Source organism: Eleutherodactylus coqui, chromosome 2, assembly GCF_035609145.1.
Source record: "Eleutherodactylus coqui strain aEleCoq1 chromosome 2, aEleCoq1.hap1, whole genome shotgun sequence".
NCBI classification, from domain to species: domain Eukaryota; kingdom Metazoa; phylum Chordata; class Amphibia; order Anura; family Eleutherodactylidae; genus Eleutherodactylus; species Eleutherodactylus coqui.
This window is the reverse complement of record NC_089838.1, coordinates 223,555,261-223,699,439: the sequence shown is the minus strand read 5'-3', so window position 1 is coordinate 223,699,439 and position 144,179 is coordinate 223,555,261. Positions and strand designations below refer to the sequence as shown.

The 144,179-nt window shown below is 43.6% G+C and overlaps 2 protein-coding genes across 4 annotated transcripts in view; one reads left to right on the top strand and one right to left on the bottom strand.

Annotated features, from left to right (window-relative positions):
- MINDY2 (MINDY lysine 48 deubiquitinase 2) overlaps nt 1–60,216 on the top strand; it is a 79,664-nt gene extending 19,448 nt beyond the window's left edge. The window contains exons 3-9 of the mRNA XM_066592535.1: nt 18,273–18,337; nt 29,403–29,561; nt 32,771–32,873; nt 40,529–40,671; nt 46,543–46,716; nt 56,265–56,444; nt 57,324–60,216. Coding sequence (XP_066448632.1) covers nt 18,273–18,337; nt 29,403–29,561; nt 32,771–32,873; nt 40,529–40,671; nt 46,543–46,716; nt 56,265–56,444; nt 57,324–57,440 — 941 coding nt within the window. The 3' untranslated portion in view covers nt 57,441–60,216. The remainder of the gene's footprint in view (nt 1–18,272; nt 18,338–29,402; nt 29,562–32,770; nt 32,874–40,528; nt 40,672–46,542; nt 46,717–56,264; nt 56,445–57,323) is intronic.
- Nucleotides 60,217–85,764: 25,548 nt separating this feature from the next.
- SLTM (SAFB like transcription modulator) lies at nt 85,765–142,120 on the bottom strand. 3 transcript variants are annotated; one of them, XM_066592532.1, is made up of 21 exons: nt 141,893–142,120; nt 128,923–129,010; nt 127,470–127,531; nt 123,795–123,989; nt 120,896–120,949; nt 115,979–116,009; nt 114,570–115,026; nt 113,986–114,035; nt 111,367–111,476; nt 105,108–105,257; nt 104,915–105,024; nt 102,994–103,151; nt 101,360–101,451; nt 97,463–97,626; nt 96,054–96,234; nt 94,343–94,467; nt 93,434–93,598; nt 93,032–93,343; nt 91,550–91,685; nt 87,101–87,249; nt 85,765–86,738 (listed from the first exon to the last, which is right to left on the bottom strand). In XM_066592532.1, the coding sequence occupies exons 1-21, from the start codon at nt 142,025–142,027 to the stop codon at nt 86,636–86,638; spliced, it is 3,027 nt and encodes a 1,008-aa protein (XP_066448629.1). In that variant the 5' UTR covers nt 142,028–142,120; the 3' UTR covers nt 85,765–86,635. The 3 variants fall into 3 exon arrangements, with proteins under 3 accessions (XP_066448629.1, XP_066448630.1, XP_066448631.1); XM_066592533.1 differs by lacking the exon at nt 141,893–142,120 and adding an exon at nt 133,143–133,303; XM_066592534.1 differs by lacking the exon at nt 123,795–123,989.
- Nucleotides 142,121–144,179: the final 2,059 nt, after the last annotated feature.

Genomic DNA, 144,179 nt, shown 5'->3' with positions numbered 1-144,179 from the left:
ATATACTAGGTTTAAAAAAAACAAAAAAAAACGCAATACTCACCTCCCAGCCGACATCGGAGTCCCCGACGCGATGCTCTTCCCGGTGGTGCGGCAAGCTGCTTCAGACTTCTCAGACTTCCAGACTTGGTTTTGAATTCCCCCGCCATCAGGGCTGTGTGAGGAAGCTCTATGATTGGATCGAGCGCCAGCCAATCGCAGCCAGCGCTGGATAAACCAATCACAGCCATTCAGTGATGTCATTCACTGGGTGTGATTGGCTGGCGCTCTATCCAATCATAGCGGGGATAAGTCTGAAGCTGCTTGCCGCATTGTGCCAGGGACACAGATGCCAGCTGGGAGGTGAGTATTGCTTTTTTTGTTTTGATTTTTTTACCTCGCTCGAGTATAAGCCAAGGGGCGGGGTGGAGGGGGGGTTTCAGCACAAAAAAATGTGCTGAAACACTCGTCTTTTACTCGAGTGTATATGGTACCTTTTTATTATTGATGTTAACAAATATGCTCATGTGAAGCTGGCCTTAAAGTGACCCTTCGAGCCTGGAGAAACCAAGGTGCCGTACGCTTCTGTGACTATCTTATGCACACTGTATATTAGTATGCATTGTTAGTCTAAGGCTGTAGTTACATGGGTGATGCGAGTTGCACTTGAGATTCCTGGGCACGACTCGTATCGCACAGCACACAGAAACTGTGTTGCCCGATATATGGGACACTGCATACTACATGTCCTGTTAATGTGCCAGGCTGGAACAAAAATAGGACATGCAGTGTGTTTTCAAACTCCGAACATAGGTCTAAGTGAAAAGTCACCTGTGTACATCAACCATTTCAAATGAATATGGCTACATTTCCTGTTGCTCTTTTTTTCAAAAATATCTGTCTCAACAAGGCGGAAAAATGCATATCTCTGGCTTCCTGATATGGTCAACTAGCTGATATAACTGGCTTCACCCACGTTAAGTTGATTCAGGTATTTACATGTTGTCGCACGGAAAATTTAATGAAGTTGTGGTTACTTTAGAGCAGTGTTCCCCAACTCCAGTCCTCAGGAACCGCCAACAGGTCATGTTTTCCTTAGTGTTGCACAGGTGATGTAATTATTGTAGATGCCTCACACATTGCCACAGGTGTTCTTACCATAGGATATCCTGAAAACATGACCTGTTGGTGGTCCCTGAGGACTGGAGTTGGGGACCCCTGTTTTAGAGGAACCGAGGAATAAAATAAGCATACACATAGAGAGGAGTGTTAGATTCTTATCAGGCTGCATGTACGGATGTCCCTCTGCAGAATGTGTCACCCCTCCCACTCTCCTCACTTAAGACCTAAAGAATGCTCGCGCCCAATTTAACGCTTCTACGACACCGGGAAGTTACATTACATAGGGGTGCACTTATTTTTGCAATTAGCATTGAATAATCGAGTTGCAACTCCTTTACTTTTTCCTATTTAGGATCTAAAGAATGGTTGTGTCAAATTTCATGTTTGTACAACCCCGGGAAGTTAGATAAGTCAGTCAGTCCTTGCACCTTGATGGATAGAGATAGATATATCTTGAGAGATCATTTTCTGTAAATCTGACTATAGCCTGATTTAGACACAACAATTATCGCTCAAAAGATGTATTTTGAGCGATAATCTTTGTGTGCCTTTTAGCACAATGTGATCGCTCAAACGTTGAGCGATCATTTTGTGCTCCGAGCGGGGGATGCAGAAGACAAGGGGGGCTGCTTGTCTTCTGTATCCAGCTGTTCTGTGTTTGGAGCGCCCGGCTGTTATACAGCTGAGAGCTCCGAGCGAGGATGCAGAAGACTAGCTGCCTATGAAACGCTGTCAATAATCAATACATTGTTTTAGCGCTGGGAGTTAAAACAAGAGTCAAACCATGCGCGTATGTGTGATACGCGGGCATGCGCAGTGCACAGCTAGTCATAGACAGTTTCTGACAGCAGAGCCGTTGTTTACAAATATCAGTAAAATGCTTCGGGGAGACCCACAGCTTGTTACCAATACGTTCATGGGCACGAGCCCTTATAATTATTCAGTATAACTTTTTTTTTTTTTTTTAGTGCTTTTGAAGAGATGTCTGTTTGCTTTGTACAGCTCCTTTACTTGACAATGTGGTTGTGAGTTTGCAGTGGGTAATAATTTAGTTGCTGCTTTTAGGTTCCTGATTACAGATGTGAACAAAGTACTCTTATTTGGTGTTGTGGCATTATAAGCTACTTTGGATGTGGCAGCTCCAGAACACCACAAAGCACTCTGACTGTTCTCGGTGACCTTCAACTTATTTCTGACAGACTGAAAGTAGAAAAATTACATAATGATTAAATTGCAAGAAATGTCTGCTTTATTTCAGGTATAAAAAACCCCACAAAAGCTATTTTTAATAAATGACCCTTTAGTACCCTAAACTTTTTTTTTATATATATATATATATATATTGCGTGCAAGAAAATAGAAATATTATGGCAAAACCTACAAAACGCTAACTGAGAAATCCACCGATAGATAAATATGTAAGAGAATATCCTCTTTAATAATCGACCAAAAGATTAATGGAAAAGCAATACAAAAGGACAAAAGTGCAGCCATGAAAAAACAACCAAAGCAAAAAGGGGAAAAAAACTAATAGCATGGCTAATATATAGATTCTGAGCCAAAAACATCAGTCATGCCCAAAGGTATAAATGAGGTACAATGATACACAATATCATATTTGAATTTTGTGCAAATGTGAACAATTGTAACACCTCTAAATAGGGAATTATTACAGTTCGGAAATCACATGTGCAGACGACCGGTTTCAAAGCTGCAATTTGCAGGATCCTATTTTCCAAACTAACCTAAAATGGCAAGTCCCAGGCATCACATCAGCACTATTGGTACAGCCATAACGAATCATGTGACCAATAGTTCAGGGGTTCTTGGGAAATCACAAAGCAGACAACTATGTGGAGTCGGTGGAAACGATGGTGAAGAAATACCAGAATATGGGCTGCAGGATGTCACTCAAGGTTCATATCCTGGATTCTCATCTACGTACATTCAGAACATGCAGAACATGGGAGCATACTCCGAGGAACAAGGAAAAAGGTTCCACCAAGATATGCAGCAGTTGAGCGACGCTATCAAGAACAATACAGCCAGAATATAATGGGCGACTACATCTGGGGGCTGGTACGGGAAAGTGACCAAGTACACAGTCATCAATTGAAAAGAACCAGACATTTTCATTAATTTTGAACTGTATGGACATGCTCTGCCTTGTATAATGACTTTGGCTTGTAATTGTAAGCAATTTCTTTCCTTATTGTATATGTTCTTGAAACATTTGAAATTCAAAATCATATATTAATTATCGATGTCCTGACTACAAAAGCAAACTTTTTTTCAAAATGAAAGTTATTTTCCATTATATTTTACAATAAGATAATACGAACAAATAAACTTAATCACAAATATCGCGTTGCCTAGTGTAGTCATGTGATTCCATGGGCAAAGGAAATCCAATGAAACCATAGTGAACCAACAGGTGCCATCTTTTAAAATGGATAAACTGGGAAAAGTGTACAGTGAATGGAACAAGAAAGATGGTGTCCGAGGCCTCTGAAATAGAATAACTAGTATCAAAATACACTGATCTGCGGGAATAATAAGTATTTAAATACTTACCTGATTCAAAGTACAAGAACCTCCTAAATTTTGATTAATGTGAGACGCAATGTCACATAAGAATTTAGTGCAAATATGAAGAATTAAATCACTTTAAGCCAACGCTAAAAAAAATTATCCCAGTGCTGAGAACAGTCTTCCAGATGACTATATCCAAAGAAACAACTTGCAAGACCATCTTTTCCAAACAGACCTAGGGCTCACAAAAAACACAAAATTCGTCAACTCAAACTATGCAAAAAGAAAACACAACCTCACACTAATTAATGCAAAGTGTGGTCCCAATTCTAGCATGGGTTATATGCACAATAGACAACAAAATACAACTTATAAAAACATCTAAAATATATAAAGGGCCAGGCCATGGTGGGGGGGGGGGGAGGGGGGGAAATCACAAGATGCAGAATTTAATATTTTCATTAAAGGAGATGTCCCGCGCCGAAACGGGTTTTTTTTTTTTTAACCCCCCCCCCCCCCCCCGTTCGGCGCGAGACAACCCCAATGCAGGGGTTAAAAAAACCACCCGCACAGCGCTTACCTGAATCCCGGCGGTCCGGTGACTTCAATACTTACCGCTGAAGATGGCCGCCGGGATCTTCTACCTTCGTGGACCGCAGCTCTTCTGTGCGGTCCACTGCCGATTCCAGCCTCCTGATTGGCTGGAATCGGCACGTGACGGGGCGGAGCTACACGGAGCCCCTCTCTGGCACGAGCGGCTCCATAGAAGAAAGCTGAAGACCCGGACTGCGCAAGCGCGGCTAATTTGGCCATCGGAGGCCAAAAATTAGTCGGCTCCATGGAGACGAGGACGCCAGCAACGGAGCAGGTAAGTAAAAAACTTTTTATAACTTCTGTATGGCTCATAATTAATGCACAATGTACATTACAAAGTGCATTATTATGGCCATACAGAAGTGTATAGACCCACTTGCTGCCTCGGGACATCTCCTTTAAGTCCTTGAGGGCTAATGGTGTTGAGAGTGAAAATCCACTTAGTTTCTTTCTGCACTAAAAGACTCTTTCAGCCGCTTCCTTTTAGAATTGATAAGAACTCTTTCAATGCCTCTTCTTGTCAAACATCTACTGTTACAGGCGTGATGTCGTTTAATGTGGCGAGATAAGAGATCTTCATCTGCTGTTGCTTCAATGTGTAAAGGGATTATACTAGAATTCCAAGTTATCACCTATCCACAGGATCTCTGTAGTGACAACAGAGTGGGACACAGGAGTCCCATTCTTGAGATTGGTGAGGGTCTCAGCAGTGAGACGCCCACTGATCAGCAAGTTTTAGTACAACCCATTTAAAACCTGTTCAATTTTATGTCTTTGTTAGAGATGAGCTTGATACTCGTTCGCGTATTAGGCTACTCGAGATGCTCGGTACTTGAGTCGAGCAACACGCGTTACTCGAGAAAATTTCATTTCCCCTTCCTCACATTTTTAGTGCCATTTTTTTTTTTTTTTAAGCCAACAAACATGCGGGGAAGGCATTACCACTTCCTGCTGTGACATGCCAGCCCTCTGCCCGCCAACAGCAGTAAGTGGCTGGCGGGATCAGGTGACCGCCGAGTACTTAAACTGGTCCCACCTGCGGCTTGCCTCAGACGCATGCTGGCAGAGTTTAGGGAAAGTGCTGCTGCTGCTATAGGGAAAGTGTTAGAGTAGAATCCTCTCTTCAAGAACCCCAATGGTCCTTCTTAGGGTGGCTACTCATTGTGTGCATACTGGTGTGGCTGGCTGGGAGCAGTAGTGCACCATTTTTATTTTTTTTTTTAACGCATCTAGGCCTGTACAGAGCATTTCAGCTATACTGTTCTGTGTGTGCAGTGCATTAGACAGATTTCTCACCGCTAAGCAGTACTCTAATTTTTCCTGGGACACTGCAGGCCATTTCAGCTATACTGTTGTGTGTGCAGTGCATTAGGCAGAGGTCTCATCACTAAACAGTACGCTAATATTCCCTGGGCCCCTGCAGAGCATTTCAGATACCATTCTCTGTGTTGGGTGAAGTAGCTGCAGTTATCAGCACTATCCACTGGCTTTATAGCTTTCTGCCACTCCATACAGCCTCTCATCTACAAGTCTCTGTGAGCGGTAAATGACCCCAAGGTATCAGCTCAAGACAGCGGGTTAATTTTTTCCGGTCACAGCATAGAGCCTCTGGTATCTACAAGTCTCTGTGTGTGGTGAATTAGCCCCAGTTCTCAGCGCTGTACAGTGGGGTAATTTATTTGGGCTCTGCTCTATTTTTAATCCGCCATGATGAGGAGCAGGGGTAAGGGTTGAGGATGCGGACGTGGGCGTCCAATTGAGGGTGTGGGCACAGGCCGAGGTCCTGGGTGGGGTGAATCGCAGCCGGCTGCTGAGGGATTAGGAGAGAGCCAAGTTTCTAGGCTCCCCAGCTTCATATCACAATTTGCGGGTCCGCGTGGTAGACCTTTATTACAAGCAGAGCAGTGCGAGCAGGGCCCTGGTTGAAAAAGCGAAGCTAAAGTTCCCATATGACAGCGCTAGCGGCAGAAGACGCAATTCAGAGGGCCAACTAGCAGGGGAGGTGCGGGGATCAGGCAGCATATCCAGCGCAGGCAGGGGAACACTGTCCAAGGCCTTTGCCAGTTTTATGCCCCCCCCCCCCCCCCCAGCAAGACTGTGTCACCACTCCCCAGTCATGAGTCGGAGGGAGCACTGTAAAAATATGGTGAGGGAGTACATAGCCGATAGTACCTCCATGATGCCTTTGCTCCATACAACTATTTGGTGTCAAAGCTGGACACGTGGCACGAACTTGCGCTGTACGCCCTGGAGGTGCTGGCCTGCCCTGCCGCTAGCGTCTTGACAGAGAGGGTGTTTAGAGCAGCTGTGGGGATCATCTCGGATAAGTGGACCCGCCTGTCAACTGCCAGCGCTGACATGCTTACACTCATAAAGATGAACAAAGGCTGGATTTTCCCCAGACTTTTCTTCTCCACCGGTGGAAAGCAGCGGATCCTAAAGATTCTTTTAGCTGCAACAGGAGAAATATGCATCCTTTATCACCCCAAAAAGGGGAGAAATAGCTTGGTCTATCCCTCTCAGATATGACTCCTCCTCTTCAAACAGCAGGTCATCGCACTGAACCGCCAATTTTTCTGCGGGTCAGAAGGCTCTGTTAAAACCAATGTTTTCGGAGCGCTGCCTTCAGCCTCTGTTAGAAATCCAGCAACAACGAGCTGTATCTTTAAAAAATATTTATGGGTTTCACCTGCCCTCAGGGTTAAGCCATTTTTCAGGGGTACACTTGTACTCTTGGTACACCAATTTTTCAGGCCCTCTCCTATACTTTTAGGCAACTAATTTTTCCGGCCTTCCCCCATACTCTTGGCAAAGAAATTTTTTCAGGTGTTCGCCTATATTCTTGGTACACCAATGTTTGAGGGAGTTCGCCTATACTCTTGCTACAGAAAAGTTTCAGGGGGTTCACCTATACTGTGGGTGCACAAAGATTTCCCATTGCGGTGTTTTAGCTATCTGGCACAAATACACTGAATGACTTGTGTAGGCCGCAGAAGGCTTTCCCATTGCGATGTTCAGCTATCTGACACATACACAGAATGAATTGTGTGGGGACACATGGATTTCCCATAGCTATGAAACTCACAGCACATTGGGTCAACCGGGTGGAGGCTGGGACAGAGCCTGCCCCTGGGCCCGCTCATGTGCTTCCCACACAGAGCATTGCGGGTCCTACCTCAGTCACTGTTTCTCAGGCTTATTATGCCGCCTACTCCTCCTGCTTGGGGTCTGGGGATCTGCGTTGGTCGGCATGTATTATCTCTCGTGCTACAAATTGCCACAGTTATCCGAGATACTGGATTGGAGCGTTCACAGAAAGCGAAACGGATCTCATGAGACTTTCACGGTGTCACTGTATACCTGTGGTGGCTTCTTTTGCGACACCTCCTGCTTCAAACCAATCTTTGGTGTTAGTATGCGCTGCTGCATTGTGGAGATGTGTAGAAAGTGCTGGCACCTGAGTCACTTTTATGCCCATGTTTGCGGTCTTCTGACAATTTTGTGACGTAGGTGGCACCGGATTGGAATGATGATCAGATGACAATTTATCAATTCTCACCCACACTTTCAAAGAGGGTCGTTGCCTGGCCCTGCAAACCCTCTGCAGTGTGTATCTCCGGTTCCTCCTCATCCAGTACGCGCTTATAAATAGACATGAGGGTGGTGTGGCTGTGAAGCGAGCGTGTGGCATGAGGGCAGCTGAACGCTGCGCAGGGAAAACTTTGTGCGCGCTGTGGACACAGGGTCGTGCGGGGGGGTGGGGGTGGGGGGTTGGACAGCAATGCCAGCATGTAATGCAGGAGAAGAGGTAGCGGTGTCACCCGCAGGCGGTGATTGTCTTTGGTTGCAGCTAGTGTGGTGCATAGCTAAGGTGTGCCAGCGCGTCTTCCTTGCTAATGGTCTGTCCTAACTAAATTGTTAGGGGGGTGACCGCCAGGCTTAATAGTGGGTCACACAAGGTTTGAGATGGCAAGCATGCTTTGAGGCAAGAATCTGTCAAACTATCCCAATGTCTCTAAAGACCTGATGCATTTCTTTGCTCCTTGAATTAAGTTGTAATATATCTTGCCTGTTATACGGTCAATTAAGAAATGAGGAGGAGAGGACCATGTGTGAAAAGGAGTGAACTACAGTTTTTTACATCTGATTGTATTGCCCCAGATAAGTTGATCTAAAATAAAACACCTAAAAATTCTACCTGTGTGCGACTACTTGTATGTGAGCCTGATATTGAGATCATTATTATTCAAAGACCCCATGAATTGGTCAAGTTCAGAAGGGGAGCCCTGCCAGATTAAAGTAATACAGTCAATAAAACTGTCAGAGGTTAAAAGGGTTGTCTCGCGGCAGCAAGTGGGGTTATACACTTCTGTATGGCCATATTAATGCACTTTGTAATGTACATCGTGCATTAAATATGAGCCATACAGAAGTTATACACTTACCTGCTCCGTTGCTAGCGTCCCCGTCGCCATGGATCCCTCTAATTCTGATGTCTTCTTGCTTTTTTAGACGCGCTTGCGCTGTGCGGTCGTCTTCCTGGTGAATGGGGCCGCTCGTGCCGGAGAGCTGGTCCTCGTAGCTCCGCCCCGTCACGTGTGCCGATTCCAGCCAATCAGGAGGCTGGAATCGGCAATAGACCGCACAGAGCCCACGGTGCACCATGGGGGAAGACCCGCGGTGCATCGTGGGTGAAGATCCCGGCGGCCATCTTGGTGAAGGAAGAAGAAGGAAGAAGGAAGACGTCGCAGAGCGGGGATTCGAGTAAGTAATACATTTTTTATTTTTTTTAACACATCCTTTGGGGTTGTCCTGCGGCGAACGGGGGGCCTATGGAAAAAAAAAAACAACGTTTCGGCGCGAGACAACCCCTTTAACTTTATGACTAAGTAGGAAATTAATTTTTATGGAGTTTAGTGGAAGAGCTATTTCCCTATCCTATAGAGTATGAACGCGCACAAGCAGCATCCATCATAGTCCCTTGCTGCCATACATAAAGTCTCCCTAGAAATAAAAAAAAATGCAGGTAAAAACAAAGTTTTAGAATCAAACTATAAAATTCTGAATCTGACATGGATAGAAAATATTGCATCATCTGAAGACCATCAACGTGATGCAGGGATTGTATGTCACGGGTAACTTATGACTTTCCAGTTGAATGCCATCTAACTTGCATAAGTTGGTGTCTGTAATATAAATGTACCTAAAACAACAACTAACGTGGCCGCCATGAAATCTATGACAAGCTTACATAGGTGACATGGCAGAGATTGAGTACAACTGATGACCTGATTCCCCTTACGAGAATCTTGCCTATCCATTTTCAGCCTTCTAGACCTCTTTGTATGACGGAGGTAAAATCGTAAATTGGGATTAAATGCACATACTTTTGGATTTTTAATGTTTTTTGAGTTTAAATGAAAGCGTACCTTTTCAGTTGACTCTTCATAATACACTTTTATGTATCTAGCCTAATTTCTGTCCATTATATCATTTTGTTAGAATTTTATTTCTTAGCAATTTTTTTCTGCATGCTCCTTCTCCAAATGTACATTTTCCAAGGCTTAGTTGATGGAGACTAGCTGCCATGTCTCCTATGACCTGCACCCTCACAGGTGCAGGATCTGCTCTACTTTCTATTTGTCATATTCAGAGGAACAGCATCATGGAAGCTATATAGAGGAGTACTTCATAATGTAGCTGTGAGACAGTAAGGCCTCATGTCCACGGCTAAAATACATTTAAAATCTACAGCATTTCACCCTCACACGTGATCCGCGCCCCATAGGGATGCATTAGACACCCGCAGGTGTCTAGTGCTCCATTTTAGTGCGGGTCTCCCGCAGGCTTCTATTGAAGCCTATGGAAGTCGTCCGGATCCGCGGCACACCCGCAGCTGAATTTCTGCTCTCTGGCGCGGGAGAGCAGGAGTTAAAAAAAAAATTTGAGTGCGCGGCACGCTGCTGGCGTGCCGAGCACATCCGCTGGACCGAAGAAAGAAGATCTGGCCGCGACGGAGGGCAGATCCGCAGCGTCCGGAGCAGGTGAGTACTTCTTTTTAGGCCTCATGTCCGCGGGAAAGGAGGGACCCACTGCGGGATTCTGCATGGAGAATCCGCGGCGGGCCTGATTTTCCCCGTGGACATGAGGCCTAATACTTTTAGTTGCAGAAAGTCCCATTGACAATTGCGTGAAAAAAAACGCGCAAGAGAAACGCAAGTGTGCAGGAGCCCTAAGCATAAATGTGGTGTTTTTGTTTTTTTCCCTTCTACATTTTAGAGTAAATGTTATGATGAATGATAATTCAGCTGATGTGGCAACTCTTCCCGGAGAGCCCTTTTGGCCAGTCACTCAGCTTTTACTATTTATGTGCGCTATGTGATATTTGATAACATTAAACTTTTAGTTTAATGGCAGTGTAGCATTTTATTAGATTAAATATTTCAGAAGTATTGATTCCAGGTTCTTATAAAACCATTTAGCTTTCAGACATTAGTGGGGGGTTTTCTTCTTCTTTCAGGTCTGTTTGGAGTATACATCTTTTATGCCAGTGAATAGTGGAATATCATGTCAGTGTCAGTCCATAACTCCCTTTAAATAGGCATTCTGCATTGTTATATGCCTGATTTTTATTACATGTGTGGAGGGCTACACCTCCATTTAACCAAGTCAATCTGAATGATGACAAATATTTAAGTCTAACTTAAACTCCCATTCTGGTCAAGTCGAGGCAGTCTGAGGATTGGTATCTATAGGTTTCTTCCACCTGCCTCGCCTTTAAACTTGCCTATAAGCCCACTGCAGCAAAACAGATTGGTTAGCACTAGGGTTATTTATTGGTATTTGAGGACTAGATCTGAAGCACTTGGCACTTTTTGCATGTGCTAATTAGTGAACATTTAGCACTTTTATTTTGGCTGTGTTTTGAACATATAGCGCTTATTTCCCACTGATTTGGTGGTCATTGCCATTATCCTAGTAATAACACCGCTTAGATACATTTTGGAGCTATTTTTTTGAAGCGTAAATTAGGCCGCATGCCCACGGCCGTGTCGGTCTCTGCCATTGGAATATCGCAGCGGAGTCCAGCAAAGCTTATACAATTTCGCTTACATTAGCAAGTCAAAATTACGCAATCCACTCGCAGAAAGCAACGGAGCATGTTATATTTTACCGTAGATATCCGCAACATAGAGCCCATTGTGCTCTACGGTCACCGATATACCCGCAGCCCATACGCAACTACATCGCGTACGGGTTGCGGGTACCCGTGTCATTGCTAAGCGACACTGTGGGAAATACAAACAAAGATGTACTGCATGTATGTAGGGTCACGACCGGGCTCGCAGCTGGGATCCGCTGCGGCCCTCCGCAAGCAGATTCCACATACGGCCGTGTGAGCCCGGCGTTATTCAGACCGCTCCCTGAAATACGTAATTTACAAGAAGCCCCGGGAACGCTCGCCTTCCTGCAGTTTCAGGAGCAGCTTGTTGAGCGCCTTCTGTGTGAGACCGCTACACCTCAGCAAGATTAAGCCTCACAGAGCGCCACTTTTTACACCCCATCCCGGCCGCTGAAGTCAAGAAATACCCCCCCCCAAAAAGCATGAGAGGGGGAGGGATACCCCATTTTATTGTCCCATGTGCCCATCCCAACCAGGCCTCCGTAATTACCCGTCTTCAAAAATACCACACAGTTTACGCTATTTGTTTTATCTAAGATTTTGAAAATGCCAAATGGGGGGGAGGGGGGGGGGGGTTATTTTTAGGGAGTCAATTTTTTTTATTTTTTATTTTTGCACAAGTCAGCATTGGGGCCTGGAACTTAATTGAATTGTGCCTTGAAATCCAATGGGTGTTCCCTCCATTATAGGTTTAGCCATGTGCCCTGTAAATAGATTAGGGCCACAATGGTTATGTTTCGTTAAGGGGTCTAGTTTTGAAAATTGAGTCATTTGTGGGGGTTCTCTATCGGTTAGGCCACTCTTTTTTTTTTTTTTTTTTATTTCTTTTTTTTATTTTTTATTTTGGGCCATGTTGTGCATACAGACATAAGATTAGGGCCACAATGCATATGTTTTTGAATACAATACAAACGGGTTTCCATTTTGGGGTGTAAATCCTCATTTTTCATGTGCACTATAGGAAAAAAACCTGCCTTTAAAATGGCATATTTGCAAAAATATGAAATTTTATTTTTTTCCTCTAAATTGCATGAACTTCTGAAAAAACTGTGGGGTCAAAATACTCATGACCCCCCTCAGTGAATACATAAAGGGGTGTACTTTTTAAAATGGGGCCATTTGTGGAGGTATCTATTCTGACACCTGTGAGCCTTTGTAATCTTGGCTTGGTGTAGGAAAACAAAGTGTTCCTCAAAATGTTAAGTAATGTCACATTTGTACGTCTCCTAAAGGGTTAAAAAAAAACACGAAAGGTTTTCAAGTGTGCGTCCAGAATAAAGTAAACAGATGGAAATATATATCTTATCGAAAATCTGTACAGCTTGTTGCACATATTTGAGATCTTGCAAATGTGAAAAAAAAAGCCCCAATTTTGGCGCTTTTATTAAATGCACATAAATTCTATCTGTCTATTTTTACCACCTAAATGAAGTACAACATGTGCCGAAAAAAACATGTGCCGAAAAAAACAATGTCAGAATCGCTTGGCTATGCAAAACCTTTACAGAGTTATTCTATGTTAAAGTGACACATGTCAGATTTCCAAAATTTGGCTTGTTCATTACAGCGCAAACAGGCTTGGTCACTAAGGGGTTAAAGTGAGCCTGTCATGTTGGCCAGCATGTTATAGAGCAGGCGTAGATGACATGATATATAGTCTGTGGGACCGTATGATCTGTAATGGATTCCCTTTCATTCCTGGATGCTACAAATAGATAGTGTTAGAACAGGATGCAGCTGGATGTATATACAGTAGAGCCGTGCTGCCATGCACTTCCATCTAACAGAGAAGCGCAGCGGGCTGCAGTTTTCTATACTGCAAAAAAAAACGTATCCAGATTTATACAGTTTATTTTACTCTGTATATATTTTAATACCCTATTTTCATAAAGTGAAACAAAATAATCCTGCAGATGATACATTTTAATGGCTTAGAAAAATACAAGTAATGTTGGAGGATCTTCCATGTCCTTGGTCAGCAGGCTTGGCTGCATAGCTATGGAGCCACAATGACTCTCTCAGCTTCACATGAGCACATGCTTATTTGCACACGCATGAACGCTATGTTTCTTGTGGAATGAACATTGCTTTTTTGTGTGCACATCCGAATATTTTACTGTAGTTTTCGCATGCCTATGTTGTGCGCAGTTGGGTGTGCAAAAAAAGATATACATCAGTGCTCCCAGCCATTGAAATAGCTAATTATGCATCACCATTGACTTCTTTGGGGATTTTTAGTACGCTAATTCACAGGAATTTTTTTGTGTGTGTGAAATGCGTAGGGCTATTGCATTCTTGTTAACTAACCCATTGAAATCACTGCATATTGAAGCTGGCCTAAGGGTGCCTTTACACTTGCATGAAAATGGCACGATTTTTGAGCGATGCGAGACTGAGTGAAAACACAGAATTATGAACCAATGGTTTTCAATAATTTCATTCCCATTTCTGATGTTTTTCACAAAAAAAATGTTTTTTGTTTCGATTTTTGTTTTTCAGCTGGCCAACATGGTAGTAAACTTTATTTTTTTTTTTCCTTTTTGAAGGAACAGAAAACTTCTGTGGCGTTTTTTAACCCATTAAGGACCAAGAATTGTAAATTTGTGCTGCTTGGTCCTGAACTTTAATCCCAGCCCACTGTAAAAATACAGCGTGTGATTAAAACTCAACGAGCGCTATGTACTAAGAAGTGAAAGTGGAAGTATACCTTCCACTACACGAGCCAGCAGTCATGTGACCGCCGGGATCCATTACCACTGCAGGGTCCTAGCAGACCCAAATCAGCTCTGCCTGTGATTTACAGGAGAGGTTTTTCTCCAGTAATTGAGGCTCCTATGGATGCCCCAGCTATAGTGGGAAAGTGTCAAATTTAAAAACAAACATGTGAATGTTCCCCAGAGGTTTTATATAATGTCATGGGGGACATAGATGGTTAAAAAAATAATAAAATAAACATGTATACGTAAAAAAAAGAAATAACCCAAAGCCATTGCCAACAAAAACCGTTGCCGTATGCGCCCTGTAATCCTGAAATAAATTGAGGAACCTATTCCCATACTATATTTTAGCGTAAATATACAAATTTAAAAAAAAACAAAAAAAACAATAAAATGAAAAAAAGGCAGTGAAAAAGATATTAAAAAAATAGCCCTATAGGTTATCGAAAAGAAATGCATCAAAAATTATTTTGGTAGCTAAAAGAAAAAAAAATAGGGCAGTAAAACCACCACATGGGTAAAATCCCTAAAAAGTGTCTGGTCCTTAAGGTACAAAACAGCTGGGTCCTTAAGGGGTTAAAGGGAACTTTCCACCTCAGAACAGCATCGTGAACTAAGTTATGGTGGTGATCTGGGATGTGACTGGGAGCCAGGGGTGTATTACTTTTGTACTTGCCCACTTCTTCATTCTCACACTTTTCCCGAGTGAAGTCCGCGTGGCCTGAAAATCTGACTCTTTTAGACTGTTGTGTGCATGCACTCCCATAGAAGTCTATTAAAGAGAGCCTGTACACAGCAGTCTGAAAGAGTCCGATTTTTTTAATTTATGCTCTGAGATGACTGGTTCCCTTTTAATGATTAAAACAAAAGTGGAAGTGCATGGCAACAGGGTCACCTTGCATAGTTATGTTCCAGGATTATACCACTTTTTTGCAGTATGTAGTTTAAAAAAACAAACGAAAAAAACTTGTGTTTCAGAAGTGGCAGAAACTAAAATCTAGCCTAATCCAAAGGATCTTACAGAAATTGCTTCCTTCAGAGTGACCATTTATCTAAGCCTCTGTTTACATCTTTGTGACTTACACTAAGGGCTAGTTCACACGAGCAACATTTTGACGCTCCGATAGCCCTGCTAAAAAATTGCGGCTATTGGAGCTGTAAATCAGATGAACAAAGAATAGGTGCGACCAAGTCGTGGCTATTCTTTGCGGGTTTTTTTTGTTTTTTTTTTTCCCCACGGCGTATAGTGAACTGAGGCCACAGCCCCGAAATCCCTCTGCCGACAGAACAACTTTTAAATGCCTCCAACTGGAGGCACCTGTCATTGTTTAGCAGCGCCAGCTGCTGCTAAAATCCTTTACCACACTGCCCCCCCCCCCCCCCCATCCAGCTCCCTTTGCTGGCCGGCTCCCATAGACTCCCATAGGAGTCTACGGAGTTTCCTGCATTGTTCCATCAAAAGATAGGACATGTCCTATCTTAGTTTACCAAGAAAGTTCAGTTTTGAAATAACGCGCCTATGTTTTTTCAGGTGCGTCAAAAAATCGTTCGTCTGAAGGAACCCATCGGAAACCATTGGTACTTTTAAATAGGATTGTTTGCCTCGTCTACATCACGTCAAAATGATACCCATGTGAACGAGGCCTAATGGTAGCTACAACACTGTCCAACAACGGTCACTGGCAGCACACAATGGACCCAGTTCACTGTTATTGGGGTACATTGGGCTCCGCTGAAAGGTTAGTCATTTTAAAGAAGACAGTGCAGTGCTATTTCACCGGTCAGATGACTCCTAACTGAGCCTGGACAGAGATGTGAACAGGGCCTAATGTGTATGGCCAGGTTGGAGAACGCTCACATGTGACAGTTATTGCAGTAGTATCTGTGACCAGAATGAATCTTGTAAGATCCTTGTGTCTCCGGACCAGTCTTTAGGAGAAGGTCTGTCCGCTGTCACACGTATTACATGAAGTCCGCAGGACTAGCTGACAAAAACCCCTCTGACCAGCTTAGTGAGGCTGGCAGACTGCTTCCCTCCAGCATCTATGCCCCACATGTACGTACCGCTGACCAGCCACTTCTGTGTGGTTGAGGATCCCATGCGCACCAAGTGTTTAACGTCATCAAGTTTTTGTTTTTCAAGTTGCTGCCTGCTCCAAATGAGCGGTTACATACACTGTTATTTACAGTCTGATCGTAAGCCATGGTTTGGATAATTGACAGCTTTTGGGCATCGTACCACCATAACATTTGGTCGGCTGCCTGTAAAGCATGCAGCAGAGCGTTAGATGGCTTGCCATATGCTGGAGGTACTCTAATGACGTAGTGTGGGGCAAAAACAGAATGAAGTATATAGTCATACCAAATGTCTTGAACGGATAGTGTTACCCTTTTTGACATGAAGTTTTTTCAACCATGTCCACCTTTTAAGATTGCAGAGATTTATGATTTACTGTTAGAGGTGAGCGAACGTACTCGGTAAGGGCGATTTCACAATCGAGCACCGCGATTTTCGAGTACTTCACTACTTGGGTGAAAAGATTCCGGGGTCGCCGGGGGGCGGAGCGGGGGGTAGCAGCGGGAAACAGTGGGGAGCGCTCTCTCTCCCTCTCCCCCCACTCCCCTCTGCAACCCCCCCCCCCCCCCCCGCTCACCCACGGCGCCCCCGAATCTTTTCACCCGAGTAGTGAAGTACTCGAAAATCGCGGTGCTCGATTGCGAAATCGGCCTTACCGAGTACGTTCGCTCATCTCTATTTACTGTACATCATTGAGCTTCTTTCATATTTGTATTTATCAATATAAAATGACCGCAAGTAAAGTGGGAAGAAAGTGTCTTGTGTGGAAAACCATTTAAGGCTGTGTTCACACTACACTGGGTGGGTACTTGTATTGTATCTGCTGGGAGTACCCCTTATCTGGCATTCATCCAGCCAGCATATATTAGTATATGGATTTCCTTTTCATAGGAAATAACAGTGAGCAACCACTTTATATAAAGTATACTTCTGATAGGAGTGGTGTAAATACCTTTTTATGGTATTATGTGAAGCTGGTTTATTGCATGAATCATTTTTGTGTTATGTTAGTAATGGCCCTTTTACAGAAACGCTTATCGTTCAGTTAATTGTTGGTTCATGTGAAACTGATGATTTTTTAGTGTAAGCAACAATTGGCCAATTAGACAATAATTCACTTAGTTGTCGTTCGCTTATGCAGACATACAAATCTGACAAAAATCAGCCGTGTCAATCGGTAGTCCTTGTCTGCTTGATATGAATGGAGGCAGGCGGCCAGAAGAGATCTCCGACGCACTCCGTCTCCGTTCCTGGGACATCCTGCAACTTCTTTTGATTTCCCAGTGATGCAGGAAAAAAATCGCTTATGTATATGATGGATGGGGTTCATAATCGTGTGAGATTTGTGAGTCTTGCAACGCACCAATCTCGCGGCGATTTTCATGGCTATGTGAAAGTGGCCTAAATAGATGATTCGTAAGTGAGGCTGGGCCTGATGACTTGGCTTTCAGTCCTTCTCTTCTCTCCTGTACTAAACATCAATGCTCCAGATTCATCATCCAGCAGAGTTGCTGTAATAAATCTGGCACTTTTTAATACTGTCCTGTGGAAGCTTAAACTGACTATCAATTTTAATCTGCCCAAAGTGTTGAATAAACTGTGTGGACTGACTTACCCCAGGTGGATCTGGTATAGTTTTATTGCCACTTTTCTGCCCGAGAAAAGGGAGCATTTGAAAGCTCTGCCCCTGATACGATGTCATTGCTAAATCTGCCCCATTAGCTTCCTGCTCACATGAATTATCCAGCGTCACCAGTGTTCATTGTGCCTTCAATATTTAGAATATATCATTTTTTCATTTTTAGTTCAGATTAGCCTTTTTTCGAGCTGTGGATTTTGTATTCAGCAAGCGGTAAAATATGAGCTTGTTAAGTGAACGCCCAGATTTCAATGAAGACTTGATAAAAGAAATGTCAAGCGGGTTTTTTCCTTGTCTTTGATGCAAAATTCATTATCGCTTATATTGGCTTATTTTTTCATGTTTTTTATTTTTGCTGTCTTTCCAAAATGGAAGTGAAACTTTTGTGTACTTAATAACTTTTTTTTTCCTGTTTTCATCTTTTTCCAGGAGACTACATTTTAGAAGCTAAACCAAAAGAGATTTCTGAGGCTCAGCGACTAAATTACGAGCAGGTAATAGCTTCCATTTTAACTCTCTTCTTGTGGAATGATCTGCTTTCTCTCAACCTGGTCAATAATCATTAGCCAGAATTGTTATTTATAATGGTTATTTCAAGCAGCTTGTCTCTCCTTCAGTTCTCTGCTGGCTTCTGGCTCATAGACGAGGCCACACCATTTCCCCCCCCCCCCCCCCCCCCAAAGGTCTTCTGACCAGTTTGCAATATTCTTGAATTTCTAATAATGTACGCCATTTACGCACAGGCACATTTTTACGTGCAGGCACATAATGTAAGCACTTGCCTCCTCTTTGCTGTAGAGACAAGTTTCTTGCAGGGCGGGCTGTGGCCAAGCTTCCGTCTCTTTGGCTTCCTCTGTTCCTGTCTCCTCTGCATGGCAAAGAGTAGATTAGATTCTCTCAAACTTTTAATAATAGTTCCTAGACAACTTGCAGAGAACGAAGGGGGGACTAGTTCAAGTAAGAGTTAAAGAAATGGGTTTGGCCAAGTGACGCCTCCTTACTATTGGGGTGCACACCCCAAAGCCCTGCCTTGGCTGTAGGCAAAAGGCACTACTTTGCATGTCCCATGTATTCTTAGCAGTTTTTGCTTTCTTTAATGGAGCAGGGAGAAGCTTATTAACGTGATATTTTAGTGGAGGTACTTTTTCTGTACTATGCTGAAAAGATTGACAACTGCCACCTGGTTGGCATGGCTGCCTTGTGGCACTGAAGCTTTTTGTTTTTTATGCCAACACACACCAGTTGTTTGCCATTTAGGACTCATAGGTACAGGTTAAATACTATTTTTTTTAATTTTTTTTTTTTTTTTTTAATAGACCCAAATCCAAAATTTGGAACTAATTTAGCACTTGAAACTATTTGTTTGCGTCATTAACATTTTTTTCAAGGAGTTTATCCAGGGGCAGCTTTTTTTTTTTTTCTAAAGGGCCCAGAGTGGAGAAATAACATAGTAGAAAAAAAAACTATACTTACCCGCCCTGCTCCCCTGTTGCTCCTGTTTCACTGGTGCCCGGACTCCGCCGATCTTCTCTTTCAGCTGCAGAGCAATGCATCCTGACAACTGGACATGTGACTACTGTAGCTAATCATGAGCTGAAGCAAGCCATGATTAGCTGCTGGTGGCCATATGTCCCTGTAGTCAGTAAGATGATCACTAGCTCGCTGAATCGGGAGCATGACCAGCTGGATGTGAACAGTGGCAGAACCAGAGCAGTTGGGGGCAGGGGAGGTAAGTTTTGTCTGCTTTCTTGTTCTACCACTCAAAGCCCATTTGAAGAAAACTTCCTGCATGAATAAATCCCTCTTAAAGGGGTTGACCATGTTATCTGTTCTCAATATTAAATCTATCATAATATGTGACAGGAAAGAAAAGAAAACCATTACTAATGTATCTTAATTTTTTTTTTTGTGCTCCCTGAGTCAGAAAATCTTTAAGACCGCTGCCATGCCGCTCTCATCCAGTGCGGTTCGTGACATGAAGCGGATGCAGACCCGAACTTCTGGTTACCCATGTGCTCATTTGCTGCTTTCCAGAGCAGCAAAAGCACAATGTGCATAGTATGTCTATGTATAGAGCCGGTGTTATAAGCAGCCGCTCACATCCAATCCCGGACCAGGGCATGAACAATAGCTTAAAGCCTAACCTCTGGGCTGAGTGCTGCTCGTTCAGTAATGTCTTGGATCACACATGTCCAGCAGCTTACAACACGGGGCTCATGCATAGGCCTACTAATCCTACTGCACTTTTCTGGAGAGCAGAGCATGTGCAGATGGGTAACTGCAGCCCCTCCATGTCGCGCGGTGCAGTGTACAAAAGCAGCGTGGCAGACGTTTGAAAGAGTCAGGGAGTGTGACTTGAAGCAGAAGATGCCACACATTATGATATATTTAATATTGAGGACATATAAAGCGGCCAAACGCCTTTTCCTGCTTTATGGTAATTGTAGTTTTTTTTTCTACATTTTGCCATGTACCTAACTAGGAGCGGGTTATGATCGCTACTCCTCTAAGGGATTGAACGCTCAATTGGTATTTCTTCACCTTTTGGGGAAAAAAAGTAAATTTAATAGCCAAGATGTTCTGACAGCTTGAAACTGTCGGGGTAGGACAGGAATTGTAGTTGTGCCACAGCCGGAGAGCCGTAGATTGGGGAACATTGCTTTGATGAAGTTGTACAGGCATGTTCTCCTACCCAATCATGAAGAGACCGCCACATGCTGGACAGTACAGTTGCCAAGGCTATAGTCTGATGCTTGGTAAGGATCAATAGTGGGTTCTGTTAGTTAGAACAGACTCTCACTATAGTTGATGGATGCCTTAGCAATAATACTGCTGAATGTGCATCTGAATGCTCCATGTCGGATGGCTTTGGAGAGGATGCCTTCGTAACCCGTTTAAGGGGTTATTCTAATGGCCTAGAAAAAATACGGCATTGAGCGTAAACGTAACCATGTAATTGGTCCCTAAGCTTGCAATTAAAATGTCTGTGGTCTGGGCTGACTGAAATAATCCCATGTTAGCGTTTAGGGCGAGCATTGATGTCTGTGTTGTATATATTGCTTGTAAATGATCTAGTGGTGGCTGATACGAATATCTTGTCCTCCCCCTCCTTATAGTGTATTCACAGCTGATTTATAAAAAGGTTGGCGAGGGTGCAGTATTACTTCCATCAGAGCCACTTTCTGCATAAAGGGGGTAATTTGTGAGGCTTCTACATAAAGGGGCATTTATCACCGCCGCAGATCTGCTTTATCGTAGGCCATAACCGAGCTGTAATTTTTATCAGGTGCTTTGTGCTGTCAAGCCCTGTGAAGGATGTTACTGTGACTGCACATTAGTGGGGACGTTCTGCTTTTTACTTACCGCATTCATAAAAGTTCTTGAAGGCAGCAAGAGACGGTAATGTATACCTATATAGGATGAAATAAGAACTTGTCTCATCAGTACTGGCTCGCTTCCCAACAAAGTCAATTGTGTTGATGTAAAGAGAATGCAATAGATGGTAACACATAGTATACCTATTCACTAGATCTCCCATCGCCAGTGTTCTTGGAATACAGTCATACCTCTACTTTTGCCGGCTGCTTCTAGTTTCACTGGCAGCTGCCGGCCCACGTGACCTCACTGTCCAATCGCAGCCATTCAAGCATCCAGCATGTGCTGTGATTGGCTGAGCGGGCTGTCACTCAGCCAATCAGAGCAATCTGTTGCTGGAGGTAGGGGATTTCAATCCCCGTCACTAGCAAGATGCTCTGCCGGCTTGACAGGTGCCCAGCAGCCTGCACTGAGGTCCGGAGAGCGGCCCCCGGAACACCGACGGCGCCTGCAAGGGGAGTATTTATTTATTTTTTTTCTCTCAGGTAGTGTAGCTAGGGCATTTAGCGCTGCCCAAAACACGGTACCAAGTTGTGCCACGTTTTCGGGAGCACTGAAACCGCTGCCCATTCATTTCAATTGGCGACGCAGGGCCGAAACCGCTTGTGTGAACAGCCCCATTGAAATGAATGGGAGCGTTTTACAGCGTTTAGCGCTGCTCTGAAAAAGCAGCACTAAACGCTGTACAAAATAGTGGTTTGGTGTGTTTTTTGGAATGTCTTGAACAGATTAATTGGATTTACATTGATTCCTATGGAAATTATTACCTCGAGTTTCATTGGCTTCAAGTTTAGTCAATTGCTTTTGGGCAGATTACCAACGAACCTAGAGGTTTGACAGTATATATTAATCTTCAGCCCTGTACCCCACACCGCTGACAACCTGCTCATTCAGATTCCACTTTCATCCTGTAAGCATTCTGATATTAGCCATCAAAATGTTCTTTGAGAAACTTGAATTCAAGAATAAGTATACTTTACAAGTTTCATAAATTCTAAGGAATTCCCAATTATCTGGCAACCAAGTTATCATTCATACATTCATGCATGCATGGAAATTATATTTCTAATCTATTTTATATATAATTTTCATGCTTTTGTGGATCCGTATAAGGCCCCCTGTCCAAGGCCGAGGCGGAATATTGCTAGCAAGGGAGGAGGGGGGAGCACTGACAGGTCTCCCAGATGAGCCTATCTAATAGATATGCTCACCATGGAGAATCGCGGCAATCGCAGCATGCCACAATTTAAATGTAATCGCTATGATTCTCTTCTCGTGGACGCCACCCCCCTTACCCTCCAACAGTAATTCGGTATTAATGTACGTTGCCGCCACCAGAAGCTAGGGGTTTGACAGGGCTTCCATGGAGGAACGCCCCTGGCACACCCCTACCTCCTGATTTGGCGGAAGATCCCTAGGTCCTGGAAGGTGCAGAGGTCTGTGATGCGCGCTCCCTGCTGTTCCCCGGCGCAGTGCTGCCCGCTGTAACCCGCCTGTCTGCAACATGAAGTCGGCGCTGTATCCTAACCCAACATGGTGCGGTGCTGTGTGATCCCCTGTGCTGCAGTACTGTGCTCCCTGCTGTCTGCGCTATAAAGGGGGGTTGTGGGTATGGCGCGACGTGGGATTCCCTGTTCTGCAGTACTCAGCGCCGCTGCGAGTGCTTCTTCCACCACAGCTGTCTGCTCCCTGCTCCCAGGCCGGGGTGTGAATGGGGGATATGGAAACGCCGCTTGGCGATTTGTAAATTACATCCTGCCACCAGGGGTGGGGGCCAGCGATCTTGGGCCACGACGATAAAGCTTATTGATGCCGCTGCCAGCTCCCTGCTTCCCAGAATACTGTGGCCTTTTACACCGAGGAGTGTGCCGCTAGCGGCAACCAACACACTTTCCGCTGCTCTCCTGCCACCTCGGCAGCCAATCACGCACAGGGAGAGTGACACCACCCCCCCTGTCAGTCTTGATTCCACCAGCACTTGCTGGTGGCGTCAAGATACACTAATACCCAGTAATTCAGGGACTATAAGACTTTCACTCCCATATCAGGGTCTAGTTAAAGATGTTTTGTGTTTCTGTTTCAGTACTCCTGGCCTGGTGACACCCCCCCTCCCCCTTCCCTATCAGTGTTTAGTTAAAAATGTTTCTTTCTATTACAGTATTCCTTTCAATGCAAACCAATCACACCCATGTCTGTGCCTTGTCATAAGTGTGTATAAATATTCGTGCCTCTTCAGATCTATTTAATTTTAGCCTGAAGAAGAACCCTGAGAGGTTCGCAAGCTCGCTACTACATCATGTATTTTTGTTAGCCATTAAAAGGTATCCTATCTACAAGATTACTTGGTTTCTCTTGCTGGGAACAATCACATTGGAGAGAAAGTATAATGGAAGGATTTGCACGTCTTCCGTATTTTGGACCCACTCCTGGTTTTGGCTCACAAAAAGCTGAACATAAAAACTGCTGTGTGAAACCGCCCTAATCCTGCCTTTAACCCTTTTCAATCCTGTCTGACATCTAAAGACATTCTGATTGAAGGCTGTACAGCTCCGATGTTGGAAGACATCCGGCAGGGTATTCTTACTGTAGATTACTGGCTGCTCTGTTGCTGGGGGCCTCTCCAGCATGTCCTATACCGCAGTACTGGCTCTAACCAGCAGATGGCACCATTGTATAATTGCAGAAATAGAAAACCCGCTAGGAAACCCCGAATCCAAAATTGGATTGCAAAGGGTTAATGAGTACTGTTGAGAAGTGATCTCTGCTAGGAGAAGGTAGCAGCGTATCAGGAGGCTCCGGGGTTCCTGTGAAAACTGCAAGAGTTATCTATCTTTTAATAGGAAAAACAATCGGTAGTTGCATGGAAAATGTAATAATAATGTGGAAAACATCAGCAGAATTAGAAGAAGAAAGCGTTTAACATAACCTGGTTTAGACAATACATGAATTTCTGCTAAGTTCCCTGGGATGCATTGTAATGGCTACTCCAGACTGTAGTAAAGTGCTGCACGTGTTCCTGGAAGAGGAAATAAGGCTTTAAAAATGTCTATGTAAATGATTCATTTAACATGCGTCCTCACCATTTGCATCTTCCCGTCAAAGCGTTCTGCACCTCGGGTCGGTCTCACCTGACCGTATGGTAATACGCTGCAAAGAAACCGTAGCATATAACCAGCATATGGAACTGCATATTGTCATGTTTTTCCTTGCGTATGCCTGCGCATGTCCTGCGTATTTTATGCACGCAGTCCTGCACTGGTTCCTTTTTTTTTTTTTTTTCAATTTCCTTCTCATGCCTCCTAGCAACATGGTGAAAAAACACGCAGTACATACGTAATGTAATTGCATATGCACTGCGTTTCAAGCGCACCCATAGAGAACAACAGGGCTCTTATGCGTGTAATATGCGGTAAAATAGAGCATGCTGCATTGTTTTTTACATATGGAATAAATATGCGCAAATGTCAGTGGAACAATGAAATTCAATGTACTTTCATTGACTCCATTTAGCGCATATTATGCGCACATAATAATGCAAATGCGTTTGTTTGAGCCCGGCCTTAGGGATGCCTGTAAGTAACCAGATTCCCCATAATCTCCTCTTCTGGGTTCCAAGGAGATAAGATTTATTAGATCACCTTTTCCCCCAAATATTTTGGCCTTGGGGCACCCTGGAAAAAAAATTTTTCGCACCTTGGGGCACCACTACCAAATAAGTTTTTCAAAAAACTGCTAAAAACATCTCAATCACAGTATAATCACATCCAGAGCTTCACAATCCCTTCACATGTGCTGAAATCTTTTTCCCGCCTGCAGGCAAGCTCCAGCTTTGTGTCTCTCCACATCCCATGAGACCACTGCTATGACTGAAGTAAGGAAAGCGTACTCCAAGTGGCCTCCTGCTACAATACATGCATGGAGCCATTCGGCAGTGCAGTCCAGGACTGGCGCTATAACTGCAGGACCGTGTTAGTGAATGCCGAAGCGCCGATTCAGTGGATGCAATGCAAATTACTAGTAAGAGTAAGACAAAATAAGAAGACAATGTAAATTCCAGCGTGAACGTGTAGGTTGGAATTTGGCGCGATTGACTCGTTGGACCTGTGTTCATTCCAGGGATACTCAACGCAGTACCTGAATCTCCTGCACACAATAGTGGAGGACTTCCTGGATGATCTGCGCCTATTGTAGCAGGAGGCCACTGTGAGTACGCTTTCCTTACTTCAGTCATAGCAGTGGTCCTACGGGACTCAGAAATGTGGAAAGTGGATTTCTGCTTCTTACATGCTACACTTGAACTTTGCAATTTGCTTTTACACTCTATCTCTTATAGGGTCCACAACTCCATGCTCCAGGGTCCCCAGGGGCCCTTGCACCATGCAATCATGTAGCACATCCATACCATCTTATTCAAATACACCATTATTTCTATATCGGATAACCGTATTGAGATATAGTGCTGGATAGTTTTGTGGGTTTTTTTTTTGTTTTTTGTTTTTTTTTAAACTACACCCTGTATAATGAATGGTTACCATTAGATCAGTGTTGGCAATTATCCTTTGTATAGTGTTTCCCCCAAAATAAGACCCTGTCTTAAATACATTTTTGCCCCAAAAGAGGCACTGGGTCTTATTTTGGGGGATATCTTACTATACTTGCCTATCAGACTTGGGCCAGGTCCCTCTTGCTGCTCTTCCTAGCTCCAACGTGCTGAGCTGCGGCATTGATTGGCCAATTCATAAATCCTGCCTCCACAACACGATGGCTGTGATTGGCTGAGCAAGAACCAATCAAAAGCCATCACATTGGTTCTTGAGCACTGCTCAGCCAATCAATGCAATGCTCTATGAACCGATCAGAGACATTGCTTCCTGCAGGTGGGATTTATAAATCTCGTAACCAGGAAGTGATCTTCTGTGGGCGTACGAGGACTGCAAGAAGCACGTCGGGCTCTGCACTGCAGCAGCATGAGGACTGGGACTGAGCTGGCTTATTTTCAGGGTAGGGCTTATATTTCAAGCTTGCACGATAATCCAGACAAATCGGGGTAGGACTTATTTTCAGGGTAAGTCTTACTTTTAGGGAAACTGGGTAGAAAATTTTAGTAAATGCTTGCATGTTCCTTGCTAACACAAGCAACAGTAATAGTACAGGTAGTATGAAAAAAAAAACTTAGAATAAAAAAAGCAAAAATTAATGAAATATTCACAGCAATCCCTGCTTAATTAACCCATTCAAGACCAGAGATTTTTAATTTTTCCCTCTTCATTTCTTGTACTCGCCTTCCAGGAGCAATAACATTTTTTTGTTTGTTTTTTAATTGGCTGCATGAAGGCTTTTTTCCCCCATGGGACAATTTGTATTTAAAAATTAAGTTGGGTGAAATGGAAAAATAAATTGCTCCATTTTTCGGGCCGGTTTAGTTTTTAGTGTTCATGATGTAGTAAAAATCATGTGAAATTTTATTCTGTGGATCAGTATAATTACGGTGATGCCAGAGTTGTAGATTTTTTGGTGTTCTTGTAAAAACTTTTCTTAAAGCCCAAATTGCTTTCCACCACCACATTCTGATATCCATAACTTTTAGTATTTGGTGTATTTGGCGGTAATAGAGTTTGTTGTTTTGTGGGACATGCTGTAGGTTTTCTTAGTACATTTTTGGGATACATACATCTCTTTTTTGCTACTTTTTTATTCAGTTTCTTGCGTGAATGGGTAACCAAAAAAAAGTAATTCTTTCATTCTGTGCTGCTCATGTGAGATGTAATATTTTAGTAGTTCAGACTTTTATGAACATGGCGATCCCAAATATCATGATTTCGTTTTAGTGTTTATTTTTTTAAAGGGAAAAGAGGTTTTTGTTTTTTTTTAAACTTTTTTTTTTAATTTTAAAAAAATGCTATGATTAATTTCCTTTAAAATACATTTTACCTTAGTCTCATTAGGGGACTTGAACTTGCAATCACTTGATCCCTGCACTATATACTGCATTGTTTTTCAGTATTGCATTATATAGTACTTATAAATGTTGCCTATTAAGCTCTGCCAGTTGCAGAGCATATAGGCATCCATGCATGGCAGTCCTGGGAGCTTCGACTAGGCCCCAGGATGCCATGCCAACCCATTGACACCCCGCAATTGCGTCACAGATGGGTCAGTGGGATGCAGAGTGGGGCTCGCCTTCAGCTTTTGCTGCTTGGAAGCGCAGTCAGCTTTGATCACAGCTGTAACTCTGACCATGGCATCTAAATAGTTATCTGATTGTGGCCATTGACTGACACCTCCCGAGCCTGCTCCATACACCCTTAGCAAAGGCATGATGTATATTCACGTTATGTAGCCAGAAAGAGGTCGAGGGGGGGGGGGGGGGGGGGGGGGGGGGGAAATATATGTACCCTATGCCCATGCATCTTGTTGTCTTTTTTGGATCTGCTGCCCAAGACTCAAAGCCCACCAGTCAAGAAAGGGTTAAAGCGTTGAGCCCAAATGGGACATTGTATAAATCCCTGAGTAGTTTCAGCTACTATGTCATCCATTGATGCGTGCCTTGTTCTGTGCTCTTCTGGCTGTTACTTGTATTACACCCACTGAGGAGGAGCACCTATAAAGGAGCACGTTAACCTCATTTTTCCACATGACTAGGTTATAACACTGGTGTACTGCTGAACCAAATAGAGCAGCCGGAACAAAGCTTCTATTTTTAACTACGAGGCCCGGGACAAATTTACATTAAACTGTTCATTCTGATCCTTTTTGTTAAACTTTTATTTATTTTCTCTTAAAAAAAAAATAAAAAAAATTGATTCACAAACAAAAAAAGAAAAGCATAAACCGAGTTCCTGGACAGGAATGGTGAATATATTGCTGTTTTTCAGGCAGGCAGTTTCTTCTACTTTAGAAAGCTGGTTGCCAGGGAATGTGTGTGATTTGTAATACAAGCTTAATAGATGGCGCTTACCCCAAAGAAGACTTCTTATCCCTGTCTAAGGGGTTGGACAGTTGTAAACTATTGATGGCCTAACTGCACGATAGGCTATCGATAGTAGATCAGCCGGGGTATGCTGTTTGGGACTCCTGGCGTTGGGTTGTTCGCAGGGCCTTTGTACTTTTGGACTGAGCTGATTTCTGTGGGAACTAGACAGCTCCATTGATACAGCAGTGGGCAGCCTTGGTATTACAGGCAAATTTCCTAGCCAAGTGAATGGGAATGTTAGCTGTAATACTCAGGCCCAATGTCCATGGACGGGTCGGATTCTGCCTGCGGTGGCCCGTAGCTGAATGCCACCCTGTCCGTGGACAATTATTTACCTGTCCGGGTGTTCTCCGTCCTTGTCCGGATCTTCTTTCTTCTGCACTGTGGATGCGTGTGGGTGCCGGCTGTTGCAGTACTTTTTTTTTTTTTTTCAACTCGTGATTTCCCACGGATCCGCAGTGTCAGCTGCAATTGTGCCGCGAATCGGACAGCAAAATGGAGCACAAGGTCAGCAAAACAAATCCGCATGCTTTAATGCATTTGTGAACCCCTTGCATCCCTATGGGCGGCTTGATTTGTGGATCGCCCGCACGGATTCCTCAAATCAAACACACCCATGGGCATTGGGCCTAAATCAGGCCACTGCAGTAAGAACAGGGCTGTATGCTTCTTGCAGAAACCAACTTGGCACACTGGTCTAGTGAAGAGCGGATCAGTGGCGTCCTGAGCAGCCCAACTCCACCAATCTATTATTCTTATCAATGGTTTACGAGTGGACAACCCCTTTAAGCTCCAGTTATGGTATGCTTCATTCCAAGCAGCTGCTTGACTGAAAGGGGTAAATGGGAATAACACCTATTGATCTCTTTGGGAAAATTGGGCTCCATGGGGGCCCCAAATAGAATTGTAGATTTTACATGCAACATCCCAATGACCGTTTTCTTAGAAGCTGTTCTAGAAACATCTTAAGCCTCACTATAAATGCATTATCTTTTATTATCCTGCTATGTTGTGTTTGTGTAAATAGTCAGTGTGACTGCTAAATACAATTTTTTTTTTTATCACTTAAGAGCTTTTATAGTGTAGTTTCTGTTGGAAAACGTAAAAATTGCCCATATCAACTATAACAGGAAATGCAATCAAAATCTAAAGGTAAAAATATTAATACACTTTCTAAGTTAAACACACCAACTTTTGTCACTGTGTTACAGAATATGAGCGATGCCATGGCAATCCTACACAAGTTACAGACCGGCTTAGATGTCAATGTGAAGTTCACGGGAGTGCGAGTCTTCGAGTACACACCTGAGTGCATTGTGTTTGACCTTCTCGATATACCCCTATACCATGGCTGGTTGGTGGATCCAGAGGTACGGACCTTTTAGCAAAGTTTTACCTTTTTTATGCATTAACCCCTTGAGTGGCGGGTTTCCTACCACCCTGTCGTGCCCACCAGGGCAGGTTTTTTAAAATGGTCTAATCATTGAATTTCAACTAATTTTGCAGTTGCGTCTCAAGAGCCATAACTTTTTCATTTTTCCATTGACATGGCCATATAAGGGCTTGTTTTTTGCGGGACAAGTTGTGATTTTTTTAAACAGGGGGGAGGAAAAAAAGAAATGGGGAAAAAAGAAAAAAAGGGGCCATGTCATTAAGGGGTTAAATAATGTATTAACTTCCTTCTCTGGGTCATTACGACGCATGGATACCACATGTGTGATTGTATTTTTGATTTTTTACAAAGTAAAGGGAGACAAGTGTTTTTATAATTTTTTTAAATTTTTAACCTTTTTTTTTTTTAAATTTTTTTTTTTTTTTTTTTTTGTCCCTTTAGGGGACTTCCACAGGGACCCATCAGGACCCCTGATCACATTCCAGGGGTCCGATGGTGACAGCCTTTTACATGCTGCAGTGACAGCCCTTTACATGCTGCAGTGACAGCCCTTTACATGCTGCAGTCACATAGACTGCAGCATGTAAAGGGTTAACACAGCAGAGATCGGAGGTTTTCTCTGATCTCTGCTGTAAGAGCTAGTACCTAGCTGTCCTCTCACAGCCAAGCACCAAGCTCTCCCTGCCACAGAGACCATCAGCTTGCTTCTGACAAGCCGATGGTCTCTATGGCAACCTGTAAACAAAGCAGGAGGTTGCCGACATATCGGCAATATCTTCTGCTGGTTTTTCAAAGCCCTTGCACTGCTCTGTGTGGGTCTGTGCAGGCAGAGCACACTGTCACAGCTTGTGGCATTGTGCTCTGCAGCTCCCATAGTGATACATAGCCCGGAGATCTTCCGGGCTATGTCACTATGAGCAGTGGAGCTCGTCCCGGAAAATTTCCGGGCGTGCCACTCAAGGGGTTAAAGGGGTTGTCCCGCGCCGAAACGGGTTTTTTTTTTTTTCAACCCCCCCCCCCCCCCCCCCCCCGGTCGGCGCGAGACAACCCCGATGCAGGGAGGTAAAGGAAGTTTACCGGAGCGCTTACCTTAATCCCCGCGCTCCGGTGACTTCAATACTTACCGCTGAAGATGGCCGCCGGGATCCTCTGTCTTCGTGGACCGCAGCTCTTCTGTGCGGTCCATTGCCGATTCCAGCCTCCTGATTGGCTGGAATCGGCACGTGACGGGGCGGAGCTACACGGAGCCTGCATTCTGCACGAGCGGCTCCATAGAAGATTGCAGAAGACCCGGACTGCGCAAGCGCGGCTAATTTGGCCATCGGAGGGCGAAAATTAGTCGGCACCATGGAGACGAGGACGCCAGCAACGGAGCAGGTAAGTATAAAACTTTTTATAACTTCTGTATGGCTCATAATTAATGCACAATGTATATTACAAAGTGCATTATTATGGCCATACAGAAGTGTATAGACCCACTTGCTGCCGCGGGACAACCCCTTTAATGGATTCTAATGCTTGCTTGAAGTCTGTCTTTATCTTCTTTTATGTTTTTCCCATAGTGATTGTCTGCCTTTGGTAAATGTACAAGTCCCTGTTGGCCGGGTGACCAGTTACCAATTTAAGGGGAAATAACATTCTTTCCCTACTAAACTACTCCCTCCATACTTGTTTTTTCATAAAAGGGATTAAACTAATGGCTCCTATGGCCAACGACTATTGGTGGATTAGGTGCCTTTAGAGCTTGGCACACAAGCAGTTTGTATTGGCACCATGAAGTAAGGTTCTGTATAAAGGGGGGCAATGCACTCCCAGTGAATTAGGTGTTATAGGACAGGAGACCTACACCTTGTGCATTACCCTTAGCACTCTGTTGTCTCCATCTAGCCTTAGTATTCTGTTGGGCTACATTTTAAATGTTAAATGAAAAGCATATTTTTAAATTAAGGGTCAATGCATGTTTCTTTTTGTAAGCATAATGTCTGTTTTTATGACTTTTGATCCGGTTTTGTCCCATATAAAAACATTTTAGAAATAAAAACAAGTCTTAAAAGCAAATTGGTTATGCCGCCTTCTATCTAGTGCATGTGAAACACCAAGAATGGGGGGGGAAAGGGGGAGGGGGAGCCTGATATAGTGTGTTGTGCTTTTTTCGATAAAAGGAGATCTACTCAACTGTCTTCAATAATCTTGTAAACTAATGGAGCATGTGCTGCATTCGTGCAATGGTGGAGCTTGGAAACACTGTTCTTGCTCCTCGCATTCCAATAAAGCGCCCCCTCTTAAACTCTGTTAACTGGGCGAAATCTCTGCTCTGCGTTGTAGAGGCGTCTAGTGGTCAACAAGCTGTACACAAGCGAAATAAGAGGTCACTACACACAAGTAACCTCTGAGAGCCTTTTTATAGGCCAAGGGTGGGAACCACTTTTAGGGCTTCAGATGGCAAGACCGTTCATCTAATCACACCACAACTCTAATCATTTGCATATCTGCCTGAGATGTAACTGCATGTTTTGCGGCAAAACAAAAACTCCTTCTAGGTGCTGGATCTATTTGTCCTTTGACAAAGAGTATATGGAAGTCCAAAAAATGCAGGAGTTGAACTGGACTTGGGCCTCATGTCCACGGGAAGGTCTGATTCGGTGCGGAAATTCAGCACTGCCCGCGGCCAGTGAGCCCTGCTTACCTGTATTTCTCCGGCAGGGATTCATTTGGCCAAGGGTCAAGATTTTCCCGCATAAGGAAAAATGTGTGCTGATCTTTTGATCATCATAAGCGTGTGATTTCCCACTGCACAATGTATACGTTCTTTCACATTTAATCTTGCATTTATCAAAGTAATCACGAGTGGGCTGATGGCTCCCAGCACTTCTTGCTGGCTCCTTCATGTCTGATTTTACGGTATATTGAGAGTAGAAAGGGGACTTGCCCAAACCCCTGTTGTCAGTGCTCATTCACATGGTGTCTTCCATTCCCCAGCATTCTGCATTCAGAAGATAAGTCTCTTTTTTGCACATTGAGGCTTTAGAATGCAGCATATTTTTTTCCTGTTTTCTTTGCAGCCTTTAAGTTATTTGTTTAATGTCACTTCAAAGTTTATCTGTGAACATAAATCACATCGCTGCTCTTTTCATGCAGCTTCAGCAATTTTCTCATTAGGATTTCTTGTTGTATTTCATCTTTTAGATTGCCGAGGTTGCGACGGCCGTGGGTAACTGCAGCTACAACCAGCTGGTGGAGAAGATTATTTCATGCAAGCAATCAGAGAACAGTGAGCTAGTTAGTCAAGGTGGGTGAGTGATTTTGGCTTATTATTGCTAGATTGTAGGTGGGAACTTGACTTTCGTTTGTCCTCTAAATCTGTGCTGAGTGAAAAAGCATCCAGATATAACAACGCTACGGCACATAAGAAAACATGGAGTGCTGCACACAGTCCGTATGGAGCTCTGTGTACAATAGTGTAAACGCTTCGGTCAGCCAATCACTTCCCCGACTAGTATACACATCACAATCGCTCCATAGGCTAGTGTAAGGCTGGGTTCACATAGGACGGATTTGCTGCGGAAATTCCATCCGGAATTTCGCAGTTGCAAATCCGCCTGCAGCCGCTAATCCTGTAGTTAGCCAGACATGTGGACGAGATTTCTGAGAAATCTCGTCCACACGGGACGGCAAAGCCGACATTGCGTCGCGGATTCGCTGGCCGCAGCATGTCCATTCTTTTTTTTTTTTTTCTTTTCCCCCGCTGCGGCCATGCTCTCCTCCTATAGGAGCGCCATATGCAACGGAAAAGTGTATGGCCAAGCTGCGGGTTTTGAAGCAGCACTTTCGCGGTGGAAATCTTGCGGTTTTTCGCTGCGGCCAAACCGCATGATTTCCACCGGGAATACGCCGTGTGGGAACCCAGCCTAAATATACTAGTACTTGAGCCTAAGTTATGGCCCTTTTACACACAAGAAGTATGAAACTTCTCATTTGCCCGAGCAAATGACGTCATCACCAGCTCACAGTAGACCTTTGAAGTGAATGGGCAGGCACAAAAATGCATATTCATTGCGTGTTTGCGCACTATTGTAATGAGCCTGTCTGTGTTCTTTTTTGCGTGCACAAGTAGGCAGTCTATTTACGCACATAAAAATGTGCCAGAGTGGATAAAAAACACGGGTGCCGCTGGAATACGGAGCGTATTTTTATGACCGAAATATGTTTACGCCCATGTGAATAAATCCTGATTGTGACCCCATAGTGGCCCCAGTAGTAATAGTGACTGCCATAGTGGCCTCAGTAGTGGTAGTAATGATAGAGACGTAGATGAAACTACTGAATTGTGGCGAAAACCTCCAAAAAGACTTATTGAAAAAACAGTTGGGCAGTACATTTTTTTTTTTTTTTATTGTAAGAAATTAAAAGCCAGCAAAAAATGCCTTTTGAGGACGAAACCTCTTCCTCACTTTGGTTGAGTTAAAGCACTGCAATAGGGGACAACGATAAGTATATAGAATATCTAAAATAATTAAACAAAACTGTTTATAAATAGTCATAATAAAATATGGATGCATACAAAATGAGTCACACAATGGGTACAAAATGTATCAAAATATATGGGGAGAGTTCGCCAAACTCCTTGCCCACAGGCTGAGCCGGCACATCCTGGGTCTGATTCACAGAGAGCAGGTGGGGTTTCTACCTGGGAGGGAGGCCAGGGATAACACCATTAGGTCCATCTCCCCAATTTCTTGGGCCAGAGAGAGAGATATCTCTCTATGCTCTCTTGCAGTCTATGCCAAAAAGGCATTTGATAGGGTCAAGTGGAGTTTTCTGGAAGAGACCCTACAGAAAATAGGGCTGGGACAGAAGATGAGAGAGAGGATTATGGCCCTATATAACAGCCCCACAGCTGGGATCAGGGTCAATGGGTCCTTGTCGGATCCCATACGAATCTGCAACGGTACCCAGCAGGGATGTTCCCTCTCACCTATGTTATATGCCTTGTCAATGAAGTCCCTGGCCAATGCCATAAGAAAGAACGAGTTTGTGAGGGGGGTGGTGGAGGGCCCCTCAGAACATAAGATGGCCCTCTTCGCTGAGGATCTCCTCCTGTTCCTGTCGAGTCCCTGGGTGGGGTTGCTGGTTCTGATGAGGGAATTTGAGCGCTATGGGCGGGTGAGCAATTTTAAAATCAACCTACAAAAATCTGAAATACTGAAGGTAACACTCTCTCAAAAAGAAGTAACAGATACCGTATATACCGGCGTATAAGACGACTTTTGAACCCCGAAAAATCTGCTCTGCAGTCGGGGGTCGTCTTATGCGCCGGTAATACAAAAAAAAAAAAAGTGTAAAAAAAAATAATTTATTACTCACCTCCCCCGGCGTTCTGTCGCGCTCCGGCAGGATGTCGCTCGCTCCGGCAGGCTGTCGCTCGCTCCTCGTCCCCGCCGCAGCATAGCTTTCTGAATGCGGGGCTTGAAATCCCCGCTTTCAGAAAGCTAGTACACACGCCGGTAGCCATGACAGCATTGAATGGCTGTGATTGGCTGAAGGCGCACGTGTTAGCAATCACACCCATTCAATGATGTCATTGAATAGTGTGATTGGCTGAAGCCACGTGTGTTTTAGCCAATCACAGCCATTCAATGATGTCATGGCTGCCGGCGTGTGTATTAGCTTTCTGGAAGCGGGGATTTCAAGCCCCGCATTCAGAAAGCTATGCTGCGGCGGGGACGAGGAGCGAGCGACAGCCTGCCGGAGCGAGCGACATCCTGCCGGAGCGCGACAGAACGCCGGGGGAGGTGAGTAATAAATTTTTTTTTTTTTCTCCACTGTATACCGGCGTATAAGGTGACAGTTGGGGGGTCGTCTTATACGCCCCGTCGCCTTATACGCCGGTATATACGGTATGTCAGAAGTATTTCCTTTTAAGTAGAGATCTACCTCCATCAGATACTTGGGAGTGCAGCTCCCTGCGGATCCTGCCCAGATATTCAAGCTAAACTTCCAGCCCTTTTTGGCCAATCTCAGGGAGGATTTGGGCAGATGGAGCCCGCTTTGTGTCATGGACCGGCAGAGTCAATGCAGTCAAAATGGACTCCCTACTAGAGATGAGCGAACGTACTCGGTAAGGCCGATTTTGCAATCGAGCACCGCGATTTTCTAGTACTTCACTACACGGGTGAAAAGTACTTGGGGGCGCTGCGTGGTGTGGTGTGGTGGAGCAGGGGGGAGCTCTCTCTCTCTCCCTCTCCCCCCCCCCCCCCCCACTCCCCTCTGCAACCCCCGTTCACCCACAGCGCCCCCGAGTACTTTTCACCCGAGTAGTGAAGTACTCAAATCGCGGTGCTCGATTGCGAAATTGGCCTTACCGAGTACGTTCGCTCATCTCTACTCCCTACCAAAGTTTCTATACCTGTGTCAGACTCTCCCGGTGCACCTGGGCTGGCAAAATCTGCTCAGTATTCGAACCCTGATTAGTAATTTTGTGTGGAGGGGACGGAGTCCCCATCTCAAATACAGCCTTCTCACGCGTACCAAAAATGAAGGTGGCCTGGGGCTCCCGGACTTCTCTCTCTACTAGAAAGCTTGTCATGCAAACTTCATGCTCACCCTGTTAAAAGACAGAACTTATAAGCTATGGCTGGAATTGTGTCCGTTTCATGCTCCAACAGTAGCTCGGGCGCTCCTTGGATCCCAAGACGGATCTTGAGAGCGTGTTCATCCCTCTCGCCTTTGATGCTGTGTGCGTTGCGGGCGCTCCTGGCCAACCCCCAGTTTCAGGCTGCGATGCACAGCAGTATGGTCTTGTCCCTCCCTAATTCCCCAATCCCTAGACTTAGAGATGTTGCGACCCACTCAGGAGTAAAACCCCCTGGGAGACCTTTGTGGGGGTCTACGGTACACCCGGGGACTTGGTTAAGGTATTTTCAGGTAAGGGGGTTTGCAGAGTCCCAGGCACCTGGGGGATGCGCGGGCCTCCCACTCACGCCATTTGAGGCTATGGGCATATCATCGTCCTCAGTCGAGCATGGGATCTCAGTGATATATAAAATGCTGCTAGCCGGTGCGGCGGTGCACCGCCTCCTGGTTATACAGAGGACTGGGAGAAGGAGATGGGAAGAAGTTTCCCTGGAGCAGAGTGGCGAAAAGCCTTCCTCCTGTTCCACAAGAGTGCTACGTTTGGTAGACTTCAGGAGCAGAATTTCAAGGTCCTTTCCTGTTGGTACAGGACACCATCGAGGCTGTACCAAATGGATGCTCGAGTCTCCCCCTTGTGCTGGAGATGCCAGAGTGGTCCAGGAACAATGCTACATATATGGTGGGAGTGCCCCAGAGTTAGAGATTTATGGCACAATGTGGAACAATTATATAACATTATGACCACCTAAGCGGTGTCCATAACAGCTGAGATGGCCCTTCTCCTGATGCTTTCCCAATCAATTGCCAGAATCATGTCAGAGCTATTGCGACTATGCATTTTAGCGGCAAGGATGTAGGTCCCTGGCCTGTGGCGCTCCACCTCATCTCCTAGGGGGATCACTTGGACAGAAAAATTTAACATGCTAATGAGGTATGAGGAGGAGGGAGTGGTAGATGAAAGGGAGTGAGACGGGATTTACAATATTTGAATACCATGGATCTCCATGAGCGCATCGGATCCTTTGTAGAGATGGTTAGAGACAGGCCTGATAGGCTCCTAGGCTGGAATCGGGGTGGCCTGGGGGTCATGGGGGCCACAGATCCTGGACAAAATGGGGCAGATATGAAGAAGGGAGTAGTCTCCTTACTGAGCGGGATCGTAGAAAAGAGTCGGGTCCTTCAAACCCCTCCCCCCCCCCCCCTTTTTTTTTTTTCTTTCCCTTTCCCCAACCCCTCCAATCCCCTATTTTTGGGATGCCTCAGTGGTAGGCTCCCTGAAGTTTGTTTGTTTTAATTTTGTTAATTATTATCCGGAACACCAAGCTACAGAGTTTTGCTCTTGAATTTGTGGTGTCTTAAGGTCTCAGCTGGGACTCAAGCATTTTTATTATTTGTTTGGAAGATATAAAAGTTTAATAAAAACTGATTGAACTTAAAAATATATGGGGAGAAAAAAGACTGGGGAAAGCCTAAATAAAAAAAATTTAAAAAGTAAGAAATATAATGTACACATAAGTAAACTTGTATGGGGGAGGAGGAGGGAACAGAAAGGGAAATAAGGACATGTAATAAAAACAAAATAAATGAATTGGGGTAGGATAAAAAAGACATGTCAAATGCTCCATACAGAGAGTGGAGGTGCCAATTATAAATAAAATGGGTACATTACTCATTAAAAAAAATATACATATATTAGTCCTCCATGGAACGATATGCGTGGTGGCAGAACTGGAAACAGGACAATGGAAGGGAATAATGGTCTGAGCTAATATGGCAAGGGTCAAGCATGAAAGATGGAGGCATGAATGGGAAAAGGACCTGAAAGGGAAAGACAGGGAGAGGATATAGAAATGACTAGGAAGAGATGTGTGTGAATGTTCCAATTAGCATGTCTGGTTTAGCTAATATTGGTGTAATACCTTTACCTACAAGAGCAGTGGCCAAAGGTGACAAACTTAAGGCCCTTTTATATGCAATGATTATCCTTTGGACAGACAAACATCTGAACGAATTAACAATTTTTTGGGCATAAAATGCTGTTCATTTACATGTACAGATAATCTTCTAAAAACAGCTCCATTTCCCTCATTAGCTAAAATAAGCGCTGCATATGTTTGCTCAGGTGGGCATGTGTTTATGCGAGGAATCTCTAGCTAGCAGGGTTTTAATTAGTGTGAAGAAAAACCATTGTATTCTCATGGCATGAGTAAACAGTACTCCTTGTGTTTGGAAAAGGTAAAGGATCACCCCTCCCCTCAAGTCCTTCAGCCTCTGAAAAGACTGAACTGCCATTTAAATTAAATGAATAATGAACTACCAAACGACTATTTTTATGCAAGCTGAAACTCAGCAATAAACGACAAGTGAACAAATGGTGCACTTTCACTTGTTAGAACGAATTTGGGGCGATAATCTTTGCATATAAATGAGCCTTAAGGCTTTAGTCACGCTGCTTCTACAGTGCATTGTTGGCATTTGCATTGAAAAAGCTCCTAGCACATATGTCAAGGGTATCTGTAGGCCCCTCTTTACCTGTTGGAGACAAAAAGGGTGTCCTTTTTATCTTTCATTGGGCTAATATATTCATCTGTTGGAAGGCTCGATTGTAATGTGAACAAATCTTTATCTATCTGCATGTAGTTAATCAGTAACCAAAACACTGGTTTTGAAGACAAAACAGCAATATTTTCTCAGCTGTGACAATGAAGAAAAGAGGGCCGCAGTACCACACTACTGCAACTAATGATCACAAGTGCTAGAAAATAACCCAGAAATGACCAGACCCTTCCTTCGGTTTTTTTTTTTTGTGAAAAGAGGAAATATCAAACCTGCATGTCTGAGGGCAAGAAATGTCTCAGTTAGGCCGGTCTCACACGAACCGATTTGAATTGCAGATTCCATGATCGCCGTCCGAGAGCAATATATGCGGAAATATGCGGGTATTAAAATGCATTGATTTTTGCCGGTTCGCTTACACTTGCGGGTAGGAATTGCGGATTCCGCGAGCGGAAGAAAAATCACAGCATGCTCTGACTCCACGCGTATGAGCTCCATTTAGATCTATGGATGCAGTCGATCAGCAGTGCATATGCTACATTGTGTATGGACTGCGAAGCGAACACAAGTTTCTATTAGACCAGATAACAAATGGTATAAAGACAGCAGAAATTTGTGGGCTGACGATGCAGGATAGAGTCTGGGGAGCTACACACCATCCAGCCTGCTGTCTGCAATTTCCGCTTATTCTTCTGGGCTCTTCCTCCACAAGAATAAGTGTTGTGGTTTTTGTTTTGTTTTTTTTAACTGGTTTATAGTACTTTCAAAATAATTAGTATAAGGGCTCCTTCCCACGGACTGATTTCCACCGTATAATTTGCGGCGGAAATCCACTGCGTTGCCCGCAGCTATTAGGTTCTAAGGAACCTATAGCTCAGGGCTCACGGTGCGGAATTCCACCGCGGAATTCCGCACCGTGAAATCACCCGTCCTCACCCGCGGCATGCTCTATTTGCCGCGGGTGTACACGCAGGCGGCTTCCATTGCAGTCAATGGAAGCTATCCGTCACGCTATCTTCCGCTGTAGCACAGCCGAAGATAGCGTGATACTGCTTCCCCGCCAGCCGCGTGATATGACGCGGCCGTCGCGGCGCATGCGCGCCGAAGCGTCATGCGGGTCGGAAGACTCCGGATCCGGAAATATTGGGGGTCTCTGGGGGGCGCCGTCACGGCCGTAGAGGAATAGGCTTCCCCGCCTACCGCCGCCGTGTCATGTGACGCGGTGGGCGTGTCATGTGACGTGGCCGGCGTGTCACATAACGCTGCGGCGCATCACGCCGAAGCGTCATGCGGGAGCGAGGACGCTGGATCTGCAGGTAAGTTTGGGGTCTCTGGGGGCCACCGTGATGACCTCCGCCGTGGAATTGCGCGGCGGAGCCCGTCACGGCCGTGTGCAGCCGGCCTTAACCAGCCAAGCCTAGAAAGCAGTATCCATTTCTGAAGGCTCTCAGAACAGCTCTCACCACGACAACACAAGGGAATGTCACCTGAGTGATAGAAGGGGGTTTGGGCAATTTCTGATGTCATTCCCTGCTTGCGTTCGTTGTTCCGTGCAGAAGACAGACCGTCCTTAAATGTGCATTTTCGCAGAAAACTCCCCTCTATATGTAATTTAGTTTCCGCAATCATTCACAGGTCTTCCGCTGTGGACATCCGCACGTGGAATCCGACCCGTTTGTGTGAGTCCGGCCTTAGTGACACGTTGCAAGGTGTACGGCCATGAACTGACTTCTACATTGTTGTGCTCTCTTGTAGGCTTGGTAGCAGAACAGTTTTTAAATGGCACAGCCACGCAGCTGACCTACCATGGGCTTAGTGAGCTGACCTCAACCCTACAGGAAGGAGAGCTATGTGTATTCTTCAGGAACAATCATTTTAGCACCATGACCAAATATAAGGTGGGTTTCTTTGCACGTAAAATGATCTCTTCAATAAGGATTCTTTTTTTTTTCAGTTTTTTTTTTTTAATTTTATTCTTGTATAAGAAGCACTTCAGCTTTGTGTCTAATAAGAAATCTGGGCATTTCTGAAATCCTGAAGCAAGCAGATAATTGATGTTGGCAATGTACTTGTTACCAAGGTTGTGAGTGGAAGACCAACATCTGCTGCAAAATTCATGGCAGTAAATCCAAAATAAGGCTGGATTCACTCGGACGTATTTGCAAACTAAAAATTTGCGTGCGCAGTATGCAGAAAATAGAACTTATTTACTCAATGGGTTCATTCACATTCGCGTATTTGGCATGCGCAGTTCCATCATCCACAAATATACACAGCATGCTCTATTTTCCTGTGTGTTTGCGCAGTGAGGGAACACCTCTTGTACTTCTAAAATGAATTGTCCATCTCAAATACGCAACACGACACAATTGTGCGCACAATTACTCATGTGAATCTGGCCTTACAGGAGTGACAGTCGTTAAAGGGGAATTCATTGTAATATTCAGTTAGTTCAGCTCTTGTTACATCAATGATAGATTTGAATAACCTCCACTATGGATTGCTCAATAAATATACCAATGATGAGTTCTCTCCTAATCTTGTTATTGGATGTGTAGTGGTTTTCCTACAAGCATTACACTCGTCAACAGTGAAAATCTTTTGACTTGAAAATGGGTATTTCTTAATCATTTCATCATGGAAGAAACAAAATGACATTGAAAACTCTGAGTTAGCTCTTGGCTCTGAGATGTAGCCTATTTAAGCAGGACTCATGAAGAGCTCTATCTTCAGGCTTCTCCACCCTGGTTTATTCCCTTTACCATTTCCTCAGCTCAGTGATGCTAAAGTTAAAGAAAGCATCTTCATTGGCCCACAGATTCGTCATCTTAAAGATAAAAACTTTGAGCAAGTTCTTCAAGGTCATTAGAAAGCGGCATGGGAGGAATTTAAAAATGTGCATGGCTTCCTGGGAAATCGAAGAGTTGACAAGTACGTTAAGATTGTGAATAAACTTCTAGAAAAGTATCATTGATTAGGTTGAAACATATCACACAACATCCATTTCCTACATTCTCACCTGGACTTCTTTCCTGACAACTGCGGGGCTGTGAGTGACGAACATGGAGAGCGATTCCATCAGGATATATATCAAAAATGGAACAAAGGTATCGGGGAAAATGGAAGCTTCTCTGCTTGTGGACTACTGTTGGACAGTGACGAGATGCCCCAGAAAAGGAGTGCAAGCGACTGGCAAAGAGAATCCGTTCACGTGACTTAAGCCCTTTTATTTGAAGTTCGTGTATCTATAAAACCAGCGTTAGGCCTACTAAACAAAATATAATGTCACATTCATTTTCCGTGACCCATAATTAGCGTAGTTTTAGTTATTTTGAAAAATGAAAGAACTTCAAAGCGTATCTTAATTTGAGATTTAATGTATCTTAAAAACCAGAGCTAATAAACAAAATCTAGTGCCATATTTGTGTTTCTCGACCCAAAATTAAGGTAGTTTTACTATTTTGAAAAAGGAAAACCTTTCAAAGTGCATTTTTGTTGTCCAGTGTTATCAAACCCTAAGTAATGCACCGAGTATTGGTAAGACATTTCCGAATTGCATGACCCGCTGGTGCTTCCTCAGTCACATGGGTTTGGACCCCCTTGGTTTATGTGTTGCCTAAATGACAAGCAGTCTGCATTGCATATCCATGCCCAATAAACTCAATCTACGCTGTGGTAATACACACGCTATACATGATGGCAAACTGATCTGGCTACATAAAGTGGTTGTCTACACCGTAGCTCCAACTACTAAAATGGGCAACCATTCAGGATAGCAGATTCTATGTGGAATCCCAGAAGTGATCCCAAAAAAATAATTTTATGATGTTACACTACAAATATGAAACTTTTTGGAATCCACCTAAACCCCGAATCTGATAGGTCTGGCGTGTCTGTTATCTTTCTTGGACTATTAAAGCTCACTTTTTCCTTATTTGCACTCTCTCTCTCTTCCTTGGTGAGAAATGAATAGCTCTATAATTAGCCGATCTCCTAAAAAGCCTGAGCTGAGAGAATTTTAGGATTCCTGTTGATTGTCATTAAAATAATATTAATTTTTCATTGGATAAAGAGGTGAAATTTTCACGGCTTCTGAGCCAGAATTAATTGGAAAGCGAAGTTGCCTAATTTAATCTAGATGTTGTAGTGTGTTATTATAGCAGTGCGCTCGTTGTCACGGGCAGAGAATTGCCGGCGTTCATGGACTGTGAACTTCCACCGTTTTGTTTTAATACTGCAAAGATACATTTCGTGCTGCAAACGACCTACTTAAATGAACATATTTCTGCTGAGTAGACCCTGCAAATAGTGAATTATATGCTATTTTTCGAAGCTATAATTGAGCCTCTGAATTATTGCTGTAGAGCGAAATGCTGAAAAGGCTCTGCCAAAATACCTCCTAGGATGTTTCTATCAAATTATCACACAAACAGCAAAACGCTCAGCATGGAAGATAAATGTTCACAAAGGCAACAAAGATAGAAGTGCAGTTATTAGTGGCCCGTTTTAATGGCTCTGCATCTCTATTGCATTATATGTAGTATAACCCCTAGTTTTCTTCTAGCATTACTCCCATTTCTTATTTCCTTTCTGCGCAGAGAATTCTTGCTACATAACGTACAAATATGTATTTTTATCCCTTTTACAAACAATTTCAAGTTTTAAAGGAGATGTCCTGCGCCGAAACGGGTTTTTTTTTTTTTTAAACCCCCCCCCCCCCCCCCCCCCCCCGTTCGGCGCGAGACAACCCCGATGCAGGGGTTAAAAAAACCACCCGCACAGCGCTTACCTGAATCCCGGCGGTCCGGCGTCTTCATACTCACCTGCTGAAGATGGCCCCCGGGATCCTCTGTCTTCATGGACCGCAGGGCTTCTGTGCGGTCCATTGCCGATTCCAGCCTCCTGATTGGCTGGAATCGGCACGTGACGGGGCGGAGCTACACGGAGCTACACGGAGCCCCATTCAGAAAAGAAGAAGACCCGGACTGCGCAAGCGCGGCTAATTTGGCCATCGGAGGGCGAAAATTAGTCGGCACCATGGAGACGAGGACGCTAGCAACGGAGCAGGTAAGTATAAAACTTTTTATAACTTCTGTATGGCTCATAATTAATGCACAATGTACATTACAAAGTGCATTATTATGGCCATGCAGAAGTGTATAGACCCACTTGCTGCCTCGGGACAACCCCTTTAACCTCTTTTGAAGAGTCTGTCTAATTTAATCATGACTCTGTTCTCTCTAGATGGCACATCACTGCGAGAAATTCAAAGCGCAGAAGAGAAATGCAGAGAAAAAATGACTCAACAACAAAAATGCACTTTGAAATTTTTTCCTGTCTCAAAATAGTTAAACTACCCTAATTTTGGGTCGAGCAACACGAATGACATTACTAGAGTTGAGCAAACATGCTCGTCCGAGCTTGATGCTCATTCGAGTATTAGCATACTCGATGGTGCTCGTTACTCGAGTGAGTACCACGCTGTGTTCGACCCCCTCCCCGCATTACCACTTCCTGCTGTGACGTGGCAGTGTTCGCATGTCCACAGCAGTATGTGGCTGGCTGGCTAGAGAGAGCAACTCGGCACCCGGCAGGTGAATTTCAAAAATGCTCGGGTCTCCCATAGACTTCAATGGGGTTCGTTACTCAAATAGAGCGCTCGAATATTACGAAAAGCTCGACTCGAATAACGAGGACCTGAGCGTTTTGGTGCTCGCTCATCTCTAGACATTACATTTCGTTTATTAGCTATGGGTTTAGGATATACTTATCTCACATCAAAATACTAAAAATACGGTTTTAAGTTCTTTCTTTTCTCAAAATAACTCAACTACCCTAATTTTGGGTCGAGGAAAATTAATGTGACATCTTTTGTTTAGTGGGCCTAACACTGGTTTTATAGATACACTAACTTCAAATAAAGTGCTTGTCCTGATCTCCTAACTGGATACAGAATTATTGGTGATATGCAGTTTTTGATTGGAGTAATTCGACGTTTCTGGACAGAAAATGTCGCCTCGCCACACGTAACAAAAATTTTAAGAGGAGTTTTTACAGTTATGGGGCATTCTGGATTCTAACTTGAAATTACAAAAAAAAAACATGTTGTTGAACACCTAACTGCATTTTTTATTGTAATATATACATATCAATTCAAAAACTTATGCATTACGGTTTCTAATTTACATTTTAGTTATTCAACTATTTTACTAATATAATTAGAATACATGTTCTATTTTGCCACATATTATGTGTGAGAGCGCACTGTTCTCTGAGCGCTTAATCAACATCACCCATATGCAATTACATTTAAACAAAAAAAAACCCAGACGACCGCGCATGAAAGCGTGCGTGAGATAAGCTGTTATGTGCAGTACAATATCTGTCATACGCAGCGATAGGTTGGCTCACCGCCACCTCCACAGCGGTAAAACCATTAATCATAGAATGGTAGAGACGGAAGGGACCAACCCCCTGCTCAGTGCAGGATCACTAAATCATCCCAGACAGATGTCTGTTCAGCCTCTGTGTGAAGACTTCCATTCTAGGAGATCTCGCCACCTCCCGTGGCAACCATGCAGGGTTTTTCGCCTACGATTCCGTGAGTCTGGCCTTACAGTTTTGCATGTTGCAGGGAAACGGAATCATCATGAAACAAGGTTGAATGCTTTGTGGTTGATTTTTATGAATTAATAAAGCTCATGAAGAACATGGGTGATGCCAGACACTGATCTGCAGTACAAAACCATGTTTTAGTTACCCTAGATTTGTCTTATATATTATTCTGTCTATATACTTTCATAGAGACCCTGAATGTATACAAATATATCACTATATGTATCTTCATCGGGGACTAAATTGGTGCAGAGATCATTGTAGCAGATAACCATTGTTAGGCCGCGCTCACATCTGCGTGTTCTCATCCGTTAACGGAGCGCTAGTTTTTTCGAAACTTTTTTTTATTAATTGTTAAACATACAGAAGGTAAAAAAAAAGCATGATGTAGTACATGCAAAAGTATCAAGGGGGTAAAGCCGTCTTAATATTAAAGATCAAAGACATAGTAGTTGTACTTCACACAGTTTCAGTAATCCACGGGTCACATCCTGAGAATATACCCATCAGTGGGGGCTTCTCTGGAGTACTGATATAAAGGAGAGCAAGTGTGGTGGATAGAACATAAGGGGAAAACTACACCACAGGCCCCACAACCTATTCAACTTATCCGGACATTTATGTCCCTTTTATAAACTATGTAGTTGAATGGCACAACTGAATGAACCAATTTCCACCGTGTAGCTAGTGACAGGTTTTTATGGTCCATCGCAACACTGTCACTTTTCTAGCAAAAAATAGAATAGATAGATATAAAAATATATACTATTTTTTTTGCTTGATTTAAAATGTAGCTGTGTTTTACAACTACACATGCGGTTGGATTAAACAAATCCATTAAACGTAATGCAAACTAAATACCCTCCATTCATGTCCATACCCCACAGAAAAAAAAAGTTCCTCTTCATCCAGTTTCATTTTTTTGGATGGCAAAAAGTTCTACAGGTCATCAAAAAATGGAAACCAGACAGAACTGAAGCAAACTGAAATGAAAGAAGTCCCACTGAAATCAATGGGGATTTTAAGGGATTCTGGTTTTGTTTTTTACAGTTTTTCTGCTCTTAAAATGGAACAGGAGAATAAACTACTGTTATTTTTTTACATCTCCTCCCTCCAATTTTCGTGTATTCCTAAAGCTTAATGTTGTCATTTAGGGACTGCTATACTTGCTTGTTACGGACCAGGGATTTCTTACGGAAGAAAACATTGTTTGGGAAAGTTTACATAATGTAGATGGAGATGGAAACTTCTGTGACTCTGAGTTCCACCTAAGACCACCGTCTGACCCAGAAACTGTGTACCAAGGACAACAAGACCAGATCGATCAGGTATGTTTGTCACTAGACGTGCAGACAATACATTCTCCTTATTGTCATTGGACATGTTTTGATCTTTCCTTTTTAGAAGGAATGATTAGTATTCCCTAAACTAGTGTGACGTGTGGTAGTCATGGTGGATTTCCTGTATGTGCACATTACGAAAATGTGTCCCCACTCCTGACTCTCTTCTGGTTTTTCCTAATACTTATTCTTATTTTGTGGAACGTCTCTCTTCTCGGAGCCCTACGTTGTGCTGTTCATCTGTTATTCCTCCTGCATATTTATGAATAAATTGACAGCTGGGTGTTGCCATTTCTCCTGTGTTTTGACACCGTGTAATACTGTCAGCACTGATTGGATAATGTCAGACAAACTCCAAACTGCTAATATCTAGATGCCAATTATTCATAGCGTTCTAGGAGGAATAACCGAGGAACAGCACACTTTACAGTTCTAAAAAAAAGACGCTCCGGAATGACTTCGTGGGGGGTAAGTTTTTACTTAAACCAACATGTCAAGAAAGTTGACAGGTCCTCTTTTTAAATCGAAGCTCCACTGGTAAATAATTGTAGTGAAAGAGTTAATATGATGAAGCGCAGCTATGAAGCCCTCTGTGGGAGTCAAATCTCTGGCAAGGCCTCCTGTTTAATCAAAACGCTTAAACAGATTCACAACAGGGCTCTTTATTATCTTTTTATTCCACGAATCATGTCGAAAATTCTATTTGATTTTTGCCATTAGCACGGGAATCCTACTGATGTGAGCGGTGATTGAGTACTGTTGTCATATCGCTGCCTTGTGTTACAGCACCGCTCATGAGACTTCAATACATTATTTATCAGCTGTGCGACAACTGCTGATGACTTTGGCACACTATAATTATTTGTTGTTTTTCATCTGTGCAGCCTGGCACTGAAACTCCAAAGTTTAGTAAAGTATAGCAGTTAGCATATCTAATGCGCTGAACTGATGACGGCCTCAATGAGTATTTCCATTCAGCGGAAGCATTGGTGTTTTTAGTTGTTTTTTTCTCACTTCTGTGAAATGGCCAATAATGACCATTAGCGCATTCTGCTGGGCAAACTGAAAAAAATCATATTCGTTTTTATTTTAAAAAATGCATTTCCTACCCCATACAATCAATACATACATTATCCTCCGTGTATATCTTTCTACTACACATGAGATGGAGATGCTAATTTGTAGTTCATCAGAGCTTGTCATCTTTTTTTCAATTGACATTAAAGAGACCCTCCAGTTTCAGGGCAAAATTCTATTTTGGGTTCAGACGTGGAGGGGTAAATTATCTGCAGCTGTTCTCTGCCAACCTTCTGATCTTACGGTTCTGGGTCCTGTTTTCAGCTGTCCAGGATGGCCGACAAGATCTTCAGACTACCTAATCCCCTCAGTGATAGTGTTGGACTACCAATGTACTATACCTGCTCTCTGATTGGCCAGCACTGATCACATGAGCAACCATGGCCAATTAGACGAGTGTGCATCAGGTAGTTAAAAAATTGCAGAATTGGCAGATCAGAGGGAAAAGAGAACTACAGGTAATATACCCCCTTCCCATCCAGGCCCAGGACAGAACTTTGTCCTGAAACCCGAAGGGCTGCTTTCATAATCTTCCATAGTTGGCAACAAAATTGAAGGACCAAACAAAATTACTTTTCCAAAATAGTGTCTACTCTGCGACTAATTTGATGTTCTATAAGTTAGGCAGCTTTCACACGGCTGAGAGAATTGCGTGAGATTTGTGTTGCGAGACACACTTTTATGAACCCCATTAATATACATCGCGGCATGTCCTATCTTTGGGTGTTCTCTTGCAACGCCTCAGCCATTGTCTTAAATGGGGCTGGGAAAACCATCGCAGGACGTACGAGGTGCACACAATGCCATGTTTCCTATTGATATTAATAGTTAATGCTTGCCAATCCTGTCAGCTGTTCCAAAGGATCACTACTTCCCTGAAGAGATGCATACATTTCTGGGATAATTTATATCAGTTTGTGGTTTAAATTAGACATAAGTGTGTTAGCCTGGGGGCTGGCTATGCCCTCTCCTGACAAGCCACACCCCCTTTTTGGGACTGTTATCTATACTGGTGTAGAAGACAAAAGGTTGCACAATTTTTATGTGAGCAGAGTTGTGCAACTTTTTTATTTATTTTTTTTTTTTTTTAATGCTAGCATCAATTTGCGTTTTAAACTGGATTAATTAGGATTAAAGAAATTAATGAAGAGTGGGCTTTGTATGGCTAATTGATTATTTTCCTTTAGTGGATATGTGAAACCATGTCCACAGGCATGATCTAGCTGAATTCTACACAAAATATTCATCTTTGAACTACACAGGTGCTTCATCACAAAATGGCAAATCTCTGTATCCAAAATCATATCTAGTTTATCAGAAAAGGGGTTCAACAGTTGTTTAAAATGACTAAAAAGTGTACTTTTTAGTGTCCACACCATACCAATCCTGAGGGCCTCTGAAGCAGTTTATTATATTGTGGCATATTCAGGTCAGTAAGTGCAATAAAACATTATGGGTCCCAAAGACGGGAAGGCAGGTATTTAGAAAAAGTGGCAGCTTGTACGTAGTGGATCATCACTTTTTACAGAATCAATGGGGGATAGGAGTTTATTGCAGATTCAACCCCATGGGTAACTTTTATTCGATATCAGAATTTTGCTGAACCAGGAGATACCGTATATAGCGGCGTATAAGACGACTTTTGAACCCCCAAAAATCTGCTCTGAAGTCGGGGGTCGTCTTATACGCCGGTAATACAAAAAAAAGAAAGTGTCAAGAAAAAAAAAAATCATTACTCGCCTCCCCCGGCGTTCTGCAGCGCTGCTGCAGGCTGTCGCTCCCTCCTGGTCCCCGGAAGAGCATTGCTTTCTAAATGCGGGGCTTGAAATCCCCGCCTCCAGAAAGCTAATACTGTGATTGACTAACACACGCCGTCAGCCAATCATTGAATGGCTGTGATTGGCTGAAGGCGCACGAGTGTTAGTCAATCACAGCCATTCAATGATGTCATTGAATGGCTGTGATTGGCTGATGGCGTGTGTTAGCTAATCACAGTATTAGCTTTCTGGAGCCGGGGATTTCAAGCCCCGCATCCAGAAAGCCATGCTCTGCCGGGGACCAGGAGGGAGCGACATCCTGCAGCAGCGCCGCAGAACGCCGGGGGAGGTGAGTAATGATTTTTTTTTTTGCTCCGCTGTATTCCCAGCGTATAAGGTGACAGTTGGGGGGTCGTCTTATACGCCCCGTCGCCTTATACGCCGGAATATACGGTATATGCATATTGTGTCTGGGAGAAGGGGGAAAAGATAAGAGTGGTTATTTCCCTGCATTACATGATTTTTTTTTTTTTTTTTTATGACTACTGAGAGACTTATCTCCAAAAGAAAAATGGTTTTTGTTGCCAATAGCAACCAACAAGTTTTCTTTTACGCCATTTACATACATTTTCCCTATTTTTCTGCATAGTTTTGATTGGTAGCTAGAGATGAGCGAGCACCAAAATGCTCGGGTGCTCGTTACTCGGGACGAAAATTTCGCGATGCTCGAGGGTTCGTTTCAAATAACGAACCCCATTGAAGTCAATGGGCGGCCCGAGCATTTTTGTATATCGCCGATGCACGCTAAGATTTCCATTTGTGAAAATCTGGGCAATTCAAGAAAGTGATGGGAACGACACAGCAACGGATAGGGCAGGCGAGGGGCTACATGTTGGGCTGCATCTCAAGTTCCCAGGTCCCACTATTAAGCCACAATAGCGGCAAGAGTGGGCCCCCCCCCTCCCAACAATTTTTACTTCTGAAAAGCCCTCATTAGCAATGGATACCTTAGCTAAGCACCACACTACCTCCAACAAAGCACAATCACTGCCTGCATGACACTCCGCTGCCACTTCTCCTGGGTTACATGCTGCCCAACCCCCCAACCCCCGCACAACCCAGTGTCCACAGCACACACCAAAGTGTCCCTGCGCAGCCTTCAGCTGCCCTCATGCCACGCCACACTCATGTCTATTTATAAGTGCGTCTGCCATGAGGAGGAACCGCAGGCACACACTGCAGAGGGTTGGCATGGCTAGGCAGCGACCCTCTTTAAAAGGGGCAGGACGATAGCCCACAATGCTGTACAGAAGCAATGAGAAATATAATCCTGTGCCACCGCCATCAGGAACTGCACACGTGGGCATAGCAATGGGAAACCTATGTGCCACACACTATTCATTCTGTCAAGGTGTCTGCATGCCCCACTCAGACTGCGGTTTTTTATAAATAGTCACAGGCAGGTACAACTCCGCAATGGGAATTCCGTGTGCACCCACAGCATGGGTGGCTCCCTGGAACCCACCCGCTGTCCATAAATGTATCCCATTGCAGTACCCTGGACAGCAGAGCTAACGTCAGATTAAATGCAGGTGGGCTTCGGCCCAAACTGCATGCCCTAGTCAGGCTCGAGTTTTTTATAAGTATACACAGGCACGTACATCTCCCTAATGGGAAGTCCATGTGGACTGACAGCATGGGTGGGTCCCAGGAAGCCACTGGCGGTACATAAATATATCCCATTGCAGTGCCCAGCACAGCTGATGTAACGTCAGCTTTAATGCAGGTGGGCAAAAAATTAATTGGATTACACTGTAGGCGAGGGCCCCCAAAAATTGGTGTACCAACAGTACTAATGTACCTCAGAAAAATTGCCCATGCCCAACCAAGAGGGCAGGTGAAACCCATTAATCGCTTTGGTTAATGTGGCTTAATTGGTAACTAGGCCTGGAGGCAGCCCAGTTAAAATAAAAATTGGTTCAGGTGCAAGTTTCAATGCTTTAATGAGCATTGAAACGTATAAAAATTGTTTACAAAAATTATATGACTGAGCCTTGTGGGCCTAAGAAAAATTGCCCGTTCGGCGTGATTACGTCAGGTTGCAGGAGGAGGAGGATGAATAGAATACACAGATTGATGAAGCAAAAAGGTCCCCGTTTTTGATGGTGATAGAGAACGATGCTTCCATCCACGGGTGCAGCCTACGTATTGCTTAGGTATCGCTGCTGTCCGCTGGTGGAGAAGAGAAGTCTGGGGAAATCCAGGCTTTGTTCATCTTGATGAGTGTAAGCCTGTCGGCACTGTCAACAGGGTACGCTTATCCGTGATGATTCCCCCAGCCGCACTAAACACCCTCTCTGACAAGACGCTAGCCGCAGGACAAGCAAGCACCTCCAGGGCATACAGCGCGAGTTCAGGCCACGTGTCCAGCTTCGACACCCAGTAGTTGTAGGGGGCAGAGGCTGCACCGAGGACGGTCGTGCGATCGGCTACGTACTCCCTCACCATCCTTTTACAGTGCTCCCGCCAACTCAGCCTTGACTGGGGAGCGGTGACACAGTCTTGCTGGGGAACCATAAAGCTGGCAAAGGCCTTGGAGAATGTTCCCCTGCCTGCGCTGTACATGCTGCCTGATCTCTGCGCCTCCCCTGCTACCTGGCCCTCGGAACTGCACCTTCTGCCACTAGCGCTGTTGGATGGGAATTTTACCATCAGTTTGTCCGCCAGGGTCCTGTGGTATAGCATCACTCTCGAACCCCTTTCCTCTTTGGGTATGAGAGTGGAAATGTTCTCCTTATACCGTGGGTCGAGCAGTGTGTACACCCAGTAATCCATAGTGGCCAGAATGCGTGTAACACGAGGGTCTCGAGAAAGGCATCCTAACATGAAGTCAGCCATGTGTGCCAGGGTACCTGTACGCAACACATGGCTGTCCTCACTAGGAAGATCACTTTCAGGATCCTCCTCCTCCTCCTCCTCCTCCTCCTCAGGCCATACACGCTGAAAGGATGACAGGCAAGCAGCATGGGTACCCTCAGCAGTGGGCCAAGCTGTCTCTTCCCCCTCCTCCTCATGCTCCTCCCCCTCCTCCTCAACGCGCTGAGATATAGACATGAGGGTGCTCTGACTATCCAGCGACATACTGTCTTCCCCCGCCTCCATTTCCGAGTGCAAAGCATCTGCCTTTATGCTTTGCAGGGAACTTCTCAAGAGGCATAGCAGAGGAATGGTGACGCTAATGATTGCAGCATCCCCGCTCACCATCTGGGTAGACTCTTCAACGTTTCCAAGGACCTGGCAGATGGCTGCCAACCAGGCCCACTCTTCTGTAAAGAATTGAGGAGGCTGACTCCCACTATGCCGCCCATGTTGGAGTTGGTATTCCACTATAGCTCTACGCTGCTCATAGAGTCTGGCCAACATGTGGAGCGTAGAGTTCCACCGTGTGGGCACGTCGCACAGCAGTCAGTGCACTGGCAGATTAAACCGATGTTGCAGGGTCCGCAGGGTGGCAGCGTCCGTCTTGGACTTGCGGAAATGTGCGCTGACCCGGCGCACCTTTCCGAGCAGGTATGACAAGTGTGGGTAGCTTTTCAGAAAGCGCTGAGCCACCAAATTAAAGACATGGGCCAGGCATGGCACATGCGTGAGGCTGCCGAGCTGCAGAGCCGCCACCAGGTTACGGCCATTGTCACACACGACCATGCCCGGTTGGAGGCTCAGCGGCGCAAGCCAGCGGTCGGTCTGCTCTGTCAGACCCTGCAGCAGTTCGTGGGCCGTGGGCCTCTTCTCTCCTAAGCTGAGTAGTTTCAGCACGGCCTGCTGACGCTTGCCCACCGCTGTGCTGCCGTGCCGCGCGACACCGACTGCTGGCGACGGGCTGCTGCTGACACATCTTGATTGCGAGACAGAGGTTGCGTTGGAGGAGGAGGAGGGTGGTTTAGTGGAGGAAGCATACACCGCCGCAGATACCACCACCGAGCTGGGGCCTGCAATTCTAGGGGTGGGTAGGACGTGAGCGGTCCCAGGCTCTGACTCTGTCCCAGCCTCCACTAAATTCACCCAATGTGCCGTCAGGGAGATATAGTGGCCCTGCCCGCCTGTGCTTGTCCACGTGTCCGTTGTTAAGTGGACCTTGGCAGTAACCGCGTTGGTGAGGGCGCGTACAATGTTGCGGGAGACGTGGTCGTGCAGGGCTGGGACGGCACATCGGGAAAAGTAGTGGCGACTGGGAACCGAGTAGCGCGGGGCCGCCGCCGCCATCATGCTTTTGAAAGCCTCCGTTTCCACAAGCCTATACGGCAGCATCTCCAGGCTGATCAATTTGGCTATGTGCACGTTTAACGCTTGAGCGTGCAGGTGTGTGGCGGCGTACTTGCGCTCAAACAGTTGCGCTAGCGTTGTCTGGACGCTGCGCTGAGAGACATTGCTGGATGGGGCCGAGGACAGCGGAGGTGAGGGTGTGGGTGCAGGCCGGTAGGCACTCGTGCCTGTGTCCTCAGAGGGGGTTGGATCTCAGTGGCAAGTTGGGGCACAGGGGGAGAGGCAGTGGTGCAAACCGGAGGCGGTGAACGGCCTTCGTCCCACCTTGTGGGGTGCTTGGCCATCATATGCCTGCGCATGCTGGTGGTGGTGGCTCCCCAGCTCATCTTGGCGTGACAAAGGTTGCACACCACTGTTCGTCGGTCGTCAGGCGTCGCTGTGAAAAACTGCCACACCTTAGAGCACCTTGGCCTCTGCAGGGTGGCATGGCGCGAGGGGGCGCTTTGGGAAACAGTTGGTGGATTATTCGGTCTGGCCCTGCCTCTACCCCTGGCCACCGCACTGGCTCGGCCTGTGCCCACACCCTGACTTGGGCCTCCACGTCCTCGCCCGCGTCCACGTCCTCTAGGCCTACCCCTACCCCTCAGCATGCTGTATTACCAGTAGTGCAGAAACAGAACACTGTAATTAAATGTGCCACTTATTGGTCTGTGGTTGGAGGCTGACTTCGCTTATGGAACGCACAGCAGAGTCAGGAAAGAATTTTGCGCAAGCCTGCTGTAACACTTAGCTGGCTGCGTATGAATTAGGACAACTACCCCCAGCAGAGACCCAGTACACTGAGGACGGTCACAGGCAGCCCAAATAGATTTTTTTTCCCAAATGTTTTTGGAAAGGCCCACTGCCTATATACACTAAATATGTCTTCTGTCCCTGCCTCACCACTACTGGCCCTGGACTATGTAAAATTACTGCAGGACGCAATGCTCTGCACGGCCGATATACAAAAAAAAAAAAAAAAAAAAGTGCAACACTGCAAAAAGCAGCCTCCACACTACTGCACACGGTTAGATGTGGCCCTAAGAAGGACCGTTGGTGTTCTTGAAGCCTAAAATAACGCCTAACACTCTCCCTATAGCAACTCCAGCAAGACAGCACTTTCCCTGAACTATGTCAGAATGCATCTGTGGCGAGCCGCGGGAGGGGCCGATTTTTATACTCGGGTGACACCTGATCTCCCCAGCCACTCACAGCAGGGGGGTGGTATAGGGCTTGAACGTCGCAGGGGGAAGTTGTAATGCCTTCCCTGTCTTTCTATTGGCCAGAAAAGCGCGCTAACGTCTCAGAGATGAAAGTGAAAGTAACTCGAACATCGCGTGGTGCTCGTTTCGAATAACGAGCATCTCGAACACGCTAATACTCGAGCGAATGTACTCGTCCGAGCTTGATGCTCGTTCATCTCTATTGGTAGCAGATATGATGGTAAAAAGATGTGTAGAACGATAGTAATTGATCACTGTGGTAAATGACATATATTCAAGCAGGTTAAGGCTCCCATACACATCAGTAAACCTGCACTATTTCATGCGGCTTTTGACGTGTATTTTTGTGCAGAATTCAAATTAAATTCTGCACCTCATGTCAATTACTGCACGGGTTTTATTCATATTTTTTATGCAGCTGTGGACAAGATTTTCTAAATCTCATCCACGTTACTGCTACTGTAAATACTGTAGAATTTTTGTGAAAAGGGTCCAAATGGAAATTCCGCACCAAATTCGCCCTTGGGCTATACCTACATTGTACGGATTCTGTGTGGAATGCCTGCAGCAGATCTATAGCGGACATGCTGCATCAAAAACAGCTACAACATGGTGTTATAATTGATATGCTGTGGATTTAAAGTCGGCACCACATGTCAAGGTTGCACGGGTTTTGTGCTTACTTTTTCTGCAACGTGAATTTTGAAAATCTCATCCACTTTGCTGCTACTGTAAGTTCCGTGGATTTTCCACACAGAGGGTCCAAACGGCAAATCAGCGGCAAATTCGCCCAGTTGTGAGCATGTCGTAGAGGGGATATATGGTAAGACCTGCAATTCAGACACGCATCACTGCTCCTCCATGCACCTGCATAGAAATGTTCATCAGGTCCACTGTTGCATACATTTCTGGAATAATTTATGCCAGTTTTTGGTCTAAATCATACATAAATGTGTTACCCCGAGGTGACTATGGCTCCCCTTGACAAGCCATACCCCCTTTTTGGGAAAATGATATATCCTGGTGTAGAGGACAAAAAGTTGCACAATTTTTATGCGAGCAGACTTTCATTACATTTTGTAACTTTTTACAACAGATGCTGGCATGAAAAAAAAGCTTTATGACGTCACCTTTTCCCCCTGCTTTTATAAATGTTGATAAGCTGTATCTTTCCTAGGACTATCTGATGGCTTTATCACTACAGCAAGAGCAGCAGAACCAAGATATTGACTGGGAACAGATACCAGAAGGCATCAGTGATCTCGAATTGGCTAAAAAACTTCAGGAAGAAGAGGACAGGAGAGCCTCGCAGTATTACCAGGAACAAGAGCAGGCAGCAGTTTCTGCCCCTCCGCCGGTAATTAAACCTAGCGTATCAGTCCTGTATGCACATACTCCAAAAATCAGAGAATGCTACATTAATAAGCGTTAACAGCCAACAGTGAGTCATGGTGGAGATCACCTGCAAGTTTATGGCTGCCTGTCCATGGGCATTGCGGTATACCACGGTGGATCTCTGCCGCCCAGGGGCAGGAGCCGGCAGACGGATCTCCGCTGTCAGCCCATCAAGAGATTGGCTTGACTTCTGAGCTGCCATAGGCGGCTTCGGCCTGAAATGTCACAAAGGAGACCAGTAGTGGCGGTGCTGGACACAGCCGACAGCTGGGAGAGGTGAGTAGTGGCTTGTTTGTTATTTTTACACATGGGGACCTTGTTTATTTGAAACTTGAAAACACTTGATGTGACATACTACTTTATTTTATACTTCAACAGCACCAAATATTTGTCTGGTGGCAAAATTTGGTATTTATTTTTATGACTTCGAGGAATTCTAAACCTCATACCCCACTGAATATACATGGCACCTTTTATTGGTTTGTGCCCACTTATATGTAATGTAGAAAAAGAGGTCCACTACACAAAAGTAGCCTCTGGGTCTTTTTATAGGCTGAGAGTAGAGCCATTTTTAGGGCCTTGGGTGGCAAGACTGTCCATCCAATGACGCCACAACTCTAATCAGTTGCTTATCCGCCTGAGATGTAACTGCATGCCGAATTTTCCAGCAAAACGACGCCTTCTAGATGCTTCATTTTTGCATATATAAAAAAAAAAGTAAATAAAAGTGCGTATATTACACAAATACACTTATCTACTCCTTCATATATTTATACTTCTGTTAAATGTATCTAATAATCTGAATATTTCCTATCTAATTACATTTTATGTTTAATTTCAGCCAGGACAGCCCCCTCAGGCAGTTGCCAGTCCTTCCACTGGACGACCACCGGGAAGCAGTGAGAAAAAGAGGAAAGAGCCCAAAGAGAAGGACAAGAATTCTTGCATACTTTTATAACAAATGTCCTTTTCTGAAGCCACAAAGAAGCGTGTTCGTGTCCAGAGAAAAGGTGACACCGGTTATAAGCCATCTGTGCCTGAAAACCCCCCAGCCGTGTTTCAGTTTGGAAAGGGGGAATTTGTTACAGACCTGTTTAGACTCTTGTCATTTGGAGTTGTGTGATATTATCCTGTATCATTATCCAACATTTTGGAACAAGAAGCGCATCACTACGTCTTTTTAAATACTCATAGCTTCTTTCATGATTTTTAGCCATAACATTTTGTAGACTCTTGTGACTACAGGAAGCAAAGTGGTGTTTACCTTTTGTCAGGTAAGTCTTAGACCTGGGGAATTATAATATGTTACAAAAAGGGCACAGGAGTAAGCGAAAGCTAGAGGTAGTAGAATGTCCCAGCATGCTTTGCTCCTTTGAGTCCAGCTTTCCCACCACTTGTCTGGTTGACTCAAGTCATCGTCCTCCTCCGTACTCCATAACTACACGGACTTTATTCAGTGTAAGTAAAGGAATGTTCTACTCCTTCACTGTGTCATAACCTGGGCTATATGCCTAAAAATATCAGGTTTGAAGATTTTGTGACAAAATACTTTTTTAATATTTAGGACCAGTGTGACTTTTTTTCCCATGTATATAATGTGGTGACATGGTTATACAAGTGGATTGCTTTGTCTAAGAACTTAAGGTAAAGACCTTTCAAACCAATAAGTGAGACTGTTACATACTGCAGTAACCACACATTGTCTGTGGGCAGGCTGACTTACCTTCTTGGCTATCCTTAAACAAAAAAAAAGGTAGGTAGATTAATGTGGGGTCTTAGTCTTGTCTAATCCCGTCCGTACTGGCTGTGTGTACGGGTGACTGGAGAGCGATACGTGGTGGTCACTATGTAATGATTTTTGGCTATTCTCAGTAGTGTTATCATTTTCATACGGCCCTCTGACAATCAGTCTGTGATTCATTCATGTTCATTTGTATCTTTTTATAATAACCTATGAACTACATTTTTTGCTACGATTGCTAGTTGCAGGATTTTCATATAAAGCTGACGCTTCCGTCTTGATGTAAATATAACTGGACAATCTCGGTTCCCATTGCCTATGTTATAACATAAGGTGTTCTTTTCCCCCAAAGAAACGCCACAAGTTTTGCAGTTTGGTATTGGAGTCTTCTAATTAACTTTTTTTTCCTGGAAAAAACAAAAACACTCCAGCACCACCAACCTCCATTGTAGACTGTATTCTGTCCACCCAGTACTGCATTCTCCCGCTTTTATCTACTTTTGACAGCCAGTTTTTGGAGTCCTGCAGCTCTTTAGGGTTTTTGTATGTTTGGTATGCGTTCACTTATATACAAATTCTTCCCAAAGTGGTCTTCTACCTGAGTAAACTTTTTTTTATTTTATTTTTTTATTAAAATCTGATTAATATGGCAGTAAGAGATATAGAAAAGCCTGATTGTATACAACCAAGCCTTCCCCCTTCATTAGTAATTCTCAAGCTGTTTCCTTACACCTTTAACACGCCTCGAATGTTAGGCAGTATTTTTCAATATGATCACCTGCATTAAATCAGATTTTACTAAAAAAAAATAAGTTGAGGTGAAGAAGCACTTTACTTGGGTGCCAGTTTTTGTTCTTTTTGTTTTTGTAATAACCTATATGCTCTGACAAGATACATTTTACATGTATTGCATTTTCTTTGTACATGGGCAACTTACTTGAAGTATTATAGTACAAATAAGCCTTTTAATAAGTATGAGACATGTCAATGAGGCAATCTTCTTATACATGTCCTACTTCAACTAACGAACATCTTCGATCCATATCAGATGCCTGGTGTAATCTATTGTATACCTTTTACTGACCTGTACAGTTCAAAAAAGGTAGGGGTTGTATACTATTATGTTGTAAAGGTTTTGTGCACCTCTGCAATTGTTTTCTTTCAATGCATCCAAAATTTATATATAAAAAAATTCAGTCTTGATTTAAGGGAAATTCTACCACTTTTTGCATATAGAAACCTATGGTCAACAGGTTGATGCAGCTGCTAATTCACGTTTACCAGTCTTCAAACAAACCCTGTTTGTAGGTTGATCTTAAAGTCATGTATTATTCCTTTTCAATGTGTCCTAATTATTTCTAATGTAATTTAAAGAGCAAGTTAGTGTTGGGGTCCAATCACAGGACCATATCTTCTGGCCATGTGATGTCTGTGTATTACACGGGCAGCGCATGACACCGTAATAGCCTATGAGGTTATTCAGGTGGCTGATTTTTCACACAAGCTAATGGTCTGTATGGGGAAAAAATTGCTACATGTCATTCTCCTCTATTTTCACAGTCAAGAATAGGATACGCAATGCGCAGGATCCGTGGAGATCTGACAACATGCGGATGGGTGTCTGTGTTCTGTCCAATAGGAGTTGCACCAGAGTTTCTCAGATGCAACACATATATGAAGCCTTAGGCTTTATACGTCTAATATGAGCCTCCAATACAAAATCCCAAGGAAAATAGTGCAGCATGCTACAATGTTTTGTTCAGGCTGGGTTGCAGGACAGCAACCTAGCGGATCTCATTGTAGTCAGTGGGATCTGTCGGGCACAGTTTGTGTCGGATATGATCTCCAAACAATGGAGTGTGTGCAGGTATGAAAGAGGTCTTACTGATGATGCTGTATGAAAGGGTGGAGTGGAACTGTAAACAGGCACATAGACTAGAGCAGTTAGAGAAGGGAGCAGAATAGAGAGTGGGGTCAACAGGAAACACCCACTGCGCTCAGAGCCTGCAGCTTCACAAGCGGGCATGCCAGAGAAAACAAGTCTAGAAAATAAAAGCAATACAGGAATGAGCTTACTGCATAGTGCAATGTCAATTTACCCAGGTACATAGATTTAATTTGCTTTCAGTTGTAACGGTGCGCATGCCCTTTTTAAATCCCTAAGGACCATTATGGTCTGTACTGATAAGGTGATGTCTTATTGGTGACTGGACTTGTTGAAGAATTAATAGTCCAAATTTGATTAGCATCGTTTTCATGACCTCCTATACAACAGGTCCCACTGAGCAGAAACTCTCACTTTAGTTAATAAAGTTTGGAAGCAGAAAATGCTACAATTTGACAATTGCATTGAATGGTTACTAGAGATGAGCGAGCGTATTCGCTAAGGCAAACTACTCGAGTGAGTAGTGCCTTATGCGAGTACCTGCCCGCTCGTCTCAAAAGATTTGGGTGCCGGTGGGGGAAGAGCTGTGAGTTGCGGGAGTGAGTAGGGTGGAGGAGGGGGAGAGTGAGAGAGAGATCCCCCCCCCCCCCCCCTCCCCGACCCCCACCGGCACCCGAATCTTTTGAGACGAGCGGGCAGGTACTCGAATAAGGCACTACTCACTCGAGTAGTTTGCCTTAGCGAGTATGCTCGCTCATCTCTAGTCGTTACTAACCATTTCTAGTTCTGAATTATGTAAACAAATAACTTTTTATACAACGATCTGATGAGTCTCCTTCATACTTGATTCTGCATTCTAAAATTTCTGATTTCTGATTAGAGCTACATCTCCAGAACACAGCTAGTGGTCTTGTGAATAACTTGGGACTTAAACTGGCTTCAAAACTGTAGAACTAAGCATTTTCTCAACCATCTGATGTTCCAATGACAGTTGAAAATGCAGTAGAACATGACTGACAAGGTCACAATATTTTGATAAAAGGACAAGTTTTTTCAAGTTAACGTTTACACCAAGGTTATATTATCTTCTGGCTGTTTTGATTTAAGTATTATCACTAAGGTTCCATAAATATTATTTTGCCTCTTTCTCCTGCATCCTCTTCCTATTACTGGACCTCTGATGCTTGGATTTACATTTTTCTTTCTGCAGCATTACACCCAGGTCTGAATGTGTTATACGTTAGTGTTTTTTTTATGGCGTGTGTATACATGTTTGTATTTGTGATCAGTTAATTGTATATGTTTGTTGATGGAACCAGTTATTACAGCTTTGAAGACAAATAGGAGATAATAGTGCAAAACACACAAAGCTGAGTAACAATGTCAACTCTAAACACTTAAGAATTGTTATATCCTAAATTATTTAAAATAAAGCACTATAAAACCAATAATTGTGCTGTTGTACACTAAATTCTTTCATGTATAAAGAAACCCAAAATTGTATTTTAACATACCATAGTTAACCCGTTGGTGACCGCCAATATGCCTTTTTATGGCAGACTGCATTGGGCTTTAAACCTACAAATAAGACTTCACAGCATAGCAGGTTTAACTTGGTATGGGTGTCCTACACCAGGAAGAGCCGGAACTCTGCTTCTCGCATCAACTGAAATGGTCAGTAAGCCCATCTAAAGGAACCGCAAGCTCCAAACAAAAGTGAAAATAAACAGATCCTCCACTTTATACTACCAAAAACAGGACTAAGCAGATGTATCCATCTCACTGGATCTTGGGAAGACACTAAACTAGGAGCCTCAAGCTATCAAGAACTAGAGGAAACTAAAGGGGAAGGGCCAAAAGTTAGCTGTACTGAGACTAGAAAAGCATAAAATTAGAGACATTGGAAAGTTAAAGAATAGACGGAAGGGAAACTGGAGGGAAAAGGAGAAGACATGACTGAGGAAGGAAGGATGGAAAGGGGGAAAACACTGAAAACTATATCATTCAACAGTTCCATACCTCTGACATAATTCACACCTGTGAAGAAGCACTACCGAAAGTCAAGCAAAAAGCTTCCCAAACTAAGCGCTTTGAAATTAAATCTCTAGTGGTAGAATGCCACTGACAGGATCACTGACCTGGCGGCTGTCAGACAATGCCTAAGCAACTGCTTTTTAGTTTGTACTAATGCAGCCTAGCAGAATGGATAGAAGGGCAACCATGGGGAGGGCGAGAGATGTTTTTTTTTTTTTTTTAAGTCACTGACCATTCTGTCAACAGAGAAAACAGAATTCCCAAAAGGTTCCTATTCTCTACAGCTCCACCACTTAGGTGCTGGAAGAAGAAAATTATGCTATATATCTGATATTGAAGGATCTGTGGAGTGAAGTAATACTAGAGCTCTATACTATTAAGTAAATTATACTTCTTTGACTGCACATGCTAGGGAAGGCTTGAGCAAATGCAAAGCCTTTTTTCCAATTCTTTTCGGAAATGGGTTTACCCAGCTCCCTCTCCTAAGCCCCTGTATATCTCAGTCCACTGCTGCCACTGACCCTTCAAGAAAGTGGTATGTAAGGGAGACAGTATATGCTGGAGGCTAGCCAAATAGAAATAGGGCCTCAAAAGGTGTAGGAAGGAAGAGATAAAAGTGGCTGTCCACTAGAGCAGAGAACAAAGGATCACAACTGTATATGTTCAAACAGAGCATGGGATTGGAGCTCATAGAGAAAGACAACAGTGGTAGGGAGGAGCCTGCCAAGATATAATGAAACCGCAGGTAGCCTGAGTAACTCTTAACGGGAAACTATCCCTATACATGCTTGGAAGAAATGCTAAATTAGAGAACAGTGGAGTTAATGGTCCACACTGTCATGAGACAGAGCCCCATCACATTTTTTCACCCCAATACTGCCCTCAAAAGAAAATTCTCAGGTCCAAATCTGGGTCTATAATGTAGTTGTCCATGGGAGATGATTCAAGACTTGGAACATGAATGCCCATTCTAATTCAAAGCACTTCTTGGTCTTCTTGTAGAAATGGCAATCTGTGAGCTGGGTAAGTAAAGAGTCAGTATGGTATTTCTTAAAATCTGAAAGCCCTGCAACCCCCACCCCCAACATCTTGGGGGCTAGAAAGGGTCCTAGTACCAACACCTTTCCCAGACAAATTTCAAAATGACTGACTTAATGCAACTGAACAATTGTGCTGAAACAATAATGTGGATTATGGAAAAAAGACAGAAAATGGAATGGGAAATCCATTTTTAAAGCATTTATCTGTTGAAACCATGAAAACTATGCCCGATTGTATGAGGCTAAGTCTCATAAAGTACTCTCCAAAAGAGGAAGGTAGTTCAAAGATTAAAGGCTGGCATGGTCAGAGGGAACAAGCACTGCCCAGATATTCTAAGCTAGGATACTTAAAGGGGAAACTATCCTTGATAATGCTTCAGATTTACCATAATTTACCTTTTAAAATTGCTCACAGTGAAGGAAATGCGAGGCTATCCGCATAAAGTGCAGTGTTGCTCTTCCAAACTATGGTAAAGGTAAAGTCCCACTGACTGACTCCTAGGGTGGTTTGCCTTCCCCAGTCATCTTTTACCCCCTAGACCTCTGAAGGATGGAATGCTGAGTCAACCTTGAGCTGCTACCTGACCCATGTGGGGATTGAACCCGCAACCTTCAGGTCATATATCTGATGCCTTAACACTGTGCGCCACAAGCATAATCCCCTGTATATTGGGTTAATCTGGATAGCCTGAGCCAAATGCTCTAACATAAGATATAGAAGGGGAGATAACAAGCAGCCCTGATATGTACCATTGCAGATTGCGATCGAAAGGGGAAAGAAGACCATTTACCCTAACTTTTGTTTAATTGTAATATATTGCCAAAACTTGGCTTGGGGCTGAACTTTAAGTTGCTGAAGAGAGGGAGACAGAAACCCCCAGTGGTCACGGTCGAAAGCCTTCTCGGCACCGACCAAAAGAAGACCGTTATAGAGACTTGGTCCATGTCTGTGCGATGAGTATGAAGTTCCTGTTTGTGTTATTTCCAGCTTCGTGACCCTGTATCAATCTAACCTGGTTATCAACTAAGGGCAGAGTAGAGACCAGTCTATTGGCTAATATTTTAGAGAAAAACTTCATGATGACGTTCATTAGGGATATGGGCCAATAGTTGGTACATTCAGAAAAATCCTTTCCAGACTTTCAAAAAACACTAATGTAGGCTTCCAAAGATTGAGTAACAAAAGGGGAATCCTTAGTAACTGAGCTAGATACCCTTTTAGTAAAAAGGGAATGAGTTATCCTGAAATTCTGTAAGATATTTAAAGACTAACACCATCTGGCTCTGGACTTTTAATAGCTGGTGTGGATATAATTGCTATGCTAGTCTCCTCCGTTGTCCTCAAGTGTCTCTCTAGATGCTTTCTCTATGGAAGGAAGAGCTGTTCCCTCAACATATTCCAAAATTCCAGCCATCTGTGTTTCCAGGGCCATATTGAAGAATTGCCTTCTCAAGTTATATATGCCCATATAGTAAGAGTGAAAGACTTCTTGGAGGAACAGAATATGAACATGCTGCTTATGAATATCCTAACCAATCTGAGTTTCTGTGGGATATTCGTTCCCTGAGCATTAAGGGGAACGGAATGTTAAGTCATTTCCGTTGCAACCAAAACAGACCTGGAAAGACTTGCAACAAAGGAGGAAGGAGGAAAAAAATGGGGAGAGGGGAGGAAGAACAGGAAGGAAAGAGAGGGAAAAGGGAGCTAATCGTGTATTTACACAGGCGATGCAAGTCCTACTCTCATGTGAGACTTGCATAAAAATAAGACCTGCAGCAATTTTTTTAAAAACTCTCACCAGCTGTCTGTGTGCATGAACCCATTCAAATGGGCTCTTTTCCTGTGTGAGTTCCATCCAAATCGCAATCGGACAGAACGGAAGTGGGAATATCGCCTGTGTAAATGCATCCTAAAAAAATGGGAAGAAAACGAACAAAATTGAACGAATTGAACAAAAAACAGAAAAGAGTGGTAGCTCAATGAAAGGGTCAAGCTAAACCTCAAGAGGGGTATGGAGGTCTACGTTATGAACCAACTAAGCGTATAATCCTGGGTGGATAGCAGGCATGCCATGAAGGACCTCCTGCCAGCCCAGAACTTAATGCACCATAAAACTACTAACGGGAAATTCCAGAAGTCTATCATGAAATATTAATAAAGACATGCAACTGCAGGCCCAAATATTCAATGGACCTAAAGAATGAGAAGAAATCTCCCCAGACCACAACACCCTGGGAAAGAAGCCAAAGTGACTGCTACAAAGAAGTCTATACCCCTAGGCACCAAGTCCTCTAACCCCTTGACCTAATCTAAAAGGGTTAATAATGCTTGGTAGGGATATTAGAACTGTTTATCAGGTAGAACAGAGTTCTGAAATTTATTAAAACTTAGACACTTGTACTTTCAACAGAACTTTGCAAAAATTAAGCAAATCCAGACTTTGTAATTTTTATTTGAGAAAAATTCCTCCTCCTCCACTTATCCTACCTCTGCACCGATTGATCATTCTGAAATACTGCTAAAATCTGTTTTAGAGATTAATTATCCTGCAAACGATAAGCAAGCAACACAAACATATGCACAAACCCAAAAATATGAGGATATATGGATTTATTTACTGGCACAAAAGGGAACAAGAGACTAATTTTAAAAACTATTAAAAACACAGATATAAAAGCTCAAATGTCCAAATGATAAAGGACAATTCAAACTATTGCACAAAATGTTGAAAAGCTATAATCTATAGAATCACAGGCAGGCTCCATGGTAATGAATAAGTAAAGTAAATTTGAGCCCCCAGAGGATGCTACCTAATGTAGCAACACATGGGGAGCTTCTGTTCTAAAGCCTTATTTTCTATGTCTAGGTTCTCTGTAGAGTTGAGCGAACATACTCTGCCGACCTTGATGCTCGTTCGAGTATTAGCGTACTCGATGGTGCTCGTTACTCGAACGAGCATCAAGACGTGCTCGACCCCGCCGCAGTTTTTGGATCCTCCCGCTGTGAAGTGCCTGTTTTGGCCCCTCCCCATTGCGCGTCATTGGCAAATGTTTTGTCGGGAGGTGGAGAGGGGTAGGAGAGAGAGAGAGGGGAAGAGGGGGGGGGGTGTCATTATTGCTATAAAGTTTGTTTTTTGGGGTTTACCTGTGAACTTTCAGGAAAATAGGACTATTTATTTTTCTTACATTAAAAGCCTGGCAGAGAAAAATGTGCAATTCTCCTCAATTGAATTGTGAGACTTCATGAAGTTCCTGTTCATGCACACTAAAACACCAAAGGAAATGCATAAGTAGCTGATGGAAACATTGGGTGACAAATGCCCATCATACTCCACTATGAATAAATGGTGTGCACACTTTCAGTGAGTTGAGTATTCCACCCAAAATCCCGAAAGATCTAGGAAACCTGAAATGGTTGAATGTGTTCATGATCTGGTCGCCAGATCTCGCTCCATCAAACGATTACTCATTTCCAAACCTAAAAAAAAAAACGAAGGGACGCAACTTTTTGTATAATTCATAGGTGATAGCGGCACAATGCAGTTTTTCAGTGACTAAACATCAAAGTTGTGGGGTTTTTTTGTTTTTTTTTAAGGATTTAAAAAAACTTCAGAAAATCTGTAACAAATGTGTTGAACTTCAGGGGAATTTATGGAATAGCATTAAGGTTTCATGTCCCTTGCTCATTCCCTTCTTGGACGAGCTGAAAACATTTCAGTCTCCCCATCGTACTACTATTTATATATTTATATGCCTGGACAGTTATTTGATTTTTATATATTCTCTATTACTTATCTGTTACCATGGAGTCTGCTTGTGATTGCATAGATTTATATCCTTTGAACATTTTGAGTTGTAGTTTGAATTACCCTTTATCACTTGGACATTTCATGAACTTGTATATCTGTGTTTGTCAGTTCTTTCTGTCAATAAATCCTCTTATCTTTAGTAAGTTCACTCTCACTCTGGTGCTGGATTTGCAGTTACAATATTAAGTACTGCTTTGTAATGTCCACCCATATTGCTGATTTTGAGGATCTAGGAAAAAAATTATAGCAGCTAGTTTCTATGCACTACTTTGGAAAATATCTTCCTAGCTGTCCTAGGCAGTACCTAAGGGGTTGTCTTCTAACCCGAATCCCTGGGATAGAACGTGAACAGCATAGGTAGACCTTTACTTATTAAACAATGGCAGAAGACCCCATTTAATACACTCGAACCCTAACTGATACTAAGAATCATACGAAAGAGGTCTATATGTTTTGAACATATGCCGTGTTCTTATTACGTATAGAGTACCATCTGTCTGACACCCTCACCAAATTGTAACTCTCAACCAATGAACATATCCTTAAGAACACAAGTCATAACATGTTTGACAACCTGAATTGCAACATAACGCATGATTTGAGAAATCCATAGTAAATATGCTGGATAAGGTATGGACTTGCCACAGCAACATCCCATGATACCACTTTGCTAACCCATGAACGTTACTGGCTTCATTCACCGATGAAAACAACTGTCATCCGATATAGGTCGGACAATCGTGATACATTAGAATTTGACAGATACATTAGAAACAAAATGAAACTAATTGTATGAAAACTAGGTTAAAAAATGACCGGAAATACTTTAAACCCTTAGTGACCAAGTCTGTTTGCGCCTTAATGACGGAACCAAATTTTGGTAATCTTACATGTCACTCTAACATAGAATAACTCCGTGAAGGTTTTGCATATTCAAGTGATTCTGACATTGTTTTTTCGCCACATGATGTACTTCATTTTTAGGTGGTAAAAATAGACCGATGGAATTTGTGGATATTTATTAGAAGCGTAAAAAATTGGGAACATTTTGAAAAAATGGTCTTTTTTTTCACATTTTCAATTGCAATATCTCAAATATGTGCAAACCTATTGTACAAATTTTTGATAAGATATATATTTCCATCTGTTTTATTCTGAACGCACATTTGAAAAACTTCAGTTTTTTTTTTTTGTTTTTTTTTAACTATTTAGGAGACGTACAAACTTTAACATTGATTATCAACAGTTTGAGGAACATTTTGTTTTCCTACACCAAGCCAAGATTGCAAAGACTCATAGGTGTCAGAATGATAGATGACCCCATTTTAAAAACTACACCCCTTAATGTATTCACTGAGGGGGGTCATGAGTATTTGACTCCACAATTTCTTTGCAGGACCTAATGCAATTTAGAGGAGAAAAAATAAAATTTCATATTTTTGCAAATGTCATTTTAAAGACAGTGTTTGTTTTTTTTTCTTCTATTGTGCAAATGTAAATGAGAATTTGCACCCCAAAATGGATACCCCTGTTTGTTCCGTTGTGGCCCTATTTTAAAAACTAGACCCCTTAACAAATAAATCTAGGGGTGTACTGTGTATTTTGAATGAATCTAAGCAAAGCCGAAGGTAAAAATTACGACTTTCATGGCAATTGTGTCATTTTAAAACCTTTTTTTTTGTACAGCACACATATGAATGAAGACTTTCACCCCAAAATGGATAGCCCGGTTTGTCCTGTGTTTTAAAAACATACCCATTGTGGCCCTATTCTTATGTCTGCATCAAACTTAAAGTTTTTTACTTTTACGTGATCGCTGTTATCCATTGGATAGCGGCGATCACGTGATAAGGGACTGCGTACTGCGGTCGCCCACGAAATCTCCAGGCTCTTGGCTATGTTTGGCAGCCTGGAGCAGGGAGATTTTAAATTACCCTGGCAATCAGCGGCTTTTGCGCATGCGTCTGTCATCTTATCGACTGGTGCTTGTGCAGAAACCGATTAAGGTCTGCGGATAAATCTGAGGGCCTTAGGTATGTAATTTCATCTCCCCTTACAGTTCATACCTGCAAGGGGAAATGAAACTTAAACTTTTTTTTTTTTCTCTACACTTTTTAAATGATCGCCATTATCCATTGGATAACAGCGGTCCCAGATGATATCTCTGCTCATGGCTACCCATGGTAGCCGGAAGTCAGAGATATTTTAAATTTCCCAGGCCGTGAGGCCTTTTGGGCATGCACCCGATGTTCACAACTAACACGCATGCGCAGAATGTGACGTAGGGTCCAGGAAGTACCAGAATGTTGTGGGACCTCATGGAGGACAGGGGTGAGTACTTTCAGCTGCCCTCATGGATCCGATCCATGAAGGAAGCTGAATCTTTAACTTTATTTACATTTTTTAACAATTTTATTCGATCGCTGTTATTCAGGGGATAGCACCCGTGGCCCCCCACGACGGCTCCAGGTTGTCGGCTACCTCCGGCAGCCAACTGCATGGAGCTGTCACGTCCACAGCGCATGGGGTTATAATCCTCAGGGCCAGCGTGTTATTAAGGATTAAAGCCCACTTGGCTTGGTCATAAAAAGGCAATGGGGCCATCAATAAGGGGTTGAATTCTACCTTAAAAAGAAATGGACAAGCATTTAATAATGAAACATCAGTTCACATCTTACATTCAATTCCCCAAGATGTATTGATTTTAAGTTTTTCACATCCAAAATGCTTTGTGATCTAATAGGTAACTATGTATGTAATTTCCCCTATCCTGCTTAGTGATTTTTTTTCCCCTATGGCAAATGTTTAAAAGGAGTTCACTATTCCATTGTACTAGCTAATGAAAGGCTTTGCTGCATTTGACACCTGCAAGTTTGTATACTGTTTTGAGATGCCGTTAAGGCCCATTTAAATGGGATGATTATTTTTCAGAGTTGTTCAAATCCCTACGCTCCGTCAATTGAATGACTAGCCGTTCAGTGTAAACAGCAGTCGTTCAGTACTGTACGACTGTCTGCTTACAGTGAATGCAGGAGAAGGGGGGGGAGGGGGGAAGGGAGGAAAATGCTTTCCCAGCTGCTCTGCCTCCCTGCTGGCTGCACTATGAGGGATGCCAATGATACTCGCTCCCGTCTAATAGCACATGAGCAAGCTTCCGTGGGATGTGTCGCTGGGAATTGTTTGCCCGACAGTTCGTCACGTGTAAATGGAGCTTAACAGACATCCTTTTAATCTCGTGACAATGCTACCTACACACTGCTTGCCATATAGCATGAATTAAATAATCTAAATCATATAATTATAATCAGAGTTTCAATTAATAAAAGTATTTTATGTGTTGCTATGAATTCAAAGGTGTTTTATTCTACCAAGCATATAAACATATTTTACATGGCAACAGACCACACTTAAAGGGGCACTAAGACAACTTATGCCCATGTAATAGCATGTATCTTATTGATCTTGCAAGATACTTTCATTTATTTATTTTTACCACTGTAAATTGTTTGACGTGGCCGTGACTAGGGTCTCCCTTCAAGCCCCTCCCCAACGCACTGCCTGTTGTTAGGTATTGAGCTTCTGTAGTCATTGAAACTTTTTCTTAGCTGGGGAGGGGGCACATCTTTACAGGTTGCTCCCTGCAGTCACAGGCTTGCAGATCTTTACACTGTCTGCAATCTCCACAATCTCTCTCCTCTGCTTATTCTGCTTTTAGCACTTGTATGTGCACATTATACAATCATCCTGGGAAAACAGGATCCGGACATTGAGATACTGATTTCCTGTTGACTGGACCAGAGCCAATGCAATGCAGCATTGGAAGTGAGGGAAAGGAAGTACAGGACAGTGAACTACTTACAGAATTGTAGGCTTGCAAACATGCACCCTGCCTGAAAGTGGATTGCAAACAGCAGGACAGCAAAAAAAATGCAGAACACCCCCTGAAAATCAGAATTTTAAAAACATGAAACCAGGTGCAAACGGCAGCAAATGAGTGGGTAAGAACCAGTGATGATATCGCATCAGTGGCATGAAAGGACCCCAGTCAGGCTATTAAATATACCCTTTTTTTTTCTTGCAACACCACATGAACAACCAACAGGGAGAGAATAAAAAGGGGTTCTGGAAAATCAAATAAGCGTTGAGTGTAATTATCATTTTTCCTGCAACCATAATGACATCAAGGAGAGAGAGTAAAATATTAACATTATGGTGGAATTACAGCTTGGAGAAATTTTCAAACACAGGACAGATGAGATACAAAATTCAGACAATAATGGTGGAAGAAAGTACATGAAAACAATGTAACAGCCTTGAAACTTTGCTCAATAGAAGCTCCTGCTCGTTCAGCCCAGGATGTAGCCAATGACCTAGTAGAATGAGCTCACAACTCTGAAGGAGGAGTCTGGCCTGACCAGTAATGTTCAAGAGCAATAGCTAGTCTGATCTACAAAGCCAATGAGCTTCTTGTTGCTGCTTTTTCATTATTAGAACCTTGAAACACTACAAAAAGAGCACCTGACCTCCTCCACTGTGTAGCTTTCACTACTTTTCATTTTTTGGATAACTGCAAAATGAATGTAATAAAATATCCTGAGATCTATGGAAGGTAGAAGACACCTTAGGCAAAAAAGCTGTGTCAGATCTAATGACTATCTTCTAGAATAGTGGTAAAAGGAGAATCAACTGCTATGACCTGTAATTCACAGATTCCTCTGTTTGATGACAGTGCTGTTAGAAGAATGATTTTAAGGGTAATTCTGAACAGATTTTGATTCAGTTGGTTCTAACTGAGCTTTTGTTATACTATTTAACACTAGGTTAAGGTCCCAATGAGGGACTCTACAAAATAATTGGCCTGGATTTTGAAGATGCCCTAATGAATCTAACAATCCATGGATGATCCCCTAGTTTGAAATTAAATAGTATCCCCCAATGCAGAAGAGACCTGTACTTTAAGAGTACTCAGAGCCAGACCTTTTTCTAAGTCTTTTTTGTAAAAATTCTAGGATGTCCTTTAATTGGTATGGATTCAAATTTCTCATTTGTCTTTCTTTTTGTAAAACTGAAGATTTTCTTCCAGAATTTTGAATAGATTCTTGTAAATAAATAATTTACAACTTTTCAGTAGTGTGGATACCAGAGGCTAAGAAAACTCTTTTCTAGCTACTATGTTTCACAAAAATAAGACCAACCCTGAAAATAAGCCCTACCCTAATTTTTCAGGATTTGTGGGGAGGCTTGAAATATAAGCCCCATGTGGAAAATAAGCCCTAGCTGCATTACATTTAAAAAAAATTTGCAATACTAACCTAGCAGGCTCTGTCTGGTTTCTCCTGCTGCTGTCTGGAGCTCCACCGTGCGTCCTGCAGTCCTCGTTCACCCACTGAAAATCACTTCCTGGTTATGGTTTAAGCACTGCTAAGCCAATCAATGCAGCGCTCGATGACCCAATACGATAGCTGTGATTCGTTCATCAAGCACTGCATTGATTGGCTGAACATCAGTCGTGGAACCAATCACAGCCATCGCATTGTGGAGGTGGAATTTATGAATTAGCTAATCAATGCTGCGGCTCAGCACGTCGGAGCTCCAGATCAGCAGGAGGGACCTGGACCAAGCCTGCTAGGTAAGTATAATAAGACATCCCCCGAAAAGAAGCTTGTGCCTATTTAAGGTCAAAAATTAATATGACAGTGTCTTATTTTAGGGCAAACACTGTAAATACTCCATGTTTTGAATGATTGAGTGTAAAGCTCATTTCACATGGAAAGATATAATTCAAAAAATTGTTTAAATGAGCGAAATTGAATGTAGACACAGCTAATGATCGAACAATATTTCTTTCACTTATCGTTTAATTTCATGGAAGTATGAAAATCATCTTTGACTCATTAGCTAATCGGTTTAAATGACGATCGTTCACTTCTTCTCATTCATTAGTCCAGTGAATGCGAACAACTAAAATATTTAAAGTGAACACAAACAATTTTTAATCTGCGTGCCTGCGTGCATTAACAGGCTGCACTCGCTCGACCAATAAATCATTAGGGGTAGAAGCACCTCAAGCTCCTCTCTTGTGAATGCCGGATTGGGTCCCTGAACTAATAGGTCTGGTATCTAATAAGATCCAAGGATTTGACACAGGATTCTCAGCCAAGTAAACCAAACCCCTTTTGGGACAAAAGGTCTCTATCAGGATGATTCTCGCTCTCTTTCCTTACTTTCATTAATACTACCAGCAACAGGGGACTTGGCAGGAATGCATAGACTAGATTGGAGAACCATTTCTAAGCAAAAGTATCTATGTCTGTCGGACATCTTTTGGGTTTAAAAAAAAAAAGAAACAATCTTGGTTTGCTGCCGTTGTGAATAAGTCAGTCTCTGGCTTTCCCCATAAATGTTTTTTTCCAAAATGGATTCAAAACTCATCCTCCTTGACTTTAAACTGCAACAACTGAAAAAATCAGGAGCCTCGTTTTCTCTTCCCCTGATGTGCAGCGCGGATAAGGACAATAGGTTGTTCTCTCCCCAAACCAGGATCTTCATCATTTCTGTTATCAGGATCTTTGATCTTGCACCTCCCTGATGATTCACATAAGACACTGTCATTCTGTTATCTGAAAATACCCTTACATGTTGCCCTTGTATTGACTGAGCTGCTGCACACAAGGCCATGCTTGTTGCCATCAGTTCTTTAAATTAGATGATTTGTTCTGAAGACTCTTCCCCCCATTGATCTTGAAAAAACTTGTTCTTCATATGGGCCCCCCATTCACACCGACTGGCATCCATCAACAATATTCTGGCTGAAGCGATATCCCAAGATCACATTCTCTCCTTTTCCACCAATGAAGGGTCTTCAAAGCCCCTGCTGATATTCTGATCTTCTTGTCCAGGTAATAGTGATTCTTGTCCCAAGCCTGTAATATCTCCCATTAGACGTTCATTAGAGTATATTCCTGCATCCACTGAACTGCTAGGATACAGGCTATTAGGGATCCTAATACAGACACTGTCGTTCTCAATGTAATAACCGGATTCAGTATTACATCCTGTAGGTGAGACTGAATATTTTTTTTCCTCTGGTACCCTGCAATTCTGGGTACTGGAATCTAAGACTGTTGCAAAAAAAAAAATCTGTTGCTTTACTGGACTTGGCTGACTTTTTTTTTTTTTTTATATTTACCAACCGACCCAATTTTCTTAGGACTGAAGAGATTTGGGATACTGAAACTCTGCATTCTTCTACTGTTCTTCCTCCTAGAAAAAAAAGATTGTATATTCCATATTGAGATGATATCCTTCTCTCTTATGTGCACCGCCATTTGTGCTAATTTTTGTAAAAATGTAAAAAGCCAGGGGAAGACCAAAATAAAGAGCCCAATATCACAGCACTTCAATAAGCCGCAGCATCACATTGCAGAAAAACTTTTTTAAATGCTGTTTAGGGACCTAATCTGGATGAAACTATGCCCCTTGCATTTTTGGTCCATTCTCCATTGGACCGCGTCACCAATCACACCAGAACTGACAGTCTGCCTCTCTTTCATAGACCTGGAATGGGCAGAAGTTTAATGCTGCCCGACTTCCAGCCGCATTATTAAAGGGGTTGTCCCGCGGCAGCAAGTGGGGTTATACACTTCTGTATGGCCATATTAATGCACTTTGTAATATACATTGTGCATTAATTATGAGCCATACAGAAGTTATTCACTTACCTGCTCCGTTGCTGGCGTCTCCGTCGCCATGGTGCCGTCTAATTTCAGCGTCTAATCGCCCGATTAGACGCGCTTGCGCAGATGGGTCTTTTCCCTTCGGTTCGGCAGCAGCGGCGTTCTGGCTCCGCCCCCTTGTACGCGTCATCGCGTAGCTCAGCCCCGTCACATGTGCCGATTCCAGCCAATCAGGAGGCTGGAATTGGCACACGTCATGGGGTGGAGCTACATCCTCAGGCAGAGAGTTCCACAGTCTCACTGCTCTTACAGTAAAGAACTCCCTTTTATGTTGGTGATTAAATCTGTTTTCCTCTAGACGTAGCGGATGCCCTCTTGTTACCGACACAGTCCTGGGTATAAACAGATCATGGGAGAGATCCTTGTATGGTCCCCTCATGTGTTTATACATAGTTATTTGATCGCCCCGTAGCAATCTTTTTTCCAGGGTAAATAATCCAAATTTTGATAGCCTCTCCGGGTATTCCAGTCCCCTCATTCCGTTCATTTATTTAGTTGTCCTTCTTTGAACCCCCTCAAGCACTGCAACATCTTTCCTGAGCACCAGAGTCCAGAACTGCACACAGTATTCCATGTGAGGCCTGACAAGTGCCTTATAGAGGGAGAATACTCTCGTCCCTCGCCCCTTTACCTCTTTTAATGCACCCCAAGAATTTGCAGCAGCTGACTGGCATTGATTGCTCCAGTTAAATCTACAATCTACTTAGTACCCCCAGGTCGTTTTCCATATCACTTTTCCCTAGCAGTATCCCATTTAGGCCGCCTGCAGACGAGCGGGTCGGATCCGGTGGCGAGAATTCTCGCCGCGAGACCCGACCCGAGCGCTTGCAGAGACAAGTGCGTACTCACCCGCGCCCGGTGGCCCCGGCTCTTTCATGTGCCGGCTGCCGGGCAGTCGGCGCATGCGCAGACCGGAGGCGGCGGCCGGGTGAGTGACGTTTCTGTGCGAGGCTCTGCGAGCCCCGCACAAAAATAGGACATGCCGCGGTTTGTTTGCCGCGTGAGATTTCACGCGGCCAAACCGCGGCCGTCTGCATAGGAGTGTGTAGTGTAATGCACTCCTATGCAAGCTTTGAGCGGCGGAAATCCCGCCGCGGGATTTCCGCCCGTGTGCAGGCGGCCTTAGTGTGTATTGGGGACATCCGTTTCTCCTGCCCATGTGCATAACCTTACATTTATCAACATTTGAACTTCATTTGCCATTTTTCTACCCAAGCCTTGTCGGACGCTTGGTCTCAAACCAGTCTGTGTTACCAAATGCTATCCGTTCTGTGGCTTCTTGGTTCTATAAAGTGATCGTATCAATCCTTCCAGATTCTCTGGGATGCCAAGTTGCTTCATACATTTCCACAGCTGCTTGTGTTCAATGTAGTCGAATGCTTTGCTCTAGTCTATGAAGCACAAGCACATGTCCTTCTGATATTCACGCATCTTCTCCATGATTCACCACAGGTTTGCGATTTGATCTTTGGTTCCACGTCCTATGTGAAATCCGGCTTGGATGTCAGGGAGCTCCCTGTTAACAATTGAGTTCATGCGTTTTTGAATAATCTTGAGCAGGATTTTTGCTTGCATGTGATATGAACGAGATGGTCTGATAGTTACAGTATTCTTGCGTATTACCTTTTTTGGAAGTGGAACAAAGACTGATCGTGTCCAGTCTTTGGGCCATGATTTGGTCTTCCAGATCTGTTGACAAAACATTCTTAATATTGGGATTGGCACTGGTTTGAGTAACTCAAATAGGATTTCCCATTTGTAAGTTGTTTCATAGCTTGCTTGCTTGCCTGCATCTTCCAGTTTTGCACACTGCTCATTTCAGTAATGCTCCTTATCTCGTCTTGCTTCTCTCTGATTTCAGATTGCTAAATACTGAATTTCAATGCACTTGCCAGTAGCTTTGGCTGTTCGTCTCTTGTTTTCAACTTCAGTTGTTCAACTCAGAGAGCTATTTTGGCCTTTTTGTTGGTTTTCTGAATAGGATAAAATATTCCGGTGTCTATAATGGTAAATTTAATTTCTTTCCATAAGTCATCTGGAGTTTTTCCAGTTGTGATGAGTGACTGAAAGCTGTTTTCTACCTCTAAAGTATTTCCTTCCAGGTGTACTTTTTAATGTGTTGAAAGGGAGTTTGACTTTTAGAACCAGTAGCTGGCAGTCAGTACCACAATCTGCACCAGCTAGTGTTTTTTGACTGCTTGTACGGAGCTCTACGAATGTTGTTGGCTGATGAAATAGTCAATCTGCTTGCGATGCTGTCCATTCCGAGCTCTCCATGTGTATAAAATGTGTTTTGGCTGCTTAAACCATGTGTTTACAATCAATACCAATTTTTTTTGACAGCACTGAACCAAACATTCACAAGCCTTATTCCATTCTCTTGATCTGAACTTGCCTATGACTGGTGGTTCTTCTCGCATGTCTACTTTTGCATTGAAGTCCCCTGTGATAAAATGTCTTTGGTGGGGGATTTGATTTTTTGTTTGTTGAAGATCCATATAACATATTTCAACATCCTCTTCTTTTGCATCAGTGATGGGTTGTAATCCTGTATGGTGCGTCACACCTATCTATGGCTGACATCCTTGGTATCAGTTCACATGTGCAGACTATGTTTGTTAGCAGTCACTCATCCCTCAATCTGTGCTGGGTGGCTGTATGCTAATTGGCATTGAAACTTTATCTTGCTTATATTGCAATCTGGCCTTCTGCATTCTAAAGGGTCTAATGGTGATTGAGCCTGCCCTGCAGTTTATCAGATGGTGCATTTTTTGGCTTCTTTTTCTATGAGTAGTGGGTGCATAAATCTGCAAAACTGTGAGTGAGGCTTCCCATGGAAGAGTAAGGATATAATTCTGTCATTTATGGTGTTGAAGCATTTAATAACTTTAGCAGTTTCCTTGTTTATGACAAGCGCTACCCCATTGTGCCTGTTGTTGTCATTCCCAGAGTAGTAAACCATGTTGTTGTACACTGGACAGGCAGTGGCTATTGTAACTTGCTGATGCCAAGAATATCGATGTTGAGACGTTCCATTTCAGTTTTTACAATTTCCCGTTTGCCTATATTTATGCTGTGGACATTTCAAGTACCAACACTGTGAACCTTTGCGAAGCGCAGACTATTTCTTTCGCATGAGGCTACATCAACAGACCAGAGTCCTTGAGGATTGTGTCTCCAGACTCCAGCCTGTGTCATAAATGCCTGAGCTACTTGAACTTTGTCCTTGTTCTTCCTTTGTCGCTTGTTGGGTGCTTTTTGGTCCAGGGGGTCCACCTTCCGCCACCATGTTTGAAAACGTTTGGTTGTGAAGCATAAAGTATTTTGGCAAAATAGGGGAGTAGTTTGTCATTGCTTTCTCCACCCCTCCCCATTTATCCGGGCTTGGGACTGGCGTGTAGTATTTCTTAAAATAGTCTGCTTAGTGTTGTGTGGACTTGATGCCAGACCCTCAGATATCAACTGATGAATATTTTTTGCTGGATTAGTTGAAAGCTTTATATGCATTTACATCTTATCTCACATTTTCACCAGTGTCATCATAACACTTTAAATTCTATTAAAGCATTTTGTTTTTTAAATGTAAAATGGAAACTCATTTACATCAAACAATGAGTTTCAGTTTTTAGTAGAAAGTTATCTGTAGCTTTGACTCTAGATTATGAAGGGCAAAAGTACAGAGTTGTGAACTTTTATGGTTTGGAACCTGGCTGTTCACACTGGGATACATACATTTTTTAGCTCCATTTTGGCAGACAGGACAAAAACAAATCTGTCTTTTTAGAATTCTTTAAGAATCATAGAATAGTAGAGTTGCAAGGGACCTCCGGGGTCATCTAAACCAATCCCCAGCTCCATGCAGGATTCACTAAGTTATCCCAGACAGATGTGTGTCCAGCCTCTGCTTAAAGGCTTCCATTGAAGGAGAACTGGCCACCTCCTGTGGCAATCTGTTCCACTCATCGATCATCTTCAAGTTTTTTTTCTAATCTGTGTCTCCTCCCTTTTACTTTCATCCCATTGCTTTTAGTCTTAGAGTTGATACCTCTGCACTGTGACAGTCCCACAGATATTTGTAGACCGCTACGAAGTCTCCTCTCAGCCTTCTTTTTTGCAAGCTAAACATTCCTAGATCCTTTAACAGTCCTCACAGGACATGATTTGCAGGCCGCTCACCATCCTGGTAATACTTCTGTGAACTTCCTCCAGTTTGTTGGTCTTTTTTTTTAATTGGGGTGCCAAGAACTGGACATGGTCTTCCAGATGAGGTCTAGCTAAGGCAGAGTAGAGGAGAAAAATCATTTCATATGATCTAGACTCCTATCTAATTAAAAATATGGAGATGATAAGAGAAGGGGGAGGTATTGGTTATGCAGCTCAGGATAAAACGGACCTGAAAAAAAAAATTTCAAAGTAATATTAATAGAAAATGCCACCACCATAATGAAAAAAATGCAAACACAATCTATATTTAACATCAAACCCTCATGACATCAAACGAAAGCCTTTTTTTAACCATATTTCACCCCTAAGTTCAAATAGCTCAGCAGGAATCTCCACTCAATAAATGTCATCAAAAGATATCCTTCATAATATATAGTCAGATATTATCAGTTCTCAAAATATAATAGCAAATTGTAATGGATCAAATCTCAGATTGACAAGGCTCGTAACTACATATGATTTCTACCTCACTTTTCAGATAACAATAAACAGTGAGAACCAAAATATATTCACATAATGTACCCATACTTTGTGTGCTGCACTGCCAATATTCCAATCATTTGAGCCATTCAACAGACTTGACTGAAAAAGATGTCACATCGTCAGGAGATGCAACTCTTAAATGGTAGATATAATAGATCTAGATATGGTAGAAATGGTAGATCTCTTGTAAGCCTTAATTCATTTTTAGCTTTTCTGACGCTTGTCCTACAGTTTCTACAGTCTGCATTACATTCCACTTTAAATATACCCCCTTCTTACCATTTTTTTTTCTTCCTTTTTAGCTTGTTTATCCATCCTAATCTCTTTAAATGCTTCCCATTCTTCCTTTCTTTTAGGGATTGTTGATGATTGTGCTCTGTGAATCTCATTTTGGACATTTATGTCCTTAAGAACATTCAGCCATTGGATCCGTCCTACCCTCTTTCTGCGTTAATTAAAATCTGCCTTTCTGAAATACAGCCTTGAAGTCTGAGTCTTCTCAGGTCTTCATCTCCTTGTTATTTAAAATTGAAGAATAGCAGGGAAAGTCTGGATTGTAAAAATCTCCCATGATCACCATGTTGTATTTTTTTGAGAACTTGGTTATCTGATGTGGAAAGAGTTCATCCCCATCTTCTACTTGTCCATGTGGCCTATAGTAACCACCTACAATGGTGTGCTTTCTGTTCTCTTCTTATATTTTTACCCAGTTTCTCCAGAACTACCAGATCTCCGCCGAGGGAGCCACCGCTAGGAGCAGAGGAAAGCCAACAGCTCTTCGCACTGAGCCTATCTGACAGATAGGTTGTCACGGAGAATCGCGGCAATTCGCAGCATGCTGCGAATTAAATCTTGTGAGCAGAGAATCACAATGATTCTTCGCTCGTTGAGAGCAGGGCTGAGCTTTCTACAGTAAGTCTGCGGGAAATGCAGTGAAAAATTGCCCGTGGACAGGAGACCTTATTGCCTGTGGTCAGCCGCAATCATGCCAACTTCATCCTCTCATAAGCAGGGAAAACTGCAAATCATCCAAGTTGGGCTGCAACTCTCTTCTGCCAATATCTGACCCGTTAAAGATACTTTCACACAAACATTCTAATAACAGTGCTCTCCAGACAGTCGTCTCCAACCCCGGGGTGTTTCTCCCACCCTTGATGGAACCTGAGCCACAGTGGGCTAGGTCACTGCCCACCTGTTGGAAGCTATACACTCAAGTACATCATTGATGGAGTAAAATTCGTGGGCCTTTTACAACAAGACATGCATCATCTTTGAAGTCGTGTCATTAAAGCAGAGGACAGTATCTCTCCTATTTACAATACTATAACCAAGCGATGTAAATCAGCACATTTGTGGATTTAAAGGGCAGATGATCTGGAGAATAGGCAGCGCAGAAACAATCTCTGTATCCTGGGTTTACCAAAGCACTTCAAAGGGCGAAACCCAAGTAAATTCATGGAAAAGGGGTTAAATCAGTATTTCTCAACTCCAGTCGTCAGGGATGCCCAACAGGTCATGTTTTCAGAATTCCCTCAGTATTGCACAGGTGATGTAATTATTGTTGGTGCCTCAAACATTGCCATAAGTGATCTTACTATAGGATATCCTGAAAACATGACCTCTTGGGGGTTCCTGAGGAATGGAGTTGAGAAATACTGGGTTAGATAATTTTCCAGAAGCTGTTTTCTTTCCTGCATTTGCCATTGAAAGAGGTTCTAGGGTCCTGGTGCACCCTCTTGTAGTGGGCCAAATGGGTCTTACAAAAGTGTCTTGCCTTTAAATGGTAGCACTTAGTTCATGTATAACCAGCAGGGGTTAACCACTACTTAATTTGCCCTATGACAGCGCTATTAATCTGCCAGGTGGCTAGATGATTCTTATGGGTTGCCGTCAGATTGAACTCGAGATGGCTACAAGCCAGTGGAGTGACAATTGGGAGGCAGTTGATCGTGCAGATGTGGGGAGGGAAAAGTGAGAGGTAGGAGAGGAAGCATGGCGTAGCTATAGTGATCAGTTCGTCAGTCAGTGAGATTTCAGTCAGATCAGAACAGTAAAGTGCGCAGAGTTAGTCACACAAGTGAGTGTTAAATAGTGAACCTCTTTTTTTGGGGTGGGGGTGGGGGTGGGGGGTGGAGAGACAGTGTGTATGAAGAGTGAGTTAGAGTTGCTGGAAGATAGTTGCGGCTTGTCACAGGAGAGTCCCTGTGATGTGGCCGAGACAGGAAAGGTAAAACACAGAAGTATTCATTTTACCATGAGGAAAGGGCTGCAAATACAGAGAAGAGTTCTACTTGCGAACCCCATACCCTGGGCCAAAACAAAGGTGTAGACTGCTCACAGTTCACACCATTGAAGAACCATTAAACCATCCCAAGGAAAACTAAGAACACTGCCATATGCTACCCAGAACATCCATGTGCATTATTCCCGTTAATGATACTCCTAACATGTAAAGAGAATAACCACTTTTAGTGAAAGGCTTATATGTGTACGCTGATAGTTGACGACATCAACCAAGAAATAAGAAATTACAAGAACCAGGGTTTAAAACTTTTCTAAGTGCATCACATTTAACATTCTTGTGCTAATGTAGCACTGGTGTCACAAATTATTGATTTAAAAAAAAAAAATAGCAACACTACAAAGGCCGTTGTGGCTCTGTCGCAGGTGACAGTGAGTCGCTACAGAGCACCTAAGCAGCCACCTCTTACTATGCTCACAGACACCCCACTAAGACTAGCTTGCCTTCGTAGTAGCAAAGATAGATGCTACCCTACAAGTGATAACAAATTCAACAATGCCAACTTTTCTGTATTTCCAGATGCCCTTCAAAAACACCAGCGCATCTTTAATCAACATCAAACACTGCCTGCGAGACACTTTGATACAACACCTTTCTTAAGCCAAAATAGTATCAGATACTATTTGGCTTGAGGTGCCAGCATGTGGGCACTGAAACACGTTGCCTTTTATTAAAAGTATTACAACTTTCTGCGAGGCATTCGTTCCGCTAATATACTTGGAGTCATGACTTAGAGGAGGGGGTGTTTGGACATCATACCCCCCTCCTGCCAAGTAAGTGTTTTTCTTATTTGGGGCATGGAGTGTATCGAGTATATGTACACCCTGCTCAGTACCGTACCCGGTAGCGCAGGATTGAACCTTTCCTAACAGTACGTTGTTTTCTTTGTCTTTGGGGGGGGTCCCTCTGTTTTGGAGAGACCCTCGATTTATCCTGCAACTTTCCCCTTCCTTAGGGGATTGGTTACTGGTACACGAAGAATTTCCTAAGACGGACCTTGTGGCGCACTGCATATTCCCTATAGTGCTGCGTAAAAGTCTGTATAATTTACAACACACCAAGACACCGATCCAATGTTTTATTTTTTAGGTCAATTGATTCCCTTATGACCTTTTATCTGGGGTAGTTCCCGCCTCCAAACTGCAAATCTCTACCCTGCAAAGGCAGAGACAAGCCGTGGGGCCTGCGCTACGAAACCTGTTTGTATACTTTGTGGCTAGTCAACTTAGGTTTTGGCTTGCAGAGGATTCTCTCCCAAATTAAGAGGCTCATTTAATAAAAATTCCTAGCTTGTGGCCCCGTGTTGGAGGCTCAAGTTTATCCGGTAGACTGCTCCCTATCAAACTGGCTTCACAGATTTGGAGACAATCCAACTCAATCTGTAAACGTAATGTGGCCAATACAACCCTGGAGCATAATCCCAGACTTCAGAGTTGTACTCTTTTGCAGGACACACATGCATGGGACCATTAGGGTATACGAACGCTGGGAGACATATCAAAACACCCTTTCTTTCAACAAACTAAGCATGAATTGTCCCATCCCCTTTTCTATAGATATCTACAAGTTAGACATGCATTACATACACAATTCCCATCTTCTAATCCCAAGCATATCACACTATCCCTTTGGTACATTACATTCTCAGGGCCTCATTTCCAAATTATGCAACATCCCTAGCTTTATTAAGATGGAAGACACACCCAACATGAACAGATTAAATGTTTCATGAGTTATTAGAATCATCTTTATTCATCTCCAGCAGCAAATTAACTGATACAGTTATACATTATACACCAATGGTTCCTTACCCCTGCTAGACTACAAAAAACGGGTAGCATCATCTGCAGACTGTATTGGATGGTTATGTATCCATGTTGATTTTTGGCATATGATTTGCTAGTGCCCAGTCATTCATGATTTTTGGGAGGTCGTCACATGTCCTCAGAGGTCCTGGGTGTTCCTACATGTCCTTAGATCTGTCTATTTGGAGTCCTTGATAAAGAGATCTGACAACGAACACACAAGAATATTCTTGAAGTAAACACTGTTTTTAGACAGGAAGACTATTGCTCAGAGAGTCGTTTTTATGATCCATCCATCGCAATCTATGTGGAGAAGATTGGTTAACCCAGTTGTGCCAGTTAATTATATAGTTTATAAAAGACGTCAATGTCCCTATAAGTTTGATAAGGTTTGGGGGTTTGTGGTGTAAATTCCTCTCACCTGCTATCCTCCACACTTACTTTCTTCGTCGATATCCGTACTCCAGGTGTTACCCCTAGCTGATCTGTTTTTGAGATGGGACCCGTGATCTTTTATCCCTTCAATGCCAATTTCTAATTGCTCAGCTGTGGTCATTATTGAGGAGGCTTAGTTCTCTTTTCCTTTCCTTGCTTCTCTTGTACACTAATCTGTCATGTATTGTGTGCCGCATTTATTTTTCCTCCTTTAGTTTGAAAGTTCAATGTTCATACCTTTTTTTTTTCAACTTGCTTTATTGAAATATGTGAACCTTTGCTTTCAGTATGTCATGTGACACACCCTTGTGTAGCAATAAGGTTTCTGGTAATTTATAGTTAGAGCTCCACATCAGCTTGGAGAAATTTTGACTCATTCCTCTGTACAAAACAGCTTCAACTCTTATGTTGGTAGGATTCCTCCACAACATTTCTATAGAATTAAGGCCAGGAGCTTAATGTTTTGGAATGGTCGGGTCAAACGTTGCTCTTTATTCATTTTTTTGTAGAATGACCCAAAGCACACAAGTCATTTTGCTGCATGACCCATATTCTTTGGAGTTTCAGCTCAGATGCCCTCGCATTTTCCTTAAAATTTGCTAGCGTAATTCAGAATTCATTGTTTTGTCAATGATGGCAAGTCATCCTGGTCCAGATGCAGCAAAAAAGGCCCCAAACCACAAAACTACTACCACAGTGTTTCACGGGCTGTATGATATTTTTAATGCTGAAACACATTTTTATCTTTATACACTAAGCTGGTCATTTAAGCGAAAAAGCTCTATTTTGGGTTCATCTGGTCACAAAAGATTGTTCCAATAGCCTTCTGGTTTGTCCAGGTAATCTTTACCAAACTGCAGACTGGCAGCGATATTCTTTTGGAAGAGCAGCGCCTTTCTCCTGGCAATCCTGCCATATACACCATTGTTCAATGCCTTCCTGATTGTGTACTCATGATCGGTTACTTTGTTTTCCCCTTGTGGACTTTTACGCCTTGTTCTTGCAGTGAACTTTGTCAGTCACTCATGGGGAGAGTAATAATGGTCTTGAATCACTCATGGGGAGAGTAATAATGGTCTTGAATTTCTTTCATTTGCACACATTCTGTCTATAACCTTTGTAACCTTTTCCAGCCCCATGAGCATCAACTCTTCTTCTAAGGTCCCCCAAAACTCCTTTGTGCTATGATGCACTTTCCATCCTGTAAAAATCAAAACTTTAATAGATCCCGGTTTAAAAAAAAAAACGGATGGCAAACTCACATGCAATTGTCATCCTACTGCTTGAAAACACTACTAAATTTCACAATCAAAATATCTGCTAATGCTAAGAGAGTCAGATGCTTTTGCCACTCGCAGATGTGATACTGGATCCTCAAAATAACTAAATCTAATATCTTTCACTTACTTACTCATTTGTTTGATTTGGTTCTTTTTATCTACTTTTAGCACTTGTGTGAAAATTTGATGCAGTTTTAGGTAAAATAAGCAAAAATATGGAGTATTTTGAAGGGCTCATGAACTTTAAAGCACCACTGTATCTGTCAAAGCCCAAGGTAGCACTCACTCATGACATATCATTAAGTTAGTTTATCTAGTCATACATCATTTGTCAGTCCTGGATGCAGCCAGCCTATACCAAAAACATTATGGTCTTATCGTGGGGAAGATAATGGAGGTAAATTACTGCAAGCCAGAGGCGTCTCTTATGGCTAATAACCCTGCTCTAGTCTTTCAGCATGTCAATGCAAAGTTATTTTTTCAAGCTATAAAAGAACCAAACATAAAACAAAATCCAAACCAGTTTATTTTTATCACCTAAAAGTGAACAACACATTGAGAGGAAGGAGGGGGGAACAAAACAGAAACACACACCTTCCTGTGGCCTGGATTGACAAACACGACACTGTATCAAGAGGAAGAGCAAATAAAAATACAAAAAGAATACTATACAATGTTTGCTGACTTTACCATCAGGTTCCAAAGTGTGTATAAAAAAAAAAATCCTAAACTATATTTATATATACTACAATTTGGAAAAGGGCAAAAACAAGATGTCTAGTAGTCAGAAAAAGTGTGCCATACTTACAGCTTTTCTTTTAGAATATTGCTTGTATATAAATGCCAAGTGACATCCACCATAAATAGGAACAAAGGGCATTGATTAATGCTTCTATTCCTGTCCCTCCCTCTCCCAAAATACTCATTTTAAAAGCAGGATCAGCTGGTCATATGATCAAGACTAAGCCGTACCAGTGATTGTATAGTTATGGCTGTGTGACCTGTACCCTGGCTTTAGTATGACCACATGAGCCGTGTCAAGCTTAATGTTTCATCTTATTAAGCAAAGTTCAAGTTAGAGCGACACACTTACAAATCTGTACTGGACAAGTCTGTATTCCTGTTTGAAGTAATCATTTCATTGTTAGGATATTTGCATTATTTTTACAATATGGGGGATTTTACAGATTACTTACAATAAGGTAAATCCACCAACAAAAGTCCTCCGCGATTAAAAAAAAATTAAAACAGTTTATTAAAAAGGAAAAAAAAAAACCACACACAAAAAAAGCGGAACAATTGACTGTATTAAAGCCCTATCAAATTTAGTAAGGTATATAACAAATGAATAAGTTATCTCGAAACACGGGTAACAAATGTTAGTATCTCCTTGGAGGTGCTCCCTTATAGGACTTGAATCCAGAATCACTTCCTCGGGGAATAGAGCCTTGCATCTGTACAACTCTGTTGATAGCAGAATTACTGGAAAGGGTAAAGGCGAAAAACCATTAGGAAAATGCTCTATAGTATTTAGAGAAAAGCAAATTATAGATTTTTCTTCATTCGTATTTATTACATTTTAAATTATGCAGATTACAGTAACAACATTTTATATCAATTCAAATATAATACAAGCATAAAACCTCGATAGGTGACCCCATAACTAGGTCAGAGATATAAAACACAAACAAACCTATCGGATAATGGCCTTCCCAGGGCCTAGCCTTCATTATTAAAGAAAATAGGAATCAAGGGAGGAAAATTATAGGAGGATTAGAACAAACTTTAGGGTTCTACATCCATCTAGCCTTACACATCTTCTAGATGAAGTATGAATAACATACCTGGAATGTGATGACATCATGCCTCCACCTCGACCATCTGGCATCCTTCTGCCATCATATCCACTGCCCTGTGTGTTGGGACCATGCCATTCTTTTCTTGGCCCAGCATTATCACGTCCAGGGCCAATATGTCGTCCTTCATTATAGTGCTAGAAAACAAACATTAATACTTTAACCCCTAACTATGCAGAAAATCCTTCCCTCCAAACTTTTACAGAAAGAAATTTACAACATTAAGGCCGCTTGCACACGGGTGGATTTGCATTGCAGAATCCAGAGCAGGCGTCTGCCTCCGTATTCCGCAGCAAATACGGTCCATAGCATGCAATGGAAAAGCGATTTTTCCGGCACACAAGCAGAAATCAATTGAGATTTTCGGCTCGCGGAGGAAAAGGAAAAAAATTTAAAAATACAGTATGCACTATTTTTAGGCGGATTCCGTGCGGACCGCTTCCCCTAAAGTCAATAGAAGCCCTCCGACCCACGGCTCTTCCGCAATCATTGCAGGATCCATGTCATTGCCTAGCAACAGTGCAGCAAAATATGTACTGCGCATGACTGCCGTCCGGACTATCTGCAGTACAGATTAAGAAAATTCTGGACAGGTACGCGGTGTCACCAGCCGGGCACAGGGTAAGATTCCGCATGCGGAATACGACCAGTTTGTGTGCAGTCGGCCTTAACATTTTGTTTGGTCTCATTTTCCACAATGTTGTCCACATTCAGGGCGCTGGTCTATTTTATCATTTATCATCATTTTTTTTCTTTTCTGACACCGATAACCTCTAGTTAGGGTTCTTAGCTGCCTGCCGTTATAATTTAGCAGGATAGGTTTGGGCAATATTGGAATAACCCCTAGCAAAGATCCCCCATTACAGACTGCTATCATCCAGTGGGTTTAGTATAGGTTATTGGCACCAATCACTTATAAGGCAGGAAGGTCTGCTGAAATTTCTATACTCCTGCTGTAAATATATTACTATGTGAATAGGTGTCAGTAACAGCTGGGGTTTAAATACTGCACTACTCCTGCAGTTCATTTATGGATTGATGAGCTGCGGTAGTGGGTGTGTTACAACTCTAAGCAAAAGACACCAATATGCCACTGGGAAGTTCCCAATGGCATAATTGTATTTCTATTGGGAAAATACAGTAACTTGAAAAAGAAGTCCATATTGTGGATCGGTCAGATCTTGATAAAGTGACAGACCACTTTAACATCTGAGGTCTATTTTGGTCCCTGAAGATCTGTGGCCTCCAGATGAAATGTGTAGGACCGCTTGACATTCTCAACAACACTGGACCACTTTACATTCTTTTTGAACGTAGTATCAACAACACTACTTTCCCCATTTTTGATACTTATTAAGAATGGAGAAGCACGCCTATGCGAGTCGCTAGGCTCACTAGAATTGGGAGCCACATTTTCTATATGGCTCCCAATTAATGTATTCATTATTGAAATCTGAGAGGGTGCTATACTGAGGAGACCGTTTCTCTATGCTTAGAGTAAGGTCTGCCTGTAATCAATCTAGGATAGTCACTCAACCTACACAGAGATTAAAGGCTTCTAACCATGCTGATTGCATAGCAGTTATCTCTCGATTATTTCTTGAGATATATCCAAACTATTGGAAAGTGTGTTTAGGTGTTTGTCTTAGTTACCATGTTTGTAATATATAAATTAATAAAGATTATTTTAGTTAAACCAGTCTGTGAAGGGTCCACAAGGAGTACACACTAGTGTTTCACATTCTCTTTTCCTAGTCCATCACAAGCGGAAAACCGGATCAGTTGTACGATGGAAACAAACAAAACAAGACTGACCCCATCAACTACATCAATGTAACATGTAGGTTTTGTCCTTGATCATAGAATGGTAGAGTTAGAAGGGACCTCCAGGGTCATCTGGTCCAACTAGTGCAGGATTCACTAAGTCATCCTAGACAGGTATTTGTCCAGCCTTTGTTTGAACACTTCTATTGAAGAAGAACTCACCAACACACCATTGATCACCCTCATTGTCAGAAAGTTCCTCATAGGACATGACTTGCAAACCTCTCACCATCTTGGAAACCAAACTGTATGGGGATCGAACCCACGATCTTGGCGTTATTAGCACCACGCTCTAACCAATTGAGCTATCCGGCCACATTTTTTTCCCATCCAGCATTGAGCTAAACACAAACGAAGGTGAAACAGTGGTGGTGCAAAGTTCTGCTGATAATCCGTTGTTATTCAGTTGCTGCATTAACCAATTTTCCAGCATGTCCAGAAAGAAGAGGCTGGTTACCCATGAACTCTAGCAAAGAATGGCCCAGTTTGTGGTGGGACATGGCACAGAAGACATTGTATTTCGGGGAGTCATACTCAAATCTTGGTGTGGGGATTTTTTTTCGTTCCCCAAATTCTGCTGTCAAACATGGCCTCATTGCTGAAATTTAGGAACTTCATGAAGGGCGAGCTCACACAAGGGTATCGGTACAGCTTTTTCCGTGTGCGGGTCTTGCGTGTGTAATAAGCTACGCCAATCTGTCGCAGGCAGCCATGTTGCCACTCACACAAGTTTCGCGAAATACGCTCGCAAGATAAAACACAGCATGTTCTATCTTAACACATATTATGTGCATACACATGTCAAGACAGTATATGGCTATGGGCGGCACGCAGCAAGTACGCAACATTTATCAAAGGTTGTTTTCAGCCCTGTGCTATTGCACAAGCAAAAAGAGAATGTTCATCGCTGTCCTTGTGTGGAAGTGCCTGGTGCAGTGACAATTTGTAAGGCAGTTGCCTGAAGATCCTCCAAACCATCTGCTGTGGCATTTGAACCACAAGAGAGACTTGGCGAAGACACTTCTGAGAGCTTCTGACAAACACCTCCTGAACACTCAACACGCTGATCAGGAACAGACCGTCATCTGTACACAAGGAGCCAGTTATCATAAATTGTCTAAGCCACTTTGTAACCAAACTACCCCGGGAGGGGGGCCTCCTTACTGAGTTTAGTCTGGAAACTGCATCCAACTTGTGAACTACTGCCTTGTTTATAGAATTGCAGGACAGAAAAAGCCATTGCCATGTCAGAAACCGCCATCTTGCGTATGGCACGCTACTGGCCAAGTCAAGCAACTACCACTGAAATCAGATTGACTCAGAGATAGAAAACAGAGGGTAGTAATAAACGGTTCATACTCTGATTGGGCCACTGTCGCTAGTGGGGTGCCACAGGGTTCAGTATTAGGCCTCATTGTGTTCAATATATTTATCAATGACCTGATAGAGGGACTGCACAGTAAAATATCAATATTTGCAGATGATACAAAACTATATAAGAGAATTAATACAACGGAGGACAATGTACAGCTACAAACGGACCTGGATAAGATGGGGGCTTGGGCAGAAAAATGGTAAATGAAGTTCAACGTTGACAAATGTAAGGTTATGTACATGGGCAGGAGAAACAGATGTCACCAATATACACTAAAGGGAGTACTGCTAGGGAAAAGGGATATGGAAAAAGACCTGGGGGTACTAGTGGACTGTAGACTAAACTGGAGTAACCAAGGCCAGTCAGCTGCTGCAAAAGCAAATAAAGTCTTGGGGTGTATTAAAAGAGGTACAGGGGCTAGGGACGAGAACATTATTCTCCAACAGTAAACCTCCCATTACTGTGTACAGTTCTGGACATCGATGCTCAGGAAAGATGTAACAGTGCTTGAGGGGGTTCAAAGAAGAGCAACTAAATTAATAAACAGAATGGGAAGACTGGAATACCCAGAGAGGCTATCAAAATTGGGATTATTTACCCTGGAAAAAAGACGACTAAGGGGCGACCAAATAACTATCTATAAATACATTAGGGGACAATACAAGGACCTCTGTCATGATCTGTTTATACCCAAGACTGCGACGGTAACAAGAGCCCATCCGTTACGTCTAGAAGAAAGCAAGTTTCATTACCAACACAGAAAAGGGTTTGATACTGTAAGAGCAGTGAGACACTGGAACGCTCTGCCTGAGGACGTGGTGATGGCAAAATCCATAGAGGAGTTTAAGAGAGGACTAGATGTCTTTCTAGAGCAGAAGGATATTACAGGATATAAAATTTTAGAGAGGGAGAGGGGGGGGGGGGGCTGTTGACCCGGGTCTTACAGACAGGTAGGAACTATTAACAAGCTGAACTAGATGGACGTTGTCTTCATTCGGCCTAGCATACTATGTAGATGTAACAGAGCCTCATGCAGGGGCCTCCGCAATCACACAATGTTCGTCTCGTCAGCCATGGGACTCACACTGAATTCATGTAATGTGGATAAAACTAGGTTATGGATCATATGAATGTATATTTAATCACTTTAGATTTAAACCCAGTGTGTTAGAAACTAGTCTAAACATGAAATGTCTTGTCATTAAAAAGCAAAACTACTGAATAGATGAATTACTTACGTGTCCTCCACTTCCACGGTCTCCTACAATTACACCACGATCACCATCCCTGCCACTATAGCCAGATTTGCCACCGCGACTGCCATGCCCGCCTCTTGCAGAATGAGCAGGTGTATCACGTCCAGGTCTGTCACTTCTGTTGAATTAAAAAGGTACTCATTTTGAAAAAAGAACTTCTTTTATGTGACTTTAAAAAATAAATAAACCTCCTAGATTTGTTTTAATCTGCAACATGGCGCTTTTGTACAAGGCTTGTGTCAGCCCTTTTTCATTTAGGCCTCATGTCCACGGGCAAAAGAAGAATTAAAATCCGCAGCGGACTTTAACTCTTCTCCTGCCCGCGGATCCGCATCCCATAGGGATGCATTGATCCGGAGTGGGCGAAAGGTGAGTTTATTCTTATTTTTATGCCTCATGTCCGCGGGGCAGGAGAGACCCGCTACGGATTCTCCATGGAGAATCCGTAGGGGGTCTGATTCTCCCTGTGGACATGAGCCCTTAAAGGTCTTATATAATCAGGATGAGCCTGACAAAGCTGTTCTTACATGCCTTACATGTCAGGAATTCGGGTCCCATCAGAGATTTGTGCATAAAAAGAGGTTCAGCAAAATGACAGCACTCCCTTATATAAAAAGAATATTTTTATTCGAAGCATTGAAACATGTCAGAGGGTTTTTAGAGGTGGACTTGAATTTTTGAACCAGAATCAGAAACATGGCAATTTTGTTTTTTTAACAGGTGAACATGGATTTTTAATAATGTTTTCAATGAAGAACGGAGTTCCAGTGATCTGAACCTGGTTCTTGCACAGATCTCAGATTAACTTATCAGGCTTCTCCCTTGCAAAATTGGATTGTGGATCTGAGGAAACAAACATGTAGTGAACGGAACTCTAATTTTTGTATTTGGGTCCCTATCTGTATCTCTCTCAAGAACTCCTCCACTTTTCCCCATTGCATCCAGGATGCCTGGGTTTAACAAAAACAGTCTAGTGAACTATTCTTCACTATTTCCATAAGGCTCAGAGAAATTAGTAAAAGTTGCATAAATAGCATAACAGTGAGCAAAGCAGTTTCTGCATTTCAGAACTTGAGCACAGCTCACAGTACTACGCTGTTTCCACAACTCCTATTCACTTCTATGGAGGTTGGTGGAAACATTGAGGTTCAAGCTTTTAGTCTGCCTCCATAAAACCTATCATAGGCAGCCTAGAGGTGGCACATAACACAGGGTGACGAGTTGTGAATGTTAGCTGCGAGATAGGAACATTAGGACATAAAGTACTACAGTATGTTAAAAGGGATTAATCATTAAGAAAACAAAAGCGGCATTGGAAAACCTTCATTTTGCATGAAACTATAAGTTAATTGCAAACCCATTATAAAAAGTCTGCTTTCTAAAGGAACATCATGATATGAAAACAAAAACAAAAAAAAGGGTGACAACTAGAGAATCAGAATTTATAACCAAAATCTGACGTACCTTGCTTCCCGTTTATCTGTTCCCATTCCTCCTGCTTTCCAGTTAGTTGAACGCAGGGTTGGTTTTCCTCGAGTTTCTCTTTGAGGACGTCCATGCTGCATATCTGGATTACTAAGTCTTCGATCGTGACCTTGACCCTCAGATCTGTTTGCACCTGGTCGGTCAATACCTACTGGCCTTCGTTCATCCCGATCTCTCCTGTCCGAGTCTCGTGGCTCATTTCGTGGCTGTGCTGGCTCATTTCTTCTGGAATCTGTGAAATTCTTGTTGAAGTTCTTTTTGCCATCACCTTGATTCACAAAGCGGTCACGTCTGCCAAAATTTAACAGTAAGGCGGTCAGCACATGTAAAAGCATCATTATAGGAAGCTAAAAGAGTACAACGTTATCTCTGGATATTTACCTTTCAAAAGACGATGCAGACGAACCCTCTGAATACCGACCACGTTCTCGAAGATCAAAGTCATTGAACCTGGTCGGCTGTCGATTGTAATCAGATCCTTGACTAAAGCGAGAATCTGTATCCATGGTCATTTTCTTGTTCTCAACCCAGAAGTTATCATCTCTTCTATGGCAGGGAAGAAATAATTGTGCTTACATTACTAATAAGTATGCCAGCATTCAAAACGGAACAGGCACAAGCTCAAAATGTATAAACAAAAATACAGACTTCTACACTGTTGACAAAAGTATTGTGACACCCACTAATAATGTGCACTCAGGCGAAGGGGATACGCAAATAAAATGTGTGAGCATGCAGTATAAGAGTTTAGAAGAAAAGGTTATCAAAGAGGTTCTGTTATGGTGTGGAAGTGTTTTTGATAAGGAAGGACTAGGGCCATTGTTATTGTGAAGTCCACCCTCAACGCCAATAGGTACCAAGACATTCTGGACAATGTGGCATTACCCACCCTGTGGCAATACTTCGGTACAGCTCAGTATTTCTACCAACATGACAGAGCAACTTGTCATACAGCAGGCAGTGTTAAGCCTTGGTTTGAGTAGTGGAAAGTCTGCAAAATGTCATTGGCCAGCCCAGAGTCCAGATCCCAATCCCATCAAGCATCTTCAGGATGAGCCGGAAAGCCATATTCCGTGAACACCCATCAACCCCCACATCACTATCTATAGCTCTCTGATGAATCCGTCCACACAATTAGCAGAATTTGGTGGAAAGCATGCCTAGAAGGGTAACTGCAGTCATTGAGGTCAAATGTGGCCCAAAACCATATTGAAAAATCAACCATCAACCTCTATGGGTGTCCTAAAACTTGTCAACATAAACATTTATTTTATGAACCACATTTAATACCTATGGTCAACATCTCGAGGACGCTTTAAAGAGTTTCTTTTCTCTTGCTCAAAGCGAAGCTGTTCTTGCTGACGTCGCAGTTCTTCTCTTTCTCGGGCGATGCGCTCAGCTTCTTTGCGCCGTTCCTGTGGAGCGTTTTAGCGAGTTGTTTATAATACTATCAAAGCTTTGCATTTTTGGAAAAAATATTTTTTTTAACATAAACTTATACAATTAGGAGAATGGTCAAATGAGTTCTATCAAGATTAAATGGCAGTTCATATAGAAATTATGTCAAGTATATAGAAAATATTTATGCAATATAAACTTTTACAGGATTATGTTCTGCCAGGTTCTTTGTTATGCATCTGGCTGCAGTGACTGTATATGCCCAGCTTACTCATGTATATTTTCAGTATAGCCTCTCAAAAAAAAAATAAAAAAATCAGAGGTGCCATTTTCTCTATCCATACTCTGTGCCTGATGCATGCTCTTGGGAATATGAGCTTGCCTTTGTAAGTTCAGGCCATTACAGATCTCTGTGTATGAACAAGTTGTAAGCCAACCCACAAACCGTATCTGAAAGCTAAAACCACGAAAGCTGGACCACTAATGAATGGCAGATCTGAACAAGTTAAGAGTTTTACTAGAGGGGGGGAAAAAAAAGAAAGATTTGTATGTAAACCCCCTTTAAATTTGAGCCCAGGGCAGACTGCTTACAAACCAAAAAGGTCATGACAAAGGAATATCAAATATGTAATGCATTGACAGGGCATCTGCAGCATGATGTGTCAGCACTTGCTACCAGCCTCCTTTCAACAGGTTATGGCTGAAGCTCATGGCAGCTCGTAAGCACATCAAACATACTGTTTTAGGGCTAATGCCCACGGACGGATTATCGTTGCGGAATTTAGGCCAGACGTCCGCCGCAAATTCCGCAGCAATGTCCTTCCATAGACATGCTGTGTTAATAGATTCTCCCCTACCCACGAGCAGAAATCGACCGCGATTTTCTATTCGCGGGGGAGATTCGCAGCATATTTTATTTTCCACGGAGGAGAGGGGTGTGTGTGTGTGTGGGGGGGGGGGCACAGATGGCTTCTACTGCAGTCAATGGAAGCAGTCCGCCCCTGATATTCCACGCTGTGGGCACTGCAGAGTATTGCAGGAATCCGCATCACAGCCCAGCGTGTCATGCATTGCACTGAACATGCGCGACGGCTTGCCAGGTGAAACACTCGCAGCGGATCTGGACAGATGAGTATTGGGTCTCTGGGCTGCACCAGGTCCGATTCCCCTGTGATGTTACGCAGGCAGAATCCAACCCAGACGTGGACAGGTGGCCTAAGGGGGACACTTCTACCAAAACAATTAAAACACAACTGTCTAAACAAAAGAACCTTTTTATATGCTGTGATGGGACATATCAAACATTATCAACAGATCTTGTACTTAAGACGAAAGTTCTTATTTATTAACGTTGTTTTATTCGTTAACGTAATATCTTTTTAATGTATTATAAATTAGTTGCTGTACTGCATATGCTAAATTTGGAAAAGATCTCAATTTGAAGGTAGTGTTACTTTTTTTACTCCGATTTAGTGTTGCAAGAAGGGTGTTAATTCACTAGGGGTTAGAGACAAGCGGCATTTATTATACGCTGCCTTTTAGCAGCTAATCATATTACAAATTCTGTTTAGAGAAAGATATAACTAGGTATAGATTTGCTTACCTGTTCAATACGTATACGTTCCCTCTCCAGACGTTCCCTCTCCATTCTTTCACGTTCCAACTTTTGCCTTTCTATCTCTAATCTCTCCCTCTCTCTCTGTAAGCGGTCAAGTTCTTCTCGCTCTCGCATTATTCGGACCCGTTCTCTCTCCCGCCGCTCCCTCTCAGCCATCTCTCTGCGCCTATCCAGAATTTAAAAACACAAACCAGTTACATGAATTCATAACAAGAAGGTTGGACTTACTCAGTTTGTCAGGTATGTTACAAACCCCATTCTTTGGCATACCCAAAAAACACTACTATAGGCCCAATCCATGGGCCAATTTGATTTGCAGAATCTGCACTGGTCACCTCACCTCCGTTGACGAAGCGTCTATTGCCGGCTTTCTCCTTCCTGCAGGGCAATGTACACTATGTCAATAGTGATGTAACGTTCACATCCTAGCAGGGAGTGCCAAGCTATTGCAGAGACTACAGATGTGCGCTGTCTCTCTGCAATAGCACATGAACACTCGCAGCGAGACAGCGCACACGCACAGTCTCAGCAATAGCTTGGCATTCCTTCATAGGCAGTGAACGCTACGTTTCTAGTGACATAACCTACACTGACCTGCCAGAAGGAGAATGCCAAGAATGAATGCATCATAACAAGAGGCGGCGGCTCCGGCCGGCTGGAGGTGACCCGGGGGACTGGAGAAAATCAGCAAGGAGAAGATGTGGTAAGAAGACTGCCTGGGGAGGAATAGGCGAGTATTGTTTTTTTTTGTGTTGTTTTTTAATGACAAAACTCCTTTAATTTGCAAATACACAATTAAAGAAACTGATTTAATGTCAGATGTTTTATATATGGGTGTGCCTTGAACCATCTGGGATGATCCATATAAAAAGGCAACAATTTCTTAAATTAGGCACAACTTTATATTACTTAAGAGGCCTTTTATATTAGTTTTCAACATCATTTAATATTTCCTATAAATTGCATTTGCATCTGGGATCGTCAATGAGCTATTAAATGGCTAAGCCCTCTTAGCCATTTAAACTTTTTTTTTTCATGGAAAAAGGTCTAAAATATTATTGCCTACTAAAGCTGGATTTACACGAGCAAGTACGATACTGGTCCGAGAAACAAATATCGCAATCTTAAACGCAATTTTCCGCAATAGGTTCCATGAAAAATAAATAAAATCACATCGCAGTCATATGTACAGTTTTCAGAATCCAGCTCACACTGCATATTAGACACATCTTGAGTGCAATGTGTGTGCTGACAGCTACACACCTATTCTATACAATCATTTCAATTTCTAAATTAAATATATTATTAAATAGCCTGTATTATCAGTATCAGTCACTACCAGACAGTAGTAGACTAGACAAGCTTGAAATCAAGTGTTTCTTGAAACTAATTACCTGCGTAGTTCCACAGCTCTGTGATATCGCTGTAACCGTTCCAATCGTTCAACGTTTTCACGGAGTCTTTGGGCTTTCATTTTTTGAAATGTCAGAATGTCCTTTTTATCCCGGAATTCACGGAACTTCATCTTATTTGGGATAAATCGTTCCCTCGGCCTCATCTAAAATAAAGAATTTTTGGTTATTTTTTTGAAAAAAATATATTTTTTTGTGAATTTAAAAAAACACAACACCTTAAAATTTTGCACTAACCACAAAGCCATTATGGCCCTTTTACACAGGTCGGCAGGTAAACGACTGCACGAGCACTGACGAGAAGAGCTGAGCGTGGAGCGTTTTACAAAGGACAAGAAGTCAGCGATCCAGCAATGGCTTTTAAGCTGACTGAAAAGCTTAATTTTGAGCAATAATCGTTATGTGTAAACGGGCCATTAACCCCTTCAGTGGCACGCCCGGAAATTTTCTGTGACAAGCTCCACTGCCCTTAGGCATATAGCCTGGAAGATTTCTGGGCTATGTTTCACTGTGGGACCTGCAGAACACAATGCCACAAGCTGTGACAGTGTGCTCTGCCTGCACAGACCCACATAGAACAGTGCAGGACTTTAAAAAAAAAAAGCAGGAAGATAGACCCGATCTGATGGCAACTTCCCACTTTTTTTTTTTAAACGCCTGCACCGTTTAGTTTACAGGTCGCCACGGAGACCATCAGCTTGTCAGACAGCTGATGATCCCTGTGGCAGGGAGAGCTGGTGATCGGCTGTCAGAGGATAGCAGGGCACCAGCTCTTACAGCAGAGACCAAAGAAAACCTCCGATCTCTGCTGTTTAACCCTTTGCATGCTGTGGTCTATGTGACCGCAGCATGTAAAGGGCTGTCTTCATTGGACCCCCCGCAATATGATCAGGGGGTCCTGATAGCACTCTGTGGCACCCAGAGGCTTGAATATAGCCCCCGGGTCTGCCAGCTTAGGCTATGACGTTCGTAATGACCCAGAGAAGGAAGTTACTACATTTAACCCCTTCATAACACAGCTCCTTTTCAAAAAAATCATAACTCCTTTTATTCATCGACGTAGCTGTGTGAGGGATTATTTTTTGAGGGACAAGTTGTATTTTTCAAGGGTGGTATTTAAACTACCATATAGTGTACTGAAAAACGTAAAAAAAAAATTCTAAGTGGAGTAAAATGCAACAAAAGTGACATGATAACTTTATTCTATGGGTCAGTACGATTACTACGATATTAAACTTGCATAGTTTTCTTTTTTTTGCTGTAGTATTTATTCCAAAGACATAGTTTTTAAAAATTAATTTTCTGCTGCATCTTCTGTGCGCAATAACTTATTTTTCTCAAGAAGAAAAAAAAAAGAAAAAAAAGAGTTACAGCAGCACTCCAAAAGTTCAGTCACACCGCTGGTGCAAGGCACTATGCAATAGCCCAGTTGGGCCGCCTGCACACGGGCGGAAATCCCGCGGCGGTTTTTCCGCCACTGAAAGTTTGCATAGGAGTGCATTACAATACGCATTCCTATGCAGACGGCCACGGTTTGGCCCCGCGAAATCTCACGCGGCAAACAAACCGCGGCATGTCCTATTTTTGTGCAGGGCTCGCACTCACCTGGCCGCCGGCTACGGTCTGCGCATGTGCCGGTTGCGCGGCAGCCGGCACATGAAAGAGCCGGGGCCGCCAGGTGCGGGTGAGTACGCGCTCGTCACTGCAGGCTCTTGGGTCGGGTCCCGCGGCGAGAATTCTCGCCGCCGGATCCGACCTGCTCGTCTGCAGGCAGCCTTAGGGTCCCGACTCCCCGGGTCCACCATTGGTCATCAATGTAGAAAAGGAGAAGAACCAGGAAGCATTCATTAAAAATACTCTTCTTTATTAGAATAGCATGAGGAAGCAAGCAGCCACGTATCGACCCTGTGCTCAGGTCTTTATGAAGCTTGATAAAGACCCGAGCACAGGGTCGATACGTGGCTGCTTGCTTCCTCATGCTATTCTAATAAAGAGGAGGATTTTTAATGAATGCTGCCTGGTTCTTCTCCTTTTCTGCATTGATAGCTTATTTTTCTGTCGTCGTAGTTGTGCGAGGGCTCATTTTTTGTGAAATGTCCTGTAGTTTACGTTACTACCAATTCGGAATGCGTACAAGTTTTTGATCGCTTTTTATTGCATTTTTTCTGGGAGACAGGGTGACTGAAAAAGTGCATTTGTGGGGTTCTTTATTTTTTTTCCAGACGATGTTCACCGTGTGGGAAAAATAATACGCCACTTTGATAGAGCGAACGTTTACGGATGCAGCGATACCAAATATGTATTTTTATTTTAAGATTTAGATTTTTTTAAATTATAGATATGGCAAGAGTGGGGTCATTTAAACTATTACTTTTCCTTTTTTTTTTTTTTTTTACAATTAATAAAACTTTATTGATCTTATTTTTACTTTATTTTTATTTATTTTTTATTTTTTAAGCCCCCCTGGGGGACCACAGCTAGCGATGCTTTGATCGCTCCTGCAGTATGATGTAATGCTGTATGATTGCAGTTATTGCCCACAGGTGTCAGCTGTGATAAACAGCTGACACCCGCGCTGTATGAAGAGGTCGCGCTGCGATCTCTCTTCGTACATAACCCAATGTTGTAGGATGTAAATATATGTCCTGTAGTGGGAAGAGGTTAATCTGCAGGGTGCACGGCGTGTAAAAATTTTTTTAAACATGACAAAAAAGGCCTTTGAATGCAGCGATCAAAAAAAAAAAAAAAAAAACCACACAGAAAAAGTAGCAAAAAAGAAAAAATTATTACAATTTGGTATTCGCATAATCGTACTGGCCTGTAGAATGACTAATTTATTATTTATACTGCTCAGAGAGGTTGCAGTGAAAAATAAAAAAACATGCCAGAATTACAGATTTTGTTAATCTTGCCCCTAGAAAAAAAATGGAATAAAAAGCGATCAAAACTTTACATGTTCCTAAAAATAAATGAAGACTAGAGTTCATCCCGCAAACAACAAGGCCTTTTAGAGCTTTGGCAATGGAAAAAATAAATTATACGGCTCTTGGAATGTGGCGACACAAAAGCAAACCTTTAAGAAAAAAAAAATGTTTTAAATGTGCAAAAATAGCAAAACATTAAAAAAAACTGTATAAACTTGGTATCGCCGGATTCGTGCTGACTCAGAATAATGTGATCACATTATTTATTCTGCACACCAAACGCCGTAAAAATGAAATCCAAAAAACAAATGGCAAAATTTTTTTCACCCAATGTCCCTACAATTTTTTTTTTTTGCAATACCTTATATATACCCAAAAATGATGCCATCAAAAATACAACTTGTCCCGCAAAAAACAAGCCCTCATATGGCCGTGTCAGTGGAAAAATGAAAAAGTTATTGCTCTTGGAACACGATAGGAAAATTAGTTGAAATTAAATGATTGGCCCGTTTAAAAAAAAAAACTGCCCTGGTGGGTCTGACAGGGGGGGGTGGGGGGGGGGGGGTAAGAAATCAGCCACTGAACAGGGTAAAGGGTGTCACTTTCTGATCTGTAGAGACCTGCAGCAGCCATCTTATTATCACAGGCAAGATAATGAAAATTATTACCTATATATAGATATAGGATATTACGCAGGATCCTTCACTTCCAGCAGGTTATGTCACAGCCGCTTTACCCTCCCCGCACAATAACTTCTGCATATATCAGCATCTCTAAATGCTGTGACATGCAGCTTGGGGAAAACGATTACCCCAAGAAAATGGAATATGCATCACCCCAATTAGTATAAAAAACAAAATAATAAAAAAAAGTGTTACATCCCCTATAAGCCCATGATTAAAAAATGTAAACTACTACAGAAGGAAAAAAAACCCCAAACTGCTGTTACTCTTACCTTATCGAATCTTCCTCTTCTCATTTGTGGTCGCATGTAACCCTGATCCCCTTTTGTCTGGTCTATTACCACCATTTGTCCTGGGCTTTTACCTAGAGGCATTTTAAAAATACAGCATTTATTTAAAATGGAAGTTCACCTCTTAAAACCATTTAATTTTTGATTACACATTGTGCGCCAATAAAATGTAAAAATATATAAGTGTCAGAGCAGAGTTTATGATAGAAAGCTAAACCTAATACAAAGACACTATGTCAAATGGTCACGGTTCAAACAAAAAAAGCAAAAAACTTGCGCCTATATGATAGCCAATGTGATAACTAGGAGGTCTGCCATTTACTTTATTTACTAAAACTTATGGTTTCTGCCTAAACTAGGAAGGGGGGGGGGGGGGGGGGGGGGGGGGACACTCCAAAATGCTGTCCACTAGGGGTCACCTCTCTAATATGTTGTCCACTTCCTGTTAAGTGATGTCTATCTCCCGTAAACGGATTGCAGGAAGTAGGCTAATGGGCTTTTAAAAACTGGACATTATTCATGCTTCTGCGGTAATTTGAGCGATAATCTTCCCGTGTAAACGCATAAAGTGAATGAATGAGAATTGTTCAGTCATTCAGTTTCTGCATGCAAAAAAACTAAATGACGTGCCATTCAGTGTAAACAGCAGTCAGTCATTTTTGAATGACTGTCGGCTTACTGTGAATAGAGGCGGACGGGGAAAAAGTGCTACCTGTCCGCTCCGCCTCCATGCCAGCAGCACTGTGAGCGGTGCCAGGGATAATCACTACAGTGTAACAGCACAGGAGCGATCACCACTGGGACAAGCGTCTGGCATAGATTTCCCCACAGCTCGCCCAGTGTAAGAGGAGCTAGCATAAGGGAGCTTACTGTTATACTTCTCCCATTCATCCCGCTTTCTTTATATGCTACAGTCTGTGCCTTGTGAACAGTAAGTAGCCATCAGTCTTGATAAGCCCTGCCCTTCTACAAACCTGCCTTGTTGTATTGTACTTGTAAATACAGCAGCTTTCACAAGACTCGGTTAAGAGGAGGTCTCAGATCAGGGCAGCAATCTCATTAGTCCAATGCAGGAAGCAACTAAGGAAAGGACATGCCAGGATGTTCAGCATTGGCAGACCTCTCCAGCAAGGTTACTGCCCACTGAAAACAAGTGGATGGATACCAGGGCAGCAGCTGTCCAAATATACGCCCTGATTCGCATTACTACACAATATGATACAGAAGAACTACAAGCCCAGAAATGTATTACAGTATTCAATGAAATGCGTGGTATACTTTCAGATACAATTCTGCCTACAGCTGCTACTATGGGGTGCTTGGAGACTTCCTGCATGCTATAATTTATATACCCCAAAGTATAAATACTTTGCACTAAGCACACCCCGCCCCCCTCCAATGGCTGTTGCAAAAAGACCGCTCTTAAAGCAGTGCTTGAGCCCTACATTTAGAGGTCCATACCCAAAAACATGAATTCTGACCTTTATAAATAAAAACTAATTGAAAAAGAATTGTGCAGCCATATAATTTAAACCAAGTTCAAGCTTGATAAGTTAAATACTAGTGTTAATCTATATATATTTTTTTGACCAATTAGACTTTTAGACTCTTCTTACCTGGCCGTTTCCTTTCGTCACTCTTGTCTGCAGGATCGTGGCTAGAGCTTCCAGCCCCATCACTATGAGTTTTACCATCCTTCTTGAAATCCTTGCTATCTCTCTTTTCAACCTTGTCAGATTTTTTGTCCTCTTTCTTAACAGAACTTGGGGGCCTTCTTAGGAACAAAGAAATCATTTTTAATCTCATGATAGTGAAGTGCAACTATTTCCCACAAGGGGCGTTCATTAAATATTTCCCCTGACCCACTTCTATTTATCGCAGGATGCTGAAACTACACGTGTGTAATGATATAAGTCTATAGGCTACGTGCCAACTTGCACTCTGAACTGATAATGGTCTTTCTTTTAGGCTGGGGGTCACACAGGGCGGATTTGCCGTCGCATATCCGCACTGCGGCAAAACCGCTACGTTTGCAGTGCAATGCAGCACAAATGAGATTTGCCAAAAAGCTGTTCTCACAGGACGGATTTTTTCCGTACAGCCGCAGTGCGGAAATGCAACTGCGTCGCGGTTTTAAAAGATGCAGCATGTCCATTCTTTGGTCTTTTCCGCAGCGCTTTTTTGTCCATAGACCTCTATGGACGCAGCCAAAACCGCACCAAATACGCGACAAAAGTAAAAAAGCGCTGCAGAAAAAAACGTTTGTGGATTTTTCCGCACGAAAATCCGCAAGCCCAAATTAACCTTTGAAGCAGTTTTGCAGCAGAAGCAGTTCTTCTGAGTCAAAACCGCAACAGAAAAACCGCAGCAAAACCGCTACAAATCCGCCCTGTGTGACCCTAGCCTTACAGGTCCGGAAGTGGTACGAGGTCTGATAATGGACCCAGTAGAATACAGAGGAATCATCAAGTTCCTTTACTTGAAAGGCCGCACACCAAGGGAGACGTTCGATGAGATGAAAGAGGTTTATGGGGAGGATTCTCCATCATATAATGCAGTCAAGAGCTGGCAGCGTTAATTCAAAACGTGGTTGGACTTCAGTAGTAATGGCTTTAATTCCAGGGCAACCCCACTCCGCTATCAATGTACACACCCATCCAGCAAGTGGAGGCTGCCATTTTTGAAAATCGACGCATAACCATTTGTGACCTAGCCCAAAATGTGAAGATTAGTGCAGGATCTGTGGAAAAAATTATCCAAGACCATCTTCATATGCATAAGGTATCTGCTCGCTGCGTACCTTATGCATAAACCTTTCCAGAAGCAGGAATGAGTTGGATGCTCCCAGGCTCTTTTTACAATCTGCCATGGAAAACGGGAGGACTTTTTTAACAGACTGATCACACAGGATAAAAGCTGGGTCCATCACTATGATCCGGAGACTAAAGTGCAGTCAATGACATGGAAGCATCTGGTCTGACCACCTCCAAAGAAGGCACATGCCCAACCCTCGGCAGGGAAGATCACGCTCAGTGTTTTGGGACCAGCACAGAGTAGTCTTGATGGATTTCACGATTACTGGGGCATACTATGCTTCACCGCTGCGCAAATTGCGGGAGGCCATCAAAACCAAGAGACGTGGCATGCGCACCAATGCCTTAGTTTACAACTCACATGTTGCCCAGGTGGAGGCATGCTGCTGCGGGTATAAAATTCTACTGCATCCCCCTGATTCACTTGACCTCGCACTTCCACATCTTTCCAACAATTAAGTTATTTTTAAAGGGCAAGCATTTTCCAGATGATGAGATTCTGATTCTCAAAGTCACAATATGGTTTTTGGAACAACCTGCCAACTTCTATGAGCGAGCTGTTTACCCCTGCATAAAGAGATGGGAGAAGTGTGTATCCCTAGGTGGCACCAATGTACAGAAAGACTAATGTGCCAAGTTTTGTTGCTCTCAGTGCACAGGAAAAGGGTCAGGGGAAATCTTTAATGAACACGCCTCGCACCAATGTCAGAAGCATGATTCTTACTTGCTACTTTTGTCTCCTCCAGATGATTTTCTCTCACCAGAAGTTCTACCAGACCCAGTTTTGTCATCTCCTTCTTTCTTTTGATCTCTTTTTGAAATATCACTCTTCCACTAAAAGGGAAATAAAAAAGATTAATACAAGCCTTTTGGGGAACGGAGGACGGCTCAACAGACAGCTAAAAAAAAAAATCTACCTTTTCCACAGATATCTGCTGTCCATGCAATTCTGTGCGGTGAAGGTGAGAAATACATCGGGACACATCAGCACTAGATGACATGGTGACAATCCCATAGCACTTCGCCCCTGGACTCCTTGCATTAGTAACAACCTTTGCAATTAAAACCTGGGAGGAATGGAAAAAAGCAAAAACATTCTCAGTTTCATAAAAACTATTTATTTTTTTAATAGTAACATACTCCTATTACGTTATATTTGTGACATTTCTATAGTTTTGCTGCACATGAAATGCTACATGGCCATAAACATAGGATAACTGTCAAAACACTAGATTTACTTACAAGCTCTTGGTACGGTGGTATAAAACCCCTCAATGGTTGGCCGCTTATAAACTAGCCACCCAAGACAAATGCTGGAGGTGCAAACAGGGAGTAGGTTCATACCTCCACATATGGTGGGAATGCCCTCTTATTATCCCATTCTGGAAAGGAGTAGAAAAGACATTAAAAGGTATGGCCCCAAACTTAAAACTCAGCGCTGACCTAATCTTTCTTTGGAGACCCTCTGCAGTCTTCCATCCTCTGAGGAACAAGCTAGTTGCCCTAACCATTGATGCAGCAAAAGCTCTGATCCCCCTTTTGTGGCTAAAGGAGTCCCCGCCCTCACTGAATCAGTAGAGGGAAAAAGTTGACCTAATCTGCAACATAGAAGAATTAGCAAGCTGGGGAAGAGGAAAACATGACGAAGTTATCCAGCGGTGGAGCCCGTGGAAGGCCCTGGTGTGGAGGGATTGATGAGGGACATATGAAGATGGTTTGTGCCGTACCTTCTCAGAGGACCCCCCCCCCCGGAGGGGTCACCCCATACACAAAGATGAACTAACATAAGCAAACAAACCAAATTACACCTACAGAGAGATCTGATATATAGAAGAGATGATATGATTGCCGAGCCAAGACTGCTTACAGGAAGTACCGAGAGCCTCATAGAACAGACAACCGAGCAAACTCGGATGCCAATCACCCCACTCCACCCATATCCCTTACCCTCTCCTGTCTACTCAATCCCCGTTGTCCCACCCCCACATACCCTCCCCCCACTGTCTTGTCTAACAACCTAATATGCACCAAGAACTATATACGAAAGACATTAGAATACCCGGCGTAAGGGCAAAAGATGGTGCCAAACAATATGCTTATTCACAGTTGTTAAGTGTTATGGCTGCCACACAGCCCCTAGTCCAATGGGACTAGGTTTCAAACTGTTCTTTATATATGCCAAGACAAATGTATGTTTATATATTGCAACAAAAAAACACATAAAACTGATTTTCAAAAAAACAAACAAACAACCAAACACTAGATTTACACTAGATTTAGCGCCAACTTATTTTGCAGCGCTTTCAGGTAAATTATTTATTCCCCCCCCCTCCTTAACCATATGTGCACTGTATATTGGTAACATTTTCAAAGTGTTTATTTTGGATGTCAGAGAGCGTCTAAGTATAGAAGCAATTTTTCCAATTTTGATAAAAAAATCTCCATGTCTCTCTATTGTTTTTACTACTTTTGTGCAGGAAAAGCATGTTTCATAGAGGTTTTTTGTTGTTTTTGTATTGCCACATTCAGGGATACAACACCTATTTTTCCATTTACGAAGCTACCGGAGGGCTTTTCTGCAGGATGAGTTAACATGCTCTTGTGATATTTTGGCAAGCAGTTACTTGATTATCTATTTATATTTTTTAAAATGTATGTTCTGGGAGCAGAGGTGCACAAAAAAATAAAATAAATCAAAACTCTGACAGTTAGGTTTTTCCCCATATACCATTGATTCAATGTGGCTCAAAGGGGGAAAAAAAACAGCAAAAACTACTAAAACAAGGCAGCAAAGAAACACTAAAAACCTATAAAAAGAAATTGTTAAAAAAAAACAGATCAAAGCAACAGAGATGAGATAGGAGAAGCTTCTTGCCAAAAAGAGTAAAACTAACCCAAAACTGTTCAACTATATAAATAGTAAAAAGATTACTATTGAAAGTAATAAAAGAAAAACGTAGGAAAAATTGTAGCAGGCGAGGAGGAGAAAAATCTATTAAATATTTTTTTATCTCTAGTGAAGTCTAACAAAAGAAGAAGTGCAGAGATGTCTTAAAAAGATCAAAATAGACAAATCACTTGGTCCCAACGGCATACACCACCGGGTTTTAAGGGAATTAAGTAATGTGATACACAGACCCTTGTTTCTTATATATAAGCACTCTATAGTAACATGGTCTTTTCCATTGGATTGGCACACAGCCAATGTAGTGCAGCTATTTAAAAAAAGGTCAAAAAGTGAACCTGGAAATTACAGGCCGGCAAGTCTTACTTCTATTATGGATAAAATGTGTGAAGAGTTTCTAAGAGATGATATCCTGAAGTACCTCAAGGAAAATGGCTGTATAACTCCATATCAGCATGGGTTTATGAGAAATCGCTCCTGTCAATTCAACCTGATCAGCTTCTATGAGGAGGCAAGTTCTAGACTGGATCAGGGAGAGTCACTGGATCTTGTATATCTGGACTTTTCCAAAGTGTCTGATACAGCGCTGCATAAAATGTTGGTATATAACATGACAATGCTTGGTCTGGACAAGAATGTGTGTAAGTGGGTAACCAGCTCAGTGATAGAAGGCAGAGGGGTAGTTATAAATGGTGCATACTCTGATTCGGTCACCGTTACTAGTTGGGTACCATAGGAGTCAGTTTTTGGGGCTTCTTTTTAATATATTTATTGATGCCCTGGTAAAATGTTTTCACAGTAAAATATCAATATCTGCAAACAATTTCTTTACATAGTTTTGTATCATTACAAGAGAAGACAAGGCGGTTGCAAGAGGATCTGGATAAGCTAGGGGCACAAAAGTGGCAAATGAGGTTTAACACTGATAAATGTAAGGTTATGCACACGGGCAGGGGAAATACATGTCACCATTACACACTAAATTGGAAGCCACTGGGTAACGTAGATATGGAAAAGGATTTTAGTTAACTCTAAGCTTAACTGTAGCAACCAGTGTCAGGCAGCTGCTGTCAAGGCAAATAGGATCATGGGGTGCATCAAAAGAGGACTATGGGCAAATGTCGAGAACATTGTTCTTCCTCTTTACAAGTCACTGGTCAGCCCACACATGGAATATTGTGTACAGTTGTGTACCACTACTCAAGAGAGGACATATCGGAGCTTGTGCGGGTGCAAAAGCGGGCAACTAAAGTAATAAATGGAATGGGTAGACTACAGAGGTTATCAAAACTGGGATTATTTAGTTTAGAAAAAGACAGCTGAGAGGCAACCTAATAATTTATATGTTACTCGTATATGTATAACTACCGTATATCCGGGCAAGAATACAGAAATCTCTCCTACGATTTATTTATACCCAGGACTGTGACAAGGGGGGCTCCCTCTACATCTAGAGGAAAGAAAGTTTCTACAACAACACAGAAGGGGGTTCTTTACTGTAAGAGCAGCGAGATTGTGGAACACGCTGTCTGAGGATGAGGTGATGGGAAATTTGATTTAAAAAAAAAAGAAACCACACAACTAACAGTAGTTTTAGAGGGGCCTGGATGTCTTTTTTGAGCAATGCAATATATACACCCTCACTGACTGACTACTAATTCTCTAACTTCCCGATGTCGTACAAACGTGGAATTTGCCGCAACCATACATTAGGTCCTAAATAGGAAAAGTAAAGAGGTCACAACTCGATTATTCAATGCCAAGTGCAAAAGTAAGTGCACCCCTATGTGATGTACTTTAAAATCTTTAAGGGCTCATGTCCACGGGCAAAATATGATTTAAGATCCGCAGCGGATCTCCCGAATGCGGATCCGCATCCCATAGGGATGCATTGACCACCCGCGGGGTAGATAAATACCCGCGGATCGTCAATAAAAGCGATTTTAAAAAAAATGGAGCATGGAAAAATCTGGACCATGCTCCATTTTCGTGCGGGTCTCCCGCGGGGACGGCTCCCGCGGGCTTCTATTGAAGCCTATGGAAGCCGTCCGGATCCGCGGGAGACCTAAAATAGGAATTTAAAGTATTTACCATCCGTAGCGGGCCGGGAAGGTCTCCTCTTCCTCACGGCCGCATCTTCCTTGCTTCGGCTCGGCGGATGTGCCCGGCGCATGCGCGCGGCACGTCGACGACGTGCCGCCGGCGTGAGGAATTCATCCGCCGGCCGAAAAAGAAGATCCGGCCGTGAGGAACAGCTGACCTTCCCCGCCCGCGCCGGATAGGTAAATGCTTTTAAATTCTTATTTTCGGCGCTCATGTCCGCGGGGCAGGAGGGACCCGCTGCAGATTCTACATGGAGAATCTGCAGCGGATCTTATTTTCCCTGTGGACATGAGGCCTAAATCTGGCACAACCATTCCTTAGGTCCTAAATAGTAAAAGGAAAGGGGTAAAAACTCGATTATTCAGTGCTGAGTGCAAAAGTGCTCCCTTATGTTATGTAACTTCCCGATGTTGTACAAACTTTGAAATTTCGCACAAGCATTTTTTAGGTCCTAAATAGGAAAAGTAAAAGGGTCACAACTTGATTATTCAATGCCAATTGCAAAAGAATTAGGACCCCTATGTAATGTACCTAATCTAATTCTCTAACCTGTTGGTGCTGTACAAACGCAAAATTTGGCATGACCATTCTTTAGGTCCTAAATAGGAAACGTAAAGGGGGTCACAACTAGATTATTCAATCCTAAGTAAAAAAGTAAGTGTACCCCTATGTTATGTAACTTCCTGGTTTTGTACAAACTTGAAATTTGCCACAACCATTCTTTATATCCTAAAAGGAAAAGTAAACGGGTTGCAACTTCATTATTCAATTCTAAGTGTAAAACTGAAAATCCACGATATGTGACATAGTTATTTACTCAAAAACCATAAAGCCTAGAAAAATTATTTGTATACTGAGGAGAAACTACCTCACCTCTACATGTATATACTAAGGAGAATCTAACTGATCTCTGTATGCATATACTGAGGGGAATCTAACTGACCTCTATGTGCATATACTGAGGGGAATCTAACTGACCTCTATGTGCATATACTGAGGAGAATATACAGAAAGGCCATCAAGTACATAAGAAAGCGACCAGGGTCTGCAAGGATGGAGCATGCCTTTAAGTCTATGAAGGAACTGCCACCTCTAATCTGGGGTTAAATTTGAATAAAAAGTGCTGTTACCTTTAAATGTAAAAAGTGAGGAGAGTGGTAAGGGTGGCACATTCTGCAGAGGGACATCAGTACATGCAGTCTGAGGAAAATCTATGTGTGTACATATTTTATTCCTTGGTTCCTCTGAAGTAACCGTGACTCCATAAAATTTTCTGTGCAAACAGGTAAACACCTGTACTAAATTAACTCAGGCGAAGCTGAGTATATCAGCTAGTCATTAATAACTTTATAAAAGGCTGTTGATCTAGGGATTATTCTGAGCAGATTGAAGTCAGGTTGAATTTTTTTTCCCCCTTAAAATGGGGAAAATTGGCTTCTACCTCATTTGGGTTTTTTGCCTTCCTCTGGATCAACATTGAGGGGTAAAGGGGTTAACTGGATGGACATATATGTCCATTTACTTTTGTGAAAATGATCAAAATTAGAGATTCATACAGGAAAATTTCATAGTACCAACTGATATGAACAAGTCAATACCAAAATGTGGGTTTTTTAAAATTTGAATTATAATAAGCCAATAGTAAGTGGTTGCAGCATGACCACAGCTTTAATTCAGCCTTGATCCTGCTCCAGGTGCTTGGCACGCAGCTGTGCTGTACATGAATGGTATGATTTCTTTCCACAGAAGAGGTGGTCTTATTCCCTGGTAACAAGCAGTAAACAACCAAAAAAGGACAAAAAGAATCAATAGCTGCAATATCTAAAAGGAGCATTTTGGAAATAAATGTCTTATAAGTAAATGCATTGTTTTGCAATTTCCAGCACACAAACTGAATTCCCAAGATTGGATTATTAAATTATTTAGGTTAAGTAAAAAAAATTAATTTTCCATGGCACAGTATATTAAAAATAAAATACCTCCAACTGCGCCATTTAAATGCCATGTTAGGATTGACAGCAGCATTTAAAGTGTGAACTGCAATCTTGCCTGTTGCCCTGCGGCACAAATGGGGTTGGCAATCACAACTATTTATTCCCGAACATAAAAATATCCCTAAGGAAAAATATAATTAAATCCTCCCAGAGATCAACACAAACTTCACATACCTTTCCATATTTCCCAAACAGATTCTTCAAGTCTGCAGCTTTTGTATTAGAAGAAAGTCCACTGACCCAAAGGTTCCTCAGCGAGCTTCCACTTGTGCCACTATTACTTCCTTTAATAGAATACACAATTTTAGAATTACACAGAAGTATAAGGCTATGTTCACACGAGGCGGATTTGCCACGGTTTTTATCGTTGCGGTTTTGCCGCAGAAGAACCGCTTCTGCGGCAACACCGCTTCAAGGGTTCTTTTTTGCTCACGGATTTTCTTGCGTATTATGGCTGCTTTTTCAAGTACGGATTTTGCTGCGCCCATGGAGGCTATGGGTAAAAAAGCGCAGCGGAAAATCCAAAAGAATCGACATGCTGCATATTCTAAAACCGCGTCGCAGCTGCATTTCCGCACTGCTGTAGTGCGGAAAACTTCCGCCCTGTGAGAACAGCTTTTTGGCCAAACACATTTGCACTGCAAACACAGCGGTTTTGCAGCAGTGCGGATATGCAACAGCAAACCGCAGCAAATCCGCACCGTGTGAACCCAGCCTAAGTGCTCCCGAAATACACAAGCCCTCAAACTGTGCATTATAGTGTATCATCAGCATAACAGACTTGTCACACATTAGTGCTGCCTCATATCTAATTAGACACTTCCCAAGTCACACACTGGCTGCAGGTTCTCCATATGGCGTTTTCTTCTACTCAATTTTATATGACAGAATAAAACACCATTTTTCACAATGTTATTAATATTACGTAAGCAAATGCATAGCGTTACTACAGGAGCCCATTTCAATTGAGTGAACCATACACTAGAAATTATGGACAGCTGAAAAGTCCGATTTAGACCATTTTCTGACCACTGGCACCTTTTCAGGACATGAACAAGCTTTACCGACGCCAGCCACAAGCAGATAGCTGCAGAAAAGCGGTTATGCTAGGTTAATGCTGAACAGATCTGCATCCCAGAACAAGAAACAAGTCACAAGAAACAAGAGATCAGCCAGCGATTATTTGTTTATGCATCATCCACAGATAATGAGCAACAAGTCCTTCAGAAAACAACCACATGAAATCACTAATGTATGGGCATATTAAGGCTGGGCACACACCGGCGGATTCTGTTTGCGGAAGGAAACCACGAGAGGAAGAAAAATTGCAGCATGCTCTATTTTGCCACAGACTCTGCACAGACGGCTTCCAATGAAGTCAATGGATGAGGTCCGACCCCCAGCCAATTCGTAATTAATGTGTATGGGCTGGGGGAAATACAAACATTTAAAAAAACAAACGAAACACAAAAGCTGTACTGCGCATGACCGACAGTGAGGCGCTACGATCATACGCAATACAGAAATAGCAAGTATGCAGGGTCGCCAGCCGGCCTAAATCTGGGTTCACTTTTTCCAGATGTTTTTTTTATTTTTTTTGCCCTTGTGCGCATGCAAAATTATGATAGATTTTTGGCAAAGCTTGGAGTGAATCAAAAAAGTAAAAAGGTACTTTTTTAAACAAAAAGTTAACCTTTGCATATAACAACTTAATTCCTGCTTAGCAGACATCACCTACAGCAAAAGCTTGCTGTAGCTGGAAAGACTTGCACAACACTGAGGAGGAATTCTGAAACATTTCTTATTGCAAATGTGTTGTTAATTATTTCTGGGATGCCTTGCATGCACAGCCCTGTTCAGGTCTTGCCATAGCACACTGATAGAGCTAAAGGCGCTGTCAAACGAAGTTAAGCTGCCCCCTTATTCACATGATTTGATTAGCTATGGTTAGGGTCCAAACAAAAGGTAATGGCTGCCACCAGGGAAATGTGTGGCTAAATGCTGGGGGGCTGGGGGTTCTAAAGCTAATACCACAGAGATCAATTGAAAATCGGTTGTGGCTTTAATTTAAAAAGGGGCCGTTTCCATGAGATGACCAACCACTTTAAAAGGCAAATCCACTTTTTTTTTTATAGTGCAAAGATGCTTTTAAAATATTCAATTAAAATATAATTGTATTGTCTATAAAAAATATGTTGCCCCGCGGTTATAGACCGCAAATGCTGCTAACTCTGATTCCAATGTCATGCACCAATCAGTAAGATACATTTTGTAGATTAGCAAGAATTAAAATTTATAGATACTAAACTTCTGGGACTTACTACACATTAATTTTTTTATATATCAGTTACCAAACTGAGTTGTAAATAAGTTTTTGAAAACTTTAAGGCCGCCTGCAGACGGGCGGGATTTTCGCCGCGGGACCCGACCAGAGCGCCTGCAGGGAGGAGCGCGTGCTTACCCGCGCCCGGCGGCCCCGGCTCTTTCATGTGCCGGCGCATGCGCAGACCGGAGCCAGTGGACGGGTGAGTGACGTTTCTGTGCGGGGCTCTGCGAGCCCCACACAGAAATAGGACACGCCGTGGTTTGTTTGCCGCGCGAGATTTCACGCGGCCAAACTGCAGCCGTCTGCATAGGAGTGTAATGCACTCCTATGCAGGCTTTTAGTGGCGGAAATCCCGCGGAAAATCCCGACGCAGTATTTTCGCCCGTGCAGGCGGCCTAACTGTGATAACTAATTTATAATAAAAGTGCACATTATATACACGGTATTTTCTAATCAGAGTGTCATACCTTTGTCATCTTTAGATGTGGTTTTGTTCTCTTTAGTATCCTTGGAAGAGCTGCAAGATGCAAATTATTAGGAAAATAAAGTGAAAATACAAATCGATATTGCCTATGCCAAACAAAAACACAAATAAAACACCTTGCAATGGTTCACTTGGATATTAGAGGATCAAAAGGTTTCCCTCAAAGCTTCTTGATCTCATTCTCCCCAGGAAGCCTGAAGATCTAGATTTTCTGACAAATAAATTCAGTGTGGAAATATGGCAAATCTTCTCCCGAATTCAAGAATGGGACTTGACTTCATTTTTGCGTTCAAACGGGCAGCTGTTCCTTACCATCATCACAAGGAGTTTTTAGAAACTTGTCAATTTGGAAAAATAAAAATAAAACTGCTGGCGGTAGAACAAACTGGGAAGATCTTGAATTTAAAAAAAATAAAGAAAAAAAAAATAGGAACTTATGAGGCTCAAAAAGCATTATACACACAAGGCAAGGTGCTAATTATATTCTTGATGCTACCCCTTAATGTAGAGTGCTCTTAGTGAACGTTGGTAATCAGTATCTTAATGAACTGACATAGAAAAACAAACCTCTTTGCTTGACCAGAGGCCCCTGTAGATGATGGACCTTTCTTCTGAGAATCCTTCTCTTTATCTCCAGATTCAGCTTTCTTTGAACCTTCTCTGGATTCCTTCTTAACACCATCTCCTTTAGCATTCTCCTCTTTGACATCATTTTGGTTCCCCGACATATCTTTTCGCTCCTCCAGGCCATCCTTGGGGTCAGTCGCCTCCTCCTCATCCTTTGGCTTGCATGCCTCCGAATCTGCAAGTTTCACATTTTTACCTGTTTCTAGGAGGTCGTCTCCATCACAATCGATTGTGATGGCATCTTCAGCCTGGAGTGTGACAGAAACATTATCGTCCTCTGCTTCTTTCAGACAAGTGCTAGCTTCTTTATCTTCTTTGACAGTCAGCTCTGATCCGTTCTCTTCTGAATGAACAGGTTTAGATACTTCTTGTGTACCATCACCAGAACCTGTTATATCTAAGAGGATTTAACAGGAATAAACATGGCAAAATAAGAAGTTTAAACAAATTCAAACTGTAGCGCAGGACCTAGAGAAAACATATCTGGTTAAAAGTATGCATTGCTTAAAAAATCTAGACAAATAAGATGACATTCTCCATGGCAAGACAGCATAACAGACATGGGTAGGGCTCCATGATTCCTGGCTTGTGAATGGTGTTCCAAATCCACAGGAAATCTTCAAAAAAGTCAAATGCCCTCAGACAAATGAAGTTGGAATATCATGCCGCTCAAAATCAGGTCAGTCTCTTCATCCATTAGTGATGGATAACAGGAGATCTTCCAATAGGGCAAGTCTAATGACAGGAAATTCTTCATCAATCACTGTCACACCTGACTCAAATGCCTATCTTCCTGCCCAGATCTTGATGTCCAAAGATGTAGAGTCTAATTACTCCATGCAGTTTCGAGTGTCCAATGCCATCTGCTAGACATTTTTAATGACTGAAATACTTCCTGAGCTTCAGCACAGCCAATGTTCTGTAAGGCAGGAATGACTCCAAGAGATGTCCTCAAATAGTGGAAAGGAGGAGAACATAGGTGACTGTATATTCCTGTGTGCAAGTGCGCAGCTTCCAGATGTTCTAGAAATTCCATACAGCCAACTGTTCATACAATCCATATAATAGTAAGTAGCAAGTAGTAGTAGTCCTCCACATGCAGATGTGTTCCAAAAGAGAAAGAACTAAAATCACAATGGTTCTCCGTATTGAGGTGTAGGCATAAAACAGAAGTCCAAACTTACCTTTCAGAAAAAGAAACAAACAAAACAAAAAAAAAACTACAATAGGTGCTTTAGGGTCCATTTGAGGATTTTTCTTGAAATTTGTGTTACCATTTCAGAGATTCTTGATAATCTATGCTATGTTTTATGATATTAAGGGCATAGAAGTTAAAAATGGCAACTAACCTTTCATTTCATTTTCTTCCTCATCTCCTTCCTGAAAAAAAATAGGACGAATAATTGAATTTAAAGCATACCTAAAAGTTTTCAGACTAAATTGGTATCTGTGTGTGGGGATCATTATTTTTGGCCATTATGTGATTTGCATGCTTTGCTTTTTTTTTTTTTTTTTTTTAAATTAAAGTAGCTCTCTTCTTCAGGTTGCATCCCTTATTCTCCGTTTTGCCCGAGCTGGAGGGTTTACATTATATATCATCTCCAATACACTGTATATGAGAGACAGCGGGGCAGAATACCCTCTATTGTGTGCAAAAAAGCAGCATAGAATATATTAGAGAATACTGAACTGTGAAGATGTATTTCCAGTAGCTGCGAGACAAAGATGTGCTCGCCATCAGCTGTAGCAGCATCTGTGTACCCACTTCTCTCACCTATTGCTCTCTCCCCCCCTCCACGGACACATATGGGGAGCATGTAATCTAATTTGTCAGTGAACTTTTAGTCCATCTTGTCTACCCAGCACGGTTTCAGAGAGTGAGTGAACAGTTTAGGAGGGAGAGATGGATGTGCCCAATAAGTGGACAAAGCAGCATTTTTCTGAAAGGATCTATTACAAACATGTTTTTACACGCACATGTATGGTATGTATGTGTATATAAATGTTATACTTACATGGGCGCTAAACTGGCAAATAAACTTTGCATACGTTTGTACATATGCAATGTTTGTAGACTTTATAGCACCCATTTACGTATACTAACAATTTTATATAATGTTTGGTATAATATAAAATTTATATGGATATATTAGTATATTAAAAAATATACACACATTATATAGATATTTCACATTCACGCATACATACATATAACACACTTAGGGGATATGTACAACATGGCTGATTGTACAGTTAGAACCAGCTAGCAGGACCCTTGGTCTACAGTAAAAGGAGCTGAATAGATTGTTATTTTTGTGGGGGGAAAAAAAATTCTGTAGCAATAGTAATTTTCTCATTTAAAGTGGATTTTAAAAGGACTATACTATTGATGACCTATCCTCAGAACAGGTCATCAATAGTTGATCAATGATGTCTGCGTTCAGGATTCCTGCAGATCAGCTGACTGGATTAAAAAGATAGCAATGCTCATGGCCTCTTCCCAGGCCTGTGATATCACATACATTGGTCGCATAGCCCCAGAGCAGCTCAGTCCCATTCAAGTCAATGGGACCAAACTGCAATAATAGACACAGCCACTATACAATGTATGGCGCTGTGCCTGGTATCGACTGAAATGAGTTCCGCTGTTATTTTAATAAGGTGATCGGCAGAGATTCTGAGTCGGGGACCCCTATTGATTATTGTTCATCAATAGTGTAGTGCCCGATAACCCCTTTGCATCACTGCTCCTTCATGGTTTAGGAGTCCAGTAGGTGGTCTTGACAGCCATCTCTAGCGCACACTAATATAAGACGGACCATCAAGTGGACTCCAGAATAAGCAAGCATTTAAATTACTTAGTTTCTTTTCAATCTTTTCCTACACATCTACATATTACTCTGCCCCTCCTGCCTGCAAATTGTACTGCAATTTCAATTTGACAGCCTCCCTTTAACGAGCACCAATCAAAATGGAGTAACCAATCATGTATTTCTGCAATAGAGCCAGGGTGGGAGGAGCTCTTCTTGGGCCATGTAAAGTGACATTATAGAGGATATTATTGTATATCAAAGTATATGGATAGGAGATTTTGCAAATGGTCCCACTATCATGGTCTAGCACCAAAATCAGTGACAAAGTACCATGAAGCTACGTCAATGATCAAGTAAGTAAACTATACAACTATTAAATCGCTTGATAGCAGAAGTATCCCATTCATAAGTTGGAGTAATATCATAAAATTGCCAAACAATGCAGATCAGAGGTTGTGGGATTACCCATTAGCCGGCTCTTTCACGAAAGATGCATATTAATGTTAATTATCCTCTTAAGAGTCACTTATGAGTATAGCATAAGCTGGACTATATTTTATATACGAAGCAATTCTAAAATAGAAGATTATGTCCCCAGGTAGGGAGTTTCTTTCACACTTTCAAGCCCAAGCATTTACAAGTAATACCACCCCAAATTTCTACATAGTTCTCTATTTAACTAACACTGTTCCAATGATCGTGATCCGCGCCCCATAGGGGTGCATTGGACACCCACAGATAGTTAAATACCTGCGGATGTCATTTCCCCTTGAGGCGCGGATTGCGTGTGCGGGAAAACCCCCGCAGCATGCTCCATTTTAGTGCAGGTCTCCCGCAGGCTTCTATTGAAGCCTATGGAAGCCGTCCGGATCCACAGCACACCCGCAGCTGAATTTCTGCTCACCGGCGCAGGAGAGCAGGAGTTTAAAAAAAAAAAAAAGTGCACGGCGCATGCGCGCGGCATGCTGAGCACATCCGCCGGGCTGGAGAAAGAAGATCCGGCCGCGACGGAGGGTAGATCCGCCGCGACGGAGGGTAGATCCGCAGCGTCCGGACGGGTACGTAATTCTTCTTTTTAGGCCTCATGTCCGCGGGAAAGGAGGGACCCGCTGCGGGATTCTGCATGAAGAAACCGCGTCGGGCCTGATTTTCCCTATGGACATGAGGTTTAAGTATCATTTTTGAAGCTCTCTAGTTACATCAAACCTCCAGTTAGAAAAGAGGGGGGGGGGTTAATATACTAATGAGAACCAAAACAGGCATTGAAAAATAAGCCAACTTCTGGGCAACTAACCTTCAGTGGATAGGCATCATCTCAGACTTGCTTCTATTGGAGGACATTACACCTGTTTAGTATGGAGATGGAATAGGACGCCCTGTTTCATATAGCGTGCTCCAGCAGAAGCACTGCTTTCATGGACAAGTATCTCAGATATGGCACAAGGCAGTTGTATAGCTCCATACTAAGGAATCATAGTGTCGTCATGCACTACTTACTATACAGTCTCTGCTATATGCATTTGCTGTAACATGTTAGAGCGAGTCACTGTAGACACCTCTAGCACCGCTGCCCCAGGGGGAAAACAAGAATGAAACTCTTTAAAGACCAGCCAGTTTTGAGTTTTCGGGACTACACAATGTTTTTTCCCCATCAACACAAAGCAATAAAACTTTTTTTTTTTTTTTTAACTTTCAAACAAAGTTTGAAAGGAGGGCTTACTTACCTGTGGCAAACAGTTTTATTTACACCATTTTAGTGTACGCACGTTATTTTTATTTTTTTGAGGAAGGGGCGCAAGGAGAGAGGGGAAAAAAAACAAACAAAAAACAACAAGACACATTCCACTTGTTTGGGTTACTTTCCTTAAAACACAATGCTCAAGCTATTTGGTCAGTATGACTACGGTAGCAAACCTGGGTCACAGCAAGACACTGGTCCTCGCTGTTGTGTTAATGGGTAAGAAAAAAAGGGAGCCCCTTCCCCCTGTCAAAACTCCTTAGATGTCGCAGTTGCTACTGGGATATGCAGCTTGATTGGGTACACCCACCATGTTCACTTCCTGCATATAGCGAGTGAGATGACAGGGGGAGCCCCCACACCGCTATTCTGAGGGAACTAGCAGATCTCTATTTCATATTAACCCTTTGCAATCCAATTTTGGATTCAGGATTTCCTAGGGTTTTTTCCCTCTTTCTGCCACTATACAATTGTGCCACCTGCTGGCTAGAGCCAGTACTGTGGTACTGGACATGCTGGAGAGGCCCCAGACAACAGCGCGGCCAGTAATATACAGTAAGAATACCCTGCCGGACGTCTCCTGACATTGGAAGCTGTAGAGCCTTCAATCAGAATGTCTTTAGACGTCAGACAGTGGATTGGAAAGGGTTGATAAGTGAAAAGTCAGTGCAAAGGCAGGAAGCAGTTACAACACAGAACTAAATCACAACATATCGTTGCTGTGGCTGGCCTCTTTCAAAGCTTTTTTTTTGTGATTTTTTTTTTTGGGGGGGGGGGGGAGATTTCATTTATACAAGGTTATTAATCATTGCTCATTCACTTGGAATATGGCTTGAATATTATATTTTGAAAAGTGAATTTTAAAATCATGACAAACAGCTGAAAATAGTCAGATTTGAGGTCTATGAAACTGTCCAAATGTGTGTGAGATATAGACCAGATTCTGAGCCCCACTGTGGATCAGGACTAATGAAAAGGCCATTACCGGGCACTAGGGCTGCTCTCTCCCAGCCCACTTCCTACAGCATTGAGCGTGGCATTTGAAATGCCGTACTAAAAACTGTAAAAACGCTCTAATTTATTTCAATAGGGTCTCGCAAATTAGCGATTGAGCGCAGTCTACTTTATTTTCGTGCGGTTTAGTGCTTTTTAATGCACCTCATTACCCACCACAATGATAGGGTAGATAAAAAAAGAAGCTGTACCAATGTGATTGCCAACGCCTGTGTGAGAGCCACCTAACTGTGCCCACTAGGCCTCGCATTTTCCCCGACAATAACCGGGCTGCAGGCCAGCAGTTAGTGCTATAACACAAGCTTTAACTGCACTCGTGTAATAGCAGCCTAAAGGGTAAAATTACAGCCGTAACCTTTGCAATCACAATTATATTCAGAGAGTATTACAAAATCAGAGGATTTAATATAAACTACAAAGGCTGAAATTACCATATAAGCAAGAAATGCAGCGCTTTTGGCAAGAAAACCATCTTATCTGCAAGTTTTAGTTTATGTTTACATTTCTATCCCAGCCTCTGCTGCTAGTGGAGCCCACAACACTGTTCTAGATAATTCCTGCCATTGTGACAGCAGGAACAGCGATGCACGCTGCACTACTTCAGGATGAAGGCGCAGAACAGTGTGAACACCGCCCTAGCCATACATAGCACAATCCATAATAGTCTAAATATTCATACAATACTAAAGACAAAAACTTACATCGGGAACAATATCCTGGTCGGAGAAAGTCTGATTATCTTGATTTTCATTATCCTTAAAAAATAAAAATAATTTTAAAAAAGGGTTAAAATAGCTACAGATAAGCAACTGAAAAATGCATAATACAGAGTAAGAAAATCTAGAAACCTTTTACTCCTATGGATCTTGCCTAATAAAAACATATTGGAAAACAAAAAAAGATTGTAATGTTGAAAATAAGCAGCATCTTGTAAGCAGTTAGGAATAGTAAAGGACTACTGCAATCAACTCACACTGTTAAGATATATACAAGGATTAACATACAGGGGAAAGAATTTTAAAAAAAAATTGCTAAAGAAACATCATTTTGCTCTGAAAATTAAGACCACCGTACACTTCATAGCTGTGCAGCACAAGAAAATTATTTGCAAAGCCCAACAGGGTGTTGTATGAATGCTCTTTATACATCCCTGCGTGCGGACAATCTCCATACACTCACACATCCTCTGGCCCCAACACCCAACAGTCTGTGCATAATGCACAAGTTCTGTTTTTGCACACGTTGATGTGAGAAGCACATTGAAAGCAATGTGAACATTGGTACCACGTATTACATGCGCGTAATATGCTATAAAATATGCTCATGTGAGCCCTCAGAGCATTTGCTTAGAGACAACAAACTGGACTGCGACTTCTATATTTTTATGGGGCCTGACAAGCCAGAACACGATTATGATTGGGCCTCACCACTGACTGCAGTCCATACCAAATGCTTTAACCACTTAGGGCCACAGGACATAAGTTTACATCATGGGCGCACTGGATTTAGCTCAACAGGACATAAACCTACATCGTAGCGGTTACAAGGTGAAAGTTTGAAAATTGGGAATTTTTAAAAATGTTTAGTAAATTTTGATTTCTTTTTTTTCCCCTCAATAAACACAAATTTATTGAATGAAGTTTTACCACTAACTACAATATGTCATGGGGAAAACACAACCTCAGAATCGCGTTACATAAAAGAATTCGAAGGTTCTTACCACAAAGTGACAGGATGTCAGATTTGAAAAATAAGGCTTTCAAGTTACTCTTGAAAAACGACATTAATTCAACTTGGAGGACTGATCTTGCGTCTGTTGGCGGGGCTGGCTGCATAGTTATGTAACCATCGCCGCCTGTGTTTTCTTGATACCCTCCCTCTGTTCACCCATATAGCCTCTTCTAAGATCTGACTCCTGGCACTATCAATGTGTCAAGTGGGCAATTTCCTCGGCTATCATTGGGTGACATCACTCATTGACAGAGACCACCCATTTGCCACATTAACAGTGCCATGAGCTGGATCGAAGAAGAGCCCAAATGGGCAAGTGGCGGAGAGCATCAGGAAAGCAGTCAGCCATAGTCTACAGAACATTAATGTGTGCGCACAGCATGGAATGGCTTCTGAAGGTCACTTCACAGCCGTCCCACTGATTAACAAGTACAGAGGTAAAAACACACAGTAAATACTGATAAAGCAGATGACCGGACTTCACAAGTCACCTTACGGGTACATTCACGATGCATGTTAGTATGTCAGAGGCATGTGTCAGATTTCCCAATTTTATACCACTGTAAAAGACAGAGCGGCATCCGTTGTCCAGGAATGTTACACATACCCTACACCTCATCAGATGCTTTACACTACAGCTGTATTCACATTGGTTGCTCTGAGGTCAGACTTGCCTTACAGTAAGGTGATGAAGCTTACCCACACATTCAGGTGACTGTTCATGTGTACATGAGGAATAGCACTAGTTCTGCCATAATATGAAGTGAATATGGCATCTCACCAGTTTTTCACTTCTGCAGGCTAGATTACTACATTTTTGGTCCTCTCCGACCTGCTCTTATGTCATCTTTTATATATATGGAGAAAACAGTAGACTGCTCTGTAGCACAGAGGATTACCACCATGGAGGACACAGGTCCTGTGTACATAGTTTCAGTAGGTGTAAACCACCAGTCAGTCGCTGCTGCCATATATCTGACAGTATGCTTCTGTCTCCCTCCCCCATAGATTTCTATGAGCAGCATGAGAAAGCACCCAACTCCACTTCTCCTTATCTATCCTGGTGTGTTACTAAAGATGGACTTCTCTTGACAAGTCAGTGAACAGCAAATTAGGAGGAAGCGAGACCCCTTACTGATCAGCACTTTTTGAGGGATGTAACAAGCACAAAAATGTCATTTTAGGTAAATAAAGGGATATACACATTTGCTACGTATCACCTTGGCCATCAAATTAACACACTGTCTAAAAATTGCAGTGACCACTTACTACAAGTAACAAAGTCACACAGAAACCCCTGAAGTTCCTATACTTCATTCTAGAAGGAACATTTTAAGTTGAGAATATTCTATCATATTTATGGAAAACTAGTAATTATTTCTGAAGCCCCCAAAACATAAAAAAATAAGTAGATGGCTACTATAGATGAAGCAAGTAGTTCCACACAAGACTAATGGTCCTTTTACACAGGAGCGAGTATCGTTGACATGGCTCACAGCGCTGCCAGAATGGAGGCGGTGCGGTCCGGACAGCGTTCTCCACCCGCCCCCCTCCAATACAGTTATAACTGACCATAAGCAATAATGAATCTTATAAAGCCATTTGCACAAAGATTTAGAAAAAAGTAAAATCATACTAGTTAAAAAGATCATTAAGGAATGTGAAAGCAGAGCGTAATTTATGGCAAGCGGTAACCACAAGAGAGCAGGCAGTAAGAAAGGTGCTCCTTCCACCTGTTGATCAGACCCAGAGAGAGCAGACATTGCACTACTGAGGCCTACCAGTGTCCACCAGCACAGATAAAACCCAACTTGCAGGTAGCAAATACAGAGGTCTACATTGTGATTAGAAGATAGCCACTCGTCATACTTGGTTTTGAGGTTCTTGCTCAGTGTCCTCATCTGGAGGTGTACGCTTTGATTCTGTGTTCTCATCATCTTCTGTAGACAGTACTGAGCCAGACTTAGCATTTTCTTCCTCATTGTCTTCCTCATTGTCCTCAGAGTCCTTTACGTCATCACTAGCATCTTGATCACTTATATCTTGAGTGTCCAGCTCAATGTCCTTTTTTGAGAAAGGCAAACAATGTGAATCTTTTAATGTTCCAAGAAAGGCTTACCCAGTCAGTGAGAGGGGTATGCAATTTGTTTGCCAGCGTGCAACAGGTTTGCTAGGAAGCTTGTGGCCTACAGAATGGTTTATTGGTAATACGGGTGCAAAGTATACCCATCATGCAAATGAATCAAGCCATTTTGGACAGTTTCACATAGACGTGACAGGATGCATATTGGCATCTATTGTAACTTCAGCACCTGGCGCTCATGGTTCTACAGAGCTAAACTTGGGGAACTTTTATATGAAGGACTGGCAGGTACGTAAGCCCCCACAGATGTCCCAACAATTATCGCTCCTGTGCTCTCTGAATGTAAGGGGGAGCGCACGGGAGGTCTATTCCGGCTGTCTGCCCCCATTAACAAACAACTGCCTGTTTACACGAGCCGATAGAAGAAGAAAAAAGAAAAAACTTTTTAGCTCTCCTAAAAGTCAAGACTAACTCCAGTAAGTGAGCGATTCTCACTCACTTGTCCTGTGTTCACACAGGATGACAGTCACCCATAATCGCTCTTTGGAGTGATCACTAATGGGCCATTTACACGGGACGATTATTGCACAAAATCAACGAAAACGCATGATAATCGTTGTGTCTAAATGCAAAACATTTACTACTGGTTTCTCACTCACTTTCAAGCAGCATAAAAATAATCACTGGTTCACTCACTTCTTGCTACGGGTAAACGCTCCTCGCTCAGCGCTTCATGTAGAATATGACGGTGACGTCCGCAGAGGCATTTAAATCGACAGTTACCCAGTGTAAATGAAGCATAGGGTGACTATCACCATGTAGAGGGACCCTTACAGGGGTCTAGAGCGATCTTTGTAAAAGTCCATTAGAATGCAATTGTGTAACGGTGGGGGTTGGGCATAAAAACATGTTGTCAACTGCAGTTAGAAACTAACCTATAAACACCCCGTAATAAGAATACAAAAACATCTTGCAGTTTTCTTAATAAACCTTAGTTATGAATCATTCACTACGGGTATAACAAGGTATCAAAAAAAATGACCCATGATCACCATTTCCACCACGCAGAAATCAGAAAACCGTCGTACAGGAGACTGCGAAATCTCAACAAGTTTAAACTTTGATACAATTGAATGGCCCTAGAGGTCCTGACTACACAACGAGACCGAATAATGTATCAGTGTGGAGAGATACAAACCAGCTACACTGATATTCTCGCAGGACACAATGTACCAGGATAATGAGCAACAGGATTCTTTATGTTGCAGCTCATACTAAAAAAGTAAAAAATCAAAATTAGGAGTAACAGTAAGACTCCTGTTCTTATTTAAAGGTGTAACGAGTAAACTAAGCCTTAAGGTAACATTAAAAGAAAATACATAGAAAGGGAGTCCAGTAATTACCAGACTCCTTATTAATGACTTCCAAATCTAATGCACCAACCTTTTAGGGAAGATTAACTCTCCGATTTCCAGAACATGTCTAGTATAATTAAAAAGGTAGATCTTACTCTCAGCAGGGTGGAGGGTGATGAACCACACGTGCACCCCTCATGTCACAGCTACTACTCATTGACAACTCAATAACACTTCAGTTTATACCAATCTCTGTAGACCGAGCATTCTGTGCCAAACATGGTTCAGCATTTCACATTCAGACCTTCTATGAGAGGTCGAGTTCTCAGACAGCGTTAATATTTCTTAACATACGTACCAGTCCTGGAGCCACGGGATGCAGCTGAGAGCCACCGCCATAGGCGACGATTTTCGGATTGATCGCCTGACGTCACCGTACATGTTTACCAGGAACATGTACGGTGATTTAAGTGCAGTTATGCTGCAGCCTCTGACTGGCAGCAGACAACACCTGACTTTCGCCGGGCCATCAAGCCGGAAGTCGCCGATACCGGCAGCTCTCAGCTGCGCCCTGGGCCCTCTTATTTTAAGCCAGGTCAAGTAGGCGGACGGGGTTCTGTTGTAATGACAAAACCCCTTTAAGTCGAATTACCATACTACTAAAAGTTTCACTCTAACAGTGGAAATAAAGGCCAATTTTAAGACTTTATGCCTTCTGTTACTCAAACAAATCATGAGCTGGTTTGACTGACTCTTCAATTACAGTGAATTCCCTGCACATCAGAAATACAGATGTCACCAGAAAGCAAAGAGGCGGAAAAAAGGCAACATTTGACCATATAGTTGAAGTATTCACACAAAAAACAGCCACAGGGTACTCTAAAGGAAAACACAATGGAACAGATTTATTGAACAGCTTTCTGGCGCAAATTGAACGCGGTCCTTGGGTGGCTTTACACGGGACAACTTTGGGGGACTTAAGCGCCCTACAGACGCTTCTCTTCACTGTGAACAGGCAGTCATTCATACATAAAGGATTGCCTGTGTACACGGCCCGATAGTCACTTGGAATCACTTGGTGTTCAGCTTCCCTAAAAACCAACAAGTAAGCAATTCTTGCTAATTTGCCCTGTTAGATCTTAGGTTTTTACAGGCCGTCACCTGTAAATGGCTCTCTTCAGCAATTACTTGAGAAATTATCAGCCAGTGTAAACCACCTTTACATTGTTTGCGGCATGTTTATCCCTTATGTGTTTTTAGACACTTTCAGACTTTTCATTTTCATCTTGTCCAACCAAGGATCGTAGCCTAGATGCACCACAGTGCACAAACTAAGCAGACTAATAGGACATATGAAGTTGGACTAGACAGTTTATAGCCATGCCACTGTGATACATCTGGCATATTTAAAAACCGGCAAAGTCTGCACTGTAACTACTAATATTAGACTATACAAGCTAATATTAACTATTCGGAAAAATCTGTCCCCCCGTTGGCAAGCTGTGGTTTTTCTTATTGCTTGCTCATATCTTCAGAAAAAATTAAGGGGTGTTCTGGAAGCCTAAAACCTCCCTAAAAGTCCATCTGCTCAGTATAGAACTGCTGCCATTGGTGAAGGAAGAGACTGACACACACTAGGGAAGTGACGGTTTAGAAAAATTTGTACACCTACTTTAATAAGAGATGTTTTTGCTAGCAAGACTATTAGTCCACATAGAAGAGGCTCTCCCCTACTGTGCATCTTATTACTGGCTGATGTTTTTAGGCTGGGTTCACACAAGACGGCTTTTCCGCGAACATTCTGTGCGGCAAATCCGCCCACAGCTCCTAATCCCAGGATTAGCCAGCCACATGGACGAGATTTTGCAAAGATCTCGTCCACAGGGGGTGGCCAATTCGTTGCAGCAAAGCTGGGCGGAATTGACAGCCACAGGATGTCAATTTTGTTTTTCCGTTGCGGCCTCACTCTGCGGCCAAGCCGTGGGATTTCCGTCCCGTAGGGACCCAGCCTTAAAGTTACCCTGAAAATCATGATGGGAACAATCAAATTTAGCGTTCACCCCTCCTTTACACCATGGGGTTAATCATAACTAAGCAGAAGTTTACCTTAAAAGAATCTTCTTCCATAGATGCTTCACAACCAGACTCATCAGTTTCCTGCTTTTTACCTGAAATAAAAAATAGTGCACAAAATGTAAATGGCTGGTACACCACTAATTTCAATGAGAGGCGTGCCTGCAGTTACAAGCGCTGGCCACTACACAGAGGTCAACGAGGAGGCTTCCGCTCCGACCTCTATGTTATTGCGGTGCTGACAGCATGCGCCCACTCAGCTAATCGGTTAGGATCCTGAGCAGCGGACCCCGGCCAATCAACTATTGATGACCAACCTGATGATGGGTCATCAATAGTATTTTACTGGAAAACCCTTTTAACATTTTGGGCAACATAAAACTTAATTTTTTTTTTATTGGAGACTCCACATTCCCTAAAAAATAAAAGTAAGGCCGCCTGCAGACGAGTGGGTCGGATCCGGCGGCGAGAATTCTCGCCACGGGACCCGACCTGAGCGCCTGCAGGGATGAGAGCGTACTCACCCGCGCCCGGCGGCCCCGACTCTTTCATGTGCCGGCTGCCGGCGCATGCGCAGACCGGAGCCGCCGGCTGCGTGAGTGACGTTTCTGTGCGAGGCTCTGTGAGCCCCGCACAAAAATAGGACATGCTGCGGTTTGTTTGCCGCGCGAGATTTCGCGCGGCCAAACCGCGGCTGTCTGCATAGGATTGCGTTTGTTAACGCAATCCTATGCAGGCTTTGAGCGGCGGAAATCCCGCCGCGGGATTTCCGCTTGTCTGCAGCCGGCCTAATAGTTTGGACTTAGACGCAGTGATAACATTTTTTTTAATTGAATGTAATGACTGGGAGAAGGGGGGAGGGGCTAAACTTAATATTTCTTTTATACTTAAACTAATTTATTCTGTAGTCACCACAGAGGATTTAATCTCGCGATCATTATATCGCTGATACAGTATAAAGCAATACTGTGATATTGCATTACAGTGATCCCTCATCTATCCTGGGGGTTACATTCCAGAGAGCCTCGCGATACGTGAAAATCCACAAAGTAGCGGCGTTATATTTACACAAATGAATCTGCCTGGTGAACTGCCAAACAATCGCAAAAGTAAACAAACAGACCGATGCTACGATCAGTGAGCCAATCGGCGCCCAGGATACAGAACACATTCCATCAGCCAATAGTGTGCCGTGTACAATCTCACATTTGCAAGCGCTAGTGTCGTACTGTATTTCCTGTATCTATCGCAAAATTCTGCGATATAGCGAAAAACTCTGCGAAAACAGAATTATATATGGTCTATCTGAAATCCACAATGCACTGAAGCCGCAATCATTGAACCGCGATATAGCGAGGGATCACTGTATATTTTGACCAGCATACTATTGGCCAAAATACAGTATAATGCAATACTAAATTATTAGTGATCATTCATGGCACCCCCAGGAGCCCTCAGAATGTCTGGGCACAACAGTGATGCTCACCTTTGCTCTTCATTTGCTTCTTTGAAGGAGTATCACCACCACTGTTTATTTCAATATTATCAGGGTCACCTCCTTCTTCCTCAATTGCCTGTAAGAAAAAAAAAATAGTTATATAAATAAAAAGGATAGAGCTGTAAGTAACTGAGAAACGGCACAATAATCATTACTATGAAAAGTGCATAATTAACATTCAACAATGGGAGTTGCTGAACGAGGTATTTAGCTCTGATCTGCAATGGTGCCCCGCTGGTAATCAGAGGGCAAGGAGCAATCAATTTCAAATTCATTCGTTTTGACCCATATGGCTATGTTATTGCTAACTATAAACACCGGGTCTGGCCATTTTATTTGTCTGCTGTACGTTAGGGTTTGTTCACATCAATGGAGGCTCTGCGCCAAACCTGTTCCTGATCTATGCTGGAAAACAGGACAAAATAGTGCAGCAAGGAGTCCTGTAGATTCCAGGGAAAACTGAACGGACCCCATTATAATCAATGGGGGTGCGTTCACTAGAGCCTTAAAGGGGTTGTCCCGCGCCGAAACGGGTTTTTTTTTTATTCAATAGGCCGCCCGTTCGGCGCGAGACAAACCCAATGCATGTGTTAAAAAAAACAAAAAACGTTTAGTACTTACCCGAATCCCCGCGCTGCGGCGACTTCTTCCTTACCTTACTAAGATGGCCGCCGGGATCTTCACCCACGATGCACCGCGGGTCTTCTCCCATGGTGCACCGTGGGCTCTGTGCGGTCCATTGCCGATTCCAGCCTCCTGATTGACTGGAATCGGCACACGTGACGGGGCGGAGCTACGATGACGACGCGGGACCAGCTCACCAGGGAGAAGACCGGACTGCGCAAGCGCGTCTAATCGGGCGATTAGACGCTGAAATTAGACGGCACCATGGAGACGAGGACGCTAGCAACGGAGCAGGTAAGTGAATAACTTCTGTATGGCTCATATTTAATGCACGATGTACATTACAAAGTGCATTAATATGGCCATACAGAAGTGTATAACCCCACTTGCTTTCGCGGGACAACCCCTTTAATTCGGAACCGATCGGCCACGGAGGGCTGTTATCCTACTCCCTGAACAGAGCAGTAAAACTGAACTGTTAAAAGCCCCATTTACAAGGGACAAGCTGTGGGGCAAACGATGCTCAACCCTCGTCCCAGTGATGCTGTCACACAGGAGCGGGTATCGCTGGCATCGCTCAGAGCGCTGCCAGCAGTGAGGTGGGGCAGTCGGCAAACGTTCTGCCCTGCCCACCTCCACCCACAGTAAGCAGACAGCTGTTCAGTCTCTGCATGCGCCTACACAAGACGACTAACAATCAAACTCCTCCCAACGATATTTGTCCCATGTGAGTGGGCCTTACCGCTGATGTGAAGGAGCCCTTGTATTCTGCAATGATGTGCACCTTATATGGCCCTGGTATTTGTGCACCGTATGCCCCCGCTTACATGTGCCATTGGTGCTTGTGACTTAAACCCCTCTCACACATGCACTTTTTACCGCGGTATAATGCTTCCATTGATTTTAATGGGGCCTTGCAGACATGCGCTCGATCATGGCGCTTTCTAGCGCAGTCTAGTCTATTTTGCCACGTTTAGCGCACCTCTTCACCCATCACAATGATGGCGTGCGCTAAAACCTGCATCTGAAAATGAAAATACAATCACAGCGTTTTGCTGAGCGCACGTGTGCGAGTGGCCTTATTGAGCCAGCAAGGATCTAGGCACTTTTTTCATATCATTCCCTAATAAAAACTATGAAAAATAAAACTGATTCCGTCACCAGCTTAGTGCTTCCCTCTCGGAGCAGCATTGGGCCGTCCGTCTAAAACTCGCTATACCTTTCAAAAAAAATAAAATAAAATCTTTATTTTCTGCTTAAGATGTACAGTTCATGGGGGTACCCAAACTTCTGGTGGTCGGGGAGTCATTAGTATCGGCTTCTGCTGCTAGGTGATAGTCTACAGAACCGTCCTAAGGCTGTATGCCGGCCGTTGTTGTTGGGAAAGATTGTGTTCTGCTGCAGTCATTCCCCCCCCCCCCCCCGTTTCGACAAGTTAGGCTTAATGTCCACGGGCGGAATTAAATTGCAGAATCCGCAGTTCAAGCTGCCATAGACAATCATGGGTGCCCGCAGCTGAATTTAAGCATGCTGATTGGATTTGTGGACCTTTTGTTCCAGAAAACAGAATTGCAGCATGCTTTATTTTGCTGCAAGTTCCGCACTGATGGCTTCCATAGAAGTCAATGGAAGCTGTCCAATCCGCAGCCCACCCACAGCCGACACGGCAGACAGGCCACAGAACCGCGGGAAAGCAGATTTTAAAGACAAACAAAAAAAAAAAAGATTTTAAAATAAACAAAGTAATGTCCTCTGGCCGTGGGCAGGGTGGGCTCCCAATGCGGGCATGAGGCCTTAGGCCCCCTGCAAATGAGTGGAAATTCTGCAGCGGCATTTCCTGCAGGATTTCCACCCGTGTTCACATTGCAAAACGCAATCCTATGCACACAGCCGCAATGTGTCCACGTGAAAACACATGCGGAAAACAAATTGCGGTATGTTCTATTTCTGTGCAGAGGCCCGCACAGAAATGTTAGTACTGCCGGGCTGGCTCTGCTCTACGCTGTCTGGCAGCCGGCACATAGCAGGAGACGGAAGACGCCGGGAGCGAGTGAGCCGCAGGTTTCTGCAGGGGCGCGGGTCTGCATCCTGCTGCAAGAATTCTCGCAGCGTTATCCGACCCGGCCGTCTGCGGGTGGCCTAATTCAGTTTTTTGCTTTGGTGATGGCCGATGCATATGAACAACATGGTTATAAATTGTGTTTCCTTTCCCACTGTGCAGAGAGATCAGGAGAGCACGGAGGGCGAGCTGCGGGTCTCATGGTTTTTTGAGCACTCAGCGGTGTGTGGCCAGACGGGTGATGGGTTCTTCCATCCGGACCACACAGCGCTGACTGGTAACATTCCTCACCCCATCGCACGCCATGCCATTACTCTTAAGATTGCTTTGAGCAGGAAACAAAAGAAGCCGACAGGTACATGATGTATGATCAGTCATCAAACAGGCAGAATACACTCATCATCATCCCTGGAGATGAACGCAACCTACCACAACACCACCGGCCGACTTACCTCCTCAGAAGGGTCACCCAACAGGAGGCAGTGCTAGTAACAACCATCTTTCTACCATACTGGTAATGTATAGAAGCCCACAGCCCTGAGGCCGGCTGCACACGGGCGGATCTGCATTGTGGGATCCAGAGCGGGCGTCCGCCTCCGGGCTCTACAGCAGATACCGCCCATAGCATGCTATGGACAAGAGCTTTTTCCTGCACAGGAGTGGAAATGAATTGCATTTTTCCCATTTGCAGAGGCAAAAAATGGCGGCATGTATTATTATTGAGCGGGTTCCCGACTTCCATTGAAGTCAATAGAGACCGTCCGACCCCATAGCCCGACAACATTGCGGGGCCCGCATCATTGCCTAGCGATGTGCATGTCAGGCAGCGAGCCGTCCGGCCTAGCCGCAGTACAGAAGATAAAGATAGGCAGGTATGCGGGTCAGCGGCCCAGCACTGGGTCGGATCCCGCCGGCCTTCGGCAGGGGTCACACATCCGTGAGTAATATGCTGTGTAAAAACACTGGCAGTGGTCTACGGCCTACGAAGCTGTGTGCGGTCACGTACGCCTACGCACGGGGTGTATTTTACATGCGCGGTTCTGCTGCCTCTAGTTTTCTTCTTATGTCTCCTAGCAACATGCAGGAAAAATACCCTCAATATGTAATGCCACGCTTGGAACACAATTACCACAAACATGGGGGCTCATACATGGTACAAGACAGCTATACCCGAGTGAGCGGCCCCGCAGCCCGCCACACCCCCTCATGTGAGCAGCTAGGATATCTGTTGCCCCTAGCAACCATTCACTTCTTACACTGCTGAGGTAAGATGAAAGCTGCGCTGTGATTGGTCGCTGTCAGCACCAATGGTCATCTCCTCGGGTCTGCTCACACACTGGAGAATTAGGGCACATTTGCTGCATTAAAACCCAATTCCCTGTGAGCATGCGCGGCACGTGGAGAGGACTATGCCTGCGGACGCGGTCATTAGCCGCCACGCCCCCCGCAGGACGCTAGCGGTACATGCAGGCACGCCGTGTACCGCTGTAGCAGAGCGGCCTGCGGCCCTCCCAGCCCCTCCTACCTGCTTGAGCCGAGACACCAGCACGTTCTTCACGCCGCTCACGTCCAGATTCCTCCGCTTCAGCTCGGACTTGAGGTCGATGACGCGGAGGTCGGACACTCTCTTCCCCTCAGCGACGCCGCCGGATGAAGCCATTTTACTCCGGCTGGATCCGGGCACTGAGATGTCGCCGCGTCACGTGACGCACAGCTCTGGGTCCCGGATGTGCAAGTCACGTGGTCGGCGGCTGCAGCACAAAGCTGCTTCCCCGCCCTCTCCACTAGACGCCGCACAGTGATACCCCGACATCCCCGTACAGCCTGCAGTACATGACGGGCACTGTGTGCAGAGAGCGCCGGTGGGCTCTAACCACTCACGGCCCGCAGCACAGCTCACCAATCGTTCAATGGCGGCAGATTACCACTCAGGACCCCTAGACCTCTACCTCCAACATGATGCCCCCCAGTCACCTCACTCTCTGTACAGCCGGTCTCACAGGTCAGATTCTGACTGACTGCATATCATTTTCCTATATGGCGATGGCGCAGGAACCCACGACCTATCGCAATGCCAACTGCAGATGGGCCACGGGTCGGACAGCTTCTATGGACTTTAAGGCCCCCTGTCCACGGGCGTTGCGGTATCCCGCGGCGGAGCTCCGCTCAGGAGCGGCTGCCAATCTCCGCCGGTCAGCCCAATCTAATAGATAGGCTGACCGCAGAGAATCGCTACAATTTGCAGCATGCCGTGAGAATTACCCACCGCGAGCGGAGAATTGCAATGTTTCTCCGCTCGTGGACACGGGGCCGGCGCTTTCCATAGCAACGCAATGGAAAGCTTCAAATGGCCCGTGCACAGGGGGCCTAATAGAAATAGTCTGTGCGGAGACCGCGCAAAAACAGCACATGAGATTTTATTTTCGCTCACGGATATAGCAATCGCCGTCCGCTCATCTGAGTGGATATGCAAATGATCTCTTTCGAAGTGTGCGGAATACTGCAAATCGTCCGCATGTGTGACCAGTGATTCCGCAATTGAAATCCGGTCATGTGACCCAGCGTAAGCGAGCGCAATATTGGGCCGAGAAACTCAGCCAGCCATCGCACTTGTCCACGTGCGGTGTTTACACCGATCCAGGGCACTTTATATACAAGGCATGGCTTCCGTGAAGTCGCCATCCCCCGGAGTGTTTAATGCGCAGAGGAGGGTCAGAAGGGCCACACTCACATGCACTTCACACGGCATGCAGGCGCCATGTGAGGTCTTACGGGGCGTTCTGAGGGAGCCCGAATGTACCGCACGCTGACGGGTTTTTTTAAGGAAAGAAAAGAATTTTTTAAAAGTGCTCATGTGAATAAATCCATTCAAAAGAATGTAGTTCATATTGGTCTGGCCAAGCACAAAACCCGTCCGTGTGAATTTGGCGTAAGATATTAAGGGAGGAGGTGAAGTCTACCCAAGGAAGTGTCAGTTACATGCCAGGCTCCGCGGGACCAGGTGGACCGTCAGTTTCCACAGTGCACCCACTCCTACTAGGGAGAGGGGTCCGGGGGCGTTCTATGGTCTCCAGCTGACTACTGGAGCCCTGCGGGGACATATAAAGTATGGAAGGATCTTACCCAGCAGGTACAACAAACTACCCAGCAGTAAGGTCTACAGACGTCTACACCGGCCAATAAGCACAACGTCCAACACAGAGAAATTATAACCACTGGCCAACGGGAACCAAGGAGGCCAAAAACTCCTCAATCAGTAAGCGCAGGGGTAGAAACATTTCCACAAGGCCCAGCGCCTAGCACGCAGCTCCGACCAGCCCATACTGCTGCCACAAGGCCCAGCGCCTAGCACGCAGCTCCGACCAGCCCATACTGCTGCCACAAGGCCCAGCGCCTAGCACGCAGCTCCGACCAGCCCATACTGCTGCCACAAGGCCCAGCGCCTAGCACGCAGCTCCGACCAGCCCATACTGCTGCCACAAGGCCCAGCGCCTAGCACGCAGCTCCGACCAGCCCATACTGCTGCCACGAGGCCCAGCGCCTAGCACGCAGCTCCGACCAGCCCATACTGCTGCCACGAGGCCCAGCGCCTAGCACGCAGCTCCGACCAGCCCATACTGCTGCCACAAGGCCCAGCGCCTAGCACGCAGCTCCGACCAGCCCATACTGCTGCCACAAGGCCCAACGCCTAGCACGCAGCTCCGACCAGCCCATACTGCTGCCACAAGGCCCAGCGCCTAGCACGCAGCTCCGACCAGCCCATACTGCTGCCACAAGGCCCAACGCCTAGCACGCAGCTCCGACCAGACCATACTGCGGCCACAAGGCCCAGCGCCTAGCACGCAGCTCCGACCAGACCATACTGCGGCCACAAGGCCCAACGCCTAGCACACCGCTCTGACCAGACAATGATGCTGCTCTGTGAACATCATTGTGGCTGACCATTATAGCCACCCTCCTGGACAAAGATGGCTGCACTGCTTCTCTGACTACCTGATGTACACTGTATTAGTATACATCATAAGGGCTCATGCCCACGGATGTTTCACAAATACACAGCCCATATGCTCTGCCAGCAGAGACCGTGTACAGGCTGAGTATGGCACTGCGCATGCCTGGGAATCTGATGTAACGGACATGCGCAGTGTGATATATATCAAAATGCTGGCCATAAACAATATATAGCATACGAACAGCGTATCATACGGAGTCCATAGAAGGGCTGCGTATCATATGCAGAGAAAGAGTACATGCTTCGATTTATTCCTCTTGGGTCCTGGATACACTGTGTACACACGCTGATGTGCATGGAAGAATGAAAGCCCAGTGACTCATTGCCTTCATTTACCCAGTATCATGCATGCAACATACAATATGCGGTGAAGAATTGCCTGTGGACGTAGCCCTTAATACGCTAAACCTGCTTTGATTAACCATTGCTACCCACATGAGCCGTGCTGCCAGTCAGAGCAACATGTGGTGACTACCAGTACATACTAATACACAGCATGCGGCAAGTAGTCAGAGAAGTGGTGTGGCCATCTAGGTTTCTCCAGGCCAGCAAGTCACTTTAACCCTTTCCAATCCACTGTCTGACGTCTAGACATTCTGATTGAAGGCTGTACAGCTCCGATGTCGGAAGACGTCCGGCAGGGTATTCTTACTGTATATTACTGGCTGCTCGGTTGTTGGGGGCTTCTCCAGCATGTCCCAAGCTGCAATACTGGCTTAAGCCAGCAGATGGTGCCATTGTATAATGGCAGAAAGAGAGAACCCCCTAGGAAAGCCTGAATCCAAAATTGGATTGCAAAGGGTTAATGGTGCCATTTACATTACAATTTCTCAAATCATCAACCATTTGTCTAAAAAACTGTTGTGTATACGGGCCTGATGGGGGCGGTAGTCACCAGGAAAAACCATTAAGTGTCATCGCCACCAATCTGGCAGAAAAGCAATAAAATAAAGCCAACGGATCCCAAAAGGCTCGTTTATATCAGATAAGTAGCATTACAATTTTCTTAAAAGGGGTTCTATCATGAAGTATAGAATTTTTTCTTATTCTACATATTCCTTCCCTTTCAGTTTTCTTACCAGATCTTCACCTCAGCGATCTTCTCCTGACTCCTCCAGTCTCCGGGGTCATCTCACCTCCAGCCAGCCGGATTATCTTCCGGCGATGCAGCATCCATTCACTGCATTCTTCATCCTGCAGGTCAGTGTACTCAATCACTAGTGATGTAGCGTTCACTGCCTAGCATGGAATGCTGAATCCTCAGCAGCTTGTTTTAGCATGCAAGCTCAAAATATTGCTTCGAGTGTGCATGGGCAGTGTCTTGCCGCAAGTGTTCACATAGCGCATGTACACCCGCGGCCAGACACATATATTGTGCACCTGTGCGCTAAAACAGGCTGCCGAGGATTTAGCATTCTGCTAGGCAGTGAACGCTACATCACGGTGACATGACCCAGGACTGCAGGAGCCAGGAGAAGATCGGTGAGGAGAAGCTCTGGTAAGAAGACTGCCTGGGGAGGAATAGGTATAGAATTTGTTTTCTTCTAATGACAAAACCCCTTTAAAAAGTGACCAAACAGCCCAAGTTGATCAAAATGGACAAATTCAACCAAAATGAACATCCCCGAGGTAAAATTTATGAGTGAACAATCATTGTTGAGACTACCATCACGTTGAAAGAAGCCGGCCATGTTAGAAATTTTGCTTGACAGTCCATGAACGATCCTTTCTGACAATGTTCTTTTATGAAAGATCATTAACGGGGTATTCCGGGCATCGAGCCCCTATAAGTACGGAACAGAACACCATCCCTTCACTTCCATTTCTCCTTCCCGTTCAGTTCCTCGCACAACAGAACATCTACATGAAAACCATCACCCTGGTGTGAAAGGCCCAAGTACAGCCGCTGTGGGGAACTATTTCCTGCTGAAAAGCACAATCAGCCACCCAGGCGTCAATCTCAGCCATATCAAATAGCAGCAGACTCCTACTAGAGGAACCAAGATGGCGGCACACCTTCTCCCACCACTAGAGGCATCATTAGTCTGACACTGCACCAGCTGTGGTGAGCCCTCACATCAGCATGTAGTGTTTGGTAACTTCAACCAGCCGATGGTGATATTGGCCCGTGATTCACAGCCCGACATCGCCCTCGCCATCCATGTGAAATCCCTTTGGGAATGCAGGGAAGTTTGGAGGTTTTTTCCATTGTTTTTACTTTGCCCATGATGCGATGCTGCCACCAGTCCCATTGAAAGCAATGGGTGGGGGGGATGCAAGAGCACACACAAAGATAGGACATGGCGCAATTTGAATCCCACATCGTGGTGCCATGCAGGAAAAAAAAAAAAAAAGGGCTTATGTGTGACGACATTCAGAAGACTGCGGCTCATGTTTGTGCGTCTTGCAACTCACAAATTTCACACCATTTTCTCGGCCGTGTGCCGCCGGCCTTCGTGTGCGCTCACCCGCTGTATTGTTTCACGTAATGTGCAATGGGTAGAATCTACTGATTTCAATGGATTTGCTCTTTTAAGTGTATTTTTCATGCCACGTGAAAAAAAATAAAAATACAGCACGCCGCAAAAGCTCATGGTGTGCATAAACGTGCGGAATATGCAGGAAACCTGTGTAGTATTTGTGCATTTACACACAAAAGCAATACGCTTTTGTGGGTTCCGCAAGTAAATAGACTGCTGAAACGGCAACAGCATATTTTGGTATGTGAATACGCTGGGTATTCACAGACTGACATACGCCTATGCCTGTGTGAATGCACCCTTAGGCCACACTCACAGGCGTTTTAATGGGTGATGTGGTGCGTTCAAAAGTGCTGCAACATATTAAAATAGTACACATCATTTGATTTAGCGCGGCGTTCCTAACTGCACGCCAAAACGCTCGTCTGAGAAGCCCCATTGAAATCAAGACGTTGTTTTTACAGAACGCTGTAAACACCCGCCAGCGTGAGAGCGGCCCTCGAGTTTTCACACCCTGCACTTAGTTTGGGCACCATGGGCAGCGATTCCAGCCGTCTTGGGTATGGTGCCACAAGGTTTGCACACCTGGATTTGGGGATTTTCTGCCATTTTTTTCTGTAGATCCTCCCAAGTGCTGTCAAGTCAGATGGGGGCCGTCTGCGGACAGCCATTTTTCAGCTCTCTCCAAAGATGTTCGATTGGTCAGGGCTCTGGCTGGACAACTCAAGGACATTCGCAGAGTTGTCCCTAAGCCACTGAGATGCAGCCCCCATGACATCCCATACACTGGGCACGACTGCAGCTGTGAACAGAGTGCCATCACGGCACAGCAGGAGCGGGGAGAGGCGACTATACAATTTTAATGCGTGGGAAAGGGCTTGTCCAGACTTCTACCAACTTGGACAATCCCTTCAAGCTGAATATGTATTCATTCCAATATAAGCTATACATACATCCTGTTACTTCCATTTCTATCAAGCAAACAAAATTACATATATAGCTATGGAATGTGTTCATTCCATTATAATCTTCATATTTAGTTCATTCCATGTCTAAGAACAACATGGAATATGTGGTTATTACATCGTAAAATACAGGTATAGCCTAATCATTCTAAAGCTACCAAGCATATGAAAATTATTAGGCATCCATTTATGTGGAATGTGTGTTCATTCCACTATAAACACATGCATCTTGTTCATTCCATGTCCATCAAGCACAGGAACATTCCTAGATATCTACTTATGTGGAATATGTGTTCATTCCACTTATAAATAATGCATAGATCCTGTTCATTCCACATTATTTTTACAAGAAAAGTTATTTGTCATTAGTTACATATAATACATTTTCATTCCACTCTATGTTCTACCTCCGCTATAAACTGTATATATTTCTTGATTATTCCATGTGTATCAGACACGTTCCCTCTGTGGGATATTTGTTCATACGGCTGTAAACCCTACCAATACTCCAGTCACTGCACACAAACCCAGCACAAGGAAAAGTATCCAATAGCCATTTATGGCGAACCTGTACTCATAACACTTTAATCTGCCCGTATACCCTGTTCATTCCATGAATACCAAGCAAGTTATTGGGCACCTAGTTATGTAAAATATGTGCCCATTTCAATATAATTGGTACATATATCATATTCATTCCATATCTGGGTCACAGGAAAATTATTACGCATCTACTTATGTGCAATCTTTGTTCATTTCATTGTAAACTACCCATCCATCTTGTTTGTTCCATGTCTATTAGGCATCTAATGATGTGGAATATCGGTGCATTCCCCTGTAAACACTACAGACTTTATATCTTTCATTCCACATCTTACACAGGAAGATTATTACACATCTGCAATATATGTTCATTCCACGATAAACTACCCCTATATCCTGTTCAGCCAACCTCTACCTGGCACAGTAAATGTCTCTTTTGCTTCATATTTTCACTAAGTGCTAATATTGTTCATTCTTTTAGTATGGTCCACCAACGCATACGACTTCTTCAGTGTGCATCGGGGAGGCAGAAAAGCCGTGCAGCCTCCTTCGTTTGCCCAGGACTGGAGGGCACTTCAATGCCCCTTTTAGACGAGCGGATTCTCGTTTGAATGAGTGATGTCACCATTAACTCGTTTGCGCTCGTTCAGCCCGCAGGCAGATAACATTGTTGAGAATGGTTCACTTCTCCTTGATCAGGCTGTGGTCTGATGGGGTGTAGATTCTGCGCAATGACCGCAGCAGGACTGCACAGAAATTTGGCAAGATTTCCGCGACAGAAAAGCAGCTTCAAAACCTGTGCCGTTCTTCGCATGTTTTGAAGGAGCTTCACCGCCTGGATTCCGCTACGGCCATTTCTCCCAATAGAGAGGAGAGAGCCGGCAGTGAAAACAGCAATACAAGTCACATGCTGCGGCTTTGAATTCCACGCGGCAGGTCAGTCTCAGGGCGGTTTGGCCACAACAGACTGTCCGCAGCGTGTGGACGAGATTTTTCCAAATCTCATCCACTTTGCTTCTTAGGCTCGGGTTTAAGATTGCAGGCGGAATTGCGCTGGTGTGAAGCCCGCGCACAGGGCCTCATTTGTTGGTCCATGTGACCTTCAGTCGCTTTCCATTCCATTTTTTGTAGGGTACGATTCTTGCTAATTACGTCATTAATATACTAACTGGTGATGCCAGACTTAAGATGATTTTTTTAAATTCATTTAGATAGTATTGGGGGGGGGGGGGGGTTGATGGTTTTACTTCTAGTTTTTTTGGACTTTATTTTTGTCCCATTGGGGTATTTTAATATCATTTTATTTGAGCTTTCTTCTAATACACTGCTATACTTCAGTATAGCAGTATATTATAAAGCGAAGCTCAACCACGCAGCTTCAATGTCATAGGCCGCTGCAGCTGGCAGATCTGGAGGCCATATTTAAGTCTCCAGGTGCCATAGCAACCCATCGGGCCCCCGCGACCACATAGCAGGGTCAGCCTTTAACATGCCACGGTTGCATTGACTGCAGTGTGTAATGGGTTAAACAGCAGGGATCAGAGGTTTCTCCTGTCTCTGCTGTTACAGCAGGTGCCACATTGCAATCTGACAGTCGAGCCCTCACTCCCCCCCTAGATACAGGAGACCTGCGCCAGACTTCTGATACAGCCACCGTGAAAAGGCGATTGCATCAGAATAGCGCATTAACTCCTTAGTGACTTGTTTGTTTGTTTTTCCATTTTGGTTTTTCCCTCCACCCCCCTCTTTATAAAAATAAAAATATCGTAACTCCTTTATTCACCCGTCGGCATAGCTGTACGAGGGCGTCTTTTGCGGGACAAGTTGTATATGTAATGTACCATATAATATCAGAGCTCTTGCCGGCAGCCACAGAATGTATGGAGGAGATCACGCACGCTCTTCATACATAACCGGCGATGCAAAGAGCATGATAGACCAATCACCAAGGGGTAACGGGTGCCATCAGCAGACATATGGGCTGCCATTAAGAGGTTAATTTAAACTATACATTGCGGTGCCCTGGCCACCATGTGTGCAGCTGGGCAATGGCTGCAGTAAGCGGGCCAGATGCCATCCTGTAGGTATCTAATCCCTTATAGGTTATCAGTGAGCTTGTGCACTAAGTGCCCCACCCCCAGCAGGGGGCGCAAGAAAGGGCTGGATTTCTTCACGTGACCTACCGCCTTTCCAGCCCGCTGCGCCCCGTGTACAGAGCTGTGAAGTAGTGAGCTGCAGCGGCCTTCACCCCCCGTATACCGCAGGCTGCACCCACCTGCTTCAGCCGGGCCACCAGCACGTTCTTCACCCCCGTCACGTCCAGGTTCCGCCGCTTCAGCTCGGACTTGAGGTCAATAACGCGCATGTCAGACACTTTCCTTCGCTCGGACGGGCTGCTGGATGAAGCCATACCGGGCGGCGGGACCGCGATAACAAGGCCGGAGTGCAGCCTCACAGCGGACGTGCTGAGCAGCCGCGCTTCCGGTGACGTCAGCCAACTGCACCGGCCGTAGGCCACGCCCATTACGTTCATGGGGGCAAGGCTTCGTTCAAAATTGTAGGCAGTGCGGCTCCAGAGATTGCAGGGGGCGGGGTTAGTGGGGACCTGTGTGCGGCTCATGCTGGAGACGCCACTGCTGAAGACGCCACTGCTGGCAATCTCTGGAGCCGCTGGCTGCGTTCAGGGAAAGAGGAATCCTCTAGTCTAGCGTACAGCCGGCTCAGGGCACACTGCTAAAAAATGGCGGCCAGAAGCCTGCTGCGAATTCCGCAGCAATGTCCGACCATTGCATGCAATGTAAACGATTCTTCCCCGCACACGAGCAGAAACCACTTGTGATATGCGCTCGCAGAGGAACAATCACAGCATGCTCTATTTTTGTGCGAGACACGCACGGACGGCTTCCATTGCAGTTAGGCCTTATGCTCACGGACGTGACGGGCTCCACAAGCGGAATACCGTAGCCGAGTTCGTCACGGCGCCCCTCCCCCAAAGACCCCATGCTTACCTCCGGGTCCGCTGCCTGAAGTCGCACATGACGCTCCAGCGTGCATGCGCAGTACAGCATATGACGCGGCTGGTGGTGTGCGCGGCGCATATTAACGCTATACTTCCGCTGTGCTACAGCAGAAGTATAGCGTGACGGGCGGCTTCCATTGACTACAATTGAAGCTGTCCGCATGTATACCCGCAGCAAATAGGGCATGCTGCGGGTAATGTCATGCTGCAGAATTCCGCGGTGGAACTCCGCAGCATGGAGATTGAGCTATTAGGTTCAATAGAATCTAATAGCTGCAGTGAAACGCCGTGGATTTCCACCACGTTTTACGCGTCGGAAATCCGACCGTGGGCATTAGGCCTTAGGCTGCCTGTCCACGGGCTCCGGAGCAGGAGGCGGCAGACGGATCTCCGCTGTCAGCCTGACAGATAGGCTGACTGCGAAGAATCGCAGCATGCTATGATTTGCCGCCCGCAAGCGGAGAATCGCAATGCTTCTCTGCTTGTGGACAGGGGGAAAGCGCTCTCCATAGCAACGCTATGGAGAGTGTTCACTGCATTCCCCGCGGCCGGATTATCGCCGTGGACAGGCAGCCTTAGGGCTTATTCACACAACAGTTTTTATGTTCAGTATTTTGTGGGTCAAAACCCGGAGTGGGTCCAAAATACGAAGACGTGTTTCCTGTGGCTGAAACCCGCGCATGAATTCTGCAGTGGCAAGGTTCTGTTGAAGCCAATAGCCTCCTGCCTGCCAACACACACATGCGAATTTAGGAAACAGAATCGCAGCATATTCTAATTTATTGCAGATTTGCGCCATGGGAGGGCTCTGTTGATATCAAGGAAGCAAGACTGTGGAAATACACATGGAAAAACGTGATCATTTGCTGCCACTTTTTTGTTTTGAATCACGGCATAAATCCACAGGCATATTCTGAATCACTCGTGGGCTTGAGCCCTAAATGGAAGCCATCTATTCCGCGGCGATTCCAAAATTTTAATTTCTAATTCGCCGCATGTCAGCAGCGGCGCGTAATTCCCTGCACTGCACGCCAGACGGCACATCCACAGGGCATCTGAGACATTGCAGACGGCCTACGGATTCTGCAGGAAAAGCAGGAGTTTAACCCCTTAACGACTGCCCTATCGGGAAACTACGTCCTCAGCAAGTGGGCTTTAATCCTAGAGGACGTAGTTTTATGCATCCTCTTTGGATTAATGCCCACTTGCCTGAGGACGTGACAGCTCCATGCTGTTGGTGCCTGCAGGTAGTCGACAGCATGGAGCTGTCATCCCAGGATGCGGGCAGTCCCCCCCCGGCATTGCGATCGGCGCTATCCAATGGATAGCGCCGATCACAAAAAAGTAAATAACACAGTGTAAAAAAGTAGTAATTCAGCTGCCCTGATGGATCGGATCCATGAAGGGAGGTGAAAATACTCACCTAAGTCGTCCCCGATGTCCCGGGACCCGAAGTCCCCGTCTGCACATGCGGGCCCGATGATTGACATTGGGCGCGTGCACAGAGGGGCTCGAGCCCCGGGAAATTTAAAATCCCTCTGCT

What these genes read in the sequence shown, in the direction of transcription:
- SLTM (XM_066592532.1), bottom strand. Translation starts at nt 142,027, where the DNA reads ATGGCTTCATCCAGCAGCCCGTCCGAGCGAAGGAAAGTGTCTGACATG. An exon ending in CCTCGAGATGTTGACCATAG is followed by an intron (nt 93,599 to 94,342) that starts GTATTAAATGTG and finishes TCCCTGCCATAG; the next exon opens with AAGAGATGATAACTTCTGGG. An exon ending in ACCGTGGAAGTGGAGGACAC is followed by an intron (nt 87,250 to 91,549) that starts GTAAGTAATTCA and finishes TTTGTTTTCTAG; the next exon opens with CACTATAATGAAGGACGACA.